A 144,179-nucleotide genomic window follows, 5' to 3' on the forward strand; every position below is an offset into this window, starting at 1 on the left:
TGGTTTCACCTGAGGACCATTAAACGGGAGGGGAGCCAACTGAAATGCCTCTACTGCACCAAATAAGTTCTCAGGTTTGTGTAATTCAAAGAAAGACAGATGTGGTTTCCAATACAAAATACAGTTTATTAAGCAAGAGCAATAATTAAATCACATTTACACCAAGAGCTTTATAGAGTTTCTCTAAATCCAAAATAAAATAGCTCTTTTGTGCTACAATATTTAAATACAGTTACAATCAATGCTATCAATGAGTGGGCTGCGGGCCAGCTATGGGAGGGGTATACTCACGGCTAAGGGGGGATTCCACCAAAGCAGAATACTCACCACCATGTGTGCCCACACACTCTGGAACACAATGAAATCGTGTTGAAAAAGGGAATCAGTGCAGTTACTTTTAACACACGTACAAATGTGAAGGGGGTTCACCCACTACGACTAACCTCCAGCGCAGCAGCACTAGGCTTCACTATTTAAACAGCATGCCCATTAAAATATTACAAAAGTACACTGATTGATAAAATTGGAAACCAGTTGGCAAAGGCAAAGGGATTTAAAACCGCACTCTTGCAAGGTAACCGGAGGCTGTCAAACACTAAGGAGCCAGGAGCACAAGCGCCTCAGCAGCTAACAATCGGCGCCTGAACTTCATAAAAGAAAATGCTAGCCTGGCAGCAGAGGCAGTAGCTAGCATGGCGCTCGGTATGCCATACTAAGTGAAGTTAATGGCAGTTTAAACTTAGCTGTGCATCACCAGCGATAGTAAATAACTGGAAGGGATGGCGAGTTTGCATGTAAAGTGAGATAGCCAGATACTAAAAGAGGCAAAACAGCAGTGCCGGAGATCTTCAGAACACAAGAGGGAAATGAATGAGTCACATAACAATAGCTATGGACAATGAAAATCTCAAACGTGACAAGGGCAGTCCTACTCACCGCAAGCCGTCTAATATAACAATACCCCTTGCGTCGGGATGACTAATGCACCCACTTGTAAATGGCAAGACAGCTTCCAAAGAACATGCGTACCAACCAACTAATACCTGTAAACAAACCAGGTAAGTGTTAGCGAGTGTAAACTTGCTAAATCAATTTAATTTTGGAGTAGGCACCTACCCACACACAGCTGCAACAATCCCCAGCGGTACCAGCAAGTTGAGATCGAGATGGCAGGTACCCCCCGTGATTGGTAAATTAATCAGGGGGGAGGGAAAACAGCACAACCTTCAGCATGTGACATAAAGTCATCCCTGAACAACTAGGGAGCCATTTTCCCAGTCACACTAGTAAAAACAAAGCATTCCATTCATTTAAAGCATTCCATTCTAACACTCTCACGTTTGAAAGGGGCCAGTTGATTTAGTGGCAGTGACATTTACTATAATTGAAATGGTAGCAAGTTAGCTGGGCAACACTGAATGCATTTTTCCGGTTGATGCAAACTGAAGAGCATAACATGACCATTGTTTAAGTACAGTTGCAAACAAAAAAGTTACAGAGCTAACACTATTGAACCAGAGCAGAAAACATTTAGGACTGCTTTGCAAGCTAGCTTGCTAGTCTGCACCACTCACTTACTTGTTCAGATCATGGACAATATCCTCTCCATCACTGGCCAGGTGCTTCACCCAGTTCCAAAAATAAAATATTTTATTTTTAAATTTGTTCTATTTTAAGCAGAAGACTTGTGTTATGCCTGAACCCCAAAAACTGAAAATTGTGTGGGATACACAAGAAATGCTCAATCCTCCTAAATTGGAATCAGCCTCATAGGAGAAGATATTTACTGCTAACCAGTTCTCTTATGACTTGCATCTGTTCAGGGTTACTGCAAGGTCTGGAAAATTATAGAAATATGACCATTTCTAGACCTCAAATAGTCCAAAAAAAGGGAGTAAAATTCTGTGAAAACATTTGTGACATTACATCACCATTGTACTCTGGTCACAGGTTCAAGAACTACAGTATTCACAATTTTTATTAAGTATTTAAGGTTTTAACTAAGATAAATATAGATCTTTGGCTCTGCTTCAAATTACTCATATGTTGTAACCTAAGGTTTCTAGATGGGGTGCTCGTGGCAAATGGAGCTGGCAGGTATGGGGGCTTTTGAGCTGGAAAATGAGATGTCTCAATCTGAATATCTAGTCAGATCAAACACTTTTAGCTGTACCAGAATAAAAAAGTCAACAGTATTTAAATCAATAAGGTTAGTCAAACTCAACTCACAGGCAGTCTCAGCTCTTGAGTTAGAGATCTTAGATCTCTATGGCTGTGACTTTGGCCATAGAGATCTTTGAACTTGGTTGTTTATTAAGCAAAGCTTTTTGTTCAAATCCAATAAACATAGCCAATTACACTTAGTACACTCTTTGTGTGCATATGTTTTCAAGACAAAAATTCTCCAAAGGGTTAGGGTTCGGGCTAGGGTTGAATTGGTCCATATGTTTGGAGTGACATGGTGAAATGACATATTCCACATGCAGTTAAGGGTATATTTGAAAAGATAGTGTTCAATATGATTTAAAATGTATTTTTAAAGATTCAAATTGAATTAATTGTTCTATAATGAAATAAAGGGTTTAAACAGCTTTGAGGGAATGCTGCAGAGTTTACATGCGGCAGGGTGATATGACATTTACATGATGTACAACATTGGCACAAGAGTTAGCTTAATGTACAAGAAACGGAGCAGGACTGTGTGATCTTGTAAGGATAAGGCATGGGAGTGAATGCTGTTTCCATCCAGTATTTACATGTGCATGTTTTTTTGTTGAAATGATGATAGGCTTGCAGGATTTGCAGGGTTGTGCCAAAGAGGATGCCCTCTGACACTGACTAGGGAAGAATTTGCTGCACAAATAAACCTCTAACAGCACACATTTCAGAACAGACAAAACAAAAGCATGGCACTTTGTTGATCAAGTTTCCAGTTTCTTGCTCATAAATCATTTTCCCAACTTGCAATTCACATGCTTACAGGGCAAAATATGTCCTATGGTATTGCAAGATGACTTCCAGTCAGAGGTGCTTGGAAAAAACTCACATATTTCTGTACTGATATTCCAAGATTGCTTATTGTCATCCAAATGATCAAATAGCAGCATACTGAGAATTGGATGTTGTTTTACAGAAAGGCATTGGGTCTTGAACACTGCTACTCTTAGCCACTGCTAATAGCTGAAATGTAAAGAGGATGTCAAATCCAAGAAAGCTTTGCAATGCCAGCAAAAATGCATTATGAATATGAAACCACAATGAACATTTAAGACTGTTAGGAGATAGTTTTGTGGAATGGCATGGCGTTTGATCCGGAGACACGCGATGTGTATTCGAATGCAAATGCTGGAGACAAGTGATGTGTATTTGAATACAAAGCGATGCCGCTACATCTGACCGGAGCCAAATGGAGCCTCTTGTGAACCCTATGGAGCCAATTAGGTTACAGTGCTCAGGAAATACCCAATTAGAGAGGGAGCTGTTTAGCTATGCACAGCTCCACAAGACCAATCAGAAACAGCACCCCCCTGCTGGTTATCATAACTCACATGCAAATGTGACTGCTGTTAACTGTATAAAAAATGAACTAAATTCTATACCTGTTGAACTTCTGCTCAATGCTGATGTTCCCACGGCTGGCTGTGCTAATAAACCTTCCTGTCTTTTGCTACGAACATCGAATCTGCTTCTTTGTCGTAACGAAACACTTTTTGGTGTTCAGGACGTTGACTAACAAGACTAATCACGACAATCAAGAATAACTCTATAGTATATAATCAATATGAAAAGATGATGACTTTTTATTTTTTGACACATATGCAAAACCTTTTGGTCTTTGGAAATTTCAAAATCTTGCCATTCCTAGTTAGTCAAATGAATGAGTCAAAGGCTTGTTAAAATATTCATACTATTTATTTCAGCTGGTTTGCAATATCAGACCAGACATCCTAACTTCATAAATATAATTAGATAGACAAATATTTTGATTGCAATGGGTTCAATGGGTCGCTATTGTGTTTGTGCTTACATGGAAAATACAGTTTTCTCTCAATATTACAAAATATAAACATTTTTACAAAAAATGAGAAGTGCAGTGCAGAAATGAGTGCAGAAATCAATGCTGATTACTACACCTAAAATAAGAAGAAACAAATAGAATCTCCAAAGTGACATGACAGCTGTACACATAAATACATTTAAACTGACTGTGCTGCATGCATAGGTCCAGCAGGAAACACCAGGGTAATGACATATATCACAGCACAAAATCCAGCCCTGACTCTACCAGTGCAGGAACATGAGACAGGAATAATACTGCACAAACAGAAGAATGTTTTTTACAAATCCAACTGTCACACTATACAATCCACTGTAAACATACTGTTCCAGCACATACCACAGACACTTAAATTACAGTAATCACAGCAGGAAACTGTACATTGTGTTTGTCTTGTATATTGTGTTTGAAGACTACAAGAATTTACATTCTTTGTGAAACTGTATGAAATGTACAGTTCTTTTACATTTGCATTTGCAACGGCTGACAATGATGGTGAAGTGACATGAGGCCATCCAACATTTTCACCAATTTTAAAAATGAGAAGCATGGTAATTTACAGAAAAGTGTACAATTCCATCAAGACTTTCTCATCATGTATTAAAACTTTTTTTCTTAATGGTCTATGCTTTACCCTTAACACTATATACAGTTAGGTCCATAAGTATTTGGACAGTGACACAATTTTCATGATTTTGGCTCTGTACACCACTGCAATCAAGATGTGATTGAAGCGCAGACTTTCAGCTTTAATTCAAGGGGTTTAACAAAAATATCATATAAACCGAATTACAGCCATTTTTATACATAGTCCTCCCATTTTCAGGGGCTCAAAAGTAATCGGACAATTGACTGAGAAGCTGTTTCATGGCCAGGTGTGGGCTGTGCCCTCATTATTTCATTAACAATTAAGCAGTTAAAAGGTCTGGAGTTGATTCCAAATGTGGAATTTGCATTTGGAAGCTGTTGTTGTGAACTATCACAACAACAGCTTCAATGCAAGCTATCAATGCAAGTAAAGCAGGCCATCATTAGGCTGAAAAAAACAAACCCATCTGAGAAATAGCAGAACATTTGGAGTGGCCAAATCAACAATTTGGTACATTCTTAAAAAGAAGGAGTGCACTGGTGAGCTCAGCAAAACCAAAAGGCCTGGATGGCCATGGAAGTCAACTGTGGTGGATGATCACAATATTCTTTCCTTGGTGAAGAAAAACCCCTTCACAACATTTAGCCAAGTCAAGAAACACCCTCCCAGGAGGTAGGTGTATCATTGTCAAAGTCTACAATCAGAAGAAAGAACTTCATGAAGTAAATACAGAGTGGTTTACACAAGGTGCAAACCACTGGTAAGCCTCAAGAATAGGAAAGTAAGATTAGACTTTGCCAGAAAACATATTAAAAAGCTGCCCAGTTCTGGAACAATATTCTTTGGACAGATGAAACTAAGATCAACCTGTACCAGAATGATAGGAAGAAACGAGTATTAAGAAGGGAAGAAATGGCTCATGATCCAAAGCATACCACACCATCTGTGAAACATGGTGGACGTAGTGTTATGGTATGGGCATGTATGGCTGCCAATGAAACTGGGTCACTAGTGTTTATTGATGATATGACTGCTGACAGAAGCAGCAGGATGAATTCTGAAGTGTATAGGGCTATTCTATCTGCTCAGATTCAGCCAAATGCTACAAAACTGATAGGACGGTGCTTCACAGTACAGATGGACAATGAATCAAAACATACTGTGAAAGCAACCAAAGAGCTTTCAAGGCAAAGAAGTGTAATATTCTTCATGACCGAGTCAGTCACCTGACCTCAACCCAATTGAAGATGCATTTCACTTGCTGAAGACAAAACTGAAGGCAGAAAGACCCACAACAAGCAGCAAGACAGCTGCTGTAAAGGCCTGGCAAAAGCATCCTCTAGGGAGGAAACCCAGAATTTGGTGATGTCCATGGGTTGCAGACTTCAGCAGTCATTCAGTGCAAATGAAGTTTCAACCAAGTATTAAGAATGGTAATTCTTAATAATTACAAAAAATGTGTAACCATTGGACATGTTCATGTGTTGTTTTATGGATACACTGGAGAATATATTGTAAAATGAAATCTATTTTTAATGTCCTTATATTTTGGCACATTAAAATATGAAAATCCTTTGGATATACACATTTACCACTTATTGTCATATAGTGTATTCCTTTTTTTTTGAAAGAGTGGCTATAACAGCTAAATAATAATGGCTCTAGATAACTTATTAGGAGATCTGCTGAGAATGCAATACTGTAGTCCTCAGTACTCATAATGGTTTATTTTAGATGAGCGATTTCAATGTTGTAGCAATTATTTGTTTCAATTGACCTGCTCTCTGTAGCTGGATGCATTTTTCACCTGCAGTGAAAGGAGAAATACTGGCATATTTTTATAAATGACCAGATGTGATGTTATAATCTCATTCATCATTTGGCATTGGTCCCTCAAATTGCCCATTCCTTTGTGGGAAGAACTTCCTTGCTAGTGTATTAGCTCCACATTCTTTCCAGTTACTGCTTTCAACATGGAAAAGTCAGGTCATGCAGTAGCTATAAGTTGCTGGTATATGACAGAGTAACTTTCTGGAATGACTCCCATTCCCTGTATTACACAGTAATCAGGGGAAAGGTGACTATGAGACAACAGCAAGAGACATACCTCACATTAAAATAAAAGGGCATCTGTGTTCCAAACTCACCTTTTCATATCATTGGCAAAGATTCTTGGTTTTGAATGTTATTTGGGTGTCTTTAATAGAGAAAAAGTAGTAGATGTCCACTCCATGCCTCTTAGATTTTTTACTTTTTGTGCAGTCATTTTCTTCTGTACACAGGAGAGGTTCAAAATATTATTGTAAAATATACACCAATGTATGTTTCTGTGTCTTACTTTACTGATTATCCAGTTACTCAGTGGCACCATCATGACTGGATATAATGTCAAGAGGACCAACAGGAAGAGCTGATATGACTTGCAGACAGTGGGGAATCTATGCAGTAGGATACATGGAAGAGGTGTGGTTTCTATTTCCCACCATGCTATTAGAAAATAACAGGCTGAATAAATTTGTACTTGTGCGCCCCACTCCCTCTCAGACAAAGTTTCCAAAGTTGGTAAGGCAGTACTAGTCTCCTATTTAACATTTTTACACAACAGGAATTATACAATAATTAGAAAATAATCCAACATGACAACTTTTGAATCCAATGGGGCAATTAAAATAAATAATATCCCTAATAATACTCTTAACATTTATACTTGACAATAGCATATAAAGTTCAAATGATGTTCAATCATGTACAAAACTTGCTCATTTTTCTTTTTTGTCATGATTTGTCTTATTTAATTGAAGGAGTGTAAATAAATGTGGAGGGAAGCGTGTGTGTGTGTATGTGTGTGTGTGTGTGTGTATGCTGTATATTTAACTATTTCTATTCTAACTGCACTGGAAACTGCAAATGGAGCAACCTTTTAGTTCAGTTTGAATAGAAATTGTTCATGTGTTAAACGCCTTTGTGGTCCAATGTCGCAGGAGTCCTGGAGTTGATTGCCTGGTGACAGACCCATCCGCGGAGTTCACACATGTGAGGGATGTAGTGGTTCTTTTTCAGCTGCCATCACCAATAGCTGCTCCATATTCTAGTTACTGTACAAAACATAGGAGAGCAATGCTTTGTTAAAAGATGAACTCGCTCATGTTTTCAGTTTTGCTGTGTTTTGCCTTTTGCTTGTCCATTTTACTCACTCTTCCAACTAAAACGATGAGTTCAATGCAGTTGGATATAAGCGCACGCAGAGCAGTGAGTCTGACATCACTGTACAATGACGAAACACACAAAGTGAAACATTCGTCCGTCTTTGGCCAACAGTGTGATGCAGTTGTTATGGTTGTCACTCAAAGACTGTAGGATCGAAATCTACTTGTACGTGGGGAAGTGAAGTTGTGTGCACAGGCGAGGAGAATAAGCTCATTGGCTCCTATGAATGTTCAGCTGCATGATGTAAGGTGGGGAAGTAGGGGTGGGCGGTATAAACGGTATACAAAGTACACCAGTATGAATTTACCCTATGGTATGGATTTTGACTATACCGTGCTAACCAGTAGAGCCCTCACAGATCTAGGCCTAACTTCATCGAAACGACACGATACTAAGCTTTATCTACATACACAAATCATTGCTGACCTGACAGAGATTAACCTTTTCTGAAGCATTAAAATATTGTTGTCCGGGACACCGTGAGCCTGGCGGCTGTATAGCTCACGGGACACTGTGAGTTTGCGCTACTGTCAGACGTGCACCCATTCTTTCTCGCTCACACACACAAACACACACACACACACACACACACACACGCACACACACACACACACACACACACTAAGCAGTAGCCTAACCTCACAAACGACATGACAAAACCCTTCAAAACCCCCAAATGTCCCCACTATAATGGCCACCCATTAAAAGTCTATCTGCATGTTATTTTCTTTTAATAATAGCTTGTTATTCTCTTTCCATTACTCTTGAATTATGCTATGCATTATGTGTGCTATCAGTTGATTATATTGTATAATGAAGACGGATAGGACATCCTCACAGGCCAAGTGCTAGGGATGAGGAGAAATTAGTGTATGCATGCAGGTGAACACGGTGTTCAGGCTCACGATTCTTAGCTGCTGGAGTAAACTTTCCTTGTGGATTATCCTCAGTCAGAAGATGTGGGTGGTTGCAAAAGGACTGCTTTTTTCTCGTTCGTCGAAGGGGTGAGACTGCAGGTTGCTCCTTTTTGAACCATGGCTTCTTGCTCCTTCTTCGTCACAAACTTTGACTTTGATTGCAATTTTGATTAACTTTATTCGTATTTGAACAATTTCATTAAGACTCTTGTAATTTGGGGGGTTTTGGGGTATTTTGTCACGTTTATAAATGTATATTTTGGTGTTAATCTAACGTTGGCTTTTGTGTAGACTAAAGTTAAATGTGTGCGCGTCCGCCAAGACGTGATACTACCTATCACCTGGTAGTGCGATTCCTAAGCCCTATAACACTGCCCCACCCCCCCCCCCCCCCCCAGCCCCGGCTTTTTTTTCCCCTTTGGATCTCTGATCTACACTATTCTCATACATGCACTCCCTGGAATCCAGTTCATGGAAATCCGTTGTAGTGACTCGAGAACTTAAATCCCTGAGTCTGTTTTTATTTTCACTTTGTGCAGCTTGATTTTATTGTATTTCATGAAAAAGCTTTTGTATTTTTTTCTATTTATTATTGCAGTTTTGCAAAATAAATGTTCTTAAAATACCTCTGTACTATGTGAAATATGTCCTAGTAATACAGTTAAGAGTACAGTAATAGCTGCCATGCAGTTGCCATACCAGTGCTTTTAAGAAAACAAATATACCGTGATATATACCGTTACCATCCGTGCTTCAAATTAAACCCTGATATAAATACCGCCCAGCCCTATGGTGAAGGGTGAATAAATAACACAGGGTGATGAGGTGAAGCAGCAGAGCAAACACACCTCACAACAGTGTTACTCCTCCCCTTTATGACCTGTCCATCATTCTCCTGGAAACCCTGTCCTGCTGACCTGCAGAAGCTGCGTGGAGATGGGAGGGAGAGCCTCAGAGTGCAGAGAAGTCGTCCTGGCCAGTGGACTGACGGCGTGTTGTGGGGCTGCCCTTGGTGAGGACAGTGATCTGGGTGCTGAAATTATTGCCATTGGAGCCCAGGGAAGGCTGCTGGTATTTTGTGTCAGAGCCCAGGAAACGCTGTAAGTGCCACCGCCTCCACTTCCTCTTAATCTCTGCCTGCACCTGGAGAGAGGGGTGAGAGAAGCAGGGAGAGAGAGAGAGAAGGTCTCTATAAATCCCAAACCATGACTGTGTAATTACAGGACTGAGTGGCTACAGAGATCCCTAGTGCTCAAATAAAAAAACATCCACTTTCCTTAGCAAATGCCATTATTCCGATGGGCACTCATATCACCTGGTCGTTCTATGTAAAAGGTATGTAATTATCTGACACTTGCAAACTGGAATTGCCAAACCTCTTCTATTCATTGTCTCTGCAGGGGATCTGTGTAAAGAATCTTGTTAATCCTAAACATTTTCGTTTTGTATCATGCACTATAGCAGTGAGCATCAATCATTCCTCCTGTGACAGTCAGGTCATTACTGAGCTCAGCAGCTCACTGCTGTTGGCCAGGCAGGTCTCAGTGCTGCTGGCAGAGTGATTCTCTCTCTTTTCATAAAGGCAGGCACCTGGAAGAGCCTGATACTCAGACACATGATGTCTACTGGAAGGGATTCAGTGTGCGCATCACATTGATAGCTTGCCAGAATTCTAATTATTAGAACTGTGGCTTTAAGATGATTCAAGTGAAAGTGGAAAACCTGTGCAAGAGTACAACAATCTTTGCCATGTGTTCATGCAGAATATTTCAGGAAAACTCTCAGGAGGAAATGAAACACAGTAACAGATAATCTAACATGAGTAGGGGACCGTTTCCTACCCAAAAACTTTAGTTCCATTGCAGGCAGCACCCAAGCTGCTAAGTGCACATATCAACATATAGTGCACATATGTACGTAAACCAGGATTTCACTCTTTCTTTCACTGCATATTAATGGTGAACAGAAGAAGCACTAAGGTGACTGATGATCACAGAAGCCAGTAGCTTCACAGCAAGCACCTGTCGAACCCCAAATATGCCTTACACTGGCACACACTGTATTAGAGGGATCAGGAACCAGGCCCTGCCTCCTAACATATTTCCAACATACAACATGCCAGTCTTAAACCTGGCATTGCTGTCCATCCTGTTGAGAAAAGACTTTCTCAAATGCAGACGTTAGTAAAGTATAAAAAATGAACGAAGGCTTGCACAATGTGTAGTGTATACATCATTCATAGAACGCAGTATAAAGTAATGTATGAGTGTTTCATTTCATGCATATGTAGCATGTAGCGTATTACCTCTCCATTTAGGAAACAGTATAGCACTGCCACTCCAAACCCCTGAAAGAGGACATAGAGAAGATTAGAATCACTGTATCCATAAAGGAAATAAGCTTATGGCTTCTTGTCTTGTAAAAAAAAGATATACTGCAAAAACAACAAAAAAAAGATAATTCAGTGTATTTATAAATAGCAAACAGGTCACTCAGGTCACCTCTGACCCTGCTTACAGGCCACCAAAACACTGGATTATCTCCATTTCCAGGCATAATGTATTGGTGTACATTGTCAATAAAAAATCTGCCTAGACATAGCAGTGGAGTGGACACACAAACAGCATGTTCACTTTGACAATTAGGAGGGAGATATGACAGCTTTGTGTTTCATGTGTCCTGGGTCGTCCATGTGAGAGTGCAGATAAATGATTGATTGCCTGACTGAAAGAGATGTTTATAAAACCAAATGTTCTGATCAATGCCCCCATGCCTCCACCCCTGTTTTCAAAGAGGGAGTTGAAGTATTGAACTATCAGCTGACTACATGTGTTCAGGAGTGACTCCTGATGCCTTTGATGAAAAATACACAACAGCATGAAGGCCTGTGCTTGCTGTTTGAATGAAAGCTGGTGCCTTCCTTGTGATCTTTGCCACATGACTCCATGTTGAAAATGCATTGTTATGGCATCAGCACCACATCAAAGCCTCCACGATTTATGCATTGTTAGCGGTAATGCTTTAGAGGCACTGTTTGAGAAATGGGCCAGTATGTCTGAAGCATTACTGTAATTGCTTTAGGGTACATGCTGGTAAAGTTATGTTCTAGTACAGCTAAGGTAAGGTAAGGTCATGTTCTAGGACAGCTAAGCTAAGGTAAGGTCATTATTTTTTATTTCTGATGTCCATGGCTATTTTTTTGATGATTTGCTGGTGGGAAAAGAAGTTTCTCAGGGGAAAGGCTCATATACCAGATTTAAATTGAAATGCATCAGGACTCATGCCATCAAGCTTCCTGTATGCTTTCTCACTCTCTTTCTTATCATTTCTCACACTGAAATAGCATGAATAACAGACCAGATGTACCTGGTAAACAGATGAGATATTTGTAACAAAAAAAGACACAATATGGTTCAATGCCAGCTGATATGATTGCTTGAGGTTTTTGGTTGTATTTAAAACTTGAATAAACATGAATAAGCTAATGTTGGGCAGGGAGGGGTTTGCAAGTATGCTTATTCATAATAACACAGATTCACTGCAGTTGAAGAGCACTGTTAAAGTAGCCACAAAAATGTGATGTGTTTCTAATGTTGTGTGGCAGCCTTTAACCTTTCAACAGTTAATTGGACTTTTGGAAATAGTGGAAAACCTTGTCTGTCAATCAGCAAAATGCTGACTGCAATGTTCTTTTTTCAGAGTAACAATATTTCACCCGAAAAGATCCACCATCAGAGAGGCTGAATTATTCCAGTGATGATTCCATAATGCCATGGACAGCTGTTCTACAGACTGGGAAAAAAACATAAGTGCTTTAGGAAGATTAAAAGGAGTAACATATTTATAGCTAACAGTTGGGCCACGAAGAGATGGACTTTTGCAAGCCTTTTGTTTGGTACAAACAGGGGGCTTTCTACTGTTCTGGAACCAGAGAGATAACTAGATCTTAAAGCAGTTTACTAGTTTGCTGCTGCAATAAAGGTAATAAGTTGTAAAATTTCCAGGAAAATATTTTAATTTACTGCTTAGCTAACTAATGGGTTCATTAGATAAACCTTGGTTGTGATCAGGTACAATTGACTGCATTTATCAACTGCCGCCGAAAGTGCCTTATCTTAGATTAGATAAGTTGATTTTTTTTATTGACAAACTCGCTCTGAAAGGTGGGCTAAAATATTGGGTTAAACATTTTTGAAACTTATTGTGATAAACTAAGAGTACAACTTGCTGGTACCAGCCACATATCAAGTGAGGAAATGATGTATTTGGTTCAGTCCTTAGCCAACTAGACTGGGGCTAAAACATAAAAATATTGATTTGATTACTACAAAATATTGATTTGAGTTTCTGGCCAGACAAACTCAGAATGAAAACAATGGATGTCACATAGCATACAATCTTCACTTTTGTGTTTGTAAACCTTTCTCCTTCCGAAACAGCTAATCATCTCATTCATTTCTTGCACTCAAATCTATGTCAAATGTCTTAAGTTGTGGCTGCTAGATCACTTCTGCATAGTAGTTGTGTTCCATGGAAAACACTGGTGAAATCTCTCAGAATTTGCAGGTGACCTACATATTCAAAAAGGGAACAGGCATTTCTACCCATTCTCCTTTGACAATGCTGTGCTGCATGACATAAAGAGATGACCTCTTGAACTTTACCTACCATAAATAACACAGCCAGGCTATATTTATCTGTCCCTTGGGAGTGCTGAGCACTACCCCAAAAGAGGTAAAAACAACAGTTAGGGGGGGTTGAAACATTTATATACCCTTCAGTTCGGAGGGAGGTCGAAACATTAATATATCCTTCTTACCTGTAATTGTAATATTGCAATATATTTCCCATATTCATGCCTGGAAGAATCTTACAAAAGTAATACAATTTCAGACACCCCTAAAGTGGACCATACTTTGTAAGATTTACAATTACAGGTAAGAAGGATATGTAGATGTTTCGAACTGTTGTTCTTACCTCTTTTGGAAGGGGGGGGGTGTCTTAATTAGGGGGGTCAGACCCCCCTGATCCCCCCCGTAATTTGAACCCTGCAGATGATTACAGTTCTCTGTAGGTTGTTATGTACTTGATGTCCACTGCAGTTCAATGAAAGGGAGGTTTTTCTTTACAGTCTTGAAACAAAGCCCCCCCGACCGCCCCCTAATTCGTAATTTGAACCCTGATCATCTGTAATCAAGTTCAACTGACTTCAACATTTTTCATAAGAAATTATTTAGACTTATCAACAAAGGGTTATTTCGCATAATACATATCTCCTAAAGGACTCAAGGACAGTTGAAGAAAAGCATGGCAGTAATTCAGACCCATGGTGCTACTATTGGAGAAATGTAATGCCTGGATTTCATACCACTTTATGAGTAATTGCATATTGCAGGTAAGTTCTTCCATGATGCACTGCAAAGAGATTTGTAACACAAATCCCTGTGTGTCCCACAGCTCATTTGTCAGCATGACACCTCATCAAATTGCCTGCTGGCATTTGGAGGATAAGAACCAGATATGCCCTAATTCTATTCACAACAAAGATGTATTTATAAAAAGAGGAGTGGGTAATTGTCATGTATAGTCCTATGAATGTGAGTCCATACCTGAAATGACCCCAGGATGAGGTCGAACACCAGCCTTATCTCAGCATTCATGTGGTCAGGGATGAAGGCAAATATTATATAGTTTATGCCAAAGAGAGGAATCAGTAACAGAGTAGATTTTGCCAACCTCCTGGGGAGAAAAATAAATGTATATATAAATAGAAATGAAACACTTCATCTGTCTGCTCTGGGTCTGCTGATGACTGGATTCTACAGACTGATGTCTTAGGTTCATCAGGATGGAGATCCCAACTGAGGATTTCTAAGAAATTATAGATATGAAAAAAGATGGCCACATATCATTGCAGTACTGTTTCAATATTGGTAATAAACTAAGCAATCGATCTTGAGAACACACCCATGACCTGATATCACTGTCCAGGGAACAAACAGCAAGTTATGAGACCACATAGATGTAGCTATATGTAATTTACATGGGCTTACTATAAGGGAAACAAGGGCTGGTATCTTTTTGACCACAATTCTAAATATTACATATTTAATACACAAATATGGGACAAAGCTACACAAATGGATGGAATGGTTTACATTCAACACACCTTTTGTTCTGTATACTAAATTTAAAAAAGACATACAATATGTTATTGATTATGGATATACTGTAGAGACTGTGACGAGTACTTTCATCACTTTGTCAGTGAAGTAAAAGTCATTAAATCAAATTATATGCTTGGACTAGGATTAGACACTCACGAATACTGGTTTGATTCATTCCGCCCTATGTCTGGGCAGTTTATCTTCTGACGGAGTATACGGATGATGCAGATGAAGAGAATGAAGTTCATCTGATGAAAGAGAATACCATAGGTGTTAGCACAGAGCAAAGGTCATATTTGCTGAGTTTGTATTTAATGGGCTTGTTCTTTGGTGCATCTGTGTTTTGGTGCCATTTAGTTCTGACCATACAGAGAAGCACAGGGAACAAACACCACTTGTTATCATCACCAACACAGATCACATATGGGCATAACCTGCTCGAACATGGTTATAGGTGGCGCTTCCGAGTCAGCATAGAGCTGTGCAGAATGGGGAACAGGGAGGAGTCACAGTGATCATCATGTCTTTAGCAGGAGAGGTTTTTGGAGCAACATAGTTCTGCCCTGTGCCATACAGCTTTTCCTTTTATAGGGGAAGTCTCTGGACAGCAGGGATGCGGATGCCAGGGGCCTCTTCCCAAACCCCTGCGCAAGGGGCCCCACACATAGACCTTCACACACAAGGTATCGTGGCACCAGATCATGACCTGCATAATCCATATATTCCTCTGTTTCCACTCTGCCCTGTAAAGCACCTTTATCCAGGGTCATGAAAACCACTCTATAAACTGAGTACTGTTATTATTATGTTCATAATTATGTTCATTAATATGTTAGTCTGATTGAAGATCCAGACTTCATGGAGGAGGATGGACATCTATTGTCTCACCACAAATATCCAGAAGTCTGATTCTGGGAGAGCCATACTAAATACTGAGCTGAGTGCCAGCTGAACAGCTGAGGAGTGTGAGCTGCTAGGGGGAAGTCATATAACCACATTCAGTGGCTGTCAAAATGCAACTTCCATCCCCACTACACAATAGAGGGGACTCGTTATTCATAGCTAATGAATGTATCCTGAGGAATGCTGGCTTTATTAGTGTGAAAACACTCTTCACACTTAAAACCTAAATGATGTCAAACCTCACACACCCATGCCACATTCCTGCTAGATGTGTGTTTCAAGTTCCTCATATCCACCACTGCTCAGGTTAGGCCAGGAGACAAGCAAACCCCAAAGCTCCCAATGCCAGTAGACACAAGTCTGGAGTGGACTGAGCATTTAACAGAAATTAAGAGCCTTGTATAAACCTAAAAATAAGCCTTATTGAAGCTTCTGGTTCAAGTCCTGACATAAAATTAACAAAAGCTTGTCATGGTTTGAACTGAAGCTCACATCTTTTTTTCCCTCAATCCAAGCATGTAACTTGCATCAAAAATGTCATCTTTGTCTGACAGTTTATTGCCTCAGGGGCATACCTCCACTACCGAGTGATTAACTGATGAATGTTTATGTTGTACTGACTAGCTGAAATATGTGCTCCCATTTATTCATCCCAAACAAAGGCTTAGTACATATGATCAAATGGCTCAATGTTCTTCCTCATTCTGTCCTTTTGAAGGGACAGCTGTAACTAGAGCAAGGTCGATGGAGCACCTTGCTCAAGGGTACCACAGGGTGCTCACATGGGATCTCAGATGAGATTCTAACCCACAAGTCTCTGGGCGTGAGTCCAGTCCCCCAGCCTTTATTCCATACAGCTGTCCCATATTCAGTCTTCAAATGTGCTGGTGAACATTTATTTCATTAAATATTTCTAAAACTAGTGCCAAGTGTTCCCCAACTTATCTAATATCTTATCTAATAGTGGCCATGGTACACTGTCCATTTGAGAACTATCTGGATTTCTCACCACCACCAAATGACAGAGAGATATTCTTCACCAAGGTTGATAATGTTCAGCATATAGTTAAGCTATATGAGACTACATATATTATGTCATGGGAACACAATGATGTCAATAATACTAGTGGCCTTTGAAGCTTTTTTTTTCTTGCTGGTTTGCCATTTCATAATTCATTGGAGCTGAAAAAAGATGTTATTGTCATCAACAGTGTATGAACGTACCAGTATTGATGCTAAAATTGGTGTCTTGATGATCCACCAGAAGTGGTCTGTCTTTTCAATGATATCCCAGCATCTGGAACAGAATGCCACACTGAATTACAAATAACAGCACTATACAAATGGCAGCTATACTGACATTCATAACACATTGCATTGCTACATTAGCTTTAATAACTCATAAAATGACATGACAGGACAAATGAATCACACAGTTGGGTGCAAATTAAGCATTCCTATGCATGTAGTGTGGTCCTGTGGTTACAACGTGAGCCAGCAATGCTATTTGAAAACTTTCTTTCCAAGGACCTTCAATGCCATTAGTAATACTAAGTGAAAAGATTAATGTTTTCTCCCTCCCTCTAATAAAACTAATTTCACTTATAAAATTCAATTTGGCATTTAATCAAATTCACCCTCCATAAAATGAAAGTACAAAATTCTACAGGGATTTTTCTCAAGGACATCCTTGCCAGTTGTACAAACTATGAAATGCTTCTTTTAGCCTCCATGGAGACATTCTTCAGCACACTGGAGAAAATATCTGTCTGAAATGGGCTTTACAAGAGCACATGCTATTAAAAGAAATTTGACAAAATGACAGAAAAATCCCTATCCCATTCCTAACCTGACATTAAATGACAGAACAAACTCAATTCTCATATTACAAGCTTATTACAGTATTGTCATCTCACACAGAAACCCTTACCCTTTGACTCATTGTACTATTGTTTACTTAATAATCTTAAATTAGCAACTTGGTGAAGGCTTTCATTCAAATCCAGGTTGATTCTGGAACACCAAATTTCTCAGAGGATTTGGTGGTCACCAATAAGTAAATGCAGCATTCAGCATTTAAGGTATATTTAATAATTTCATTCTGATAAGTTCCTGCTTGATTCATCTATAAACTGATTCTAGGCACACTAGCAGAGTGATTCAGGTGTTCAGAAATATTTATGAAGGGAGTAAGAGGCCACATCGTACATATTAACGTACCCAACATCTTTGAAGTAGGCTTTTGTGATGCTCCATGCTGTGATAAAAACCGTTGGGCCTCCTGTGAACATGGGCAATAACACCACACCATTTTAGATCAATCAAAACAGCCAGGGGATTGCAGATAATTACCTATCAGTGTCTGGTCTGTGATACAAAATGTTTACGTGACACACAGTTCTAATGGAAAGTAACAACATGTGTATACCTACCCCAGCCAATCAGAATATAACACCAGAAATATTTCCTCTCAGAGAAGAATGAAACAGCCAATAGGGCATGGAGATACAGGCCTTCTACTAAGAGCCAGAAGAAGCTGGCCATGATGCCATACTGGAAGAAGACCATGACAGCTTTGCACCCCACCTAAAAGAGGGATGGAAAGCTGCTCTTAGAATTGGCTGGTTAAGCACAAAATGGTCAACTGGTGTGCATATCCACATCCAGGAACAGTAAAAATGTCTAGAAACAAATAAAAATAAACAGTGGTATGTCTCTTGATGAGGATTGGCAGCATTGACTTTTATCCAAATATTTTCTTTTTTCATCATTTAAAAGTTTTTTTTTTCCTTCAGAAATACACTGCTTTTCAGATACAAAATACATATATGGTGTGTGCTAGACAGCAAAAGAGCACCAGATGGAACCATTCCAGTGCCTGTTCAGGCAGCAATGAGTCCATGGAAGTGTAGGTCATGATTCTTACCAGTCCCCTGACTGCACTGTACTGCTAAATACTCCCTTTTGCTGTAGTTTAACTGCTCTTATTTTCCAACCAGATGCTGGCATACTTAACTTTAAGCAAAGTGAACCATAAGAACCAAATACAACTGGGCAGGATGTTGCAGGGCATTTTATTGCCATGCTTTCTTCAGACAAATGGCAAAAATGCTGTAGAGTAAAACTCTACACACATAGTTCAGTATTGAACAAGGTGATTTCATTTCAATGGATGCATCTACTTCTGGCTTGAATATGCTGAATAAATACTGACTCTAAGCAGAGTATATAGAATTTAGTGGAGTGTATAGAATGAAGAACCTCTCTATACCGTCAGTCATGTTAGCATTTTTCATGTATAACATGTTTTCCACATAACACTATTTTAGGAAGATGATTACAACATACTTTGTGAAAGAGTGTACAACAGTGTAGGAATATTTGAATATTTGAAAATGCCTATTAACTTTGCCATAGCTGATGAATGCAAGTTAAAACTCTTGCATTACCTCATGCAGCATATGCCTTGCATGCAGTTGACCTTTTTTATCTGTTATTGTAGTTGAAGTATGAGGTCTTGTTAAATGTGTTGTACTGTCTTAAAAACTAGAATATATTGTGTATACTTCAATCCGCACCCCTTAACACCTGATACCTCTAGTATCTGATGTTAATTTTATGTGTAGTACTACAATGTACTTTATTGTTATTTGAACCCTACCACTGGTCTGGGAGTGTTGTTGGACTTGTCTGTTGCTCATGTCACTGTTGCTCATTTAACTTCAATGTTCTATTGATGAAGTTAATTCCTTTGCATGAATTCCAAAAAAAAAAAAAAAGATTTGATATTTTTGAAATGCACCCCCAACAAGTAGTTTTTATTTAGAACTTGAAGTGAAGTTTACAGTTGGATAATGTTGAACTACAATGATTGCACCATCCCAATTACTTCTAAAGTGTTCCTCTTTAAAAGTTAATTTATGGCATTTCCTTCCTCGTTAAATGCCTTTGAGCCAATCAGTTGTGTTGTGACAAGGTAGGGTTGGTCTTAAATAGCCCTATTTGATAGAAGGTCATCATTTCTGGTTGTGGTAGTCCATAATGTGGCAAGAACAGCTCAATTTAGCAAAGAGAAATGAGAGTCCATAATTACTTGAAATGAAGGTCAGTCAATCTGGAAAAATTTCACAAAGTTTTCTCAAGTGCAGTGGAAAAAACCATCAAGCATGTTGATGAAACAGACTATCGTGAGGATTGCCATGGGAAAGGCAGACCAAAAGTTACCTCTGCTGCACAGCATAAGTTTCTTAGAGTCACTAGTCTCAGAAATCGCTAATTAACAGCATCTCAGATTAGAATCCAAATGCTTTACTGAGTTCAAGCAGTAGACACATCTGAACATGGTAGAATTGCTGCAAAGAAACCATTTGGGAAGGAAATCTGTGCTTTGCTCTGATGAGCCTAAGTTTGAGATTTTTGGTTCCAATGGCCATCTGTGAATAATGGGGGAGGGGGTGTGAAGGTGATTTTCTGGTGACAGCATTGGCAATTTACTTATTAAAGACACACTTAACCAGTATGGCTACCACAGCATTCAGCAGTGACACAATATTCCATCTGGTTTGCTTTAGTTAGGCCATCATTTGTTTTTCAACAGCACAATGACCCAAAACACACCTCCAGGCTGTGTAAAAGCTATTTGACAAAGAAGGAGAGTGTTGTAGCGCTGCATCACATGACCTGGCCTCCACAGTCACCTGACCTTAACCTAAGAGATACGGTTTGGGATGAGCTGGATCGGGCAGTGAAGGAAAAGCACTCAGCATATGTGGGAACTCCTTAAAGACTATTGGAAAAACATCCCAGGTGGCTACCTGGTGAAGTTGGTTGAGAGAATGCCAAAGCTGTGCAAAGATGTTATCAAGGCAAAGGGTGGCTACTTTGAAGAATCTAAAATATGATTTCTTTAATACTTTTTTGGTCACTGCATAATTCCATTTGTGTTATTTCACAGTGTTGATGTCTTTACTATAATTTAAAAATAGTAAATAGGCAAATAGTAAAAATAAATGAGTAGGTGTGTCCAAACTTTTGACTGGTACTGTATATGGATCTTCAATTGAAAGAGACAGATTTTAAAAAAAGACACTGGGATGTCAATCCTTTAGGAGAAAAGCTGGCATGACAGAAATGAGAACAAAGGTAATGTTGCATTTTCTGGCATTGATGAGTGATGTCTCAGTGATATGAGGCTGACACTAATGTGACACTTCATTCATTCATTCTTGCTTGTGCTGAATATGAATGTGTAATTTACTGCCCTCAAATGTGTTCTGTTTTCTAAGAACAATTCAACAGAACTTTGTTTTATGAGAACTAAGTTCCACTGGAGCAGATAAAAATAGGAATAGGAATAGGATTACACATCAGTAAATCCCTTAGAGGGACTCAATATTCTCTTCCCTTATTAAAATAAATCAGTACATTAGTCAAATAAGTAAGTAAAATTGTATTTAATAGCTTGATATATCATTTTGCATTTACCACCATTTTATTAAACTGGCAACAAATACTGCAGTTGATTAATTATAATTGAAGATGATTAACTACAATTATTCCTTCAGAGCAACTCAGATACAGGAAATATGAAATAGTTACAGCATATGTTGTAAGTCATCTGAAATACAGTTTACCAGGAAATTACAGTCATGCAAGATAATATCTTATTTCATACTGGTAAACTTCCCCACATGATGAACTGTTAGATGTTATTCATTGCTCTTGTGTTGTTCATTTGATTTTCAACACCATCCCGCTATGTTTTCTCTATTGAAATGAAAGCATTGAACCTACAGTACTGGCTTGGTTGTTAGATGAGCATGCTTTCTTCATCTGCAATTTCCAGACATCGTTTTCCCTTTTCTTCAGTGTACAATTTACGTCTTGTTTGGGATCTCTTTCAGATATTGGTATTTTGTTTGCAATGTGAGACTGATATTTCAGATACGTTTTTGCCAACAAGATACTTTATGAATGGAGAAATACTTTTCTTTCCATTTGCTCTCAGTTTGGTCACGCTGTGCTGTCCTCAGTTTTATGATGCACAAATTGTAGTTCTCTTAATCAAAATATTGCCACTTCCATTGTGTTCTGTGGTGATGATGTCATACAATCTGTTTCTGGCACCACAATAAATATCCAGAAATGTCAAATTAGCTATATAGATGTCCAAAACACCTGTTCCAACTGGATAATGCATTTCAAATTCAAACACACTGCCTGCGCGGTGCTTAAGGGGTCTAATAAAATCCTAGATTTTCAGTATTTTGCATGGTGGATTACGAAAATGGATTCATCTCTATTCGCCATGAGGGGAACAAATCAAGTTGAAATCAGTGAAATGGTACTATATGCAGTGCTTAATGTTTGCAAATTGCCCCACACTGCTCCAAGAGCCCTCAAAAATAATTCCTCTCCACAGCAGGAAAGTGCAGAGTGTGAGTCAGATAAAAAGCTCTCAGAGACAGAAACTAGGCTGGAGGGCAAGCAATACAGATACAGCATCTCCACGGAGAGAACAGGAAAAGCTCTCAGAAATTCTGTCTAAGTCTTAATTAAAAGAGAAAGAAATGGTACGTGTCAAAATCTATCAAAGCAAAAGCTCAATCCCAAATCTCATGTCTTCATATATTTCAACAAATTGAATTGTACCTACTTTAAATATAAAATAAAAGCTACCTAAAACAAACAAAGCAAAACTGGTTGTTTCTGTTTTAGGCATATAGGTCACACTATTGAATTAAGATTAAGTCTCAAGGCTTCCAAACGAGAAGCAGATTTGATTCACTGTTCCCGCTCTCACGTTGGTCATTGTCTTAGTAGCCAAAACTCAGTGTGGTGCAAATGCAGTAGCCATAACTAAAAACTTACTGCCGATCCTAATGAAAAACTGCCTTTCTTCACCCCCGGGGCACAGCTCCTGTACTCTGTTATGTCTTGGTGAAAAGTACACAGTGTAAGTGGGGCCCGTCATGGTGGTGCCGAAATGTGGCAGATGTTTACGTGGCAAATGGCTGGATCTTTCTCGGCAGTCAGTAGGTTTTTAATGTGCAGGCAGAGCTATGGCGTTCAGTCAGAGTGATTAATGGCCCACTAGCAGCTGGTCCTCCTCAAACTAAGAGGTGGTTAGGCGTTGGCCAAGCCAGCCTCGGGGGTTTCGCTGCACATAAATATTCTCTCCAAGGTGCAAATCCTCTACTCTTCCCCAGCCAAGGCATGTGGATATGATGTTCACAGGGGTTCTGGGACTAATCTGAGGGAGCATGGGCCCTTGTTAACAAAGTTTAATGTGGTCAAAATTTCAGAATTTCCCTAGCTCATCAAAATGAATATGACTAAGCTCACAAGACATGGTTTAATGCAAAAATCGGGTGCAGTAAAAAAGATATTGTGCAGTCTTTCCAGTTGAGACAACAGTGTGCGACAGAAGACAGTTTTGTACCCTTGTTAATTTAAAAAATTTGTACCATGTCAGGGGAATGTTTAAATATGTATGTACTATAACAGCAAAAAACTAAAACAGCAAAATAACAACAAAAAATCTCTCAGCCCAATAAGGAGACTTAGTCAAACAACAGATTTTTTTTGTATCTCTGAGCAGGACAAAATGATTGAAACTGTGATTTGAAAATTATTGAAAATGTGGAGTTTTCCGTATAGGTTCACGTTTTCTGGTTTTATCCAAAATGGTGAAATTACGTCTCACAGAATCACATTTCTTTTCTTACTCCAACTGCAAGCCAAAGAATAATTGATGATAGGCAAATGCTTTCTGGCAAACCTGAAGGCTGTCTTGCATTAAATGTATTAAGCTATCCTCAATCATTATTATTAATGTGGCAGATGCTCTTTCCCAGAGTGACTTGCCAGGCTTTCAAAACAAGATACATATTAGAGGAGAAGAACTGCAAAAACAAGGGCTCTATCAATGATAAAACATCACGCAGAAAAATGGTGCTAAGATGGAGCATAAGCACACCATTCCACAGACATGGTGCCTAACAGTAAACTATTAGAGCAACATAAACACACGTCACATTAACACACAGATAATCCCTATCCATGATCCATAACATAAAACCAAAATCAGGACAGAAGGAGCTGAGCTATATCAGCACTACAAACAGGATGGAAGGGCATGACCCAAGATAAGTGGGTGGTGAGGTGGTGATAAGTGCTGCTGAATTTAGAACAGAATATTTTACCTTTAACTTTAAAAATATTAGGTTATCATGTGTCTCTGTATTTTTTTGTCTCATTTGCAAGCCTGGAGATCACCTCCTAAGAGCACAGGCACCTTACAATGGAATTAAGACTGATTTAAAATATCTCAGAATTCACTGTTATGCTCATAAATCTAATGATGCAAAGACATACCAGACATGTCCATGCCATGAACTGCAATGAATGCAATCAACCCAAACTTAAAAATAAAGTAGCAGGGGAAGTTTAATGAGCACATAGGACTGTTCCAAAATAGTGAAGGTTAATGATAGGACCAATGACAAAAGTGACACACCTGGAAACTGAAGGTAAAGTCATTACAGTGCTGAAATGAGGGAGTCAGTATTCAGAGAAACAATTCAACACATTCAATGCCACTTCTTGAGCACTGCATAAACATTTATAAACACCAACTGTAGACTGTGGAAAAGTGTGTTATGTCAGAATCTATGGCAAAAAGTGATGCTATCATGACATTCAATGTTAGCATGAAACATGAAGGTATTTTAGCCAAAGTTAGGACAGAAAGTCAACTTGCTTTACTCCATCTTCCTGCTGGCACATCTACACTTGAAATTCATGGGACAATTCATGCATTCACTCATGAAGTGGAGAATTTATCATGAAGTGAACTTTGAAGAATCTTCAGGTATGAATTGGACTGAAATTAAAATCAAACTCTGGAAGAAGGAATTGAATTGAATTGGATTTTGGATGGAAGTGACCCAAGCCATGTTTAGAATATCACCATATCAATTGATATGTTTTGCCTTGAGTGTGGCAACTAGGGGGCAACAACGCATCTTAGCTTAATATATATATAATATATATATATATATATATATGTATATATTAAATAAATAAATATAAAAAACATTGACTATATCAGGTTGTTCTTAATGCAGAAGAATGTTTGAAACCGTCAGTATGTTGGGCTATGTCATAAGGCACGAAAATTGTTGATTTTGTTAAGTTTTGTTACACTACAAAGCACGAACAGAACTGTCAGTACGAGACAGGGCCGGCCCTTGGCATAGGCGGTATAGGCAAATGCTAGGGGTGCTGTCCATCCATCCCCAAATGAGGGAAGAAAAAAAAAATCTAAATTTTTAACTTTTTCTATTTTTTACTAACACTATTTTAATACTATTATTTCAAAATATTTTAAAAAGCCCACAACAACATAACTACTTAGCTTATTTTCTGGGTTTCCCACAGCATCACCCTGGCGCATCGCCAAAGAACCCCTCCCCACCCCCCACCCGGACTTACCTGATTGTGGGATAGATGAGTTATCTGAGCTAGTGACCGTGAAATGTGATACGATTAGGCTAACATCAGTAGCGTAGTCATGTCAAAAAGACCGAAGCCCCCTGGTGCCCAGGGAAGAAAAAGAAGAAGACAAGAGGATGAAAAACGAGAAGCAGACAGAGGTGATGTGATGAATGAATAGTTTATCTATTGCATAGTAATACTAGTTACCATTGGAGCAGGGTGTTGCTAGCTTACTTTGGACGATAGTAACGTTTGCTAATTTAATAAATAGCTAGAGTTAACGTCAGTTACTCCCACCTTAAATTCACAGAGAAAGTTGGAAAGACTATTCAGGTGTTTGGGGAATAACCTACAACATAATTTTGAGAAATACACTTTTTTTTTTTTAAGTGTGCTGCACGAACCATCCACTGTCTGCCTCAAGAAGCCAGGCATACATTTTTATTGACATCTTAGTCAATTAAAATGCTTTTCCTTTTCCATCATCTTTTGTAATTAACAGTTGTAAGTAGGGTTGGGTGATAAAATGATAACAATAATTATCACGGTATAATTTTACTTGTTAGAAATATAACAAATGTTCAATAAATGTTCGATATAATTAATGTTCATGCTTAGATATCACGCACAGAAATGAATCACAAACTGCCAATCATGTCACAGGAATAGAGGTACGCATTGCTTAAGTTATGTTGCACGGTGAGAGGTATAAATTCAGGCCAGCACGTGGTATTGTTTACAGATACAGTAGTTGGAGCGGAATAAGCAAAATAAGCGAAATGAGCGACACCGAAGAAAAAGCAGTGCCCATGACCAGCTTGAAGGACGAAGACATCATCGACAAGAAAGGTCACTCAACTTCAGTAGTTTGGAGATACAGTATTTTGCCTATTTACAATCCAACAAAAAACAGTGCAGCATGCAGTGCAAACTGTGCCAAAGACACATGCCATCAAAGACAATGCAACACCACAAACCTGTTTCATCATTTGAAACAATATCACCTGTTAGATCACGCAGAAAGTAAGAAATTACAGTTTCAAATGAGTGTTGTTAGTGGACCCTCAACAAGCACCATGCCAGTACCCAGTGCGACTACCCAGAAGCAAACGATCGTATCAGCATTTTCCAGCACTGTGCCTTATGACAAAAAAACGAAGACACAAAGACATCACAAATGCAATTGCATATTGCATTGCAAAAGACATGCATCCCATTAGCACTGTCGAAAATGAAGGATTCAAGAAGCTTATCAGCTGTCACAGGGTAGCTTTAAAACCTGAGACTGTAGACAGACTTGTCTTTCTTGCCCGTAACTTGTAGGGTAATGGCTTCTCTTTTTTCAAACTTGTACAGAAGATACTGACCACAATTGAGATTTTTCTTTTCTTTATTCATGTATCTTACATTGTCAGCTAAAACAATAGCAAAATGTTTCAACCCGTCTCTACAAAGGGTTTGGCATGCTAACCAGAATTAAGATTTCTTTGTCTGTTTATTGTTTTATTTATTGACATTATCCTTTAAAACACTTTGCAGTCTGAGTCATCTTACATGTGTGCTGTATCACACTGCAGCACTTAATTTCTCTATTAAGATATTCATTTTGTTGAGGAAAAAGGACTGAAAAAGAATTTTACTTAATTTTACTCATGCATATTTTGATGTTTTGAATGTTCTACCTCAGATTTGTTGTGCTACCTCAGATGTTCTGCTGTTTGGCAAGTGTTTGTCATGTTCTGACCATACAGAATAGTTTAAAACCACAATTAACCGTGGTGATGGAATTGGCTGTGATACAAGGGGCACCAGTGAAAATCTTGCCTAGGGCACCAAACTGGTCAGGGCCGGCTCTGGTACTAGACCACCAGCCAAATGTTTTTTATATATACAGTATATATTATACACTATATGGACAAAAATATTTGGCTACACCTGTTTTTCAGGATTTGGGCTAGGCCCCTTATCTCCAGTAAAGGGCAATCTTAATGCTTCAGCATACCAAGACATTTTGGACAATGCTATGCTTCCAACTTTGTGGCAACAGTTTGGGGAAGGCCCTTTTCTGTTCCAACATGACTGTGCCCCAGTGCACAAAGCAAGGACTATAAAGACATGGTTTGATGAGTTCGGTGTGGAAGAACTTGACTGGCCTGCACAGAGCCCTGACCGCCCTCCGTTTTCTTTTTATTTCTGCAGATTGGCACCCCGCTGCGATTGGGTGAGGAACGAGCGGGAAGATTTAAAAGGAGGAAACCTCGGGATGGAGGGAGGGCTTCCCCTTGGATAGATGATGCGCGTTTGTGTGCGTGCAGCTCTGTTTTTGTATATATTTGTAATATAATGTAAATACTTTGTGTTACTGTTTTGTGGTTTAGCCAGTGGGTAGTAGGGGGCGGGTGCCGTTTTCTGTTATTGATTTTTTTTCCTTTTCTCCTGTTTGCGGATAGTTAGGGAGTCAGGGAAAAGATTGTATTTTGTTTTCTTATTTTCTTTGGTTAGGTCATTTATTCCCTTTCTCCTCAGCAAGTTGTGTTATGTTTGTTATTTTGGCCTTGCCCACCCCGAAGTTTTGCGTTAATAAAAGAACCCTGGCTTTATTTGCGGTGTCTGTGTTCTGGACTGGAGACAGCGGGTGTCCACACATTTTATTTTATGTTGCACCTCACCCTAGACGGGGTCATAACAACTGGAACGGAGATTGCGAGCCAGGCCTTCTCGTCCAACATCAGTGCCTGACCTCCTAAATGCTCTACAGAATGAATGGGCACAAATTCCCACCGAAACACTCCAAAATCTTGTGGAAAGCCTTCCAAGAAGAGTGGAAGCTGTTATAGCTGCAAAAGGGGGACCAACTCCATATTAAAGTATATGTATTTAAATACAATGTCATTACAGTCCCTGTTGGTGTAATGGTCAGGTGTCCAAACACTTTTGACCATATAGTGTATGTATATACACTATATGGACAAAAGTATTCAGACACCTGACCATTACATTGTAATGACATTGTATATGTCAAAATACATGCTATTTTGAGTCCAATGATCGTTAAAGAGATAGGAATAGTTATACTGCCAAAACTTGTCTCTTACGATGATCAATAACGTTGGTTAGTAGTTTATTGTCTGGTTAGTAGCTAGCTAAGCTGTAGCTAAGTAATAGTGATAGGTATAGTGAGATAGGTGAACTGGTGACCTAACATTACATAGCGAACAACAAAAACTTACCTTCCTGTTATAATAAATGTATAATTAATAATAAATTATGTGTACCGGTAGCACTATTTGGATGGCTAAGTGTGATTTTTTTTATAGGCTACCCAAAAATACAATAGCTACGTTCGCTTTCTCCTCCTCTGTGCCACATTATGTGCCCGTACCACCGAGAGGAAAGATATTGAAAAGAAAACACTTCAACTCGCGAATGCTTTTCATGAACTCACCAACACTTTTCTCGTGAAAATGCAAGTGGTGTCTAACTGGAAAATACCACAAGGAAATGTGGACATTTCTAAACTCACAATGATTTCAAGTGACAATGTAACATACTACAAATGTAATTATTAATGGTCACATACTGTGTACTACACTGAAAGATAGCATGCAGTATACAGTATATACTTGTGTAGTATGCAGTATACAGTATGCAGTAGGCGGTTTCGAATACAGCCAATGCGATTTCTGCAGCGTACTTTTTGCGTCATGTCCTGCCTCCTGCACGCTCTACCCAGGCGCTGCCCCTTACCTAAACCAAACCGGAGTATTTCCTGTAGGTGTGAACGCATCTGTCACGGACAATCTCCTGTTGTGTGCTACATGTGTGAAAGGGCAATTCTGGCCAAGTTCTGGACCTGATTCTCCGGACCTTGTCCGGTGTTCATATGTGAAAACGGATAGAGGTGATTGGCAGAGTTAAGAATGCCAGACGCAAGAATGTAGCTGGAATACACATTTCTGTTTCCCGTCTCTGAGGACAAAGAACTCAGAGAAGGTATATAAAGTGCCTCAATGTATCAACCAGTGTTCAATTACTCCGCAAATCCAAAGAGACTGTTTTTCTGTGACGATTTGCCGATCATTGCAAAACTTTCTTGTTGCAACTGCTCGAACGCCAATAAAACTGTACCAACTTCCAAACTACATCGGACCCGCGCCTCTACAATTCTTACAATCTGTAATGATAGGACTTGTCCAAGTTAGAACTGGAAAAGTGCGTATGCTATATTTCCATTGCAGATTTCAGATGTTTGTTGTTTTTTCCTCTTGTAAGATGGATGTGTTTAAGTCCTGTCTACCTAGGTCGCTATCAATAAATTAGCTGGCTACATTGATTGCGGATAGCCTATTTAGTAGCCAGTTGGTTACATTAATACATTGCCATTTAAAACATAACCGTGTTTTTGTTGTTTCAATCCAGATATATTTTGTCGTTGCCATTAATCGTGTTTAGGCTTAGAGAATCAAATTATCTACATAGCTTTTACCCACAATTGCATTTTAAGTAGCTGCCTAACATAAAAAAAATCACTCATGCCAGATGCCACAGCCTTCTTGTGTCAATTTTGCAAGTGTCCCGTATGATGAAGAGAAATGAAGAGAAAAATAATATATGAAGGAGTACACTGTTTCACAAGTAAAGAGAAAAATATTGCGTTCAGTATCCATAGGTTTTAACTCCAAAGATTTAAATCCATGAATTTCAGTTTGTTTAAATCAAAAAATCCAGTTTGTTCTATTGCATTTGGCCATTAAAAGCGAAATATCCAAGCAATTTAGCGGGTCAGCAAAAAGAAAACTGAAAATCCAAAGGCTGGATAGAAATGTGGCAGTGGTAAAACATATGCCTGAAATAGGCACATTTTAGGCAGAATAAAAAATGAGCTGCGAAGTAGCATGTGCCAAATACGTCTCAGCTCATTGTCACATATGTCAATAGAGTCAGACCTTGTCAGACAGCTTGATTTTGATGATGTAGCAGACGATTTTGTGAGGAGGAAGGAAGGAAGAAAGAAAAAAAGGGGGGGGGGGGCTTCCAAAAGACAGGCGCCCAGGGGCCTCATGGGACCATGATCTGGCCCTGGGTGGCAATATAGCATAGTAGTAAGAAGGCTCATAACTGAAAGGGTGCTGATTTGATTCCCTGCTGAGGCATGTTAGCTGTACATTTGAGTAAAGTACTTAACCCGGAATTGCTTCAGCAAATATCCAGATGTATAAATGGATAACATGTAAAAACCTATGGAAACCTGTGGGGGTTGCTCTGGATAAGAGCGTGTGCTACATCACAATAATGTAATGTAACTCTTTTTGATTGCTTTTGAGGCATAACTGATATTTTTAGTTATGTTTAAAACTTAGACTCAAAATGGTGCACAGCCATTTATATTCTGGTAAAATCAAAAGTTTAAAGTTTAAAGGCTCCCCGGGGATGGTGTTACGAGGAAATCAAAATCATGGAAAGTCTTTCATACATCAGGCTGTTATGGGTCATTTATGTGGATTGTACCATTGTTTAAACACTTTCCCAACGGTTTTGTTTCAAATACTGAGTTTTCCTGGAAAGCCTTTATCTTATTGCCAGCTCCATTTACGTATGCATGTTAAAGGATAACAGTAATACTACAGTACAATCAGTGCTCTCCTCTCTTACTGTTTACTCAGAATCATTCTTTACCATGCTCCACAGGGCATGTGCCCAGAGAACTGAGTGTTTGGCAAACATAAACACTGTTTCAAAGCCCAGCTGGATAAATGCATTAGTAACAGTCATCCTGAGGTTATGTACTTGACAAATAAAGTTACACTCTGTAATGGCTTTGCATGAAAAAAATGCTTTAACATCGATCAGTTAAAAAGTAAAACAAGAAAGCCAGAAGTGAGAGAGTAATGTGCTTTAAGCTTCTGAGCCCAGCTGTTGAATCCCAAGCAGAACATAAACCACACCACTCCTTCAATAAGAGAGTTATCTCTTCAATGTTCATGAGAGATTGGCAGAAACTAATCTGAAAGGAAAGAGAAGCTTTAGAGCAAATATATTAAGTATTGCATTCCTATACTGTATTTCAGCAGCAAAAAACATCTCATCAAAAGACACATGAAAAATAAAATACAAGAATAAATTATGTTAATTGTAAAATGACCTAATTATAACATATGCTATCTCATATACTTTGAGATAGTGCTTGTACAATAGATCATTTATAGATTTTAAGAAATATTACTTTTCAAAGAGGGAAATACCAGAATTGCTCAAAATGAGCTGAAACAAATTGGAGAAAATAAAGAATAATAATAAATTAAATAAAAGATATATATATATAATATATATATATATATATATATATATATATATATATATATATATATATAATCAAAGAGAGAGAGAGAGAGAGATAAGATACAAGAATCCCATGTCACTCATGCACACAAACGGTTAGTAACACACACATAGGCCCATTTAGTTACATGAACAACCTGAGCACATGAAGAACTTGTTCTCTAAATGACTAATGCCGAATTACAACCACCACTTTGCTAACACAAACTAAATATGCACCATTGTCAGGCAGTGCTATTCCTCTATTGTAACTTGGCCTAATATTGCTCTTTCTGGTTTTTTTTTCATGTATTAATCACATATACAGAGCACATATTCTCTGTGAAACAGTGCATTAGATAGATCTGCTATTAAAATTACTGAGATCAAGTTATAACCAGCATTTTGCTCACATAAGATACAGTACATGTGCATCATTGCTAGGCAGTGCCAGCAAATTTTTCATCTGTTCCTTCTAGTCAATTGGCCCTATGTTGTCTCTAAATTCATAGTCTGCATAAAAGTGTGACATTATCAAGCTCAACTCACTGATTCAGAGGAGCAGTTATCGGTCTCCCCCACTTCGTAGAGGACCACATCCTTAATGAAGACAGCAATGGCTTTCAGTATGAAGGACACAAACAGGTGCATATGGATGTAGTTTCTGGTGCAGTGGAGCTTCCTGTGAACAAGAGTTTTATTGGTATCAGTCAGCAATGTGTCACATATGCAAGATTCACACTGGAGATGCACACAATCTTCCTAAGAAGCAATCTTCTGTCATCCTTGACATCCTTTTTTTAACAAATGTCTTTGTGTCCTAAATTTAGGAGCATTTGAAAGAGCTGTGTAAGAATGCATTGAAGAACTCTTGAGAGTTATCAATCAAAGCCCATCACTCCTCATGGCCAGCTTTGCCAATTTTAAGATTTCCCTGTTGTGATGTACTGCATGACCTAAGACTGTCAGAGCCTAAATACGCAGGACATGCTAAAGTGGACATCATCAATTCTCCATCTGTCCAACATCAATTCTCCATCTGCTCAAGAGTCCAGACTGCTTCAGGTGCCCAAAACCAGTTAAGGTTGCGTTAATGTTCCTCAGGCCCAAGGATAACCAGTTGATGACACATCCTTGAAGGAATACCGGGGTGAGATTCTTGAGGATGTGACCCTGCTTGCTAGGCTGCTTAGGGGACCGTTCAAACCTTTCAAAAACCTTTCAAAAGCTGCAATAGGAGCCAATGTCCACTAACTGACAGCCATATCTGAGACACTGTACTTTTCTCTTTGTCCTGGGATATTGTGATACTGTAGGCTGCATGGTGCAGTTGTTTGGGAACTGGATACATAATCAGAAGGGTATTGGTTTAAATCACAAATGACCCATTGTGTCCTTGCCTACTTAATCTATATGCATCTACACTGATAATATGAACAATGTAAATAATGCTAGCAAACAGATTAATAGTTGAATATGTCATTGTATGTATCTTCAGAATTCTAGTCAATCAGAAAAAGATTTTTTTTCAAATGAAAAAAATATTTTGAAACAAGAACATCTTTTTAACGGTCCATTTCCATAGCTGAATTTGATTGATATGTGAATGGTAATATGCTTGGTTTCTTCAGCTCAAGGAAGAATAAAATCAGACTGAGGAAAATAACAGTTTACGTGCTTGTGATTCTACCATGGGAGGTTTGTATTTCAGAAAATGTGTTCCTTCATGGACCAACAGGCAAAACATTTCAGTGTCATTTTGACTACAGCCCTGGCTGATCTACCCTCCACTATATCCCTCAGCGGAATGATGCCAATTTGTTCCATCACTATGGGATTCCTTGTGATTATCAGCTGATGACACGGCTGCTACCGAACCTGGGCCATGGTGCTCGACCTTGCAATGGCAGCAGAAAGCCCTTTTACCAGTTGAGCCCCTAAAGGACCCCTTATTCAGGTAAAGTCACACAGCTTACATTCTAGGTTTAAAATGTGTAGTTGTTTTCACATCTACATTTTATTATTCCTTAATGCAGACACAACTGCTTTTTGATCTGAATGGGATCCGGCTGGTGTGTGATTGGTGTTTAAGTTGTCTTACACAGTACATAAGGGTGTTGCTGTCGCCAACAAGAAGGGAAGGGGGACATCTCCTGCCCAGGTTGCTGATTCTAATATACATATGGAAAAGCAGCTACTGAAATAAAGCTTTGCTGCTTTGGTTAATTCAAGTGAAAAGACTGTCAGAAGTGCCATGAGCAAAGCTTACAGATCAGTAAATCTGGTCACCTCATCTTTGCTTGCACTGATGGCCTGCAATGCACTTCCTCCACACTCTACCAGGGCTTACCTAAAGAAGCACAGGATGATGATGGCCACAGTGAGTGAGATCAGAGACACACTGTGGCCGATGGTGTAGCCAATCTTTACCGACCAAAAGAATTTCCCCTGAGAGAAGAGAAAAGAAAAACAAAACAACAAAACAACATCTGATTACACTGAGAACTCATCGACATACCTCTGTGATACTATTCAGCAGCTACAAGGCTACAGATAACAATCCCCTGAACCATCCCAGAAATATCAACTGTCCAAAGTGAGCTGGGAATCTCTAGAGGATTTGTTTTAAATTTCAAACATGTTTTAAACAACTAAACCATCAACTAAACAATCTGAAGTCATCATTAAACTTAAAGTCTGTCTGTATTTACAAGAGCTCTGACTTAGTCTAATTTCTATGATGCCATTTTTGCAGGGCATTGCTCTCTAGGCTAAAGGGGCATATTGGTGCCTAGCTGTGTTTTGATTTCTTCATTTTCACCAGGGTTGGGAACTAAATAGGTTAACTCACCTTATGACACACATATGTGTGTGTGTGTGTGTGTGCGCGCGCACGAGCACACATTCCATATAAAATAGTACAATATCTTAAAAGTGAAAACATGACTAATCTTAAGACTGGCTGAAACCAGTGGTGGCTGCTCAGAGGAGGGAAGCCAAGCCTCTTAAAAAAAACAATCAATTTAAAAAATATATATATATTTCCCCTTTTCCTTATTATATTATTAAAAAGCCCTGTCTGGAAAGCTGGCTTCACATCTACCTGAGTTTGTCCTGGAGGGGTGTTAACACAGGACCTCATGATGACCAATTCATTCTGCCACAAATTTGGACATCTTATAGACAACCAATGATACTTTTTAATGAATACTACCTCCATCAGCCTAACCTTCAATGCCTTCTATGTGAATTGAGGTGACCAATGGATTTTGGTAGTTGAGAATAATTTATCTGAGGAGAGGAGGTTAAGTATTTGTTTTATTCTTGTTAATTCGGTAGATAAACAAAGTGGTGTGTATTGTATATGGTTTATTTTTTTCACAATTACAGTAGTATTTAGTTAAGGTATCAGCTGGATTTTCTTCCTTCTACCGAGCAGGCAAGCACAATACACAGAAGCCTGAGACAGGTACCCTATATCCAGAGCAGTACCTAGGGAATTCCAGAATGCTGCATTGTCCTCAAATTCTCACATTTCAGTGGTTAAGGAGTACTTTTGTGTTCAAATGTTCAATCCTGTAATACTGTCTTTCTTCACACTTGGTGAGAGGGTGTTTTTCCTTGCTGCTGTCACCCTCGAGAGCTGTGTCTTCAGGTGTTTCTTGAAGTCAGAGAGGGACTCAGTAGAATGGATGAAATGTGGAAGTTCATTCCACCATTGGGGAATACGGCGGAGAAAGTCCTGGATAGCGATTTTATGCTGTGATGTGACGGGATCACCAGGCACTGTTCGGTAGCAGAGCGTAACGGTTGAGAGGGAACATAGGGTTGCAGCAGTAAGTGCAGGTACTTAGGTGCAGTTTTGTTGGTCACCCTGTACACAAGCATCAAAGCCTTGAACATGATGTGGGCAGCTACAGGGAGCCAGTAGAGTGAGACCAAGAGAGGTGTAACAGGAGCCCTTTTTGTTTGGTTGAAAACCAGACATGCAGCCGCATTCTGTATCAACTGCAGAGGCTTAATAGTGCATGCAGGTAGCCCAGCCAAGAGAGCACTGAAGTAGTCCAGTCTTGAGTTGACCAGAGGCTGAACAAGGAGCTGTGCAGCATACTCAGATAGGGAGGGCCTGTTTTTCCTGATGTTGTACAGTGCAAATCTGAATGAACTGGTTGTCGTAGCAATGTGGTCACAATGTATGGGAAAATATTTATGCAAACAAATTATATTTGATTTGAATTGTAAGCAATAAACTTGCACTATGTTGTCTAATTGTTGTAAAATTACACAAGATTCTCCCCCAGAAGACATCAAGACCACTATAGTGTGATCTGGCCAAAAATTTTCTGGGCACCCATCCTCCTCCCATTCTCTCATCATACACTCATTGCAACACATATTGAAATGAATCATTTTCCCTCTCCTCAGAAAAAAGGTGATCTCACAACAAAAAAGGTCAACAACTTAAAAAAAATGTTTAATACTATAATAAACTTGTACTTTAATTTTTTTATTCATTAATACAATTGCAGTTGTGTTTCCTCCCAGAAAGGTCTTTGATTGAATCTAGCAAATCTTCATAGTTCCCTTATATGAGAAAGTGCTGTTACATGATTCACAAATTACTCAGCCATGTTTAGAAAAGAAAAGGTCTAAATCTCCAGGGTAATCTCCAGGGTTTTTGTCAGAGCATTTAGACTGGTAGGAGCCTGGACAAAATCAGGTTGTAACGTGGATTTCACTTGCTCATCTTTGTCTGGAAATTCCTCAATTTTATGGGCTCCTCTGCCAGCAGTGGAGAGGTGCCTCTTTCCTTATCGATCACTGAGGATTTAGCAAGTACTTCAAACTTAGAGTAGAACAAAACAGGGAAACTAACACTTTCTTTTATTCATTTTCAAAGTTTAAGACAAAGTGAGTTTCCTTTGGATTAGATATGGGCTTCTATGACCAAAGCTAGATCAAAGCTGAGCCTTACAAGCTTCCATTCCCTTAGTATCCAATGATTAGGCTACAGTGCCTAACTTTCTCACTTGGCAAACAGAGAGTGGACATCTTTTGGGATATTTGGCAGAATGCAGAAGCGTAGTTGAATGAGATGATTCATTGTTACTGTACCACGAATACTTGGCAACCGTACCGCTTCTTCCCCGATGGTGCTGTTGGGATTATAACCACAGTTCAGGGCGTAGGCAATGGGGGGCATCTCAGTCCATCCATCCAGTGTGCATGTTTTTGACAGATTGCCTGTGGGACAGACAGAAAGCTGTTCTTTACTGACTGCAGAAAGAATGCAGAACTGGTTTGTTGGTGCATGAGAGATTTCCATAAATTCAGCTCCCATTGTCCATAGATTACACATTAACCTTTACTGTCCATAGATTACCCTTTAACCCTCATTGCCAATAGATTATCCTGTAACCCTCACTGCCAACAGATTCCCCTTTAACCCTCACTGTCAATAGATTACACTTTTGTTATCTATGGCGAGCAATGCTGTCATAGATAACAAAAGTTGTTTGCAAATATTTGCATCACACACATGTATATAAATAGGATGTATTCTTTTGCCTGCAGTTTCCAGGGATTTCTCTGAGCACATGATGAGCTCTCGGGTCTCAGTATGCTTTCTAAGAGACAGACAATTTATTGAATTTATTTTAGGGTTTTATTTGAAGACACTGAACATGATTGCGACCAGTTTGGCTTCCTTGAGCTGTCAGGGACTGACTGTAATTGAATTTTGCATTCAGGCAACCCCAACATCTCAGACAATATTACCCAATACTATTTGTGATTTTTTTTCAACCCTCTCTCAGAAGGCTAAGACCTTCTAAGATACAGTATGTCTCTTTTCAGTAATACTGCACAACGACTGCAGTGTGCAGTTTAATTTTAAAATAGTATGGGTGAATGAATTCAGTTCTGAGGAGCAGACACCACTGAAAGCATACTGTTATGCAAAAAAATCAGTGACACTATCTTATGACACCTCCACAAAAGTAATTACAACAATGCAGGGGCAACCATACAAATTAAGCAGGTAATATGATATATAAAAGAGCACGCAAGGAAGCTTATACAGACGCTCTCGCTCTCGCTCCAGACGCTCTCGCTCGCTACCTGCTGCTCCTCACCTGTTGCTTGTTCCCCGCACTTCCTGTTGCTCGTTCCCCGAACGCCAGACGCAAGACGCCGATCGGTTAGGACCCAGCCAGGACCCAAACCCGGAGTACTCACCGACACTACTTTTCGACACCCTCGCAAAAACTACGTAAGTAGCCACTAGTTACATACGATGGCTTCTCGCAGCTCTGTTTCTCCAATCCTTAGCTCTCCTCCCTCTCGCTGTCTCCCCTGCTCTGTGTGTAACATGTTTAGTTATTCCTTCTCCGCCATTACGACCAACTTCACCTGTGTTAAATGCGAGCTTAACGCTAGGCTGACGGAGAAGGTAGCAGAATTAGAAGCACGCATCCGCACCTTATATGAGATTAAAGCTAGTGAAAAGTTTATCGAATCCTTTTCAGTACCGGATGCGTCAATTAGCCTTTCCCCTAGCTCAACCCCGGCAGAGCCTTCGCAGCAAGGCGAGTGGGTTACGGTTCGGGAAAATAGACGCAAGCGCAAGCCCCCGGTGCACCACCAACCCTCGGTTCACGTTTCCAACAGGTTCTCCCCCCTCAGTAACACACCTGCTGAGAAGCCTGTTAAAAGAGCCCTGATTATTGGCGATTCAATTCTTAGAAACGTGAACGTAGCGACACCAACGACCATAGTCAATTGCATTCCTGGAGCCAGAGCTTCCGACATTGAAGCCAATTTGAAAGTGCTGGCTAAAGCTAAAGGTAAAAGTAAAGCGAAATACTCAAAAATTGTTATTCACGTCGGCGCTAACGATGTTCGCATGAGGCAATCGGAAGTAACAAAGTTAACTATTAAGTCGGTGTGCAGGATTGCCAAACAAATGTCGGATTCAGTAATTTTCTCTGGCCCCATCCCCATGCGGCGCGGTGACGAGATCTATAGCAGATTAACGTCACTTAATCGTTGGTTGTCTGAATGGTGCCCCTCTAACAACGTGGGTTTTATAGATAATTGGCACAAGTTTTGGGGGAGGCCTGGTCTTTTAAAACGAGATGGCATCCACCCCTCGAGGGAGGGTGCAGCTATCATCTCTAGTAACATAGATCATAGTCTGAATTCCACTAAACCTTGACTAATCAGGGCCAAGGCCAGGCAGCAGACTTCCTGTCCTACACAGTTGTCTGCTTTTTCCCTGGAACCACCACTTAAAAATCCCATAGAGACAGTGTCTGTTCCACGACCCTCCGTCCCAAACTTCTTAAAAACATCCAGTAGGGGCATTTGTGCTGATAATTTAATAAAAATTAAGTCTGCCAAACCTGAAAGTACTACCTGTAGACAAATGGTCCTTAAGATTGGGTTAATAAATATCAGATCGCTACAACCTAAAGCTTTATTAACAAACGAATTGATTACTGATCACCATTTTGATATCTTATGCCTGACTGAAACATGGCTTAAACCTAATGACTTTGTTGCTCTCAACGAATCAACTCCTCCCAGTTATTGTAATCACCAGGTCCCTCGACCTACTGGTAGAGGTGGCGGCGTTGCTGCTATACACAGCTCCAAACTCTGTGCCACCCTTAAACCTGGCTATAACTTCCATTCATTTGAACTATTAGTACTTAGCTTTGCACATCCTGACAAGACTGCATTTCAGCTATTTACCCTTGTTATAATTTACAGGCCACCTGGCCCTTACAGTGTTTTCTTATCGGAATTTGCCAATTTTCTATCTGACCTGGTTGTCAATATAGAAAAAGCTGTAATAGTAGGCGACTTTAATGTCCATATGGATAATGAACATGACCCGTTCAGAACAGCATTTTTGTCCATCATCGAATCCATTGGACTCTATCAAGCTGTGGACAAACCCACACATTACCGCAACCATACTCTTGATTTGGTCCTCACATATGGAGCAGACATTAACCAGGTGGAAATCATGCCACACAATCCTGTGTTATCCGACCACTATCTCATCTCTTTCAATTTACCACTAACGTGCTTCACATACTCGGAGCCTAGATTTTCTTCCAGGCGCACGTTTTGCTCTCTTACAGCAAATGCCTTTATCGACGAGCTCCCTACATCATACTACCTGCACAACGAAATCTCCTCTAGTTTATGTTCAAACCCCAGCTCAACTGAAATTAATCTACTCGCGGACAGAATCGACTCTACTTTGCGTAAAACTCTAGACGCCGTTGCTCCCCTCAAAAGGAAGAAAATCACTGACAAGAAGCTAGCACCTTGGTATAACGACCATACTCGTGCTCTCAAACAAGCCACACGAAAACTCGAAAGAAAATGGCGCTCCACCAAACTACAGGTTTTTCTCCTGGCGTGGAAGGAAAGTCTCCTAAATTACAAGCATGCCCTCACAGCTACCAGATCCAAATATTTCTCTACTCTTATTGAGAGAAACAAGGACAATCCTAGGTACCTGTTTAGCACTATTGCCAGATTAACCAAGAGTCCTGCATCAGTTAACCCTACCATACCAGCAATTTATAGTAGCAGTGACTTCATGAACTTCTTTGACAGTAAAATCTTAAAGATAAGAGACACAATACAAAAATTCTCATCAACTTCTGGTTCCTGCCTGGCCAGTCCCGTTCCAGATTATGTAGACATGTCTATTAGGCCCGCCCCGCGCTTCGACTCTTTTATACCCATTGAATTTGGCGACTTTTCTTCTCTTCTCAATTCATCTAATAACTCTACCAGCCAACTTGACCCCATACCAACTGGCTTCCTAAAACAGCTATTGCCTGCAATTGGCACACCACTATTAAATCTTATCAATGCCTCTCTTATGTCTGGACACGTACCTCAGCCCTTTAAAGTAGCAGTTATCAAGCCTATTCTGAAAAAGCCTAATCTTGATCCCAATGACCTGTCAAACTATAGGCCCATCTCGAACCTTCCATTCCTCTCCAAAATTCTGGAAAAAGCGGTATCAAAGCAACTCTGTGCCTTTTTACACTCTAACAACATTTTGGAAGTTTTCCAGTCCGGATTTAGACCTCACCACAGTACGGAAACCGCTCTCCTGAAAGTGCTCAACGACCTTCTACTCTCCTGTGACAATGGCTGTATCTCTCTTCTTGTGCTACTAGACCTAAGTGCAGCCTTTGATACCATCGATCATTGTATCCTCCTTGACCGCCTCGAAAACCTGGTTGGCATAAGTGGACATGCCCTATCTTGGTTTAGATCTTATCTATCAGAACGATATCAGTTTGTCTCCATCAACAACGAATCCTCCGCTCGTTCCAGAGTAAAATATGGTATACCTCAAGGATCTGTGCTTGGACCTCTGCTCTTCTCGTTATACATGCTGCCTCTTGGCGATATCATCCGTAAACATGACATTAATTTCCACTGTTACGCGGACGACACTCAGTTATACATATCAGTCAAACCCGATGTCCCTCTGAATATTTCAAACATGGAGGCCTGCCTAACAGATGTAAAGAATTGGATGGCCCGAAACTTTCTCCTCCTCAACCCGGACAAAACCGAAATATTAGTCATAGGCCAAAATTCAATCAGGAGCAAACTCACTCATTTTACATTGGACCTTGATGGTGTCTCCCTTGCCCCGAGTGCAGCCATCAAAGACCTTGGTGTTGTTATTGATCCCGAGCTCTCCTTTGAAACTCACATAACTAACACCTCTAGGACTGCCTTCTTCCATCTGAGAAATATTGCTAAAATCAGGAAAATCGTATCAATTAACGACGCTGAAAAACTAATCCATGCCTTTGTAACATCCAGATTAGACTACTGTAATGCCCTCTTGTCAGGATGTGCAAACGTCTCATTAAAACCCCTTCAGCTGGTGCAAAACGCAGCTGCTCGAATCTTAACTAAAACTAAACGCTTTGAGCACATCACCCCAGTTCTGGCCTCTCTCCATTGGCTACCTATTAAATACCGGATCATTTTTAAAATACTCTTACTCACATTTAAGGCTTTAAATGGGCTTGCCCCCCCCTATCTTAAGGACCTTCTTCATCCATATCTTCCGCAGAGAGCCCTTCGCTCCCAAAATGCCGGGCTTCTCACCATTCCAAGAGTGGGCAAAACTACTGTAGGCGGTAGAGCCTTTTCCTATCAAGCCCCTCTCCTGTGGAACAGTTTACCCTCTGAGATTCGGGGAACAGACTCTCTCTCCACCTTTAAGTCTAGGCTCAAAACATATCTATATAGTAAATCCTTCAGCTGAGGGACATGGCCTGGTGCTGGCGTGGATCATAGAGTCTCTGGTGGACTAAGTGGTCATTGCTTTCATGGACCCTGTGCCGTGATCTGGTGTTGACCGTCTTAGGGTCGCCCTCATGACTATGCCGGTCCCTTGCCTCCCGTCCCCTAGGTTATGCTGCCATAATGTTAGCCTGCCGGGGCCTTTCCTTGTTGCACACCTTTTTCTCTGCCCCTCCTCTCCTGCCTCTCTGTTCTACATCCCTGCCATTCTTATCATCCACTAACCACTGTTTTCTGTTTGCTTCCTATTCCCTGCTCCGGGCTCCTGTCCGGAGCTGTAGCCCAAGCGTCTCATCTCGTTTTCCAGTCCTGCTACCTCGCTGCCCTGCCCATCAAAGCCAACTGCATTCCAAGACCCGGACATCCTAGGAGACATTCTTATAATCACTCTACTGTTAACTGCTATTGTTTGTCAATAACAAATGTACATTGCATAATATTGTGTCTAACTCTATCTGCCCAGTGCCGGCCAGAAGCAGATGGGCCCCCCCATGAGCCCGGTTCTGCTCAAGGTTTCTTCCTGATAGGGAGTTTTTTCCTTGCCACTGTTGCCTTGTTGGCTTGCTCTCAGGGGGTCTCAGGCCTGGGAACAATGTAAAGCTGCTTTGTGACAACTTGTGTTGTAAAAAGCGCTATACAAATAAAAATGAATTGAATTGAATTGAATTGAATACAGTATGTATATATTTTTCACACTGACAATGCTCAGAGAGTACTGGGCACTGGGGAAGTGATGTTTAAAAACAGAAAAAAATGACTAATGAATGAACCCCCCCCCCCCCCCCCCCCCTAATGGTGAGGGAATGCACACACACTGGTGTGCACATATCCACTGACACGCACACAAACACATATGCACACATGCACTGACACACACACACACATTTACATTTATTCATTTGGCAGACGCTTTTATCCAAAGCAGCTTACAACACAAGCAAAAAGCCATATAAGGAGTCAACAATATTAGAAGCACTGCATTGACCAAGTTTCAATAGTTTGCCAGACAAGGTACAAGCTAGCTCATAGAGATACAAGTGCATGAAACCATAGATTTGAATTGTTTATATATAGAAAACAGAGCCATAGACATAAGATATGAGACATAAGAAATTGCTTTAGATGTGATTTTGTGCCATGATTTGATGGGACCACCAGATGCCATTCAGTAGCAAAGCGTAGCGGTCAGGAGGGAACATAGGCTTGTTGTAGTGAGTTCAGGTAGGTAGGTGCAGTTTTGTTGGAATGTCTGAATGCAAGCATCAAGGCTTGAACTTGATGAGGGCAGCTACATGGACCTAGTGGAGTGGGACAAAGAGAGGTGTAAGAGGGGATCTCTTCGGCTGATTGAAAACCAGACGCACTGCCGCCTTCTATATAATTTAATCAAGCATTGGCAACGGTGAATGACATAGAGTAGTCTTGTGAAAATAACAAGACTGGAAAGCCATACAAGGGTGAGAGGAGGATCGCAAAAGCCATGCAGGCTATAGCAATGTTTGTGAGATATGCGAGCTGTGCTGTGTATCTGCAATTTTATAAACAATCAAAAACTACTGCTACAATATGAAAATGAACACAGACCAAAAAGAGCATGCTTTCAACACATAGACTATGTGCCATTCCCATAACCTCACTGAAGAAGTCCTATTTCTGGAGGGCTGGTGCAGTATTTTAGAATTTACAGAGTCCCAGATAGCTCAAGCACCTCAGTATTTTGGTATTTATGGAGGCCCAGATAGCTCAAACACCGCAGCATCTTCATATTTATAGAGCCCCAGATAGCTCAAGCAGTTTAGTATTTAATATTTACTGAGGTGCAGATAGCTTAAGCACCTCAGTATTTTATTATCTGTAAGGGCCCAGATAGCTCAAGCAGCTCAGTATGTTAATATTTACGGAGGCCCAGATAGCTCAAGCAGCTCAGTATGTTAACATTTACAGAGGCCCAGATAGCTTAAGCAGCTCAGTATGTTAACATTTACAGAGGCTCAGATAGCTCAAGCAGCTCAGAATTTAAGTATTTGCAGAGAGGCCCATGTATCTCAGGATTTTAATATTCACAGAGGCCAAGAGAGAGTCAGACATTCCAGGAACAGTAGTGCCAAATCCTGACTGTACAGTTCACTCTTCTACAGCCCCCATTCCAGTGTGCATTCCTTTACAGTTTTTCACAATCATTTTCACGTGTCTCCGTACCATGTCTACTTTTTCAAAACACTTAACACATTCACCATATCAGTAGACTATGAACAAAATGCATTCAATCACCACTTCTTCCAAAATTCATGAATACCTCTCTCAGTCAATGTTCACCACCAGCAAAATTTTGCACAACTACAGCAAATTTTGCAGACATTTAGATACTCTGTTCAAAACAGTTAACTTTCAGTTCAAAACCTTACAAAATTTAGATTACTGTAGATGGAAATATGTTCCATTTTGACAGACAAATGAAACGATACGCTTGAAATAAGACAGATTATTCTGATTTTAGCAGAAAGTTTTTCAGTTTTTTGTTTGCAGCCTTGTCACCATCTATACAAAAGTGATCATATTTGCATTGAAATGTGCATGTATATAGGCAAAATATAGATGCTGTCTTTGAAGAGATTTTTCCATTATTACTGCTGTATACACTGATGAGCCTAATATGCAGTTGGTCCTCCGTGTACGACCAAAACAGCACTGACCCGCTGAGGCATGGACTCTACAAGACCCCTGAAGGTGTCCTGTGGTATCTGGCACCAAAGCAGATCCTTCAAGTCCTGTAAATTGCAAGGTGGAGCCACCGTGGATCGGACTTGTCGGTCCAGAACATCGCACAGATGCTCAATCGGATTGAGATCTGGAGAATTTGGAGGCCAGGACAACTCATTGAACACTTCACCATGATCCTCAAACCATTCCCGAACAATGTGTGCAGTGTAAAGGTAAACGGTGCACACGTACACGGCCATCCACGTGATCTAAAAGAAAACGGGACTCAGTGGACCAGGTGACCTTCTTCCACTGCTCCAAGGTCCAGTTCCGATGCTCACATGCCTATTGTAGGCGCTTTCAATGGTGGACAGGGGTGATCATGGGCACTCTGACCGGTCTGCAGCTACGCAGCCCCATATGCAGCAGGGTGTGATGCACTGTGTGTTGTGAGGCATTCCTCCCGTAACCATCATTAAAATTTTCTGTGACTTGTGCCACAGCAGACCTTCTGTCAGTTTGGATCAGATGGGATAGCCTTCGTTGCTCTCGCGCATTGATGAGCCTTGGGCACCCAACACCCTGTCGCCAGTTTGTGGTTTGTCCCTCCTCGGACCACTGTCGGTAGGTACTCACCACTGCTGACTGAGAGCATCCCACAAGCCTTGCCGTTTCAGAGATGCTCTGACCCAGTCATCTGGCTATAACAAATTGGCCCTCGTCAAAGTCGTTCAGGTCTTTACTCCTGCCCATTTCTCCTGCATCCAACACGCTGACTACGGCAACCGATTGTTCGCTTACCATCTAATCTACACCTAGACCTTGACATGTGCCCTGGTTTGGAGATGATCAATGTTATTCAGTTCACCTGTGAGTGGTCATAATGTTTTGGCTCATCAGTGTATGTAAGTCATGGGCTATCAGTGAGAGAAAGTGACCCAAGAATGTAATTACAGTAAATTTACCACACTCAGTAGTGGTATCTACATTACTGTGACAGGTAAAACAACAGATCAAAAAGTTTGTGTCATGATAGCTGCTTGGCTTCAAATATTTATGGGGTGTGGGGGAATGTATGGGTGGATATGATATGTTAAAGATTTTTTTCAAGGCAAGGGAGAATGTTGCAGTAAATGTGAAATTCATAAAAATTTTAATCAAAATACAAAGGACACCATGGATCAGCATTAGGGCTACAGCAGACTTCTAGTGGTACTATCACGTGTTGTTGTTTCACTTACTGTCCTAGAAATGAAAAGCATCTGCAGACTTTTTGTTTTACTATAGTATACCTCAGAAATTGTAGCATAGAGCTGTCATGAGGCATATTTCAGCATTTCAGATTTAGTTGTTTGGTATTACAATATTTACTGTAAACTTTACTTTTTTTTACAATGCAGCACTAATCTATGCAAAAACAGAGGATACAGTAACACATAATATATGCATTTTGTCATGCTTCAAGTTGTTTCTGTTTTTTTGTCCATTGTATTTTGAGTGACAAAGTAGTCTTGCTGGGAGAGAGCATTTGCTATAGTTATGGCAGCACGAGTCCCTTTTGGTTATGAAGTGTTTTGGTGGTTGTAGTGCATTTTGCACAAAAGATTAACTGATGTGCTCATATGCATAGTTGTTAAGCACAATGTGTTAAGAATTTTGAAAAAGTGTATTATTATATTATACATTAAATTAAGCTACTCCTTTCTAACAATGTATTTAGGGTAGCTTGTGCCTTTTCTAACTCATGCGCCTTTTCTAACTCATTTTCTAACTTTGTGTAATGTACAGTTTTTGAATTAACATTTACAATTCTGGAGAAACTGCCATAAAATTTCCATAGACTTAACAAGGGGGTGCCAAAATGTTAGCCACAACAATGCTAAGTGAACATAAAAATAACCATTCAAAACCTTAGTCGGATGAACATTCTTTAAAAAACCGTTAAGAATGTTCTTAATGCTTATGCTTTAAATGTTTTTTTTTTCATGTGAAATGTTATCATAATTAAAACATATAGACTGCATTTTATGTATTGCAGTTCGTGAGAATCACCCAACCAGTATATGCCACATTTACACTTTTACTTACATACTTAATTAACAACACAGTGTTCAGAAAGTAATCCAAAGTATTTAGATTATGTTACCTACCTTGAGTAATCTAACAGAATATGTTACAAATTACATTTTATTCTGTATTTTGAGGTGGAATACTGTGACGGAGTGCTGTCACCACGGTTGAGTATGTGCTCTGACTGCCATATCAGGAGCCTGGCTCTTTGGTGTCGCGGTCAAAGTCGCATGTTTGGTACCCCGTAGACCTGGGTTCAAGGCCGGGCGGGATGACTACTCTCGCCCTTTGCGAGTGGGATGGCTGGCTGCGAGGCTATCGGAGGCGTGCCCGGTGTGTGAGCTGTATGAGGGACCCCCAGGTTAGGTTGACCCCGGTGTGAAGGACCCCAGAGATGGGTGAAGCACGGTGAGTGGGGCACCCTGGGATGGGAGGGCAAAAGAATGCGTGAGGGACACCGTGGTGCATGAAGCGCATGGGCGCGCTTCCCGAAGGGGAGGGCAGTGTGACGGAATGCTGTCACCATGGTTGAGTATGTGCTCTGACTGCCATACCCACGAGCCTGGCTCTTTGGCGTCGCGGTCAAAGTTGCATGGTTGGTACCCTGTAGACCCGGGTTCAAGGCCGGGTGGGGTGACTGCTCTCGCCCTTTGCTACAAATACATTATTAAAAGTAACCCTCCCAACCCTGAATATAGTCCATGGTGATTAACTGAAAACGAAGTGGAGAAGCCAACAGGGAAAACAAAACTGCACAAAAAGGTGTCTGCATCTGTTTTTTCACCACTGGTTGACTGACAGCTCTGACAATTGACTGACAGTGATATTCATTTCTATTTAAGCAATTCACATTAAGCAACTTGCTTAAAGATACAGTAGTTGCTCCCCATATGGAATGCAAACCTTTAAAGTCTAAATGTTTACTATATTTCCATCACATTTAAATTTTGCAATTTTGTTGCTTTTACTGCATAATGTCTCCTGTTTCATCAAACATTCTCACTCAGCTTGAACTGCTTCATTGCAATTTAGCGAGACAGGATCAATGACCATTTTAATTCTTTTATGCTCTGTGTCTGCTGTCATATACACATCCACTGTTTCTCTGCGCTAGCATTCACCAGACGGTGAAAGTTACTGTGGCTTTCAGTTTTAAGCTCAGCAGATCTGTGAGGATGTAAGATATCTGTAATACCAGCAGTACCTCTACTTCTTATCAGGGCTAATAGGATAATCTTCCCACCATCATCTGAAGTGTGAGATGTTCATCAAATGGGGTCTTTAGCCACTACAACATTCCACCTGCTCACAGAGGGAAACAGAAATGATACACAGCTATGAGGAAGATCCATTGCAAAAACAGATTCATAGGCATTTTTCTTTGGTGTAGTGGCAGCTTACAGGGGAAGAGCCTAACAACTCAGGTTGGTCAAACTCAGGTCACACTCCCACTTTCTGGACAGCAGCAGTGAAAATTGCCAAATGATTTTTCACTGAATGAAAGATGAAGGGCTCAATAAGATCAAAGACAGCCCTAGTCATTATTTGGAGTAATCTTTCACCTTTCTTGTGTTGCCAGGGGAAAAAATGTTACAAGGAGGAAAACAAAGAACTTCTTACTGAGCTTAGCGTGGGAAAAAAGCCTAAACATTTCATTCATTTAACATTTTTGACAATCTGAAGTCTAATAGAAGATGAGAGACCGGCAATGCATGTCCAGCTCAACGATAATACCTCTGTTGAGTGTGCACACACATCTACACACAAACACATACCTACACACACATATCCACACACAAACAAACAATGGCATACAATCATCCACAAAAATACTCAACTAGATGCGTGTGCACACACACACACACACACACACACACACACACAAACACACACATATATACAAACACAACCACGCACACACATCAACATACATGCAAGGTGTCCATGATTATGAAGAGCAAGATATATTAGCACCATACATTTCTTCATATTTTATCATATGATAAAGGTAGGGTGCAACACAAGGACAATATTCAACAAATGCAGACATTTTGCAGACATATTTCAGAATACATTCTGATATTTTATGATATGCCTTCTGCAATATCTTTCACTGTATGCTAACATGACCATTGCAAATGATTTTGTTAAAACCTTTAAAAGGCTATGGAGGAAATGTGTTCTTTCTTGTTGCTCTGGAAATTGTGAAATGATGATTGGTTTACAGGTTCTGCATTGAATCACCCTATATAATTTTCATGATGTTTTATATTCAAAAACCAATGGATGATATTTTGGAGTTAACTATTGATAGAGTGGCATTTGCTGGGAGCACGTCTATGACCTATAAAAAGAAGTTTCTTTCATAAGGCTTGGTCTTCAAAGTTAATCTGTCTCTGGCTGCAGTTAGACAGTGGTGCATCAGACAGCTTGACATAATGAAATTTCCTTATAAACAGAGTTATTATAATAAATAAATAAAACATAGATGGTGCAGCTGTGGACTAATAATTATGTTTCTTATATGAAAAAGTTGTTCGAGGGGCAAAATAAATCCCTCCAATATAGAACAAGGAGTCTCTTGATTCTTCTGCAAGCTTCGTGCACTGTGAAGTATCTATTGTGAGAGAGAAAGAAATGGGTGCAATTGCTGGAATATATACTGAAATCTCTCTGCCATTTTGTAGTCCTAGGAATATTAATGTTATTTTCTGGAATATTAAGTCACCTTGCTGAACCACTCATACAGGTGTCATCTCATTTTTCTGTCATACATTAAATCAGGGCCTTCAAAGCAGCTGTCGTAAAATAACCTTTTCATTCCCTGTACCACTGTAGAGATAATTCGCCCAGCACACTTGAAGCATACGAGTGAGAATCTAAATCCCTGTTATCAGTGTTCCCTACCAGACCAAACCAAATGAACTCTTCCTGCAAGCTGGAGCAGAGTGCATGTACTCCCATGATTTTCAGAGTCATTAGACAATGGTGTCAATTCAGCAACAACCAGAATAAGCAGGCTTACAAGCTCACAGATCATTTTACCATTTCACAGCTGCATCAAACACACTGAACTGGTAGCTTATCCCATGATTTTATTCTGCCAGAGGGTTCTTTCTTCAAGAGACTACCCTTTTTTCAGTGGGTGTTCTTATTAACGGCTGTATGTTTTGCTTTCAAATGCATGTATCTTGCTTTCACTTGTTTTTGCCCTGACCCCTGAGTACATACCCCCCTCTCCAGTGGATCTTATTTCATTCTCAGCCCATCAAACAAAATGTTACAAAACAGCATCTGCAGCCTCTCTAACTGGCACTCTGTGTGGAAGGTATTGTAGGTAATATCTTAGTGACAGACTATATTCTAGGTGTCCAGTCCAGTGGGTGTACTTGTGTATCAAGCTGCTTCACTCCACAGACAGAGGGATAAGCTCTTGTCCTGTGAGCCATTAATGCTCCAGCATGCCCATGCCCAAGTCCATGCCAACATTCATGCTTCCCTGGACTGCCACCAGATGTCCTGTCTTCCTGTCTATGCCTTTGTTAGAGTTCACCTGTGTGTAGTTACCCTGGTCATGTGTTTTGTGCTTCATGTAAACCCTGCCTGTTCCCTGGTTTCCTGCTGTTTCTTTATAACCCATCTGTGCTACCGTGTGGTCTCTGCTATTGGATTCCTTATGCTCATGCATTACATTATCTGGCTCTGATTACATCATGACAAGCAATCAGCCCCATCTGGAAACTTGGCTTCATGTCTAATTGTACAGTTTGTCCTGGAGAGGTGTTAACACAGGACCTTACAATGACATATCTCTAATTCAGATGCTGTATAGACAACCAGTCATACCTTTTGATCAATACCACCTCCATCACCTAACCCTTAGTGTCTGGTACATGCACAGAGAATTGAGGTGACCTGTGACAGTCAGAATATAATTTATATGGAGAGTGGAGTTTAAATCATTGTGTTATTCTTGTTAAATAAACAGTGAGACTGTTTTGTTCTTGTGAAAGCAAAATTGGAGTGTGTTGTCTAGGGTTTTTTTTTTTAACAGTTACATCTAACTGCTGCTTCTGCTTATTTCTGGCTTACTAGTTGGCTGTTTTGGGTAGGACACTAACAATAGTTAGCAAATAGCCTATAAATGGCTATAAATGGAGAACATTGTGGATCAGAATTTATGTGACTTAGTTGAATCCGTTAGTTATGAAGTAAAAATCACATTAAATCAACACCTGCTATTTATTTGTTTCCAAAATCAGGATGTAAAAATGTAGTCTTTTCAGTCATTCTGGTGTAAGATGGTAGAATGGTAGAATGGCCAATTTATTATCACTAAGCAAATGTACCGATTGCTTAGTCTGCTGACATTGTACAGAACAGGAATGGAGGACCTACGAAATTTGCTTGATTGAGTCTGCTGGGCAGAATATGGATTGATCGTTAAATGGTAAACAATTTGAATGTTCATGAAATAATCAGATTTGTGTTGTGTTTAAATGGTAGAAGGGTGTTTATCCCTGCCACTTTCACCCTGGTCTGGCTTGCGGGGATGTTACACATTTCATGATGTATGGGAAAATGGTTATGCAAACAAATAAAATTTGATTTGAACTGTGAGTAATGAGCTTGTACTTTATTGCATTTCCTGCCAAATTACTTAAAGAATTTAGTAATATTCCTGCCCCACCCTCAGAAGTCTGTAAGACTTTGAGAGCGATTTGGCAAAAAAATGTTTTGGGCACACCCCACACCCCAATGTGTTGCACGATCATGGGCAAAAATCACATGAGAAAAACAAACTTGAGATTAACAAACCTTAAAAATGCAATTCAACTCATATGCAAATGAATGAATCTCACATGTGAATGATAAACAATCAATTTATTCAGCCACATAAAATAATGATAAGGCAAAAGGTAAATTAACAGAGACTGACTATAATTGACAATGTGAATTATTATTAATTTCCAGTATAATATCACAGTATAAAATGCATATGAAAAGTGAAGCACTTAGTGTGTATTAGAAGTGTGGGAAAATCAGAAATGCAGGCACTCTCAGCACACGCGCAGCATCACATAAATATGCAAACATATGGGCGTTCTCATAAGAAAGAAAACAAACTAGAGGGCTTCTCTCCAGTTATTACCTGCTTGTGCTATTCAATCTGCAAACAGTGTATTACGTAATACAAGGTCAATCCAATATTGTGAGCAACATTTTTTAATATGGGATTCATCATTAAAGAATGGTAACCAATGTGCCCTGGTCATATTAAATCACCTATGTACAGTTTTTCAGTCCTGTTACCTCAAGTTTGCTTACTGCCCATGATTAAACCGCTTAAGCTGTGACTTGTTCCTCATTCTATTTGTGATGTAGTAATAGCTGCATCACTTCAGTGATAAGATGCAGTTCTCCTCTGCTGGGTGAGGCTGTACCACAAATCACGCCCTTGATTCATTGATTGGCTCATAAAGTTAGGTTGCAGTTTCATGGTAGGAATGGAGTCACCTCCATGCTGATTTATAGACCAGGCAGAGACTCAACATGTGTGGAAAAACACCAGCAATGAAAGAGACCTCATATATATATATATATATATATATATATATATATATATATATATGTGTGTGGGTGTGTGTGTGTGTGTGTGTGTGTGTGTGTGTGTATTCAACTCCTGTGCTCTGGAAGCTCCACGTTTACACATATGAAAAAAATTACCCTAACAAGGCTACAACAGACTTACCATTGGCCTTTACCTGTGAACCCTTAATGTAACTGTTACACTGTTTGAGGATCATTGGTTAGGCTGTGAATCTGAAGGAAATGTGTAAAAATGAAGACTATTAGAAAATTAGAGATTAATTAGTTAGAGTAATAGAACTGCAATCAGGAAAGGGGTACAAAATAATATTCAAGTGTATGGCTATCCCAGTGACCACCATTGGGTCAATAATCCTGATTATGGAAGCTGCATCTCAACACCCAGGCACTGCCTCGAAAAGGCCATCCCTAAACAATCAGTGTACAAGCAAGAATGAGAGAAGCTACGGAGACACCAGCCATCACTTTGAAGGAGCTACAGAGTTCAGTTGCTAAGAGTGGAATAAAGGTGCACCAGTCTGAGGTCATTCCTAGTGTTATTGATTGACACCAATTCTAGATAATTGGAAAACAGCATGACTGAAATTTCCCACAAAAAATGAGTGACCATTCTAAGATGTGGGAAAATGTTTTATGGTCATATGAGACCAAGATGGAGATTTTTGGCCACAATTTAAAGAGCTATCCATGGTACAAACCTTACCCTACCCATGCCTCAAGAAACTCCATCTCCAAGTATGGTGGTGGCAGCATCATGCTATGAGTATGCTTTTCATCAGCCCATCAGCAGCTTGTTAAAATTGAAGGAAGAATGGATGGAGCAAAATACAGGGAAATACTGAAAGAGAATCCGAAGAAAGGCTGCTGGGACAAACACAAAGTTGGGCTTGATCAAAGGTCAGAGCAAAATTGGTCTGGAGGATTGTTGATCAGGAACAGAGGGCCTGCTGTTTACCTGTTTACCATCTCAGCACATCTCAGTGCAGATGTAATGCTGTTTTATTTCTGTCTGAGCAGGCAATTCCACCATGCTGTTTCTGAGCTGCCAATAATTTGTTTATAGCCTATGTGTTAATGTCCAACAGCAGAACAGTAAAGGGAAACAAGCACTTCTTGAAGTCCTTGAACAGAAACAAACTTTCCTTTTAAATTCCCATGTAGGTACTTACAGATTTTGGAAAAATATCTAAAATTCCACTTTTCTGGTGTTTTTATAATTTTGAAAAAGAAAGGGCATAAGAAGTAGCCACTTGCATTTTCAGTCAGTAAGTTGTACTGTGCATAGCCCCTTCCCACTTACATAAAAGCAATCACAGTGACATGGATCCAGTTAGCAGAGCTGCCATATTCCAGACTATGACGTAAGAAGCAAACAGATTCGCAGGAGTGTTCAGCCTCGTTAATCACTATCTGTACCCCCTCTGTGTTTTGCCAACTGGGCTCTGCTCCCAAAAATCCTCATGATATGTCACTCTGGCCTGCCCAGTTACATAAATACAGACTGAATGAGTCATGATAAATCGCTAAATGTATTTTAGGCCATTCCTTGTGATTATAGGTTCATCCTTTACTTTTAGCTGATGAAGATGGCCTATTGGGACATATCTCTCACAACTCAGCTAATGACTGACTAAAGCAGGGATGAGCTAACCCATCACACTTCCTTGTGTGTGTGTTTTTTTTTTCTTCTGAATACATGTTTGTATTGGAGTGACTCCGGATTCCAGACCAGGGAAGTGTAAACAGGAAATCAAGCTAGAAGTGGAATATAGCATTATCAAGAATTAAACAGATGTGTTGAACCACAATGCTTCTGGTGCAAAGGCCAGGGAAGGACACTGTCTAACCACTCTCACTATAGTTATATGCACTGCTGCTTGTCTTACGGTAAGACTGCTACCACCAACACAACTGCTATTACAGTATGATGCTGGCACACTGAGGCATGTTTGTTTTTTGAGCTGTCTGACACATTTTTCTTTTTGGGGATGGTAAAAAATGAATTCTGCAAACTTGATATAATGTTCAAGGTATTAAAATCATCTGATGTACTTGTAGTATAAAGTATTATATTATGAAACTTTGTAATAAGTTTTAGTATAAGGTTCTGTATTCAAGATTTTGGCTCCTTGTTTTGAGATTCTCATTTGCTCCTGTACCTGGAGTGTTCCTCCATTCGATTAGATAGTTTACAATGCCATTTCTGTTTTAAAAGCTTAATTTTGCTTGGCAAGGATTGTATGCTTTAATGTCAAGCAAACAGCAGGACAGACACAGTGATTTATGAGGAGGTTGAGCTTCACTGGAAAAAGCTCAGGTTTGTCAGGACACGCCAAAAGGGTAGAAGAGGCAAAGCCCATATGTAACTTAAGATGTGTGTCTGGCTTCCCATGAAACACAGCACACTATGGCTTTTCCATAACCTTGGAAAACAAATGGGCTCCCAACGACTGATATTACAACAGCCGGCCATTACACAACCAGTCTGAAACCAACAGGGGAAAAGCACTGATACACTGGTAATCACTGGTAATCTGCCTTTTTTTATCACGTTTGGCTTTCCGTCCGCTTGTAAAAGGCCATCATTCTGACCCATCGTTCCTGGAATACTGAGTATGAGTTTATCTGGGACATTTATACAGATCTGCTTGTTTATGTGTGCTGTATTATTGTGCATATTAAGTACTCAAAGTTGCCACAGATCTGTCTCTAAGCAAACTGAGATTCTGTTCCCAGAAAAAAAAACATCTCTTACTCTTTAGCCTTAACCTTCTGTAACATGATCAATGGGCAGAAAATGACATATGATATTTTGTTTGTAGGAACAAATTATTCCATAATCCAAATGCAAGGGGGAAAGAAAACACTGTGTTCTTCAGACAACAGTCATTATCTTAGTTTTGGCAACTGAATAGGCTTCTTTGACAAATTCAGTGTTTATGACAGAGCAAAATCTCTGGGATATAACACAATCTCAACACAAGTCTAATGTTAAGACATACCTAAAAAAACCATTTTTCTCTGTCAGTCAAGCTATAATTTTTCCCATCAACCCTGCTCTGCATCTTTATTCAGCTCTTACCACAGCAGGACATACTACAACCCACTGAGCTGTAAAATGGAATTATACACTCAATACCTCCTAACATATCTGTGTAGTATACCCCCTTACATTCCACTAGAGTCAGGGTGCAATCCATTCTCTCAGTATTAAAGCCCAGCATCTGGGTTGCATTGAACATTGCTGTTAAGAATGATCACCTTGGTGAATTGGGGGCCAGAAGGAAAGCATGAATTTTGGGAGTCTCTGAGGATTCTTGCATTACACATTCCAAAGCCATGGCTCCAAGGTAGGGTAGCCTTCCTCCTTCTCAAAAAACAATTGTGCCAACAACACAGACAGAAATATGAGGAAAATGTATGTATATAAATAAAAAGTATAATTAATTACAAAGTAGACATTTTTAGTTTTGCAATTATTTGCATATGTGTAGAATATACTGAGAGGTATGAATGAAGCAGACCCTGTGACTGTAGAACTTATCAACCTACCATACCTCTTTGACAAATATGTGTGTAACTATTTATCAGAGACATCATGAGAATGCACCTGCCTAAAGGCTGTATGCTTTGAACACAGGCTGAGCTGTATGGCCCAGGTTCAAAACCAGCTGCATCATTTGCCAACCATGATTGGGATCCCACTGTCATGGAGCAAACTGTCTTGGTTCTGCCGGTGATATAAGTGAGTAGGTTGGCTAGGCTGTACTCATCTCAACACTCTCAGTCACCCGGCAATTTGTCAAGCTCTGCAAGCTGCTTGGGTGACAACAGTGGAGTAGTGGCTATCCTCCAATGAGTGCCCACTCAACTATACTACAATACTATACTGCAGGCGAGTGTAAGAAGATTGCATTCATTTGGCCTCAGCTCTCCTGCATGATAGTGGATCATGTCATGGTGAGGCAAGCTGAATATACAACTGGCAATTCCAAAATAGGATTGCACAAATGACAAAAAAAGCAGAAAAAAAGTGTGTTATTTGAGAGATGTGCATGTGTATTCATAAGGAGGAGACCTTGCCTGGTGGACAGAGAGCAAAGGTGATCTAACAATATCTGTTGCAATTTCAGTCAATTTTTTGGAAGCACTACTAGATCCTATCATTTCTACAGGTTAAGAATCATATTATAAAAACTAATGGCTGAAACGATGATTGCATTTAAGAGCAGAATTATGACAAACAAAAAATGACACAAGCATGATTTCTTCTTCACTTACCAAATGGATTTTGTCACTTTCTCCTTATTAAATATTCTGGCTGAAATTTTTAAATTAACAGAGAAAATAATAATAATAACAATAACAATAATAATGAAATGCTATAAAATCTTTCTCTTCAAAAGTAAATTAATCACAAGCCTTATTACTATGAAGTAAGTGCAGCCAATTACATGAAGACTATTTATAATAATAAAAAGACTAGAGCTTTTTTGGGCCCAACCATTCTCTCAGAAAGGAGGTCATTCCTGGTGTTATTGATTGAAACCAAGTCTAGATAAATGGAAAAGCTTCTGGGGTTGTAAGAAGTGCACTATCATTTCTTGCTGCCTTGGGTTAAACTATGTATTGTGGCACTGTCTTACTGCTTTCTGGTTCTGTTCCCACAGGTGTGGCCATGGTAAGACACTAGCTGTTCTCTGAGGGGTTTTGAATAACTGACAATTCTTCCATAACCCTCACTGTGATGGGCTCCTTTCACTTCATTTTCAAATGGAAAACAGTCCATCCTATTAAGCATCCCAATTCTTCAGGTCTGTACTGTATAACTACAAACATATTGCAGTCAGTAAGCATGCCTTGCTAAGAGCCCACTAGTCAGTCATATCAAGCTTGTTAGATAGTTATATTGGATTTAACCATGTTGGGTTATGAAATCTTACAGTCTGCTGAAACAAATTAAGTAATTTCTGTTGTTTTGTGCTAATCAAACCCATAATCAGGCACTGGTGATTGGCTGCTTGGCATAATGCCATGGCTAAGGGAATATTCTGAGCTACTTTTATACTGTAAGATGTGAGCGTGAACAGGTATGTACCACTACAGGGATATCATAGATGTCTTAACAGTTTAACTCCAGTAAAACCATTTAAATATCAGGTGTGTATACCTGTTAATCACACTATTGGAGAACTATGAGAACACACTACATATGCATTCAGGCTACAAATCCAATTCATAGTGGCAAAGAGGAAGTGCACTATTTAATGGAGAGATGTAGAATAGAGAGATGAAAAAGGGGAGCTAAAGCAAACCTGTTTATTTAGCACATCCCAAAGCATGTCATTCAGGCAGCTGAGTTTCACAGCCAATGGCCTTCCAAAGCAGACTATATTAATAGTCTAATAATTTATATATTAACAACAACAAAAATGATGATTCAGTTATGAGAACTCAATGTGCTGAAACTATAGCTGGCCAGAGCAGAGACCGTCACTGTGTTAGCTCCCTAGCTAAGGCGTTGCAGAACGTCCCTGCCAGTGCCGGATTAGAGGAAGCCTTCCTTGCACTTCTGTGTTACCTGTAGCTGTAGTGTTATTATCCTGAATAAAAATGGACCACTGCTTACGAACAGGAGCAAGATTAAAAGCTAAAGGCTCCTGACTTGTTGATACTGGTTTGAAAACTAAAGTAAAATTCCCCTGTGGTGCAGTCTGCTGACAGTAAATGAAAAGCATTTTCAGAATGAGTTATACACATTGATATTTTGCCCCTCAATTAGCTTGTTAGCCAAATTTGTGACCAAAGGCTACTAATGCCCTCAGCAACCAGAATCAGACACGGTACAACATTTACACATGTTTTAATTCACACCCCAAACAGTGTGGATTGAAAAGTACTAAAATCTACATCATTGTTGTTCATATATGTGACCCCCTCTTCCAGTGACAGACCTGCATACTGTATGTGTGACCTAAGAACCTGCTGATAGTGCCAAAATCACCAGATTACCATTGGCTAATGACATTAGCCTTGCTTTCTCTGTGTGTCTCTCTGTGTCATTGCACCTCTAGTTCACTTCCCTTCACTGAGTGGATGCACTTTGTCACTTTTTGATGGTGGGAAAGTGCTCTGTGCTTACTGCTCTTTGCGCTGTGAGGTGTATGGGAGATTCTGTGTTAAATGTCTCCAATACTCTGAGACAGTAATGAGAAGATACATGTTACAAATGTCAATATTAAACACAAGGCCAAGGAAACGTGCCTGTTAATAGCATGCAGCATTCCCTTGTTGAGTTTCAATCAAGCAATTGCACCTGAAATATGACATCCAATTTGTACACAATTTGCAATGTACAAAAGATGTATTTTGGTGGTTACTTGTCCCATTTAACAGTATATCTTTAGAGTGATCATGTGATTGTATGTTTCTCTACACAATACTCTGTCTCATTTGAATACCCTTCATGAGATTACATGAAAAGACCAGTTTAGAGGTTACTGTTAATAACTGCCCTCAGTCTAAAAAACAAACACAAGGAAGGTGGCAGTGAAATGCAAAACCAGAGATGAAGAGAAGGATCAGCCTTCGTAATGCAATAAACTTCATTGGGGGCTTAAGTATAATTACACATTAAACCTTGTAATTACTCTCCACATTGTGCCATCTGGCTCAAAGCAATGCACTGCCACAGCAGTGCTTTCACTCCTGTGCTCAGGACTGAAATCACCCTAACATTTCAGCCTGGATTTTGGGTCCAGCAGAACAAGCGGCTATCATTCCTAGTAATGAAACCAGCCACTGCTATAAGGGTTACCATCCTGATTAGTGAACAAATCAAAGAACTGAGCTAAAGCTCACATGCAACTAGGCTAAATCCATTAAAATGGCAATCATTTGTAATGGATAAACGATTTCTAAATAATAACTCAGAAACAGGTGTTCGCAGTGTTCTGTTACAGCAACATTATGTAATATCATGCGACTTTCATATGTAAGATGTGGAATTGTGACCTTTACAAAGAGCACCCTGCTAAGGAAATACAGGAGGAACAGCTTCAAACCACACACTGTTATTGTGCATTGTCATCGCTATACGTTTGTAATGTGATGGACACAAAAATTAAGAATTCCTGTTGTGTTCTTTGCTGTTTATCTGCAAGAAGCCAGTTTTGAAAAATCAAAACACCCTGGTGTGGTGTTAACATATGTGCAGTATCACAGAACTCTATTTCAGAGCCACTATTTCATTCTTTATTTAGTTCTTAATTGCAGTTCCATTCAACATGACCAGCTAAATCATGATACTGAGACAATCACAATATTGTCAAATGATGTTGGCATTTTTACCCTTGTGCTGGTTGCTGAAGTACTTGAAGTAGTCTGGGCAGGGGATAGTCACCACCTCTCCCACTCTGGCGGAGGGCCAGCAGCTGATGTTGTCCCACATTCCCATGCAACCTGCAGAAAGAAGCAGGAACACATGAAGCCTGGGGCGTGAGAGCAACCATGACCAGAAAAAGGACTTCAGAACAGGTAATGCAATCCGATTGTGACTGTATGATTAATGCATTTTTGGTATCATAAAATTACATCTTATCATAAAACCATATGATCATCATTAATGTCACCCTGTCTGATCATAAATACAAAAACTGAATCTTTATAACATGCGATGATGGAAATGATGATGATGAGGATGATGACTCATGTAAGAGATAAGATAAGCGATAAGAGAGCTTTATTGTCATTGTTCAAGACAACAAAATTACAGCTGCTACCCCATATCAGTGCCATGACAACATATAACAAGAATTTAAAAACAACAAGAATATATACATGAACATATAAAACATATAAAATATGAGGAGCGTATGGAAATAAATAATAATGTGCAAGTGCGTGCATTGACAGAAAAAGTCAGCAGAGTATGTAGAAGTGTCTACATACCTTAAGTTATGGTATAGGAGAAATAAACTCCATCGCTATTACCATAAAAATCTCTGTTGCAGACATATCTGATTATTGCACGTGCCTGTATTATTATTGCGTTATATTGTATTGTATTAAATTGCGGTGCACATGTTGCCCATATTATTGCCCAATAGGTTTGCATTGCATTGCACATAATAGTGTCATTATTGCACGTGAGGTAGTCCGTGGTTCGTTGTCACCTTCTATGGGAGGTGGAGTGGAGGGGATGCGTTCAACTGCAAAACAGCTCTGGGGAAAAAGCTGTCCTTTAGTCTGGTTGTATGAGCTGAAATACTTCTGAATCTCCTGCCAGATATGAGGAGATTGAACAGGTGGTTGCTGGGGTGACTTGAGCCCCTGACAATGTTGTGTGCCTGTTGAAGACAGTGTGAGCTGTAGATGGTCTTGATGCCTGGGACTTGTGTCCCAATGATGTCCTGTGCAGTACTGATTACACTACATTAAATTACATTATTGGCATTTAGCAGACGCTCTTATCCAGAGCGACTTACACAGGTTACAGGTATTTAGAATGTTATCCATTTATACAGCTGGATATTTACTGAGGCAATTGTGGGTTAAGTACCTTGCCCAAGGGTACAGCAGCAGTGTTTCAGCAGGGATCAAATCGGCCCCCTGATTACTTGCTGTAGCGCTTTCTGGTCATTCCTGTTGCAGCTGGCATGCCAAACAGTTATACAGTATGCCAGTATGCTCTCTATGGCACACTGGTAAAGGTTCACCAGTAGCTTTTGGGGCACATTTGCTCTCTTTAGTTTCCTGAGATAGTACAGGCTCTGCTGCGCTGTCCCTAACATTGCGTACAATATAAGGACAATATAATCTTCAAAACAGTTTTTTTTTCCTTTTTCCATTTTCTCTGCAATTTGGAATGGCCAATTCCCCGAATTCTGGAATGTTCAATTTGTTATCATTTGGTCCCATTCCACAACCCCCACTCCAGGAGAGTGTGGACAAGCATGTACCCATCTCCTAGACACGTGATGTCAGCCGCTGCTTCTTTTCACACTGCGGTCCACAAACTAAGCTAGCACAGATGAGTTGGAGGAAGACATTTGAGCTGAATTTCTCAGATTTATTTTCATAAGAGGAATGATTGCCTCATGAGTGTGCTAGAAAATAATTTTACCTCAGCAAAATGTGATGTCTTGAGATACCACCCAAGATTTCTCACCTCACAAACCTTTTATTCTATTTAGAAGTTATGTCATTTTAAATTATTTCCCATTCTTAAAGGCAGTTGTTTGGGGAATTCTGGAGGAGGTGTAACTTGTTTTGAGTGTGCTTCAGTGTCAAATGAAATTTCATCAACCTCATCATCCCTTCTTGTGGTTCTGAGGAAGGTGATGATTTTTTGCTAGTTTAAAAGCATGCATTTAAAAGCATGCCTTACCATTTCTGTAACCAGAGTGCAAATGCAGCCTTTCACATTGTGAACACAGTTTTGCTCTTAAGCCATGTGGCACAAAAATGTCCCAGCAACCTGAAATGGCAACCGCTGAATGTGGCAGTGAGGACTGTTCATGACAGCAGGGCCCTTCAACCCATGATTTGAATGTTTATGATTTACTTGAGCACTTAACCTCCAGATTCAGTTAATCATCACCTTCCCTGAACTGTACATACATGCCTTCCCAGTACTGCTGTCAGATTTGCCTTTTTCAAGTCAAATGAGTGGCCCAGTTATTACTGATTTTTGAGACTGAGGGCCAGTATTTTTGAAAAGCCAGGTTTTTATTTCCAAAAACTCATATCAACTCAACAAAACAAGCACTTTGAATAGCAAAGCAAGCATAGCATGATGGATGCACTCCAGAACAGAAACAGCTACACTTGTGTTTGATAGTGACTGGTTTGTTGTAAGAAGCCAGGTGGCAGCTGGTTGTATTTTTATTTACTTTTTTCAAAGTGAATGTTGCTGAGAATTTGGAATTTATTTTTTGTAATGTTGTACCTTTGACCTGTCTGGCTGACAGATGATGTCATGTTGGCTTGGGATTTTGAAATCTGTCTGACAGCCCTGTTTCCCCATTCTGAGAGAGAGCTGAAAATCTTGCTGCAATGTGACCCCCCTGCAATTCTGCCAAACCGATCACTACCAAGCCGAAAAATTAAAGTTAAAATTAAAGTTCCACTACACCCATTACATATTACACCAATCCCTCCTGGATTTTTATATGCATTTAACGAACACTTCCACTTTGTTTTCAGCACACAAGTGCATGGCTATCACCATAAACAAACTGGAAATTTACAGACAATGAAAGTATTTTCATAACATCAAAGTGAAGTCTTTTGTTAGGCTGTTGCTACATATGACAATGGGAAGTTTGCACATTACTGTCATAACATGCTGCTGCTGGATAACAATCCTTACCCCTTCAAACCCCATTTGTATTTAAACACACTCTTTACTACTTTTCCTGGAGCTTCTCATTTTCTGTGGGTGGGCCATGAGTGAAAACAGGCAATGAAGAGCATTATCTGTGTATTTCCCCCCAATGGTTCTTGTTCACCACATCATTAAAACAAAACAAAACCAAAAAAACCAAAACAATTTGTCAGCATGTTTCACTGGGGAGTCTTCTTCATTGTAATGAAAGGATTGGTGCCCAGCTTAGCCATGGGCTGGGTATAAAATTTAGATGGCAGTTTTTATTAGATATCCGATTCACTCAGCCTAAGACCCCTTACCATAGCTTAGTTCACCATAATCCTGAAGTATTACTCATTCATTTCCCATCAATCACTTATGGGCGACCTTTGTGTACCCAGTGTATGTGTTTGTGAGCAGCATAATTAAGAGGACATGTATGTAGACACTTTGGACGATAAGCATGTTTCTGCAAACTAGGGCTTTAGGTCTCTGCAGTGTGGTTTCATTGAGTTCAATGAACTATGTCTTTACAGGTACGTAATCAGGTTATGCTGAGAAGCAGAAGTAATTACACAAGAACTTTCTCTGGATGCACACAACATGCATGATGCAGTGTTACAGTATAACATGATGTGTAGAATGGAGAATAATATTTTACTCATTTATAGGCACTGGGCAAAAGAGGAAGTGTGCATAGAATGAAACATTGTTTTCGTCAGCTTTTTTTTCATCGTGTATATATACTCAAGTCAAGCTTTTGGGAACTTCTAAAGTGTGTGGGTGTAGTTTCCTCATTTGTATGATCAGTCTCTTTTCTGTACTGGTCCTAAAGGTAACCATATATGCAATGTGTTTAAATGAATGGATTTGTGCATGTATTCTGTCTGACTTTCAACTCAAGGAGTGAAAACATTCCAATCAAAAAGTCAAATACAGCCAACTGTACACTATTTAAGGTGCATTTTTAACAGCCAAATTTACAAAAAGACAAATAAACACCTTTTTGAGTCTGATAATAAAGTCTCATGTATAAAAAGAGGAATTCCTGGTTTTGGAGTGAAAACTGAAGGCTTATTCAGCCAGTGGAGCACATGGTTTTCCAGACAGCTGAATGGAAAATATCAGACAAGCCATCCTATCACAAAGGGAGCTTAAAGACTGCATAACCTTCAGTCATGTCATTTAAGGTTGAAGAGGGAAAAAATATCAGTGAACTAGCCCTGACTACCATAGGCTGCAGGAATGTGATATATATCACAGATATCCTGTGATAGACAGAGATAGATATCACTGAGATTGTGAATGTAGAGTGCAGAATGATGGGAGTAGAATTTTCTGCTGGTAGTATTGCTACTACCTCTACTGCTGCAGAACCCATCAATGAAGGATTAATAAACTTCTACTGTGTGTTTAACAAATATTTAGTTTGAGGACAGGTGAATGTACACAAAAGATATGGAGGATCACATCAAAATGGATTTAACAGAGGTGAAGGAAATCGGTTGCATTTTTACTTGCTCCACAGAGGCTACAGATTTCTAAAAGTCACTTAGCATTGCTCACATTTAGAGCTTGGATTGATCAAAGTGACAAAAGGGTATTGCAGCTCAGATGTTCATAGGTGCTAAAAGATTGAATTTGGCATTTGAGTTCAAGAGCAGACTTTGACCATGCTTGTAGCAATCTGTGTGACAATGTGGGAAAGCAAAATAAACATGTCCATTCATCCAGATCAATAAGACATAGAGGTGTGGGTTATCTGCAGAGAAATGAAAATTGAGAGCATAAATCAAGAGAGCAGGTTCAATTCCACCTGCATGAAAACAAGTGTGCCTTGACTGTGTATGAAGACAGTGACTCCAAAGCACTGCCATGGTAATGTGGGAGTACCTGAAGACTACCAAGAGTGATGTTGACACAAGCTGTTTTTTTCTCAAGTGTATTTTTATTATTTTATATTAGACATTGCACATAAGTCAAGGAAACAAAACCAAAAAAAAACCTATTAGACAAGCAGAGCAAACCCCCAAAATCTCCTTTTGCACCCCCACCCCCCACCCCTGAGCAGGTCTACCAGATTGGTGATGAAGGATGTTACAAATAAATGGGCTATTTGTCCACAACCTGTGTAGGACCTTAGATTGGATTAGACAGTGCCTGGCGTTAGCAGAGCAGACGTGTATATATTCCAAACCCTCCTCCCATATGTCCTCAGATATACCCAACCCAATATCTTCCTCCCATGCTTGTTTTATTGCTCGCATAGAAGGTGTTTGCATTGATTGAAAGGTAGAATACAGATGAGATATTATTTTGTTTGAGCCAATGAACATCTATAGGATTTTATCCAATTTTTCATGTGGCACTGTGGTGAGTTTTGTAGATGAGTTCTAACATAATCTCTAATTTGAAGGTATCTCCTCTCCCCTCCTCCTCCCCCTTCCCCTTCTCTTCTTTCTGCAGAAGACTTTAAGGTCCACTTTTGGGCGTTTCCACCAAGCAGTACAGTACAGTTCGGTACAGTATGGTACACAATTATTTGTGTTTCCATCATCAAAAGTTGCGAACCGTACCAAAATAAGCATACCGTACCGTACTGGTTTTTGGTACCCTTCTGTTGGGGTACCAAGCACGGTGGTACGGTTTGTAAAGGATGGAGCTACACCCACTGCCATCCATTGATTGGTCGACAGGGAGTCGTCACTTCTGTGCGACAACATGAATACAAACTAGAAGGTCTGTCAATGTTAATGTTTTAACACAAATTAATCATATTATCAAGTTTGACCACAACTTCCTTCGTTATTCCAGCGTGGATATTTACCTGGCTGAATTACTGAAAGGCATGGCAAACACAGATGTGCTGAATGGCAAATTTCGTTTTAACCCTTTCGTGCGTACGGTCACACCGGTGTGATTAGCCGTTTAGTGCATATGCTAAAACTGGTGCAATTAGAACACTAGATTGGAGAAATTCTAGCTAATTTTGGCTTTGAGGAAACAGCGATTTAACTCTAAAAATATAGCAAATGCTAACTGAAATCTATAAGAAACTTAATAATGCAAATGAAAACATAATGAACCATATAAGGTAACACATGCGCTACATACCATAACAAATAAGTTACATGCGAAAGGGTTAAAACGAAATTTTCTGTTCAGCACATCTGTGTTTGCCACGCCTTTCAGTAATTCAGACAGGTAAGTATCCACGCAGGGATTAAGGAAGGAAGTTGCGGTCAAACTTGATAATATGATTAATTTGTGTTAAAACATTAACACGTTAAAGTTTCCCAATTAATCGTGAACGAGCGTTAATGCGTTAACGTTGACAGCCCTAATACAAACACAAAAGTTCATCAACCGTCTCTGCTGTCTTGCGTTCTTCACATGCTTTTATGATGTCACGCTACTTACCTAGCTGACGCAGCAATCGCCATCCAGCATACGCCCCACCCATTAAGTACGGTACGGTTGGCAGTGGAGACACAAGCCGTACCAAGGTTTACCATACCAAACCGTTACGTAACGAACCGAACTGTACTGTACTGCTTGGTGGAAATGCACCATTTGAAAAGAATGTGTCCAGCATCCGGGACTCCATCTACAACCTCATCCACCGGAAAGGCATCCAGTCACCACCTATCCACCTTCTCTACACTCAGCAACGCAGAAGTTCTTCAAGTCATCACAGCTCACCATGCTACAACCTGCCCTCTTGACCCCATTCCTTCCACCCTACCTCAGGTCTGTATCCGGTGAGATCGCCCCATGTCTCTCCTCCATCATCAACTCATCTCTAACCACTGGTCTTGTTCCCACAGATCTTAAAAATGTTCTGGTCATCCACCTACTAAAAAAACCTAGTAGGTCCCATCTGACATGGACAATTACTGTCCAGTATCCCTCCTGCCATTTGTATCCAAATCCCTGGAACGTGCTGTTCTTAACCAACTGCCTCCCTTTCTCCTCCAGCACAACCTCCTCGATCCCCACCAGTCCAGGTTCAGACCCCGGCACTCGACTGAAACGGCACTCCTAGCGGTGACAGAGGCCCTCCACACAGCTAGAGCCTCCGACCTGTCCTCGGTCCTGATCCTCTTCGACCTCTCTGCTGCATTTGATAGTCAACCACCAGCTGCTCATCGCCAAGCTCTCGGAGATCTCTGGAACCACCCTTTCTTGATTCAGGTCCTACCTGACCTGAGTAGATCTTTCCGGGTCTACTGGAAAGGCTCCACCTCCACACCCACCCCCCTCACTACAGGTGTCCCCCAGGGCTCTGTACTGGAACCCCTCCTTTTCTTCATCTACACCAACTCACTTGGTTCAGTCATTAACACACATGGTTTCTCCTATCACTGCTATGCTGATGACACTAAACTAATCTTCTCTTTTCCTCCCTCCACCCCCAACGAAAAGATCACTGCCTGCCTGGCTGACATCTTCAGATGGCCTCCAACCACCTCAAGCTTAACCTGGACAAGACTGATCTGCTGTTCATCCCAGCAAGGACCTCTCCTCTCCAAGAACTCTCAATTACTGTTGAAGGCACCACAGTAACTTCCTCCACGTCTGTGAAGAGTCTGGGTGTCACCTTCGACAGTAGGCTGGACTTCACCGACTACATCTCACAGACAACACGCTCTTGTCGATTCATCCTCTTCAACATCAGGAGGATTTGCCCTTTTTGACCACCTACTCCACCCAGCTGCTCGTCCAGGCCACCGTGCTCTCCCGCTTGGACTACTGCAATGCCCTCCTTACAGGCCTCCCAGCCTGCACCATTCAGCCGCTGCAGCTCATCCAAAACGCAGCTGCTAGGCTGATCTACAACCTCCGGAAGTTCTCCCACGTCACCCCCTTGCTGAGATCGCTCCACTGGCTCCTGATTGCAGCCAGCATCCGCTTTAAAACCTTGACTCTCACCTTTTCTGCTGCAAAAAAGACTGCCCTGACCTACCTCCAGGACCTCATCCAAACTTGTGCACCCGCTCGACAACTTCGCTCTGCTACATCTCCCCCCACCATTAGAACGAAAGGCAACCATGCGACTTTGACCGCAACGCCAAAGAGCCAGGCTCATTGATATAGCAGTCAGAGCACATACTCACTCTGTCACACTGCCCTCCCCTTCGGGAAGCACGCCCATGTGCTTCATGCACCATGGCATCCCTCACGCATTCCCCTGCCCTCTCCCATGCCAGGGTGACCCACTCAATAGTGCTTCACCCTTCGAGGCCGAGTGGGGTGACTGCTCTCGCCCTTCGCTACATCAGATTAGCTCTGTCTTGCTACACTGACCTTGTGCTCAGCTTCAGCACTATCTGCTTTGTGTGACATGTACACATCTTGTCCTTGTGCCTGTGCCTGCTTGCCCACTATATGCACTTTTGTACATCACCTTGGATAAAAGCATCAGCTACATGAATAAATGTAAATGTAAATGTAAAAAGTCATTATCATCATAATATACCATATTTGTCCTGCAGTTGTTTGAAGGAAGCAAATCAGCCTTCTATAATCAAACTGCTGATGTTATGTATACCCTTATCCACCCATTTGGCAAAATGTTTAACTAACACAGATGGTACAAATGAAGGATTGCCCATTACGGGAAGTAACACTGACATTGGCTTTAGCTTGAAATGCCTCCTCATTTGGTTCCATATATGAATGGTGTTGTGTATAACAAGGTTAAAACTATATATGGACTTCTTGAGTTTTGTGGGAGACAGATGAACAGCACCAATGGAATAGGGCAAACAGTCTTGTTGAATTTTCTGCCAATGCACATCTGTGGCTAATTCATCCAAGGCAAAGGTTATAGCCCTTAGATTGGCTGCCCAATAATAAGAACAAAAATCAGGCAGGGCCAGCCCTCCATTTGCATTTACTGAGATTGTGTTTCTTTATTCTGTGTGTGTATAATCCCAAATGAATTATAAGGCATGAATGAATTATAATGAATATTACCAGTGAATCCAAAGTTTTAAAGAATGAATTTGCCAGAAAAGTGGGAATTGTTTGAAAAAGATAGAGAATCTGTGGGAGAAATATCGTTTTTATGGCATTTACTCTGCTTAGAAGAGAAATGGGTAATGTCTTCCGCTATTGAATGTTTGCCTTAAGTTTTTCCAGGAGGGGTGTGAAATTGGCTTCTACAAGGGAAGTAAATTTCCTGGTTACTACGATGGCCAAATATGTAAAGCTATGTAAAGTTATTAAGTAATGAGGGTCATCTATTGTAACTGGCATTATCTCACTTTTTCCCAGTTAATTCTACAACCAGAAAATGTTCAAACAGAGTTTGACAGACAAAATGTGTGGGATACTGGTGTCTGGCTTAAACATCTGCAATAGTGCAAATTTGTTTGAGGTGTGTTGGGTATCATAACCATGTATATATGGGTGTGATCGGAATGTCTCAGTCTCTAATCGTGGTGGACGAGTTGACTCTTGAAGTCTGGAAGCAAGGGTCTTGACCATTATCTTTTGATCGGAATTCAAAAGTGCAATAGGGCAATATGACCTGACGTCTTCTGGGTCTTTACCCTTTTTTGGGATCAAAGTAATAATGGCATCCTCTAGTGTCTCTGGTAAGGACTTGACTTCAGAAGCATGCATGAACATTTTACGCAGATATGGGGACAGGAGACTTGTAAAGAGGAGATTTGTAAAGTGATTCGTAATACTCCTGGAATCTTTTACTTATATCTGTAGTTAAGGTCAATTGTTCCCCAGTCTTTGCTTTAATTCTGTGAATGGTACTGTTGTTCTCAAATTACGTAACTGTCTGGCCAAAAGTGTATGTGGCTTATCACTGAATCTAAAGTATTTTTGTTTAGTGTACTGAAAGGCCTTACAAATTCTAGCTGAGAGTATCTGGTTCAGTTTGTACTTAAGTGCTGCTTGCTTGTTCAGAGCTAAATTTCATCATTTTGAAATTTGTACTGAACATAACTTCTAGATGTGGTGGAACTATAAAAATTCAAAACTAAAAAAGTATTTGGAGTAGAGCTATAGGATTTTGCAAGGTAAGGTCCCATGAATTTAATAGAAGGTTTTACGTGAATTTTTCAAGAAAATCCATAACATGAACTGGGAGGTCCTAGCTGAGTTGGCATGGAATGACCCGTAAGCTAATTGGCTTCATCATCAATCTATCCTGAATTAACAGTATTTTACAACAAGAATGGGTAGCCTGCTCATTTACCCTTCCCCCTTCCCTTACCTGACTAGCAACAAAATGGTACAACGTGACTTCAAACAAAGATAAAGAAAAAACAACAGTTCGTTGTTTAACAATTCACCAACAGGAAAATCCGTATCCATACAAATAGCTAACCCAACCATGGCCTGTAAAATTAAACAAGACTGTGCATAATAAGTCCTCGCAGACGACTGGAATAAACTTAAATGAGAAATCTACACATTTTGTTATTTCACCCTGAAACTAAAACAACATTCCTTGTCACATAGGCTTTACTTACAGTCAAATGTCAAGTGGCAACCTGGCTAGACTAATTCACCTCGCAATAGCCTGTGAGTAGACTGGGCTAATGGATGGCTACAATAACCTATTCACCTTAATCACCAGTGTGTCAAAAGCTCTATTCAGCAAAGCAAAGTGCTTCTTGGGGGTCCGTGAAGATAGATTCTGTGCCTTTGTATGTCATGCGTAATTTTGCTGGATACAAAAGTCCAAACTTGACATCGAGTTGGTTCTGTAGCAGTGCTCTGGCGTCGGTGATAGCAGCTCGGCGCTTGACAACCGCGACAGGAAAGTCACGGAAAATCTGAATCTTCTTTCCCTGAAAGCATGAGTTGGTTTTCCCCGCTACCTTCCGCATGATGTTCTCTGGTATGTGGCAGTGGTATATACGTACGATAAGATGCCCTGGTGGGTTGTCGTCACCTTGACGGGCGCGTAGAGCCCTGTGTGCCTGATTGAGCAGAGGCTTTTCCTCCAGTTCAAGCACCTCTTGGGGTAGCATTGTTACAAAATCTCTTGCGTTTTGGCCGTGTTCTTTACCTTCCCGTATTCCAGCAATTGGTATATTTTGTCTATTAGAGCTACCTTCTAGGTCTGTTAGTTGAGTGACCTTGGTAGTGAGACGATCCACTTGACCCTTTAGTTTCGTTGTTTCATTGGATGTAGATGTAAGAGACTGTTCCATGTCTTTTGTGACTGACTCTTGTTCGGTCGCTGCTAGTTGTATATCCTCAATCTTGGAATTTGTGGCTTCCCTCAGTACCGTAATCTCTCCTCTCAGTGATTCGACAACATTTTCAATCTTAGAGTCAATTCTGGCGCAGATTTCCTTACCGAGTCTAACTCTGACTGGAGGGAATCTATTGCTCGGAGTACAGGGTCAGCAGCAGACGGTACACCTTCATTGGGGTGCTGGGTCTCAGGGTAGCTCGGTGTTTCATTGAGGCCTGTTTCCTCCGCAGCATCTTTTTTTGCTGTTCGAGTATTTTTTGCTGTCAGCACTTTTTTGTTGTTGTTCGTTTAGATATTTCGAAATTTATGCCTAATTTAGCAACTGCTAGTATAATACCACACTTACATGTGGCTATGTTAGGCTTTTGTCTTGTTCTGAGATTAAATTTACCAAAAGGTTAGGGAACTACCACAGCACACATCTTACTCGCCTGATTAACTTAACCTGATTTCCCGATTTTACTTTTGAATATTTACTAAATGTTAACTAAATAAAAATTCTCATTCCATGGAGGTAATTTTTCTCTGTTCTACATTTGAAAATAAATGTGTTGATAATAAATATTCAGCTCCCCTACAGAGACCAGCCAAGAGACTTAAAATATTGTTCCATTCCAGGACCCACAAGTGCCAGACTCATATTTATCTAAGATACCAGCAAGAAAAGGAACTACCTCAAAGTGCTGAAACATACTCCCAGAAGCACCAAGATATGAAAGTCCAAAATAATGACTCTTTTTCAATTATATAAGTTCAATACCAGGACAGTCGGCCAGTGCTGCAGAATGCAGTCACTCAGGGGCTCAGTAAAGAGCAGGATCTCTGATCCTCTCCATAAATCACGCACCACTGATGATAACACTCCCAGAATGTTACATGAGATACATGAGATGCAGACCTCTCATGCCACCACAAGTTTAATTTTAGATGTTGTTGATGGAGGAAGATAGAGGGGGAAGTATTGGCACAGGCCAATACGCCTGGGACACGCAGCATGTTTGTGAGCTGAATTGCTGTCATCAATTCAGGGTTTTTTACCTTTGGGAATGAATTAAACTGTGCAGGTTTTTGCCTTCACTGAGATCCACTCACTATTTATTATTCCCCCTCTATTCAGGCCTCACCTAGCAATAATACATAAGAATAATGGGTTTCAGCATTGACTGGAGCTTCTGGAGACTCAATGGTTCTGAAGGGAACCTAGGACAGTACACTGAGAAAATGTCAAAATGATTTCATAATTCCTTAATATCTATCAAATCTCATTTGTACTCCAGATAAATGTATTTTGTTGGCCACATAATAACAAGACTGAGCTGTAAAGAGAGGCTTTCAATCCAGATGCCACAACCTTTCCATGTCATGTAACTACAACATTGAAATGTATTTTCCCATCAAAAATATTTAGCAACTATAGACCATCTCTACAGTTATGGCTGCCTGTTATCATACTTATGATTTTTGAAATGGTGCAAGCAATAGCACATGCTGTCCATGCCATGCCCAGGATAAATAGAGAAATGATTTGAAAATTTAAATTTGGTAATGTTTGAGATTATATTCAAAATGTCATGAAAAGTAGGAAAATAAACTCCAGCAAATCAGCAGCCAGAAACTATAGCTACCTTTTTAAGGCAGATATTTCATTAAAGCTACCTTGCCAGTAGGTTTTAATTTTATTCTTTGTGGAGAAAATAGTTGGTGCTGATCCAGACCTCAGATAAATTTCAATAACCCGGGTCACAAATCTGTGATTTGTGAATCTGTGACTGTGAATCCATTGGAAAATATTGATGTGTGACCCCATTAGGACCTCTTCTGCCGTTGTTATCACATAAACATGTAACACAGCATGGACTGTTGTAAATCATAACTTTCCTCTCTCCCCTGGGATTCACTCTGTTCAAGTGTGAAACTGACGTCAGTAGCCTTTGTACTTTGTGCAATGCATAGTGCAATACTATGCTTCAATACTGAGAAATTCTTTAAACAAAGGAGAAAAGAGTGTCTCGCGTCACAGCTACAATAACTAGAGTATATCTAGTATATCAATTCCTTAAATTATAACAGAGACATGTTCAGAACAATTTTGGATCAAATGGACTCTGTTAAAATATCCACTTGATGTTGCACATGGATTTTAACAATTAAGTTTATTGTATGTGGGTTAGAGTTATGCTGGATTGTGAGACCTTACCTGAAGTGATGTTCTCTAACTCCACCTGTGCCATGCACTGATTTCTCGCCAACGCAATTTCAATAATAACATCACACATCTGAACCGACAGCACCTACAAAAAAAAAAAACATTCACCAATTTCACCAATTTATCATCATAACCACTTACTCATCTGGAAGTTTAAAGTGACACATAATGATTTGGTCCATCCTATCTTCCAAATTCTAACTACTTCAACTACTGAACAACACAACAGAAAAGGAACACTCAGATATAGGTCTGTATTATCATTTTATTTTTCACCAAAAAAAAAAAAAAAAGTTTGGAACATGGTCAATTTTACGATCATACTGGGAGCCCCAATTTGAGATAAATGCTCAAGTACTCTTTCCTCCTCCTCACTTGCTGAAATCCCTGCTGCCATTTCTTACTCTGACTGAAAGACAGGTTTCTTGCGTGAAACTCACAAAGTCAAACACAATGCTAGGCCCAGTAAGTAATGCCATAAAGCCAGGACTGGTCCAAAAATAAGAATAAAACAAGAATCACTGGTGAACACGGCATGGCAATTACTGATAGGTCATCTCTGAGGTGAAATGAAATATGGAGGATCAAACAGACAGATTGAGAAGGTTAGTGACAGAGTAGTATCTGATGCTCACATCCAGCACCTGGACACTGGTGTTTGTTATAGGATACTGTGGATAAGGTGTTAAAGATGACTTCCAACCCCTGCCATTACACACCACCCTTCAGAATGTGTAACAAACCCATCAGAGTGAGGGACTAATTCCTCAGGAAAAGGAATATCCTAGTGCTGCCCATGGGAGCTCTAGGATTCATGCAATTGTCACTGATTCATCATTACTTAATGTCTTAACATTTTGAGATAACACAAACCTAAAGCATTTAAGACATTCATAGTGTAAATGACATACATTAGAAATTAGCTTTGCAAGACCCTACTTAAAATGATTTACTTGCGTAGGCATACTTAATGGCTGCAGATTCTGTGATGTGAGAGTGAGGTAATGAATAGCACGTGTGCCGTAAGTCAGAACATGGACAGGAGGGTTCACTCCTCACGTAAACCGAGGCATTTTCCAGCAGGGCGGCAGTGTAGCATAGTGGTTAAGGAGCAGGGCTCGTAACCGAAAGGTTGCCGGTTCAATCCCCGCTGGGACACTGCTGCTGTACCCTTGGGCAAGGTACTTAACCCACAGTTGCCTCAGTAAATATCCAGCTGTATAAATGGATAACATTGTAAAGAACTGTAATGGATAAAAGGATAAAAGTGTCTGCTAAATGAATAAATGTAAATGTAAAGGTTTGAGAGTGGCTTTATTGTCAGAAGAACATCTCTGCACTGAGACAGCAAAGGGGACATCAGTGTCCATGGAGATTTATGGTGGCTACTTTGGTGGATTAAAGAGATTATAGAGGTTGCATTTAATCAGACTTCGTGGAAAGGGTTGATGTTCGTGGGGCATGAGGCCTGTATAGTCGCTCCATGAATGTTACTGAGAGTGTGGGCCACAGTTGTATTTGGTGAGTCTGAGTATATTTTAAATTTGGGGTTCAGTCAGACAGGACTTTGATGGACCTCCACTTGTACATTACTGCTGCTGATGTGTCAGGGCTGTATCATGTGCTTGTAAGGCCTTGTGATATTCCCCATGATGGCATATCCTCTGAGGCCATCTTGCTCATCTATCATGGTGTCTTACTTTGCTAAGTGGTTGGGTTTCAAAGAGCTTGTGTAATTCAACATATACACATATTGCAATCTGCCCATGATAAAAATGTTAATACACTGAATCGTGAATTTAAGCAAATATAACTTTTTTCTTTGTGTGGGCATCACACTCAGCACAGTTACTCATTGTGGTTAGATTGAATGTTGGGATCATTAAATTCCTTCCAATCTGAGGCAGAGATACATCTTGTTCTTCTTTTTCTGAAAATGTGTAAAAAGCCAGATCCCGGTAAATCAGAGACATTAACTTATTGTTATGCATGACCTTTCTCATTACCAAACAATTTAGTACATAAGCTGAAAACATCCATTTAACATTGATCGGTAGATTTGATTATTCTCTAAGATTCAAAAAGGCAAATACATTCTGTTCTTGAAGGAAAAATGATGACATTACCTGCACTTTTAAAGTTTTGGCTCCCTCACTTTAAAGTTTGTTTTTAAGGCTATTTGTGAAAAAATTAGAACACTCTCTTTCCTTTGATCTTTGTGAAAAAAAAGACTGCCACAACAAACTGAAACAATAACAGCATTCCAGGAAACTTAAACTAGAAAGAAACCCCTTTATTAGTCTACATCTTAAAGGATATACTAATACATTTGCCATGGTAGTTACAGTAAGGAGGATAATGAAAGAGAATGACTTTTTGATTCAAAGAACTGTTCTTTTTCAGTGAGGGATGATGATGATGTTTGAGTGCCAAAGTTTAGCACATATTTCATATCCACGGCATGGGCCTTTTGAGCCATTCCAGTCACAGACCCTACTATTCTCTTTGATCTCCAACATCAGAAAATGTTTAGAGGAAACATTTTCATCATCAGCATACATATGTGAGTACTCTTGGGATTTATTGTGTTACATTCCAGACTGATACAGAGTATCATCCAACGAATGGCCAAAATGTTATTTCTAAATAGAAATTCTGTCACACAGATCACGTATCCATTGCAATATGCCTTCACCTGTCTGTCTTCCTCTACAAGGTTAAATGACCCTATCACACTGCATATCAGCATGAATTTGTGTTAAATATACATCTTTTTCAAGACCCTACAATGCTACGTACAGTATGCTTTAATTATATAGTTACACAGGTATTAGAAAAAGGTAATTTTTACAACATAACTTTAACAGCCTGTTTTATCCAGAGCAAGAGACATAGCTTACATAGCTTTTCACATGTTACCCATACAGATGTAGACATTACAGACATTACTTTGGCAATTCAGAGCAAGTACTTTGCTCAAAGGCTACAACTGCTCTACTTAGGAAGAGAAGCAACAATCTTTGGGTCATGAGCCCTGCTCCTTTTCACTGCACCATACTGTTGCCTGCCCATCCCACAAGACTGAATATCACCTTCAGAAATAAACATCTTCATCTTCATCATCACCACCCTGATGACCACACTGTCCATAGTGGATAAAGCTAAAAAAGGAGGCAGGGACTGTAAGACTGTCAGTCTTTAAAAGCAGCTAATCAATCTACAGCTGAGTCCTGACACATCCGATGAATCATTATTTTTTTCTGTTGAGGATGTAAGCATTCAAGGGCACTGCTGAATGGACAGTGGACAGCTTTGACATTGACAATAAGGGCTGTTGCCATGGCATCCCCTGAAGAAAAACACATTCATGTATCTTTGAGCTTCAGATATAATGACAATCCACAAGGTGGACATTCTGGGCAAGGTAGTTGGGGAAGGTCTTTAGACTTTGTTGACAAAATGGATCTTTTATTGGGACCATAAGCTCAAACAATGGAACTGGGAGGGAAGAAATATCGCAGTTGCTGTGTAGCAGGGATTACTGAAATGTACATTTTTACTAACAAAATGCATTTCTGCCACTTTTGCTCTGTCAAAATGCAGAAAGAGTTGAATGTTAAGCTACCACTGATACTCCAAATGGACAGTCCACATGTAAATAATGGGGTTCCCAGAAACCTTGACTCTTCAGAGTGTTAAAAAGGACGAACCCCCTTCTGATAGTGAAATCGTCCTCCTCAGTTGATCAACTGTGACATTGCAGCTTCATATTCAAGCCAGCCACTTGATTTGAATCTGGAATGGTCCTCCTGTTCCAACTGCACAGATTTGCAGTTATTAAATTCTCAAACAGATGTATGTGTAAATGTAGTTATTATTATTATGTTTTTAATCTAAGCAAAGGAAGGAGATAGAGTCTCTCATTTCTTGGTTCCCATACCAGAGAAGGAACTCATTCAATGTTCTCAAATGATTAATCAGAAATGAATGAAATAGTTATTTTGTCTTCAGATATCATCAAATATCATTTCTCCTTCCACTTTCCAGAAACATCTAATTTATGTGTCCTCTATGAATAAATTCTTTTCATAAATGTTTGTGGGTTTTTTTCAAGAAATTGGGCTCTACTGATGAAACAATTAAAAATGAACAACATTTGTGGTTTCATCCTAGATTGTTATTAATTTTAACTCATTATCTTGTACCCCATAATAACACCTGAGTAATACCTGAGTCCTGCTATGAGATAATTCAATATGTGTCATCCCACATGCATTTTTCTCACTTTGTGACCTCAATATAAATTTCCCCTCTACAACTTTTACTGAGAACAGATGACTTATTCTAGAAGCTTTGGCACTCTGCCTTCCCAAGCGCATTCAACCTTAAGCTTCAAACCTTCAACCCTCTTAGAACAATTTCAAAGACCTAACCTCTATAATTTTGACATCTGTTAGCTGTTCATGGTTGGGAAGAATGTATTGTGCAATGGAGTTGAGAATTCAACCATTAAATATCATTACAAGTGGCAGGGTATTTCCATTGTGCATTGCTGTGACTGTTTTTTTCCCCTTGTAAATAATCCAAATAAGATCTCAATGCACTTTCAGTAACATCAATTGAATGGAATGAAGGCATTCAGCCAAACCACTTTGATGTTTTCTTCCCTTTCTTATGGGTAGGAAATTTAGGTATCAACTCTTACAAAATATCTTTCATTAATATCTCCAACCACAACTCCAAACTTGTGCTGTTTAAGAGTCATAATAAAAGCAGTTCTTGTTGAAATAAATTCACCCCAAGTTACTCTGAAATGAAATAATTGATCATTACATTAAAATATTGCCACTTCTTAACACCATACATTGCTCTGAACATAATGGTGCATTTTAATGTGCAAAGGTTTTTATACAAGGTGTCTTAAGTAATTGAGCTGACTCCATCCATTCTAAATTTGCTTTCTCTGCCCTGTGGGTTAATTACATCCCCATTCAACAGAGTGAAAAAAGCTTACATCCCAACATGTTTGCTCAGGAGAACACTGCTTCTTAATAAGGAGCACAACATCATTTCCGTTCAGTCACAACACCATTGCCCTAGATCCACAGCAAGTTCCTCATCGTGAGAATAGTGTCCTGCCAAAGCTATTGGGACAAACCCTATTACTCCATTAATCACAGCCAGATGAAAAACAAAGGGAGGCCTGAGAATCAGCTCTTAGGACCAAGAACCACCAATGTTTTGTAATTAAAATTTGCCTTTTTACCCAGCTACTGTGGCTTGGTGCTTTTCATTGCCATCTCTCAGAGGCTTGACAAGGTTCCCATCTGAACCTGTGGAGCATCCACAGGGATGCTGCTGACCTTGGGGATCAGCTGGGAGAACCACACTGGAAACAGCAGACAGTGTGACTGCACTGCCTTTACAGAGGGTACCCGAGCAGGCTGTTGTGAGAGGAAGAGACCTCCACCATCTCACTGTGTGGAGTTTGTCCTCCCATCCCTCCATCCCGAATAGCAAGGCTCACCACTCCCACTGACAGAATTACCACAAGCGGACAAAATCTTCTCACCACCTGCCATGCTATACAATAAATCACAGCAACATCTTCATTTTCCCCTTATCCAATGAATCAGGAGCGTTGCAACCCAGCCATAAGAGCCAAATAAATAGATATTACAACACCTTTGAGCGAATTACAAAAGTACAAAAGGGCCAGGGCAGATATTGGAATTTAGGAGCCTTTCCATGACAACAGGCAGGTACAGCTTTATATCTCATTTTGCAAGTTCAAACTTAGTTTAATATTAGGGCTGGGTGTTTTAGCCGTTGTGATATATCGAATAGCTATTTTTAGCGCAATAACAGCTATGTGGTGTTAGGTATCTCCCGTATTTTTTCCCTTTAGTCATACCCGACGTGGGAGCGCACCTCCAAAGTTCAGTGAAATGCTTCTGGGGCAGAGAAATATCACTTGTATCTATATGTTGGTTAACTTACCTATTAGCTTTGAAAAACACATAGCATATCACTCTTCGTCACTCTTCATCTTTGAAGCCATGTGTTTCTATCTACCACATAGAAGCAGCATAGTGCTGTTGCTGTGATATCAGCATGTATACATGTATACATTATAGCCTATGTAAGTTGCTCTGGATAAGAGACACTGCTAAGTGGCAAAAATGTAATGCAACTGCAGTTCATACTTGAATTTTCTAAAAGTCATCCTTCACCTCTCTCACCTGTGTCTCCTTTTTTCTACCTCCTTCCCCACAACCTTTCTCTGTGCCTACCTCTGTTACTTCTCGCTGTAACATAGGGAACCTCTCACCTTAAGCTTTCTCTTCTCCTATTCATCTCCACTCTGATGCATTTGTCACTCTCCACAGTCTGTGTGCTTACAGCTTTCAAGGACGCGCAAGTCACACCCCTGCTGATGAAAAGGACTCTTCTTCCTTTTCTCTCTAAAATGCTAGAATACACAGTTGCTAACTAATTATCTTCCTTTCTCTCCAAAAGCAAGCTTCTTGGCCCCTTTCCTTCTGGCTTCGTGGCTGGTCATTCCGCAGAGACTGCCCTCCTCTCCATCACTGAAACTCTTCAATCACCCAGAGTATCCTCCCACTTCTCAGTCTTAGTTCTTCTGGACCTTTCTGTAGCCTTTGATACAGTGGACCACACCTCCTCTTCTGTCTACCCTGGATTCAATCTGACCTCTGTGGACGCTCTTTTATGGTTTCCTTAAACAGCAGTTTTTCTAGACCCCCCAGCCTTCCTATCAGTGTCCCTCAAGAGTGCCCCCTCCTCTTCTTTTTTACATGTAATCTCTGGGGTCTGTAATCTCCTACCAAGGCTTTCCATACCACTTCCATGCTGATGACACTCTGCTTTTCCTGTCTTTTTTGCCATCTGACACACAGATGTATATGTATATCAGTTTGCCTGAAGGACATTTCACATTGGATGGTGAACCGCCACCTAAAACTTAATCTGCCTAAAAATGAGATGTTTTTCATCCTCCAGGTCTTCCCTGTTTCAAGACCTCTTCCTCAGTATAGACACTGATAGCACTCCTACTGTCAGAAGCCTTGGGGTAATACTTGACAACCAATTGTCCTTCTTAGGTTGCAGCAGTGAATGAAGCGTGCAGCTTCTTTTTGTACAACATCCAAAGGATCCACCCTTACCTCACTGTGTATTCTACGCAGCTGCTAGTTCAGGCCCTCGTACTCTCATGCCTGAACTACTGTACCCTACAAGTATTCCAGAATGCAGTTGCATGATTTGTCGATAACCTCCATAAATATTATCAAGTCACACCCCTCCTCACCTCCCTTCACTGGCTTCCTGTTATCACTTACATCAAATTCAAAACCTTGGTACTGGCATACAGTACGGCATACAGTACCTACAACCAGTCTTCAAACCTTAAGTAACAGCCAGATCATTGTCCTCTGTAGCCATCAACAGACTGCCACTTCTTGACAGGGTTGCTCCTCTCAGCCATGATGGCTGTCTTCCAATGTGAGTCAGGATGGGAGAATCACCATCTTTCAACACAAACTATAGACTCACCTTTTCTACTGGTATTACTTACTGCTTATTTCACATGTAGTATTGAAATATAAGTGAGGGAGCAATGAGACCTTACCTGTAAAGATTAGTGTGTATCATTAGTGTGATAAAAATTGTTAGGGATAACAAACTTATTGTGTGTGTGTGTGTGTGTGTGTCTGTATGTTTACGTTGGTGGAAAGTAGACTATTACCATGCACCTTTACATGAACCCCAAAATAAGACTTTGCCCCCATTTGTTCCCTGAAATGAATAATCCCAAACATACCATGGAAGTGCTGGGTGGCCAAAAGACTGGTTTGGGAGGAAAGTCAGCATACCATGTCATCAGCCTTGATTATTGATTTTGACTGGGAGTCTCACTTTAGCCCCAGCCTTTTTAAGGCCCCACAGACCCCAGTCTGCAGCCCTTTCCAGTGCTCTGCAATGTCAAACTGACATGTTACGTGGAACCACCACACAACAGCGACAACATCATGATAATAAATTCAGCATCTTTCCTACAAGCAATTGGCTGAATGTTGTTTAAATTATTCCATCTCTTTTACAGAGGTGGGTTTTGAAACTGAATGTCAAGCAATAGCTCAGTTCTGTACTTTTTCATTCTGTTCAGCTCTTCAAAGAAAAAATCCATGCCTCACATTGTGGATGGGCTTTCTTTGAATGATTGTTAGGTTGAAATTACTTGAGGGTCTTGTGAGACCAAAAGGTCAGTAAAATATGAATAAAAAAGCTGTCTGCTTTGCAAGTATCAAAATGTGGGAGCATTGTTTCTAAGTTCAGTCATTTAGTAACATACTGAACAACACACAGTACTATGCAGAAGGCATGGGTTTGTGAATTAGCTGACGCCTCAACATTCCCTGTGCCTTGCTCAATAAAGAAGCGTGGCAGATGTATGCCTCCTTTTATACTGTTGGACAGGCAATGTTTGAGCAGGGCTGTTTTGGCTTCAGACCATGTTCCTATCAGTGTCTGCTGAATGGCAATGGAGTTATCTGATAGTTACAATTGACAAATTGACATAGCACACTAAATTCAATTATGCTTATTGTAGTTGTACTTTAAAATATGAGTCCTATGTGCATGCAGACCACGCAGATGCAATCAGTCAGTGAGGCACTTATTCAACATGACATTGCGACCAAGGAAACATGCCTGTGTCATAATTCAAGGAATACCTCACATTAATTTGCTTGTGGGTACTTCTGAATTTAGGTCACTCACTTGACCTTACATGCTGAAATATACTGCAGGATTTCTTGTTTGAATTCAACAGTGATCAGCAGTCCTTGGGTGCAATAGAATAGATTGTCTTGATAACAGAGAGCACCCTCTGCAAAATGTGTACTGTTCCTAGCAGGGTTATCTTCTGTACTTCTTGGATGTTGATGTTGCTTGGAATCCTATTAGTACATTTTTTCAAGGCTTTTTTACAAGTCTTTATAATAATAATAATAATAATAATAATAGTAGTAGTAGTAGTAGTATTTAATAATAATTTGAAGGCTTCCTTTGAAATTTAGACGTTTGTATCAGAATTTTCGAATTCTCATTGGTTCAGAATCTACTTTTTGTTTCCATTACTTTTACATGTTATATATAGTACGGGAAACACTGAAGCATTGCTTTGTATGCTCGGCACAGAATTCAAACATTGTCATCCGGATTTTGTTGTTCTGTAGGATGGCAAGCGTAAGACTTACATAGGTGCAGTAAATTGTATGCATGGTTCCCGGCTTTTAACATTGCTTATGCAATGGCAAAACCTGCGTGGCTCCGTTTCTGTTAGAGGTATGAGAGACGACTTTGTAGAGTGTGGATGTGGAAAAGCGGTTCAATAAACTCAACAGAAACGCATGTCGATTCACTAATTCTGAGAGTAGTTTCCAAAATGTGTGCACATTCGCGTGCCATCTGGCACAGTTAGCAATGGCAGCATAGTTATTGATTTTTTAAATCCAAATAATCAACAATGACCCTCCGGTCTAACGACTAATATGGTTCTCATTATAGGTCAAAATACACATGCACTCAACCGCACCGTTGTCAGTAATATAGGACCTAATTGATCATGGCTTTATGGGGATGAAGCAGATTTTACCGAAAAGCGCACATTGTCCTTGTTTCAATTCCCCAAGTCCAATGTTTCAAATTGCTGCATTATCAGAACGTGGTGCCTTCAGTCCCGGCGTACTCATTTATCCAGTTACCCTGATTTTTCAGTTAATCCAGATTTTATCTGTGATGGAGTAAATGGCAGATGTCATACAGTCGGGTAATTAATATCACCTAGCTGTAGTACAACCTGAATCCACGGAGCTATTTGGTTCTTCGTTATTCGTTTTCGACTGAAATGGAACTATTATCACTTCCAAGGCGAAAACGCGGAGTGAAGCCTACACCCTTGATTATATATTCTTCTAAAATAAATCGACAGTTTTAAGTATTTTTATTTTTCAGTGGCATTCCGACAGATACCTACAATCTTCCCACGCCCCCCTCGTACTTCAGGCACTTTAGGTTGCATCAGTTGAAGTAGGAGCAATAATGTAGCCATGGTAGGTGAACGGAATAATAATGTTATCTGCAACAGAGGCAGGATAAAGATGAGAAGAACGGGATTACCCGACCTGTCGTTACATGTGCACGGTGGAGAGCGCAGCACTACCAGAACTGTCCCAGGCTGTGTTTGTGAATCCGCGAGCTGCTCCCTTTTTCAACAAAAACACTCAAAGGCGCACCCTTGACAAGCACAGTTTTTACGCACCTTTGACAGGCACGACATTTACTTAGCGTCCTGCACATTTGACAAGCACATCATTTACTTAGCGTCCCGCGTCTTGTTTCTTGTATCCACGTAGCTTTCAAGTTTAAATGGCATAAATGCGTACGGTTTTGGTACGGTTTACGGTATCTAGTGCAATCGACAAAATATTTATACTGTGGGTACGTAATCATAAGTGTCGAGTCGCTTATCCCATTAAATTATTCTCATCACATTACCACGTCAACATTGCCTATATTCATAGTTAAAAGAAAAAATAAGAGGTTTTGAGGAATTTTCGTAAACGTTTTAATGAACGACTTCACAGATTTAGTTACTTCTTCATAAACTTTATGATCATCTAATTTGTCATAAATAAATTCACTTTTATGTCACCAACTATTGATCAATGTAATCTTCGTTACCTTTCACCACGTTTTATCGCACAAAGTAGTTTGTAAACCTTCTTCATCGGAGTTATCTTCACCAATGCAGTATTAGTTGAAAAAGGACAATGTGAACAATTTTGAGACGTACTTACGAGCGTATGTACACAAATATGCCCTAATATATAGAGAAAAGATACTCACGGACGAAAAAAAGAAGTTTATGGATAAAAGGAAGAGATATTTTGAAGTATCCATTTCGTTTAGCTTAGATGACGTAAACGTCTTCTTCTCTTCTATAATTTTAAATATGTACAATCCGGGCTGCGTCAGGTGAATTTCATCGCCATGCAGACATTTATTCGAAGTTCGTCAGGGAATTATGTAGTCTGGCAAAGGCAGTGACAATGATCTCCAACTTAGAAGTCTGTCTGTGAACTTGCAGTTTCAACTACAGCTCCGATCTTCCCTCGTGCCTACTGCTTATGTGTCGGACCTCGAATCGCTCCATTCACAGATCTATTGGGCTTGTCTCAAATGACATGGCGCCAGCCAATGAACAACCAACATCCCTCACCCGCACTCCAAACGTCGGCGGAGGGATGGACAGGTACCTTGGCTCTTTCCAAGCGGGGCTCTGTCACAGTCAAAGCGTCCTGGGGACGTGGTCTTTTCGCTAGCGCAGAATTAACGTGAACAAATGGGGCAGAATTCAAAAACATGTTCAGCGATTAGAACGGTAACACCTACACTTCTCTTCTGTGCATCTATGGATATATTTTCTTCGTTTATGCTCAAGACAATATCAGTTATGGCGGTAAAATGTTTGAGTGGTAAGTGGTGTAAAGACAATGGTATGGACAGGATCAGCTGTGCATTCACAGAAGGTGCGAAGATGTGAAATACCGACCTGAATCTGATTCGTAATTCACATTTAAGATAATGAGTTACTTTTAGTTTAAGGCAGAAATATTTGTCTGGTCTTTAAAATTCAGATCTTGATGCAAACAAGAGGAGCATTTGTGAAAATTATGAATTTATTTTAATAATCAATTTACTCGTGCAATAAAGATGTGCCATTAGTCTAATAACTCTAAGCACTATGTAATAATTATGTGGTGTGTCTCAGGCCTTAGGTGGAAGGTAGGTTTATGTAAATAACCCCTGAATAATGCCTGTCTTATCCAGATGTAATAATAACCCCAACATTAATTCTAATGTCAGTGGTCAGCAAGACCACTGCAGATCAGCTCAAGAGTTGAATCAGTCCTCTCCCCTAGACAACCACAAAATGGCTTCTGATGGACACTAGAAATTTTCATTTTAAAAATATTATACATCCATGAATTTTGTATTTCTAGTCTATATCATTATATAAACCCTCTCTGTTTATGTTTCTGTCTTGCTGACTTGTCTTCTGCACTTTGTGTTTGCATCCATGGTGTCTGATTGGTTACTGTCCTATCAGTCACTCATGCCTCTGGGAAGGGGCAGGCAAGGTGCTAACATGGAAAAATTTAGATTTAGTGATCAGACAGTGGCTAAGGCAGCCATCACTCTGGGTGAGCAGCACTCTGAGGCTGTACTATTAAGATGTAATATCCCAAACAGGGACAGGACAATTCTATCATTACACAATATTTTCATACAATTCTATTCATACACGCCATAATACTTAAATGTAAAGGGGCTATGTATCTGTCTGCTGTAGTGGCTTGCAGTGGAGGGAGACTGGTGTATGTGCGCATTTGAGTGAGGTGATAACCGTACAGACGACTGGCCTTGGCCTCAGTGCTAGCTACCCACAGCTCCCATTCTATTTGCAGAGCCCTGTTTACTTCTATGCATATACTTAATTAAGCATTCTGATACACTTGCTTTGTATCACAAATGACAAATCAATTACAGCCTGCCTACCTGGTGCCCTCACAATGTGGTCAGGGGAGTTGACACAGGGATGAGCTACAGGAAGTCACATGCTGACACCATAGCAGTATGAGTTGCACTCAGCTAAGAAAAATAAGTATGAAAAGGAATTGTTGTAGGATAAGGTAAAACTGCATTATGGCTGTCTTCATCAATCACCTATCGACATTTTGGCATGATTTTTTCAGGGATGCCATTTTTTACAACTAGAATTGCTCTTGGGGATTCAGATTCTCTATCAAAACTATGTTGCCTTGTCTTTTGTACAAGACACTATGCAGTTACAATTAAACTGAATTTTCAGTAAGTTATTTTGTTCAAGCCTGCAGGTAGCCTTGGTGTCACATATATGTTGTATTTACAGTGCTTCTGTGAGGCATAACACTCAGGCATTGCTGCTTACAGACCACAGAGTCATAAAAAATGTACATCAGTTCGTTCAAATAGAACACCTGCATTCCTCAACAAACCTGTTTATTTAATGCATCATTTAACTCAGAGCAGCATTATTCTTCCAGTATAATTTGACAAACATAGATATTGCTCCAACTGTAGTACTTCATGTGATGGTCTGTTGTTAATTTTTTTTTTGGCAGACCAAAATAACCAACTTGGACATTCTTGCCCACCCAAACATCTTTAGGGCGATTTTCATGGAACTGTCATGGTTTTTGCTCCCTTTTTTGTTCTTAGAATTTTTGTCCATTGAATTTATTTTGTATTTTTAATGTATTGAATGTATTGTCTTTTTTCACTGTTAAGCATTTTGTGCTACTTGTCTTTTTGTATCAAAAGTGCACTACAAATAGTTTATTATGATCATTATCATTATTATTTTTATCATTATCATTATTATTATATAACCAGGTACAGAGGACTACAAAGCATCAGATTCATTGTTAAATGGAAGTGATGCATGAAGGAAACGCTTATGTGAGGGATTTTTGCTTTCTCCCCTCAACTGCTAAGCATAAGACACATGAACTAAGTGCAAGCAAACAGGAGAACAAGGCGATGGCAAAGAACAGGCATCATTACATATGACATTCTTTTATTCCTAAGCAATTTATGGATCAACCAGCTTCTGTAGCTGTGACTTCAAACATTGGTCTAAGATGGAGCCCAATAAAGTCAGAATAAAACATGTAGTAATTTTTGGGGTCTTGACTCACAAAGGATGAGTAGTTTATGAACAGAGCGTGGAAAGTGCTCCAATTCTTTAGATGTAAGGATAATTTAGATGGCATTGCAAGTCTATTTTTCCACAGATAATTCTTCCCCTACTATGTAACAATGTCCAGTGCAATTGCAGACGTTTCGTTTGCGCTATTCAGGTGAAATTCACAATTTAATTTAGGTGTCTATAGGTACTTTAATGCAGATTACCCCAGTTAAATGCAATTTTGGGTTGTTAGTTTGAAGTGACAGGGACAACCGTGTATCAGGCTGTCTTTCAGAAATTTCAGAAGAATTCCGTAGACCTTTATTCTGTGATCACTTCAGTGAACACCATTCCACTTCATGGAAACAGCTGATGGCTTGATACGGTAAAGAAAGTTCTATTTTCTCTTTAATTATATATTTAACCTCAATATCTGCCTTTACCCTAAAATTTCCATACACTTTTACTTGAATCAGTGAAAACCTGCCCTGATGTTATGGATTCCTGTGACTGAGTTTCCAAACCAAGCCTGGGAGGAAAGTCATTCCCGTAACCTGGCACAACTAATCAACACACCTGCCACATCAAACCAGTCTCCTGGTGCATATGACACATCACTGTTCTGCTTCTCTCTTGCATCTTCCTTGCAGGTCTCGGCTGAGCTGTCCATGGAGGCCTCAGAAAACATGGCCCAAAATTTGTGGCAAACAGGTTTGAGCCCTGAGAGTCCCAGTGACTTGGACGTAATGCCAAGCATTCCAATGCCTAACATGTAGTGATGGGAAGGTGAGGTTTCATGGTGGAATCAAGTTAATAGCCTTTCTTCCTTGAAAAAACGTGTGGAGAGAATGCATGAGAATAAAATACCCAGGAATGTGTTCATTTGGATATAACAAGTAATTTCCAAGCTGTCTTATAAGAGTCACAGAATGAATTTGGCACGCGGGAGCACACTTTTCCCCCAGAGAGTAATATTTATATCAAGCCCCATATAAATATAATGTATAGTGTGTATAATACCATTTGCCTCATTTGGCCTTGGATCACACCATCAATTCTAATCAATCTATTCCCCATAACTAATGCCTTTCAGAGGATGACATTAAAGCTGCCTGGTTGATAGTGAAAACCAAGCGAAGTGTCTTAAATGTGTGGCAAAATGTATAATGCCCATAAATAATGACCATCTGGCTGGCAAACATCTTTATCATCATGAGTAATGGCATTTCCAGATTCTGAAACCACAAGCGAGTTAATTTGTAAACCAGCACACCAAAGCAAACATGAACATGCAGGCCATTTCAGGCCTTTGGAGTCAGTTCCCCCAAACAAAACATGTCAACCTCTTCCCTTCAAGGTCTGAAATTCCCTTTTGACTATATGGCAAAAGGTTATCTCCGAATGGTGAGTCAGGATAGGATTAATTGCTTCTGTGACAGTATGGTTGCCCCTTTGCCTACACATAGAATAGAATAGAATAGAATAGAATAGAAACTTTATTTGTCCCCGTGGGGAAATTGGTTTGCAGCACAATCACAAGGCATTTCACCACAACATCACCAGTAGACCAAGAGACATACTCATACACATACCCATATAACATCACAAACATACAGAGTCACCAGCAGACGTACTCATACACGTGCCTCGCACGTTGCAACAGATTAGGATGGCCAGACCAGCTGGACATCCTGCTTATTTACCCGTTTAAAAACTTAATGGCTTGTGGAACAAATGAAAATTTAGATCTATTTTTTGTGAATAGTGGGGGGCAGTATCGTCGCCCAGATGGCATATACTCCTTATGGGCTTTCACTAAAGGAAAACATTTGTAACATTTGAGGAAAGTTATTTCAGAAGATAGAGAGAAGAGAGATATGGTTAAGTGTGACATGCATGTTTGTTACAACAAACTAAAATGTGTGTGTGCTTTTTTTTGTTGTTTGTTTTTACCAAAGGAGATATGTGGCAGGCAATCTGTTTATGAAATAACGATAAAATGGGACTCACATTTAATGATCAGAACTTTTGAGGGAAACCAAGATAATAGTAATATTTTTCTTCTTCGTAATAACAAAACAAATAATAATAATAATTATTAAGGCCTGGGATCCATGTTAGTGCATTATCCATGTCTTTAATTAGTGAAACTAAGCCTTATTTTTCTCACTCAAAGCTGTCAAATAACATTGTTTAAATAAAGAAAAAAACACTGTCCATTGATGAAAGTCATTTAGGGACAAGACAGCTTGGAGTTGGGTTGAATTTGTATAATAAAATGTGGTGAATAAAGTCATATGATTCAGATGAGGACAAAAGTGTGACCAAAAAGATGTCACACACTGTATCATAAAATCCATAGATTGTTTTGGTTCAGGATTATCGAACCGATCTTCAGGCTGGTTTCCAGCCCAACTAATCAGCCTGTCCTACTTAATGCAACTAGTTAATTATCTGTATACATTTAAAGTGATGTGTTCCCAAAAATACCTGGTCTTAAAGCATTTTTAACTTAAACAGTATGCAGTGATAATGGGTCATCAATGGCAAACACAGTAAGTGCTGGGTGTAATTAACCAATTTAAGGCAATGGCTGGAGAGACACCAGGATACCGGTGGCTTGCCTTTTAGGAGCTTAGTTTGATATCACTGTTATGGAATAAGAAGTCTTCACCCACAATAAAATGACATAAAAAAGGGCTCCATATAGCTGAAACAAGCCTGTGCATGTATACAGGATCCATAATAAAATGAATATACTTGTGCTAAAGATGCAGCATTTAAGAGTTTTTTGCTGTCAAATCTCTGTAAACGTTCCTGAAACTCCTTATGGAAAGGCCAGGCTGTTAATACCACCCATCTCTCTCACACAAGGCAATTATACACACCCAGCATAAACTGGTTTGATAACAGTGGTGACAGGCTCCACCCTGCCAGGAAGCACAAAGCCTGTTTCTCTTTCTAATCTGTGTGGTGGTCAGAGCCATGGAGACGCGGTCTCACACAAACAAAGCACTGGCAGCCTCCTGGTCTCGTGTGTTGCAAGGGACGCTCACATGACGTGAGCCTGCCGAATCCAACAGGCTTACCCATCAATCACCCTGACACTTGCCCTTCCTCACATGCCCCTTGATGTGGAGAGTAGAGAACTTTCAGAAGCTGAAGCGGACAGAACTTTGCCAGAAGCTTCATTAACATTGTGTGATGGTGTTCGATTCCACAGCTGTTTTTCAAAGCCTGCTGTTCAAAGGGGAACAAGAAATGAACAGTAAAGAGTTTACTCCAAATCTCCAAGTGAACCAGACATTGACTGTTTCCCTCTACTCCATAGGTGTCAGAGTTTTGTATTTGGGGAAAACAAGCAAACCATATACCTCCCCTTGGTAATCTATATTTAGTGGAAAAGCTGAAAAAGGCCACCTGTCCTTGCAATCAATAAAAATAATTGCATTTATTAAATTATGTGTTTAAATTGATTTCATTTGCAATGACAACTACATCACAGCAATAGTGAAATAATAATAATAATAATAATATTTTCTGAAGTCATTTTTAGCCCTCTAACGTTACATTTTGCAAACTTGTCTGTTAGAGACGGGACAAACAGTTACAGGTTCAAATGGCTTTATTTAAACAGGTTATATGTCCAGATATTCTTTATAAAGTCATGATGTTATACACTCCGATATAGTAGATGGCGGCATGCACCTACCAAACCAACATACTGGACAGTCCAAAAAGGAGGTGTGCCTGTCAAAAGAAAAATTAGGCAACAAGTGGAAAAATACAACAAAAGGCATAAAACCATCTGTGAAGATGAAATTAATAAAACAGACAACGGGAAACACGAGGACAACACAAAGAAATCAACAACATGGGCAATCAGGGTTTTGAGACTGGGTAGTCGAAAATGATGAGAAACATGATTTTGAATCATTAAATGCTGAAGATCTTAAGATGCTGCGGTCCTTTTATGCAACAGTTCAAATGACAACCAGATAAGAGTACACAGTCTCAAGTTTTTTGGCTTTGCCACGGGGCCGCATCACACTACCCTGTCGTGGTTTATTTCCATAGAACTGCACCACCAATCATGGTTTATACCTTACTTAGAAAGTGTCTGGTTGTAGTTCCATGGTGTGAATAGTGTCATAGAACGTTAGCTGACGTAGCTCACTAGAGATTATGTTAGCTTTGTGATAATGTTAGCTTTCTGAGCTAGTCTACTTGCACAGTTGCCAGCTAAGGAGCTAACTGACAGTGTTGTGCATGAACGCGTTAAAAGAGCGCGTTCATTGAACGTACTCATTTTTTCGATGAACGGTGAACTTGAACATATCTGTTTGCAACTAGCTCGTTCAGGCCTGCGGGAGATTCGGAATCCTTGGGTGCGGACCCGGCCCTGACCAATTTGGTACCCTAGGCAAAATTTTAGCTGGTGGCCCTTGCATCGCAGCCAATTCCACCACCATGGTTAATTGTGGTTTTAAACTGTTCTTTATGGTCAGAACATGACAAACACTGCCAAACAGCAGGACATTTCACAAATCTGAGGTGGAACATTCAAAACTTCAAAATATGCATGAGTAAAATTAAGTAAAATCCTTTATCAGTCCTTTTGCCTCAACAAAATAAATATCTTAATAGAAAAATTAAATGCTGCAGTGTTATACAGCACACATGTAAGATGACCCACACTGCAAAGTGTTTTAAAGGATAATGTCAATAAATAAAACAATAAATAGATAAAGAAATTTTAATGCTGGTCAGCATGCCAAACCCTTTATACAGACGAGTTGAAGCATTTTGTGAGTGTTTTAGCTGACAATGTAAACAAAATAAATAGACAAAATATGCAATATGCAATTGTATTTGTGATGTCTTTGTGTCTTTTTGTTTTTTGCTTTTTTTTTTTGTCGTAAGGCACGGTGCTGGAAAATGCTGATACAATTGTTTGCTGCTGGGTAGCTCCACTGGGTACTGGCCTGGTGCTTGTCGAGGGTCCACTAACAACACTCATTTGGGACTGTAATTTCTTACTTCCTGAGTGTTCTAACGGGTGATATTGTTTCAAATGATGAAACAGATTTGTGGTGTTGCCTGTCTTTGATGGCACGTGTCTTTGGCACAGTTTGCACTGCACACTGCTCTGTTTTTTGTCAGATTGTAAATAGGCAAAATATCTCCAAACTACTGAAGTTGAGTGACTTTTCTTGTCGACAATGTCTTTGTCCTTCGAGCTGGCCATGGGCACCGCTGTTTCTCATTTTGCTTGTTTTGCTTATTCCACTCCAACTACAAGCCTGTCAGCCACTGTATCCGTATACAATACCACGTGTGGGCCTGAACTGATACCTCTTACCACGCAACCTAACTTAAGCAATGCATACTTCTATTCCTGCGACATGATTGGCAGTTCATGATTCATTTATGTGTGTGATATCTAAGCATGGACATTATTATATCGAACATTTATCAAACATTTGTTATAATTCTACCAAGTAAAATTATATTGTGATAATTGTTATCGTTTTATCGCCCAGCCCTACTTACAACTATTAATTAAAAAAGGTGATGGAAAAAGAATTAAGCATTTTAAGTGACTATTACAAGCAGGGCTAACGTTTGCTAACTAGACTAAGATGTCAATAAAAATGTATGCCTGGCTTCTTGAGGCAGACAGTGGATGGTTCATGCAGCACACTTAAAAGAAAAAGTGTATTTCTCAAAATTATGTTGTAGGTTATTCCCCAAACATCTTAATAGTCTTTCCAACTTTCCCTACGAATTTAAGGTGAGAGTGACTGACGTTAACTCTAGCTATTTTTTAAAATAGCGAACATTAGCCCACTATTGTCCAAAGTAAGCTAGTAACACCCTGCTCCAACGGTAACTAGTATTATTGTGCAATAGATAAACTATTCATTCATCACATTACCTCTGTCTGCTTCCCGTTTTTCCTCCTCTTGTCTTCTTCTTTTTCTTCCCTGGGCACCAGAGGGCTTCGGTCTTTTTGACATGATTACGCTACTGACCGCTTCACGGTCACTAGCTCAGATAACTCGCCTATCCCACAATCAGGTAAGTTCGGGGGGGGGGGGGGGAGGTTCTGGCAATGTGCTAGGGTGATGCTGCGGGGGCAACCCAGAAAATAGACTAGTAGTTATGTTGTTGTGGGCTTTTTTAATATTTTGAAATTATTAAAATAGTATTAGTTAAAAATAGAAACAGTTAAAAATTTTGATTTTTTTTTTTTCTTCCCTCATTTGGTGCACCCCTTTGGATGGACGGCGCCCCTAGCATTCGCCTATACCGCCTATGCCAAGGGCCAGCCCTGTTTCGGGGTGTTAAAGTTACTGCTTGATGAATAAACATGGATGGCGTTATTCCATACTTGAGACGATTTTATTAGATAAACAGCTCGACAGCTCGCAACCAACTGCCCATATCCCGTGTAGCAATCACTGTGCATGTAGACGTACACATAAAATTGTCCCTGGAGCAGCTCATCTAAAAAATGGAAGAAATGAATTGGGACTGTGAACTTTTTCAAAATTGTTCTTGTTCATTTTAATCTGTGTGAAGTGAACTTTGAGCTAGCTCTTGTGAAGTGTGACCTTGCACATCACTGCTAACTGATGCGCTTTATTATTTTAGTTAAAGTAGTCACAATGTTTCATATTCTGACAGAATTGGGCTTTATGGTATATTTACAGTACATTTATGGACAGTGAATTGAAGCATTGGAACAAACCCTGACTCATTGGATCTCATGAGTGAATATGTAGCAACCAAAGATTGAAAGTGTGAATATGAATATGACACCTAGTACATTTCTCCTTCTCCTTTTTACATACAATTCCCAGCAGCAAGTGTCCTCATTTTCACTGTACATAGAAATGAGTAGTTCAAAATCCACCCTCCTCACCACCTCCCTCTCTCTCTCTCCCCCTCTCCCTCTGGCTTGGTATTGCTGTAAATGCCTCTAATTTACTACCCTCTGAAAAGTCACAGGTAGGTCTCAGGCTGAAAAAAGCCACCCACAGTTCTTAAAATGAGGGATCAGGGAAATTCTCCCGCTTGGTAATGTTTTGGTTTCAGATTAAAATAACTGAGGTTGTTTATGGAAAATAAATTAACATCTGTATATAAGGTGGTGCCAAACTGTAATGGGCATCACCCTGCATGCACTCAATGCTAACTTCACAGCCTGGATTTTGAAATTAGTCTGTGATGACAAATATGTTTCATGCATTAATCCCATTTGACAAGGTTTTTTTGAGAGAGACAGAATGATGAATGTCCTTTTACAGCAAAAATACTGTAGAGAATCTACCAATGTGCAGTGTCTTGAGCCAATGAATTTTATCAAAATTTTAGCCTGTTGCTGAAGTCAGTGTGATCTGTGATTTTTGTGGCATGTGCAGCTGGCTGGTGTGGTTACTGCCCTGTTCACAAGAAAAGCTGCCACTAAATGATGCCTACTCATTTAGCAGGGGCTGCAGACTCACTTTTTTGCTGAACATTTTCACTCAGGGAGGAGTGAATACTGCGTGTCTCTGGGGAGTTACTGCATGTCTGCTTTGGACACGGTTTTATTTGCAGTGGCGGCACACAATTAGGAGCTCAGCAAGCAATCAAGCAATCATAACAAGATACATTTATTTACTCAAGTCATAGGGGAGACGAGGCAATAAATGAGTCATGAGTCATGACTCAAGGAAGCCCAGAGAAGAGAAGGAAATGACACCCTCCATTTTTAAAAGAAATACTATAAATGCATTCTCATTGAAAAGACAGCTTTCTGCCTGTCTCTGATTGGCAAGGGGGCTTTCAGCAGACGTGTGTATTTACCTCATTTTGAATCTGGCTTGCTTCACAGTGTACATTCCTTTAATGTGTCCAGCTATGCAGACAGATATTTACTGAAGTGGTCCTGATGAGGTCAAGCAGCACCCACACTGGACTCAAACCAGTAACTTTCTCTTTGCTACCTCCTCATCTCCAACAACACGTTTAATTATGATGAAGTAATGCAGAATTATCCGACCATCCAGAAGGAGATGACACTCAGATCCTTTGTCTTCAGCAGATGGGAGGTCTGGATTTGAATAAAAATTGTCTGATGCGAGTGCACTGTTTCCACTCTCCCTCATGGCTGCTTACTCAGAAGGTGGCAGGCCATTCACTTCCTTTGCTGCTTGGGTAGTTTTCTGCTTGCTGAATGCATGTGGGAGCTCCACACTTAAAAGAATCCACTTATGAATTGCAGCAGATCCTGCTTGTGCCTGTTTCATCACAGGGCTGTAGCCCAATTTGCATTTTGAGACACAGGTGACAGCTCTCTCCATCACACAGAATCAAGCCTCACGGTAAATCACACCAGCAATCCTTTTAACTTTGTTGTTCATCTGAAATAAATAGCATTTTTGTTTTTGGATATCAAATCATTTATAGCTGTGGATTTTTTTATTTTCAGTCTAGTCCAAGGGGAGGTAATCTCATACACAGACTCAGACAAGTCTGCTGTTTGCTGGCCAGCTTTTCTCACAATATGTCTGGCACACAGACCAAATTCACCTGGCTTCTCTACTTGGCATTGTGTGTGGAACTGTTCCCTGGTTGTCTTAATTAGACACAGCTCAGGATTCACACTGTACTAACAAGGCGGTCAATGGTTCACCAAAGTTCGCTGTAGTGTAACAATGTACATTTGAGAAAACTCTGCCTGATTCATGAATACATTAGGGGAAAAATGCTGCCTGATGAGATGAGATTATTTATGATTAAATAAGGACCTTTCTGGAAAAAACACAAAAGTTCATTAAAAAGGTAATGAGTCTTACACAGTCAGCCTATAACTGCACAACCTCTTTTCTGTGAAACCAATACCTGCACAATCAAGAGAAGAATTCATTTGAGCAAAAAAGTACATATTAAAGATAATCATAATCAAGAAAATGCTCATGTGTGCATGTACACACAAATGCTCACTGTGTCAGTACATGTATGTAAGTGCATGCACTGCAAAAAATAGCCCTTCAAAAATAAGAAATAAAATAATTAATACAAAGTGTTTTTTGCTAGTAATAAGTGAAAAAATATGCCAATGGAACTAGTGGAAATTTCTTGATTTCTTGAAAGGGATCTTAAAATTAGGTGGAAAAAAACTAATTTTGATCCATTTTTAACTGGTATTAGGAAGTGTTTTTGTGGCATGCAGTTTAAAAACCTTCTGACTTGTCAAAAAGGCTTGCTTAATTTGATATACCACTCAAAGTAAGTTGTTTTCAAGACAGTTTCACCAAACAAGATATTCAAGATGCACCGTCTAAAAACAAGTCCTTGTAGATCAAGGAAATTTTGCTTGTTTGGTGACTGTGTCTTATATTAAGTGTAAAAAGATATTTTGACTTGAAGAGACAAATATGCTTGGTGAGATTTGGATTTTTTGCAGTGTGCGAGTGTGTATATACTGTAAAGAGTGTATTTGAAGATATGGTTTCATGAACCCAAACCACAGCTTCCTCAAAATGTGTGCAGAAGACAGTACTATTTGTCTGCAACTAGTTATCTTGTATAACATTTTTGCTGTTCAAATAAGTGACATTTTAAGGCTTGTAATTCATAACTATTTTACTCTGTCCTGTGAAGTCACATTAACCTTTCAATATAAGGAACTGTCTAACAGTAAATATCAATGCTAAAAAAATCATGGGTATACACTGTATGTTCAAGGGTTTATCTAGCAGAAAGTTGATGTGTTATTTGTGATCACAGTATTACACTTTTATAAATCACATTGTGAGTAGCTTCTGGTGATAAGACATAGAAAATTTGGAATGCTCAGAATGTGTGTCTTTACCCCCCTGATTAGGCAAAACAGTTCATATCATGTATGAGCTAACAAAAACCTGGAAAAAATTACAGCTGTGCCATATTGCTCAGCAAATATCCTGCAATGATGAACCAAGCAGACAGTGTATATATATCAAATTAGTCTCAATAAAATTGCAGTACTGGGTCCACAGCATGTCACATGGGCCAAACTCGAATATGTGAGCTGCTAATAGATGCACCCACAGCACTGGGGCCAGTAGAAAAGCAGACCTGGGTCTGTTACTGTGTGTTCACTTGGCTGTTTCCTGTCCATTCAGCATGACATCATTGTACAGCTTGGCTGAATGACACTAACTCCATCTAGGTCTGCAAGGAACCTAAAGGTAGTGCTTGACAACCAACTAAACTTTAAGGACCACATTGTGACAACTGCCAGATCATGCAGATTTGCATTACACAACAACAGGCCCTACCTATCTGAGTATGCAGAATAGCTCCTTGTCCAGACTCTTTTCATCTCAAGACTGGACTACTGCAATGCCCTCTTGGCTGGCCTTCCTATATGCACCACAAAGCAACTGCAGTTGATACAAAATGCAGCTGCGGTCTGGCTTTCAACCAGCCAAAGAAAGTCCACCTTACATCTCTCTTTATCGCACTCCGTTGGCTCCCTGTAGCTGTCCGCACTGGGTATAAGGTCTTGTTGCTTGCATTCAGAACAGCCAACATCACATCGCATCATGGCACAAAATCACTATCTAGAACTTTCTCTGCTGTTGTTCTGCAGTGGAGGAGACCTTCCACAGTTCATCCATTCTGCCAAATCCCTAACTATTCTTAAGAGACATCTGAAGTAGAGGTGTAAGAAAATACTGATACACTTGAATATCGCGATATTATGTTTTGTGATACTGTATCAATTCTCAAAAACACTGTACCAATTTTTAATTAATAGTTTACATGCAAAGATTCGTGGCAGTCATTCGTTTTGTGATGTGTTTAAACCCCCGAAGATAGCAGTGTTGTAATCTATCTTCAGCCATTTGACTGTTCTACTCCAACGTAACAACATAAACTGAGACAGGAAGTAGCGTAAGGGCGCACCGCTAACGTTAACATTAGCAAACCTAGCTGATTAGCAACGTTACCACCGATGGCTGAATCCGAAAGAGTAAGACCGGCTCCTGCAGCGTACAGAGCTGAAGTGTGGGATCATTTTGGCTTCCACAATAAAGAAGGCACTAAGGAGATCGACAAGAGCCATGCCGTTTGCAAAATGTGCCATGCCAAAATCAAATTTCGGGGAACACAATGAATCTGAGAGCACACTTAGCAGGACACCATTCTGATGTACAGCTAATGGAACAGCAAACGGCTAATGTTAAACAAGTGGATCCCTCTCAACTCACGTTGAATCGTAACCCCTGTATCATGATACGTATCGTCAGAGCCGGCGGCGCCAGCGGAAAACGAATGGGGGGGGGGGGGGGGGGGGGGGGGGCAATTGAAATGCAGAGAGGGGGCGTTGACTTAACCCAAAAAATTACGCACGCTGTGCACATCTATACGATCGTTTAACAAGTGTATCACACACCACACACACATACAAATAGATCAACAAATCCCAGGAAACACGTATCCACACACCATCGCATGATAGCGACTCTCTGAGCTTCACCACTGTTCAACACCTCATTGCGTGGACCTACCGCGGCTCCGTCAGCAGTGACAGCAATGGGAAATAAAACAAGACAGTCGGCGATCGCCTACTTCCTTCTCGAACAGAGGGCTGAGGGCGTAATTTTTCTGTTTGTACACTTACCCAAGGATACTGGACAGTGAATAAAGTTTTCTGTAACTCTATTGTGTCTCTGCTCATTCAAAATAAATAGCGCGGCCAGAAACTTACCTAGGGGTCGGTCGAAAGAACTACGCCCTCAGTCTGACTTTTTTGCTGCAATCAAGACACACAAAAAAAACTTTATTCAAAATATTTAACTAAACAACAAATATGCATGTTCAGTCGGGCAGATTGGGCCCAAGGTGGGGCCCTTTGTAACTGGAAAAACCGTGTGCCCGGGTACAGCTCTGCTAATAAAAACACGCAATTGGAAATTGAGAATCAGTCTCTACTAAAGAACAGAATCTAGTAATAGTAGTACGTAGTAGGCACATATTGTCCTGTAGGCTGGCTATTACAAAACTAACAAAAAGGGAAATGTAACAGAGACACAGTTTTGGAAGAATTAGTTGAAAATGCAATGTTTTGTGCATCAGAGTTTCTAAAGTAGTAGTCTTTATCTCTAGCTGGGATTGTGTTTAATCAAAATTGAGAGGCATACCTCCAGATTGAGATAATTGGTTATCTTTATAATATATGCTTGGAACACATGAATAATTTATGGACTGGAACTGGCAATGTAGCCAATAGGAGGGGTCAGACTGTTTTGTCACCAGCTGCAGCCAAGCAATCCAAATGTAATTTTTCTTGAAGCCCACTGCTGCACCTCAAGAGTGAACGCCAGAAAATATGAATGTATAAATGCATAAGCTCCATGAAATAGAGGGGTAATTGAGCCCTTGCGTGTTCTCTTAAAAAAAAAAAAAACCTTAAAAACAATCCACCTGCCTCTTACTTGCAAAACACTCAGGAAGTTTCCCAACAGTGAGTCCTGGAGGGACCTAGACATCGTAAGGCATGAGAAGTTGATATGATGCACTTTCATCCAAAGTAATGTACCAATTTTATGCTATAGGAGAGCCAAAAGTTCAGAATTACATAAAAGCATCTGTAAAACCTGAAGTGTGGTGCAAAGCTGTTATGGCAACATAGTTTTTTTTACGTAAATATTCCTCATATAGAAAAGGGAATTGGGGATGGGAAGCTCAAGTGTTCCGTGTGTTATTCCTTCACCTGTCTGCATACATCAGGGTTTCCCAAAGTGTGGTGCAGGGGTGTGTGGACTGCCTCTACACTCTCAGAAATAGGGGTACGGTAGGGGTACACGTCTGTACCCCAAGGTACAATTTGCAATAATGTACCCCTGAGGGTACATTATTGGACCTTAAGGTACTTCTATGTACCTTTTGGCTCTCAAAAAGGTACGCTACACACATGTTCTAGGAAAAGGTGCAAATATGTACCATTTAATGTTAAGTCCAATATCAGATATAAATATTATTCATAGATCCAAAGGTTTCCTGTCCCGTGTCCTTATTAAGGTGTAGTCTATTTTAAATTGAAATGAATGTTTTGTTTAAAAAATGTGAGGAATTAAGAATTAATTCACACTGACATAAATATTAACCTGTTCTTAACCTGAGTAGCCTAATATTCCATGACATAACATGGTAACCTATTTTAGAGAGGAAATCAAGAGAAAGTAAGCCTAAGTCGTAGGCCTATCTAATGTCAGAAAGCTGTTGCCATGCTCACTTGAAAAAAAAGTTTGTACAGTACAGTGATGCCAGTTCACAACTTTTCGTTAGTGAATATGTGTCAAACATGAAGAACCAGCAGTGATTGCGGTCATTGCACTTGAGTAATTAAGCAAAAGCCTATACAAAGTTCTACCTGCAACTAATCATGTTTAAAGACATCAAATTGTGTTTTCTATCATATTGAGTTTTGTTCATTCTTCCTGTGCCCCTAAAAATTGTTCCAATACTCTTGGCTTCTACTGTTGCCAAGCCACAGATGATGTCACTCTGCAAGTTAAGCATTTAAGAGATACTTATACTCCCTTGTCTTCACGTCACATGTTAATCTGAATGTTCAACCTACTCAATTTCTCACTCAATAACTGTCAAATGTGATGGTATGAATGAATGAATGAATGAAATGTTCGTGTTGGACAACGGTCTTCAAGACTCATGGAATGCCTGTTGTCCAATCAGAAATTAATAAATAGATTGACCAGACCTACTGTTGTGTAAAGGCAATTCTCAGCTTGGTCCATAGCATTTGTTTTGGATTTTGAGAGCATGAATACCATGACCACCAGACTTTCAAGGAGCTAATAAAAAAAAATACAGAAGGTGGATTAGAAGTGACGGATGTGGAAGCACAGAGGTTTAGAGGTAAATTTAAATTTAAAATGGTTTCTATAGCTCGGAACTTTTATTTAACCAGCTAACATTTATGTAGCCTAATTTGGCACACAGTCTGTTACCTCAGTGACCGAAACCAGAGGTTTGCTAACATTAGCTCCCCACCAACTAAAAGTAACTGACACTCTCAGTGCTGACAAGCTTTTCAACAGAAGAGCTCTCTAAAATATAACTGAATCATATAGGTGAAAGAAGTTTAAGATAATCATGAATAACTTTAGCAACACGGTACATTTAATTTAACGCAGTTTTATTGATTAATGGTTTATTGAAGTTAGCATTGGCTAATGTCGGATGGATATGCTAAAATAGCAAGCTGGTTATTGTAAAATGGTGTTATCCATTATAATTATCCATTAAAATAACCATAATGTTAAATTTAATTAAGATATCGATAGGTTATCATTTTCAGGAATCGTATATTGAAGTAGGTTAAACTAAGTTTATAGGCTCTACCTTCCCGCCTATGAAAATGGCGCAAATAGGTAACTTGTATTGGCAAGACTTGCCCTAATTGTGCATGGCTAGGCATTCCTTTTACAATTTTCATACCTGCTGTTTTTTTCATCTCTCTCTGTTTATTGTTTTTCAGATAATGACGTAGATGGGGACACTGTTGATTGTGGCTTGACAGAGAATATGGTTGCATACTTGTTTCAAGGTTCTTTTAAGAAGCAATTAAAATTCATGCAGTTTGTGAGCAAGTTGAAAGAGCCAGTCATAACACTGACGTTAGAGAATGTGCCTCCAGAGGAATGGCTGCAGTCTACTTCTGTGTGACGGGGCGCAGCGCGTCCGTCACTGGGATCGGTGGCTTTTCCGCCTCCGTATGAACAATGACATGATGAAACCGCAAATAATGGTTTTCCGTCGGTTTCTAGGATGTTAATGTGTTTGTTGGTAAGTCTGAGATAGCAATTAAAAGTGGTAATGTATCAGAAACAAGGAAAAACGTAAAACACGGTACATTAATTTAGAATCGCAGTTTATTTAAAGCGGCTATGTAAGAGTTCTTTTAGTGCGCACATTGAACATCAGAACACTTGCTGGTTGCCTGTTTATGCGGTTTCTAAATGTATCGATCTACTTACTGGTGGTTCCTGTACTCCTGTTGTCTTCTGCATGTGAGCGAGCAAACTGGGGTGCAGGACGGGGAAGCTTTTTCTGCGCTCTTTTCGCGCTCCGATATGGAAGCGCTCATTGGTGCAGGGGTGCTCCGTGCAAATTTATTTTAATCGTCAAAGAAGTGTCTAAAGGCATTGATAAAATAAACACCTGATTGTTTGTAAGGAAGGTGTTCTGCCTAGGTGCTGTTAGCAATGAAATATGGTGTGTAGTAGTTAATTGATTTATCTCTGTGCAATGGATGAGACCGGGGTTTTATATGGCTGCTGTGTAGCTCAGACGAGGAGATACCTCTGAAGTGAGAGGTCATGCCAGGGGACCTGTGTAATAGGGCCTAGCTAGAATATGGGCATTGTCTCAGTGTTCTTTTCCTTTTCTTTGCCAAAGTGTTTTGTTTGTTTGTCTAGTGTGTTTGCATGCTTGTAACCCTGCCGGTAGCCTAAAGTAAATAAAAAGTTTCAAATTGGAAACTTTGTCTGCAGTTGTCCCTCCTTCAGTCTTGACCACCTCTCCGCTCGGGCACACTCCGTTACATTCTGCTATACCAAGGTAAGTGTGCGTTTTCAGAGCATCTTTTTGAATTTTTCCATCTTTACATGACCAATTTGAAGCCATCAATGTAACAATGTCACTATTGTAGTTAATGTTAAGGGCTGACATTGCTGCTTTCAACAAAAATGAGTTATGAAAGACTGAATGCATTTTACTGACTATAAGTAAATGACCTACTGACTCGGTCACACGTAAATGCATGTTTTGTTTTCAATTTTATTCCACCCCCTATCCCACCTGTATTAAAGCGGTGGAGCTAGTGGGAAACTGCCTGCTGGGTTTGACATACCAACGTTTCCCAGAGATATACAAGCAAAATTGGACAACAAGGAGCCATGCCATAAAACTCCCAGAGACAGGCACACTATAGTCCGAGTACTGTATGAAGCTGTGGCACAGTACACATTGAGTGCTTGTAAATATGTTACAGAAAGCTTTTTAATGATGTGTGTTAGTTTAACATCACTGGCATATCACCCATCTGTCTTTCAGGCATAATGGTAATGTATAGCTCATTATAATATTGAATAATTGGAGGCCTAGATATTCTGACAACTGTTATAGAATTTGATTTGCTAAAGGGGTGGGGGGTGCTCTGTATATTTGAACTCTATTGCTCTATTTTTTCCAAATATTCATGTTTTATTAGAATATTGAACTGATAAGCATTATACACAGACCCACATGGGTAGCTTTTGTCTTAGTGCTTGACTCTTTCAGGGAAGGTAACCTTGAATTGGTTTACATTTGTCCTAGGTATCCCACAAATGCGGAATACATCAAAGCTGTCAAGACTCTCATTTTAAAATATCCTTTCCTGAAGGATCTTGAAGGAAATGGTTATGCAAGTCAATCTGCCAGTAATACACATCGTTAAACAGACACGAAGATAACATTTATGTAGTGCTTAATTTACCAAATACCAAAATGGTCTAATATTATGTGCATATTAAATCTTAATCAGTGTTTAATATTATGTACAGCTAGGAATAACACATGATCTGTATGTTGCTGTGAAAAGGTTTAGTGTAAACAAAATGTTATACCTGTCTTTGATGACTGATGTTTCTCTGTAACCTAGCATACATGGCACATGTCATTGAAGTGAAAATTTAAAATGGAACGTGCACCCCTGGTTGACAATGAGGAAGTCCGATGTATTAAAGAAAAAAATTATTTCTTGTTCACAAGAAACCACACCAACCAGACGAAACTCCAAGAAGTACCCCAAGACATGTGGTTCGTTCAAAACAAATGAGATCGCTCAAGAAGGCTAAGTATGTCATTCTGAGTCACAAATGTGTTTCTGAGCATTATCTTTCTCTCTATTTCCAGATGACACCATGCATTCTAGGTGAGGATCCATCCTCCATTGAGGCTCATGTTAAAGTCTTGCATAGCCAGTACCAAAAGATGCAACCTGACACTGCCATAGTACGAGACCGTATGCAGCAAACCGTTGCATGGCGCCAAAAGGAGATTGCAGATGGAGTGACCGTTGAAGACACTGTGAAGAAGTACCCTTTCTTAAGAACGCCGACAGGGGTAATTGCTAAATATATCATTGGGTGGAACTAGAAATATTCAAAGTGCACAAACCCACTATGTTGACACTCGATATTTTTAATATTTGTAGTTGGGTGATGAGTTGGAGCGTATCCATCCAGCAATAGGAAACGTGTGGCAGCGAAGATTTCAACTTGATCGTACCGAAGGTACTTCATCTGGCTCAAGAGAAACCCCCCTTATTCAAACTCTTCCTGGAGGCAAAACATGAAGCGCTCACTGAGGATCTGCCAGGTCTTGATGAAATTCTGTTGCCTATTCTACAGTATTCTACAGAATGTCTCGCATTTAGTATTTATCAATGTCTCCAGAATTTACTCCATTGTCTCCTGATTCTTTTCAAAATACACATAATGCACCATATGTATAGGGGCAGTCAGTGAGATGTTATGGCAACACCCATAAATATATTGCATGTCTTGCAGAAATGGATTTAAGAGCAGCCCTTATGTTTTTGCCCTTCATCTTCAGAGAGAATATTGACTGCTTTATTACAGTTGGAGAGGTATGTGTGTCTAACTTGCAAACCTGTCTTTTAACCACATTACATCAAATACAGTTAGCCAACCAACATACTGAAGCATCCTTCTAGGCAATTGAAACATTGTTAAAGCCATATGTATATCCACTTACAGGGATTTTTATATTTTTAATGTCACCATGTGGCCATATTCACTGCTGGTGAGACTGTGAAATCTTGTGTATATACAGTAGCTTTTTATTTTCATCTACACTATTTGCACTGTACTTCACCTATACTAGCTGAATGCTAGTAATTATTATATTGTCCATGCAATCAATATCCATCACTGGAAGAAAATCAAGCAACAACAAAACTGTTGCAATTGTGGTTTGTCTGTGTTTGTGTAAAACTGACTTTTTTGTTTTGTTTTGTCTTGTGTGTCTAGTGTGATCCTGGCACCCCATATCCAACTATTCAGCTGACTGATAAAGACTGGAAAATGGCCTTCACCAGGAGAGCTCCAAACATTGTCAATGTAGATGGCGTTGAGGTGTGTCGTGGCCTTGGAATTGACAAAGGGGTTATTGTCGCCTTCTGCACATACTTTGTCTTTAATCTTCAGTATTCAAAACATCTGAAGAATACGCTGATGTTCCTCCAAAGGTACATTTTAAAAATAGTTGTGGATGGTGACCAGCCCCTGCCATTAACAGTCATGAGACAGATAAATCTTCTTTATTAATTCCACCATGCCACGTCCCTACCAGTGTTCCAAATGCTCGAGGAGAGCATTTACTTTGATGAAACTAATTCAGCATGTTGGACTAATTCATTCACACAAACCCAATTTCATTATTACATGTGGACTTGTGGACTGCCAGTCAACCTTTACTAAATACGACTCATTTAGACGTCATGTATATCGTAAACACAGAGAAAGTGTTTTATGTCATGACAACAAGGGTGAAGAAAATTTAACTGATGCTGAGTTAGCTTTTGAGAAATTTAATGAGCATAGGGTTAACACAGTTGTTAAAAATCCTCCGTCTATTGATGAACTGTTATACAATTTCAGAGAGAAACTTTTCCATTTCATTCTCAAATGCAGAGAGAAAAATCATCTTCCAGTTTCTCTTCAAGAAGAAATTGTTGATGATCATTTCTTGCTGTGTTTTTTCAAGGAGAACTATGATGCCTTTATAGCTTATCACCTGCAGAAAAGTGGTTTTGATATAGCAGAAAGTCCAGATTTAGCAAAAGTTACAGTCTAATGATTTTTTTGTTGAGGCATCTAAGGCAATTCGATCTCCATATATGTTCAAAGAACATTGTAAATCCTGGCTTAATATGACTGAACCTGTCCATTTTAATTTAAGAAACACTGTAGGACATAGGCATATTCACGTAGCACTGTTAGTTCGCTATTCATACGTGAGACAGTTTGGTTTGAATATCATTTTAAAACCTATGTTAGATCTTAAAAAAACTGGCTACTGATGGTTTCACAGTACATTTTGAGCACACTGAGCACACAATTCGTGCTGCTGTTGCCACATTGTCTGCTGATAACTTGTCAGCTCACATGTTGGGTGGCTTTACTATGTTGTTCAAGTCTGGTAGAATTTGCCGATATTGCATGGCTAGTTGCACAGACATGAAACAGTCATTCAGTGAAGACAGCTTTGTTCTAAGAACATCAGAAGTTCACCAGTGTCATCTTAAGCAAATTGAACAGTTTCCGGATGACAAAGCAACATACGGGGTTTATAGTTATTCGCTTTTTGAAGACTTGTTTTATTTTGATGTTACATCGGCTCTTCCTCCAGACATAATGCATGATCTGTTGGAGGGGGTAATTCCCCTAGTCTTGAGGTTAGTTATTAACAGAGCTCACGTGGAAAAACACATAACCATCAGAAAGATTAATGAAGAACTGCAGAAGCTATGTATTGGACAGAATGACAAGGCTAACAAAGCAGTCCAGTTATCAGAAAGACTGCAGAATGTTGGTGTTGTTGGGTTCTCAAAAATGGTGTCTTTTCAGGCTTCTGCCATTTGTAATGGCACATCGAGTGCCAGTTAATTGTAATTACTGGCATGTTTTTTGGCTGTGTCGGGAAGTTACAGATATAGTGATGGCTCCAAAGGTGAGAAGGGAGAATCTTCTATTGTTAAATTTGCTGGTTTATGACTTTCTGACAGAGATGAAGGAGGTTTTTGGCAGTGGTGGGCTGTCAGGGCCAGCAGGGCTTTCTCTTTCTCTCTCTCATTCATTAGTGTAATGTCTGCAAATTGCTTATGGTTAGTTTTGTTGAGGTTGAACTGGAATATCCTACATCAAAAAAGTAACTTAAACACCTCAGTGATTGCAGCTCGCTGGGGCCAGCACTACAGATACTACTAGCTTTTGTTGAAAGACCACACATCTGATTTATAACAAGCATTAGTGACAGAATCATCAGCTAATCAAAATGTTCAATGACAGGACGCCCTCTGGGCCCAGCAACGTTCCCAGTGCTACCCTCAATTTTCGACATGAATTTCCAATGTATGAACCAATCATATTTGGATTTGTAGCCAATGGGCGCATTCTTTCAGATTTTCCCATGGCTCCAGGGTATTCTAGAAGACTCGCTCATTCGCTCAGACAAGAGACCTAACTCAGTGCTAACTAGCGATTGATAGCCGACGTCGAAAATGGCAACAGCTGGAGATGATATTGTCGTGGATTTTTTATCAGTACCCTTTTCAAGACGACTGTCCAATGAAAAGATGGACATTGTTTAAAAAGGCTGCCCAACCTGCAAAAGCAGGCTATGTTCGTCATTTTCAGGCTAGCAACTGGGAACGATACACTTGGCTTACAGGCTGAGTTTGACACAGAGGCTCTACTGCTGGGAGTGCTTGTTCTTTGGGACCAGCAAGGGTGTGTGGAATTGGAAAGGCTAGGTGAGAATCTTAGGTGTTTAACTGCTGCACAAAAACACCAAAACACAGCAGGTCAGCTTAAGCCTTTCGCACGTAACTTATTTTATGCTATATAGCATGTGTTAGTCTATGTTACACAGTTCGTTATGTTTTCTTTAGCATTATTAAGCTTCTTGTAGTTTTCACCGCCCCATTTGCTACATGCTATGCTATGTTAAATCGCTGTTTCCTCAAAGCTAAAATTAGCTAGAATTTTTTCCAATCTCGTGTTCTAATTGCAAATTATATTTTGCCTAAAGCGCAAAAATGGGCAGGGACGCCCCATATTTTTCGTCCCAGGCCCAGTTCTGATAGGCACGGTTCGCCACTGGTTTTTGGTGATGTTATTACACCAAAGTGTCATTAAATCCATTATGCAAGACTTACTGAAATGTATGGTCCCCTGCGTTTGTTATGGTGCATGTGATTTAAGAGCAAACACCAGTATTTCTGTACATTGTGAAGAAAAGACATTTTGAAGAAAAGACTATCCAGCGTGTGTCTGAAGTGACAGTCAACAATGTGAAGTACACTGTCAAAAATAGATTGTTATAGATGTTCTTCGTTCAGAAAGAATTCCAGTGTTTTGGCAAGTCAAGTACATTTTTAACATAGACACCATGTGGATCCTTTGTGGGAAGATGTTAATTCCTCTGTCATATGACAGTCATTTTCATGCTTATAGTGTCAAGGTTGATAAAGAATGGACTTTTCTGAAGCCTGGATATGAAATGGACTTTCATGCAAATGACACTTACTCTGTGGATAACAGTTTATATGTCTCAGTTCGACATTGTGTTTAAAAGTGGAGCTGCAAAGCCCTTGTTTAGAAGACACATTGATTGAAACAATAACTGTTTTTTTTCCTCTGTGTGTAGTGGTTTGTCACAGGTTAACATTGTGTTTTATATATAAAATGACTATGGAATGAAACTTTAACCTTATATATGACAAAATGCAGTAGTCATAAAATGAAATTTGTAATTGTAAAGTTTATAGTGAAAAGGCATTTGTATGTTTGAATGTAAACTTAATTGCTTGCTGATATTTGAATATTGTCAGATAACATGAAACTGTAATGTTTGTATGATCCCAATTTATTAAAATATAACAAATTGCACTCTGCATGTGTGTGGTGTGAATAATTATTTTGATAAATGCACATGGCCTATAAAGGGTACAGATTTGTCACGCTAAGGTACAAGAAGGTTTGTCACTGGGGCAGCACCCTTAAAGGGACATATTTGTACCTTTTCCAAGGGTACAATTTTGTTCCATTGCGTAAACGTACAAGTGTGTACCTTAAGGTACATATTTGCCACCAAAGGGTACAAAGTGTAGGGGTACAATTAAAGAATCTAAAACTGTTTGAAGTATTTTTTTTTTTTTTTAGTTTGCATGCATTTAAAAATATAGCGGCTATGTAATCATTAGAGTCTAAAATGTTATAGCCTGTTAAACGGATATGCACCTCCCGACCTTTGTGTGGAGTTATCCAGCTTTCTAGCCATTGCCTGGCTAACTAAGTATTAGCGTATGTGCAAACATGTACAACTGGTTAAAATCGGGAAAACTGCCAGCTATTGCCAGGATATCAGTAATGAAGGAGAAGATGGAAAGATCGAGTGTGAGAAAGGATCAGAAACCAGAAAAAGGGAGGAAATGGGACAGGGAGAAATGGACCAGGAACAGGAGGAGAGTGAGGAGAGACAGGAAAAATAGATTTTTTTTTCCTGTTTCTATTTTTTTTCATATCTGTTTCTGTATATGGCCAGGGCCGGCCCTCGGCATAGGCGATATAGGCGAATACTAGGGGTGCCGTCCATCCATAGGGGTGCCCCAAATCAGGGAAGAAAAAAAAATCAATTTTTAACTTTTTCTATTTTTTACTAATACTATTTTAATAGTGTAAGGGTTCAGGCAAGGACTCAGTCGCAGACCAAGAGAGCTTCAGGTTCCAGGTGTGTTTATTAATGACGGCAGGCAAGTTGCGAAACAAAAGCAGGCAGGGTCGAAAACCAGAAGGCAGTCCGTGGACAAAAACAGGGTCTGTAACAGAAGCAGGCAGGGACGGAAAGCACAGAGACGAACTGGCAAACAAGACAGGAACAAACAGGGTAGAAATAGGGCTGGGCTGATGAGGAGATGGGATGCAGGTGGGCAGGGCAGGCAGGTGAAGGTAATGGGGCAATCAGGTGGGCGGGGACCAGGCGGGGAGCGGGGCGGGGCTGGAACACAAGGAAAAACAAAAAGCACATGGACAGGGAAAAACAAAAATACCACAGCTAGGGGGGCAGAGCCCTGACAAATAGTATTATTTATTAAAAAATATTAAAAATATTAAAAAAAGCCTAACATCAGTAGTGTAATCATGTCAAAAAGACCGAAGCCCTCTGGTGCCCAGGGAAGAAAAAGAAGACAAGAGGGGGGAAAAAGCAGACAGAGGTAATGTGATGAATGAAGTGTTTATCTATTGCACAGTAATACTAGTTACCGTTGGAGCAGGGTGTTACTAGCTTACTTTGGACGATAGTAGCCTAACGTTTGCTATTTTAATAAATGGCTAGTTAACGTCAGTTATTCCCACTTTAAATTCGTAGGGAAAGTTGGAAAGGCTATTCAGGTGTTTGGAGAATAACCTACAACATAATTTTGAGAAATACACTTTTTCTAAGTGTGCTGCACGAACCATCCACTGTCTACCTCAAGAAGCCAGGCATACATTTTTATTGACATCTTAGTCTAGTTAGCAAATGTTAGCCCTGCTTGTAATAGTCACTTAAAATGCTTTTCCTTCTCCATCACCTTTTTAAATTAGAAATATAACAAATGTTCGATAAATGTTCGATATAATTAATGTCCATGCTTAGATATCGCGCACAAAAATGAATCACGAACTGCCAGTCATGTCGCAGGAATAGAGGTATCCATTGCGTAAGTTAGGTTGCATGGTATTGTTTACACACACAATTTCTGACAGGCTTGTAGTTGAAGCAGAATAAGCAGGCTTGGGGAGTAACGGAATACATGTAACGGCGTTACGTAATTAGGATGCAAAAAAGGTAACCGTATTCCATTACAGTTACAGAAAAGAAGATGTAATCAGATTACCGATACATTTAGTAAAAATGGGGATTATTAGCAGGATTACAAATTTAAAATAAAGAATGATTTACTACCATGCACATGCGCACACGTTACAACACTTAACAAGTCTCACAACACCACTCTGGTCTGGAGTGAAACCATAGGCAATCTTACAGTTGCCAATTAGTTGCAAGGCTGTGAAAATGCTGTAATCATCCAAGGACTCGACATATAATTTTAAGAAACAAATATAGGAAAGACCAACCGCTAATGTTAACTACACAGAAATCCAGTTAGCTAAAGATAACATTAAAGTTCGACAGTTAGTAAAGTGCTTGAAAGCTAAATTAGCTAGGTAGCTACTTGCACATTCATCTGAAAAGTACAAATAGGCCTGCCACCTTACAAAGACAAATCTAGCTAGATAGCTACAATACAAACAAAACAATAAACGTAACTAGCTAGCTACTATCACATTCCGCTGATAAATACAAATATTACCTTGCAAACAAACACATAGCTATCTTAGCTTGCTACAAAAAAAACAAAAACGTAGAAAGCTAGATAGCTTGCTAGCTAATTTGGCTTTATGCGCTTTCCTCAACTGTCATATTACTAACAGCCGTCTTGCTAGCTATCAAACTAATACAGTCTCATCACGTCTCTTCTGACCAAATGGTTAATTTTACCACAGACACTGCAAACAACCTGCTCTGACAACTTTAGTACTGTTAGCTAGCTAGCTAGCTACCAAATTAACATTGTAGTTAGTAAATTCGCATAGTTACCGCCAGTGTACAAAATCGAGGGGTCCCCTACCCATACCTGCCAACATTTAGGTTTCAAAATACGGGAGCTTTTTTCGGCGGGGTGGGGGGCATTGGATAGTAAAAATTGTATGTAGTGTGTAGATTGTGTTTCATAAACGATCTGGCAACTTGGGTAACGTCAGACAAACATGCAAAACTTATAGATCCGTGTATGACGATTAATCATAATAAAGTTTGCCATGGAAATTACGGGAGTTTCCTGGGAGAAACAGCAAAACGGGAGGGTGCTGGGAGATGGCTTTTGACTCATTGCAATGAAAAGCAAATACATTATTTTGTGGTTACATCCCACTTTGTACAAAAAATAATGACAGCCCTATGTTGGAGACAATGCAGAAATTTGCTGTGATTTCAAAACCGGATTAGGCCTACTCGACTTTGTCACACAGAGAAATATTATTACTACCATCAAAAAGGGAAAACTCTGCTGTTTATTTTGATATGCGGTACGTTGTGAAGTGATAGGTACTTCGTGACTTATTCAATCGAGAAGCAGGAGTGTGAAAATGGGTGAAGAAATTAGTAAAGATATTACTTTGCAGAAGTTTTATCTGTCTTCATAACATGATTATATGGTAGCTCTGAAGTGCTAAACAGAAAAACAAAATGAAAACGCAAAAACAAAAATTTTCGGCCCTGAGGTGCAGATGCAACATACAAAAACAAAAAGGAGTGGTCCTTAAGTGCAGATGCAACATACAAAAACAAAACCATGCAGCCCTGAAGTGCAAAAATGCACCTCAGGACCACTCCTTTTTGATTTTGTATGTTGCACTTCAGAGTTACCCGTAAGTGGTCCAGAAGTGCAAAACACAAACAAACAAACACGAGCAGCCCTGAGGTGCAAATGCGGCATCCAATTACAGAAATGCGTCATCAACTACGTCATCAGCGAAGGCAGAGGACTTAAAGGGTTGGCACCAACGTCTTATTCAGCTGTTTGATTTGATAAGTTCTGTCAAATTAATTTTAAACGATACTGTAGTTAGACAATAAAGTAACTAACATTCTGTTTGGCGTATTTTGCAATGAACAATGTAGTCAGCTAAACAATTTTCAGTAACACCCGCTAACTAAAAGTATTTCCAATAGTTTCTGGAAGTTGCAGCTGCGATGTAGCCTAGCTAACGCTAGGTGTTAGGCTAGTTTACGTTAGCTAACATTTTAAATTGCTAGACTAGGTCATATTTTAGAAATTGTGTGAGTGAGCTACTTAGCTGGTAGACTAGTTGTTTATCTTATATAACTAACTAGCTACTGGTGTAACTCTTTGAATTCATTTAGAGTATAGCTAAGTGCAGCTTTTAACCAAGAGGTACACTCGGTGTGGGATTTCATGTAGTACTCAACGGTAGTGGTGTAACGCAGAGTTTCCCAACCCTCTCCTGGACGACCCCTTGTCCTGAATGTTTTAGATCTCTCCCTGCTCCAACACAGCTGATTCAAATTATCAACTAGTTATGAACTCCTGAAGCTGCTTAATAACGAACCTATCATTTAACAGTAGAAGAAGCGCTCATATTGCACTTTAACAATTGAGTATTGCAAAACAAAGGTTTTTTTTTTTTTTTGCTGATCCGAAAAATGATCCGATCAGTGGCTCAAAAACTGTGATCCTTTGCAGCCCTACTGAACGGTGTAGCCAGCTAGTTATTTTCAGTAACACCAGTGCTTCCAATAGTTTCTCTACATTACTTGACTTGCTTACGTTAGCTAAAGTTATATAGTTTAAATATTTGTTGCTAGATTTGGTCATATTTTAGTAATTGTGTGAGTGGGGTAGTTAGTTGGAAGACTAGTTGTTTGTCACATATACTGTTACTAACTAGCTACTTGTGTAACTCTTTGATTCATTTATTTTAAGGTTACAATGTAGTGCCCATTTTGTGGCTGTGAGCTGGGGACAGTCGGTTCTTTTTGTAGTGGTTGTGGGAAAGCAGTAGAGTTCCTGCCAAGGCCAGAGACATCATCAGTCGATGAAGCACCTTGATGCGCCCCAGCAACTGATTTACAGAGTAAGTCCAGCTTCTAATGAACAGGTGCACACCTCGATTTGGTATCTCAGAACCATAGCTTCTAAGCTTTAATTGCGAGATAATGATTCCTTCAGCAGATCATTATGTATAGAACTCCAGTAACAAATAAAATCAAACAATGATATGCAGATGTCTAGGTAACTATAGATAATATAGCCTAGTATAATACAGCCTGATATATTGAGACTATATGTAAAATGACCTGTAATACTGAATAGTAATCTAAATGTAGAGTGCAAGTAGACCTTATAGTGACTTCATTTTGTGGAATTAGTTTTAGCTCACTTGTTTTCTACTGTGTTGATCTTATTTGTAATTTTCATTAGGAATGAATGACACATCGTCACAAACTATGGATTATGGATTTTTAATCAACTGAGTAAGAGTTGTGAATATATAGAATTTAAACCTCTATATTGTTGCTTACAAATTCAGCAATTGCCACAGCGTATTAGGACCAAGTTCTTCTGTCTACTGTAGATCGGTCGTGCTGAATCTTTGAATGAGTTGCGAGCTTTGATGGAGAGACACAGTACGATGTTGCAGACAGCTGGATGCTTCCAATACCCAAAGAGTTTGGATGACAAAGACAGGATTGTAGAAGACTATTTGCAGTGGTACATCATTTACCGCAATCATTTTTCAGTGCAAAGGTAGACAACAATACTAATGACTCACTTAACATACAGTTCAGTTTTAAGTTTTAAGTTCTTGGAAACAAATGATCTGTGTTAATTTTTTTTTATATTCAGGGAGGGATTAGCAACACTGGATTTTGCCAATGCCTTGGAACAGCACCCATCTAAATGTGCAGATTTCATGTGCTACACTGAGGAGAAACTGACAGCAGCAGTGTTAGAGGGTCTCTTTAATGTGCAGTTGAGTGCAGTGGGTAGCAACAGACGCCAGGAAGAGACTAGGATCTTAGGATACTGGAGAGACTACCTGCTAGACTCTGAAGGTTACTTCTGATTGTGTTTGTACAATCCATACACATGAAGTCCCAATGCCAGTGTTATAAGAAGCAGATAATTTATTTTGTAGAGGCCTGCGGCTGGCTTCCACAGACTATTCTCTGCCAGTAAAATTTGGAATGACTGAAACCACTATTCCAATGATTATCTATCCTTAAGCTTATATGTGACATGTAGTTATACTGTATTCGATTAATATTGTGACAACTGGTAGTATAATTTTTCAAAGATCTCCATGTGTTTTATTGTGAATTAGTGAAATATAAAGTAAGAATAGGTCAGTTTAGTTTCTAATTCAGTTGTCTAATTCAGAGGCTATTCTCCATTGCATGTTAAAATGCATCTCATTCCACAGTATTGTAGTCCTGACAAGAAAGCAATTGCAATGACTTGTTTAAAATTACTCAGGAAAAGTGAGATTCAAGGCAATAAACTTGGTTTGCATTTTGTTTACGGATATTGTCTCATCCTGGCAAGAACCATTGGAATGGGTTGCAAACCTTTCTAAGGAGAGTAGCTATTGGCTTCCCAAAAGTTGCTAGGATGACATTGTGACCTAATTTGCATATGAAGGGCATCTGTCCTATGGCTCTCATCGGAAGAGGGTGGAGCTTCTCTTGTGCTGCTCTGTGTTCAATGACTAGCAAGCAGATCAAATTTGTGTTGTGCAGTACCAGTTAATTTACATTTACATTTATTCATTTGGCAGACGCTAAAGCGACTTACATAGGTTACAGCTCTTTACAATGTTATCCATTTATACAGCTGGATATTTACTGAGGCAGTTGTGGGTTAAGTACCTTGCCCAAGGGTACAGCAGCAGTGTCCCAGCGGGGTTCGAACCGGCAACCTTTCGGTTACGAGTTCTGCTCCTTAACCACTACACTACCGCCTAATGCCAAATGCATTCAAGTCAAAACAAACATTTTCACGGATGGCCCAGAAAGGTAGCTAGATTTGTTGACAGTTCGATTGTTGAAATAAAGTCGCTAGGCAGGTCCGCCAAGTTGGCAACACTGGATATCCATCTTAGTAACCATTTACACATATACTCTGGGCACACAACCTGTCCTGAAACAGCTACTGAACACCTGAAAAAAATTAAGTGGACAGTTATTTTCTTTCTTGAAATCCCTTTAATGCCACAAATAAACATGTCCTGTGTGACAGTACTATTGATAATTATTCTGCTCCATTTGAGACATTGTTAGACAAAACCTCAAGCGTAGTGGGGATTGACAAGCAGATATGAACTCATGCTGACAAAAAAAACAGACAAAGTCACATTTTTTTCAATTACATACCAAGTTACTTTAGTAATAATGCCAATATCCTAAGTAACAGAAGGCTAACATATTCTAAAAAAAGAATAAAAGCTGAACAGAAGATGTGTACACCTCTTTGTTCCTGTGCAATAAAATCTACAACCCTGCAATCTCCTTAAGCTTAATGTACAAATCAACAGCCTCTTCCCATGTATTGGGAAACTGACAGTTATTGTCCACCATGACCTGTTCAAGGTAGTCTTGTATTTCTGGGTCTCCACACCAATCCCTTGTCTGTCCAGTCTCGAAGATGGCAAGCTGTTGTTCTTCAACTGGAAATCCGCAGTCCCACGATGCATATCTACAATGTAGTGTGACAATGTTACATTAAATCTTTCAGTAAGCACTGTTCCCATTTGCCATACACTAGACAAATGTGGACATGCATGAACTTCTCCAAAAACATTCATGCAATTAAAGCAGCTAATAACCATGAACTATCAGCTCAGACACTGCATGACCCCGACAGGGTCAATACTGAACCAATACCCTCCCCTACCACCTTAATTCATTTATCTTATTCACGTATCTCTTCGCCACTTCCAGACCATCCGTACTCTTGCAGCTCGATTGCTCTTGCTTGATTGCTCTAGCTTGGACGAGTTCCTGCTGTGTTTGTGCTGTGTTTGTTGGTGTTGTGTTTGTGGAGTGGTTTCTGTGCTATTACATTGAATCGGATAAAAATAAAAATTGGTGCTATTTACCTAGCTATTACATAAGGTAGGTCTGATCTGCTCTTAAAGTTGAATCTTTTGTTGCCATTAGGGGACAGAGAGGGAATTTTCCACTTTTTTTCCTCCATCGCAGCTAATTCGGCTCTAGCCGACAAGAGGTTTTTTGTGGTTTTTCGCCCTCTCAGGAGCAAATCTCTAAATAATTAAGCAGCACACTTTAGCTAGCTGTTCGGGTAGTTTAGCTAACTAGCCGGTTCACTTTTTTACCTTTTTCTACTATTTTTCAGCGTCAGATTTTAGGATATTCTGATTCTGGTTGTGTTAGCGCGTCTGCGCGTTTGCTGAACTGTAAACGTAGTTTTATTGTATTAGGCTAAGTGGCATTTCTTGCACTTGATTTCTGCCTTCTGACTGTTCTGAGCCACCTCGGTGCTTTTAGCACTTTTTTAGCTGGTAATTCTGTCTTGGCAGTAAATCCTTATTTAGGGAAAGCGTTTACAGTTAGGGGAAAAAATGTGGCCAAAACTGTGCGAGAGTTGCCGGATGATCGGATTTTTGGAGGGAGACCTCCAGAATGAGTTCATCTGCGACCGTTGCCGACTTGTTGAGCACTTGGAGAACAAGATTCTTGATCTCGAGGCCCAACTAGCTGGACTCCACAGTAATCCTGAATTGTTAGAGTTCCAGGAACTGATTAGTACGCCCTATAGAGAGATAGCGTGCTCACCCAAGCCGGGTAGGGGGGAAGATACAGACCAGATAGGGAGAGAGAGCTGGGTTACAGTAGGGCGTTGGCGTAGAAAGGGGCACAAAATTCCAAGAGGGGCAGTATCTCCAGAGATTGCGGTGACCAACCGTTTCGCGCCACTGCAGGACGAGTTGACCCACGATCCTGAGAGTAGGAGGACTGAAGAGCCCCAGGGCACCCAGATGGCCTCATCCTCCAAGAAAAGGGAGTTGGTGATAGTGGGGGATTCAGTCATTAGAGGGGTAGATAGCATAGTGTGTTCGCGGGACAAGGAGTCTCGCATGGTCTGTTGCCTGCCTGGTGCCCAGGTTGGAGACCTCCTGGAGAGCGCGGACAAGCTCCTGGCCAGAGCGGGGGAGGATCCGGTGGTCATGGTCCATGTTGGAACCAATGACATAGGAAAGGGTAGGTTCGGGGTTCTGCAAGAAAAATTTATTGAGCTAGCGGGGAAGATTAGGAGCAGAACCTCCACGGTAGTCTTCTCTGGAATTCTACCAGTACCACGTGCAAGCAAAGGGAAGCAAGCCTTTATATGGAGGTTTAACACGTGGCTACAAACCTGGTGTAGGAAAGAGGGGTACAGGTTTATGGGGCACTGGGACTCCTTTTGGAACAGGGGTGACCTGTACAAGCGGGACTGGTTGCACCTGAACCGGAGGAGTACAGCTGCACTGGGCCAGCGTATGCTTAGAGTAGCAGAGGGTTATTTAAACTAGGGTCTGGGGGGGCAAGGAGTTTATACAGTCAGATGGGTAGGGATAGACAGACTGCCGGAATAGAACACACCATAGCTGAATATCTTATTAGTAGAGAGGAAAACGATGCTTGTAAATCAGTCAGAGCAGCACTGTAATAGAGGTGGTTCTGGGCAGTTGGGGGCAGGGGTAGAGGGCAGGAGAGGCACACATGGTACCCTGAAATTCCTCTGTTTAAATGCTAGAAGCATAAAAAATAAAATTCTCGATCTGGAAACCGTTATGAGTAATAGTAACTTTGATGTTGTTGGGATTACAGAGACGTGGCTTGGTCCAGGGGATGGGGATGAGTACAACGTAGAGGGATACAAGCTGCTAAGAAAAGATAGAATCAATAGAAGAGGAGGAGGCGTAGCTCTCTATGTAAAGGATAATCTTAATACTTAGGAAATACCAGGAATGGAGCCCCTTGGTGTTAGTGAAGACATATGGATTAAGATATTGGGGGAAAATGAAAATGGCCTAAATGTTGGAGTATGCTATAGGCCACCAGCCTCAGACAGCAATGTCAGTAGTATGCTCTTTGATAATATTAAACTAGCATGTCAGGAGGGTGAGACAATAGTAATGGGGGACTTCAATTACCCTTCAATTAATTGGGAAGTTGTCAGGTCAAGGTAAATGTGAGGAAGAGTTTTTGGATGTTGTAAATGACTCTTTTTTGATACAGTCTGTTACTCAACCCACGAGAGAGAACACAATCCTAGATCTGGTTTTGTGTAATAATCTTGATAGAACTGGCAGTATTGAGGTAGGGGAACCACTCAGTACAAGTGACCATAGTTCAATTAAATTTGAAGTTTTTTGGCAAGTTAAGTCTGCATTCTCCAATGCTAGAGTATTCAACTTTAGGCAAGCTGACTTTATTAAGATGCGTGATTATACAAGGAATATAAACTGGGTACCTCTTCTAGGTGGTAAAACTGTCAAAGAAATGTGGTGAAATATTTAAAACGATTATTCTGGATGTACAGCGTAAATTCATTCCGCAAGTGAGAAAAGGAAAGCTGAAAAAGAAGCATCCACAGTGGATGAATAAGTCGCTACGGAACAGTTTGAAACAAAAAAGGAAATTATTTAGAAAATACAAGTTGGAGAGCTCAGAGAGTAATAAGATTGAATACAGTAATATGCGAGCTCAAGTTAAGAAAAAAATAAGGGAAGCCAAAAGGTGTTATGAAAGAATCAAAAAACAATTGCATTAGATGCAAAGAGCAACTCTAAACGTTTTTTTTTTTTTCAATATTATGGTCAAAAAAGGATAGTTAAGGATGAAATAAGAGGTATAAAAAATAAGGATGGAGTTATGGTTTATGATAACAAAGCTATTGCTGATACACTAAACAGTTACTTTGTGGAGAGTTTCACTAGTGAAGTGTTTTTGCACATGCCTTCAGGTGCAGTCAGTTCTCAGAGACTTTGAGGAAATTGATTTAAATGATGCAGAAGTACTACATAAACTTCAAAAACTTAAAACAAATAAGGCAGCAGGCCCTGATTGAATATATCCAAGAGTTCTCAGAGAACTAGCAGAGGTGGTTTACAAGCCTCTGACAGTTATTTTTAAGCAATCCCTTAAAACTGGAGAAATACCAGATGACTGGAAATATGGCAGTGTAGTACCTATCTACAAGAAAGGAGACCAGACTGAACCAGGAAATTATAGGCCTGTCAGCTTAACTTGTATAGCATGCAAAATACTGGAATCCATCATTAGGGATAATTTGCAATTATTCCTGGAATGAAATGGTGTTCTAAATGATAACCAACACGGTTTTTGCAGAGGGAGGTCGTGCTTAACAAACCTCCTGGACTTCTTTGAGGAAGCTACAGCATGTCTGGACTCAAACCAAGCTTATGATATTATCTATTTGGACTTTCAAAAGGCATTTGACAAAGTTCCGCACGAGAGACTCATACTGAAAATGACATCTGTGGGAATTACAGGAGCTATCACCAAGTGGGTTGGAAGTTGGTTGTCTAATAGAAAGCAGACTGTAACTGTGGGAGGAATTGTATCAGAGCAGGGTCCTATACGAAGTGGAGTCCCGCAGGGATCGGTGTTGGGGCCTTTGCTATTTCTTATATACATAAATGATCTTGATGCAGAGGTTAGTAGTAAAATAGTAAAATTTGCAGATGATACAAAACTAGGGGGTCTAGCCAACAGTATAGAATCAACTAAGGTAATACAGGAAGACCTAAACAGCATCCAAAAGTGGGCAGATACCTGGCAGATGACATTCAATTTAGATAAATGTAAAGTCTTGCATGTGGGAAATAAGAACCTTAGACAAGACTACTTCATGGGTGGAAAAAAACTAGAATGTGCTCAATTTGAAAAGGACTTGGGAGTAATGGTTGACCCAAGCTTAACAGGAACTAGGCAGTGTGCTGTAGCAGTAAAAAAAAGGCCAACAGGATGCTGGGATATATAGCCAAAAGTATAAATCTAAAGAGGTTATATTGAAATTATACAATGCCTTAGTCAGACCGCACCTGGAATGATAGATACCGAAGCTCTAGAACAGGTTCAAAGAAGGGCAACTAAATTAGTTCCTGGCATGAAATATAAAAGCTATGAGGAAAGACTCAAGTTACTTAACCTATTTAGACTAAGCGAGAGGAGGTTTAGGGGTGATTTAATTGAGGTATTTAAATTTATAAAAGGAATCAATAAGGTCAACTATAATCGACTCTTTAGGGTGAGTTCAGTCTGTAAAACAAGAGGACATAAATGGAAACTAGTTAAGAGTAAGTTCCGCACTGATATAAGGAAATATTATTTTATTCATGTAGTTGCGGCAGAGACCCTTGCTGTGTTCAAGTCTAGACTTGATGCAGTTTTGGATACTCTTTAATTAAGAAATGGCGAGCTTAGTTGGGCCGAATGGCCTGTTCTCATCATCATATGTTCTTATGTTCTTATGTATTATTTTAAGTATGTACTTTTTGTTGCCATTTTCTGCTTGGTTCCAACCCAGAATACACTTATGAGACTGAGAAATGGGCACTGGTGCCACCTACTGTTCCAGATAACATTTTTAGCTCACAGAGGCACTAATGATGTGGGGTTAGGGCAGCAGGTCATTTTCTAGACACCAAACTCCACAGTGTGAGGTTTGCACAGCCACGGTGAAATAAAAATACATTCATCAAAATGGCACCACTTCCCTAACCCGTATGAACCTACAGAACAATGAACCCACAGCAACTGTCATCAGACAACTGAATGAGCAGAACATAAACAATTCTGCAAAGTTTCTCCAGAGCTGTGCTTCCTTAGTGTATGGTAACCACATCCCAAGTAGCTGCGCTTTCTTAGTGTATGGTAACCACATCCCAATGTCCATACTTGGATAACTCTTTCAATATAGCACCCTTCTAACATGCATTCATTGTGCACTATAAAGTCTTTGCCTTGCATAAATTCATTAGTTTGATAGCAGGGTGCTTTTTCACTCACACACCTGCCTAAATTTAGTCATTGCGCCTTAAGTCATTATCAAGTCATAGGATACTTGCAAGCTTTCTGTCAATTCCTTACAAATATACATCTCAATCCTCTTCACTGTTCTCTGGTATGCGTCTGCTGTGTTATATTTAACAGCCAGCTCTATAAAAACACCAGTGTTTTTGTCTTATTCCATAGTGTGTACCTTAAAGAATAGAATAGAATAGAATAATTTCTTTATTGTCATTGTAACGTCTACAATGAAAATTGAGTGCAATCCTCAACAGTACAAAGGATCAATAAAAAAGCTAATAAATAATCTATAAAAATAATTTAAAAAGTAAGGCTATATAAAAAGTAAGAAAGGTAGAAAACAAGTAAAAACACACAGAGATACAGTATCTACATTCTGCCAGAAAAATTGCACAGATCCCTTTTTGCAGAGTGAGAACCCTTATTGCACTGTGAAGAACCATGAACATTAATTGCACAGATCCCTTATTGCACAGTGAACGTGAACATTATGTTTTGTGGCATTTAAAGCTTGTACAGCTATGGGATAAAAACTGTTTTTGAGTCGGTTTGTCCTTGTTCTAATGGCTCTATACTGTCTGCCTGACGGTAGCAGTTTGAACAGAGAGTGACTGCGGCGGGATGTGTCCTCATGTGAGGCAGCGGGAACTGTATAGATCCTCTAGAGTGGGGAGAGGGCACTCAATGATTTCCTCAGCAGTCTTGACGACCCTCTGAAGCTCTTTTTTGTGTGCCACAATGCAGCTGGGAAACCACACACAGAGGCAGTAAGTGAGAATGCTCTCTATGGCGGAGCGGTAGAAGGACACCAGCAGTCTCTGGGCGATGTTGTTCTTCCTGAGGACCTGCTGTGCCTTCTTTACCAGTTCTGTGGTGTTCATGCCCCAGTTCAGGTCCGTCTCAATGTAAACTCCCAGAGAACAGAAGTCCATGACCCTCTCCACACAGTCCCCGCTGATGATCATGGGTTGAATGTCTGTTTTTTTCTTCTTGAAATCGATGACTAATTCCTTCTTGTCCTTCTTCTCCTTGTCTTTGATGTGTTCAGGAGCAAGTTGTTGTCTCTGCACCACACTGACAGCCGCTCCACCTCGTCCTGGTAGGTGGACCCATCGCCCCCTGGGATGAGTCCCACCACTGTGGTGTCATCACCACAGCAAAGGCTCTCCTAAAAACCAATCCACATACAGCAAAAATGTACATATCCAATGTCCTCAGCAAAACATTATTCCAAAACTCATTATTCCCATCTGTCCTGTTGCTTGATAAATGATGCAAGCCTTGGAAATCCAATACAGAAATACAATTTAAAAAATTTAAGTGCTATGATATCAGCCTTGGGTTTCCAGGTCTGTCCTACAAAAGTCTGTTCATTAAGCATGCAACAGCACTACCCTTAATCCCTTGCATCCTACATCGGTGTGAGTATTGTGAGAATCGAGCAGAGGTGAGATCCAACATGGCGGCGCCCGGCTGTTGACAAGCACAGCAAGACAAGACTACTCTGTGATTTAATCTTTTTTTCCGGACTAAGACAAATCAACATTTCATCGACTACCAAACACACCAAACAAGCTACACACCGATTACATTCTGGAGGATGTAACGGTCTTGGAGGCTTTCATCGACGATCACTATTTCCACCTGCAGTCAAGCATGGACTCTAACCAGGACTTAAACACACCCAACTCCAAGAGGAGGAAAAGAGACTCCGCAACGGACACGGCTGATCTACAAACCACCAAAGTTGAAGTTAGTGTGCTGTCGAGCATTAACAAAAAACTGGATATGTTGGTGTCAATTCATGAGGAGCTAAAAGACATGCATAACAGTCTTGAATGTGCCCACAACCAAATCAAAACACTAGAAAAATTAAATCAGGAACTGCAGACTAATGTTACAACACTCACCCAACAGATGCAAAACATCACTGCCGAAAACAAACAGATGAAAGAAACAATTCTAGACATCCAAACATGCTCGACGCGTGATAACCTCATCTTCTCAGGTATTCCAGAAACCTCACCCGACAATCCAGAACTGCAAATCAAAAACTTCATGCTAACTCAAACTGCCCGGCAACGTTGTCCAAAACATCACCTTCCACCGAGTTCACTGTCTCGGCAAACAACAACAGCACAATAAAGCTAGGCCCATCATCGCAAAATTCAAACACTATCAACAAAGAGAACTGGTCAAAAGCAAAGGAGAAAACACAAGAACACCACTTATGGAATGAATGATCAGTTCCCACGGGAGATAACCGAACGACGGAAAGTTCTCTACCCCATATTAAAGGAAAACCGAGGAAACAAAATACGTGCAGTGTTGGTAGTTGATAAACTCTATATAAATGGACAATTATTACGAAGCCCTGAAATAACACCATGGCTCTTTTGAATAAATAGCCCACTCAATTAAGCTATCTTCTCTGACACCTCTGTAGGCCTATAGCATTATTAGCTAGCCCATCGCCTACACTTCTCCTGAGCTAACCATCTTTTTTTATTTTAATTTTTTTGCTGTCTGTCTTTTTTGTTTTGTTTGTTTACTGCCCCTTAGCACCTTTCTCAATCCCCCCCTTCTCTCTCTCTCTCTCTCTCTCTCTCTCGCACACACACATACACGCACGCAAGCGCACTCTCTCTCTCCCCCTCTCTCTCGCTCCCTCTCCCTCTCTCTCTTTCTCCCTCTCCCTCTCTCTCATCAACTCTAATCTCTGATAAGGCATGTACTTCTCTCTTTGTATTGCTTGTTTATGTCTTGTTCTCTCGTCAGTCCTTGTCTGTGTATGTAGGATCCCCTTGTCTAACGTCTGTCTATCAGTTTTGTGTTCATGGTTGACATCACAATTACCTCTCAGCTTAACTCCATGCAGAAATGCTGGAAAACATGTTACGCAAGTGTTACGGACAGGCCATTTCCTGTGAGATCTGAAATGACCCTTGAGAGTGCCAGGAGATCTTATTAGTCCCCAGATGAGCCTGTTATTATTATTGATACCTGTTTGTCAGATTTATTTGAGTAAATTTCCTTGTTAGTATTAGTGGGTCCCTAAAACACTTCGGCTTGCTTGGTACAATATGAAAAGAGGGTTGGCGTTGCTTAATTAATGAGTGGTTTGACCCTATCACTCGGGGCGATCCATGGAATGAGGCTATTTCCGGTGGGGTTGCGCATGCACCGGTGTGGCTGCCACTGTGGACCAATGTGGACTGCTGAAGCTGGCCTCCCGCGGGAAAGCTGGATACTCTACCGCAACGTTTTGGCGCGATCTCCTTTCCTATATGTTAAGTCCTGGGAAGGCGACCAACCGAAGAACGCTCACAAGCAAGCACAACAGAAGTGAACTAGGACCTTTTAGATATTAAAACTGAACAACGCAAACGCAAGAAAGCCAGCGAGCGCTACTCTCTCTTCGCTACACCGAGGCCGGGCTGTCCGTCGCGGGGCGACTGGTGCGGGCTGGCCACGGAAAGGGCGAAGCTTTGGCGTCCGTGTCTGAAACCGTAGGTAACGTCAGTCTTATATTTCTTTCTGTTGTATTTAAGCAAGCCGAATGTGTACTAGCTGCACGCCGCCCTGAGAGGTTTCGGGGATAGAGCGATACCCCTTTAGACAACGACATTGCCTGGCGTATCTGTAGGAAGGTAGACCGCCAAGGCTGACAGGCTTGCAACATCCCTGCTCAGGGAGGGCGTGACACAAGACATAAGACACATCCACCAAACACTAACAACCAAAAAGCCGTTATATTCCTTCAATCCAACCCCTTTCCCCCTCTTTCCCCTTCAACACTTTTCCCACTTCTTCATTGCTTCACTTCTTCCTTAACCCATACATGCATACAGCTAGCCCACAACTTAGATATACCTGACTTGCATACATGCAACCACTTAACTTGATAACATGGAATATACGTGGCTTCTGCACTCAATCCAAAAGACTTAAAGTAATTAACCATCTCATAAAATGAAAGGCTGATATTTGTCTTTTACAGGAAACACACTTAACAGACACAGAAGTACAGTACCTTAAATTCGAACAATTTGACAAAATATTTTCCTCAACATATAACAGTAAACAATGAGGTGTTTCAATTTTAATAAATAAAAATATTCAGTCTACGACTTAACCAATTAATCTTGGATCCAGATGGAAGATTCATTATCATTAACATATCCATCAACCATACAACATTCACACTGGCAAACATATGTGGCCCTAACAATGATGATCCATCTTTCTTCCATAACCTTTTTTCCATACTGTCCAATTCAAACAACCTCATTATAGCTGGAGACTTCAATACCATCATTAACCCCACAATCGACCGCTCCAGCACCTCTGGCAACTCAAGGAACTCGCACTCTACTGACATAATAAAGCAATATATGGAGTACTATGGCCTTAGTGATAGTTGGAGAATGAGAAACCCGTCTTTAAGGGAATATTCATACTTCTCATCAGTTCACCAATGTTCATCTAGAATCAACCTATTTATTGTCAGTAACTTGCTTATACCCAAGATTTCAAATAACACAATTCACCCAATCGTGATCAGTGATCATGCTCCTGTCTCTCTGTCTATAAATACACAAACATATGTTAAGACTCCAACAAGATGGCGCTTCAATACCTCACTGCTACAAGACCCCAATTTTATAACATTCATAAGGCGAGAGTGGGCATTCTTTCTGGAGATGAAAGACTCTCCAGACACCTCACCCTCACTGCTATGGGAAACTGGGAAAGCCGTAATCAGAGGAAAAATCATATCATACTCTTCACATAGGAAAAAACAGCAACAACAATTGGAAAATACAATAGAACAAAGAATCAAACACTTAACAAACGAAATATCCTGCAATCCCAGTGAACCAAAACAAAATGAATTAAAAGAACTCCAAACACAAATTGAAGATATCATATAGAAAAAAACACAGTTTCTAATTCATCAACTGAAATATAATGGTTTTCAACACAGTAATAAAGCAAACAGTAAATATTTGGCAAATCTACTCCAACACAAAAAAGAAAAATCAATCATCCCATCCATCTTGGACTCTACAGGAAGCATCACTCAGAACCCGCAAGATATAAACAATGTATTTCGAAACTTTTACAGCAATCTTTACTCCTCTGCTCACCAATCCACACAATCTGAAGTTGATGCTTTCTTTAACAATCTGACCTTACCAAAACTAACTGCTGAACAAATTTATTTTCTAGATGCACCCCTTAACCTCAGTGAACTCACCACAGCTCTCAACAACATTCCAAGTAACAAATCTCCCAGACCAGATGGATTACCAGCCGAATTCTACAGACACTTTTGGGACATATTATCACCACTATTCAACAGAATAATTACAGAAATAAAAACCTCCTCTACCATACCTATACACATGAATACCGCTGCTATGACATTACTATTAAAACCCAACAAAGATCCAACTCACCACTCTAGCTACCGACCTCTTTCACTAATGAATACCGACTTGAAAGTTATCACCAAAGCACGAGCAACTAGAATAGAAACAGTCATCCCCACGCTCATTCACCCAGATCAAACAGGCTTCATAAAAAATAGACATGCCACAGGTAATATACGCAGACTTTTCAACCTAATCAATATATCACAACAAACCCAACAGAAAACCATTAGCATTTCACTTGATGCAGAAAAAGCTTTTGACAAGGTAAATTGGTCCTTTTTATTCAACACATTACACAAGTTTGGTTTTGGAGAGTCGTTCATCCACTGGTTTACAACTCTGTACACATCACCCAGAGCCACCATTAATACTAACGGAATCACTTCGCCAAGTTTCACACTGCACCAGGGCACCAGACAGGGATGCCCACTCTTGCCCTCTCTCTTTGCTAATTTCATTGAACCTCTCGCAGCAGCAATACGACAGAACAGCAAAATCCAAGGAATTCAGGTAGCTAACATACAACATAAAATCAGTCTATATGCAGATGATCTACTACTCTACTTACAGAGCCCATACGTATCACTTCAAGAAACTTTCAATATCATCAATAAATTCTCAAAAATTTCACATTACACTATAAACTGGAATAAATCAGTCATATTACCCCTCTCAGAGGATGCCTGTGATTCTGGAGCTCAGGACTCTCCCCTCTCTCTTCACACTGGCAACATCAAGTACCTAGGGGTTAATATCTCCCCCAGGCTGTCAAAAAATCTAACTACTGTAAACTCATTACTATGTCTACAACTCTGACAGCCTGGTGGAAACGAATCAAATCACTAAATCATCACTAGCACTAAGTAAGTTCACCCCACTCTGGCACAACCCAGTCTTCATGTTGTAGAAAAAACCTATTTACTTCTCCACATGGGCACAAAAAGGAATTACACACCTTCACCACCTGTTTGAGAATCATCAACTCATATCATTCAACACACTCATACAGAAATATGGGGTTGGGAGAGACAAATTCCTTCAATATCAACAACTTAGATTAAGAATTATAGACAAAACCAGTTTAACCAACAACACATAACAACCCTCTCAACTAGTTGATGAACTCATGAAAATCAATAACTCTAAAAAATTAACCTCCAAACTATATACACTGATCTCCAACTCAAATAATACAATAACAATACCAACAACCAAGTGGGAAGCTGACCTGGCCCTCTCTCCCAACCCTGATTTCTACATACACAAACCTGCAGCTCATACAATATAAAGTCATTCACAGAACTCATATCACTCAAAGTAAAAAGTTAAAAATGGGACTAGCCAACACAGATATCTGTTCACAATGCACTTTAGGTAGCACAGACAACTATCTTCACGCCATCTGGCTCTGTCAACCAGTTCATTCTTTCTGGATAACGGTTACTGAGACACTCTCCACCATCCTGAGCTACAGAATCCCACCATCCTCAACACTCTGTCTCCTTGGTGATATCTCCAAAGTTCACATCCCGTCAAAACTCAGGAATCCGTTGCTCATTTCTCTAACTGTCGCTAAGAAAGTAGTCCTCCAAAACTGGAAATCAAGGAAATCCTGTCACATCACTCACTGGACTAATCTAATTTCAGAATACATTTCAATGGAAAAAAGTAATGCTCACAAAAAGAATCAAATATCAACCTTTGAAGACATTTGGTACCCATTTCTAACTTTTCTAAAATCAATCCAAACATAACTACAAGCCGTGTATATTACCAGACACATACCCCCCTGCTCCCCTTTTTCTGGCGCCCCCCTCCCCCCACCCCACCTCACCCCATGACCCCTAACTTTCCCACTCTCGGTTCACCCCCGCCCCTTCTTTTTTTTATTTTATTTACTTATTTTGCCTATCAGTTACCACAATTACACATATACATAGACATATGTCACTTACACTCTTGCAGAATATATCTGACAACCTCTTTCAGCATCACTAAACCGTGACCACCCAATGTGAATCATAGCTTACTTTACTCAATCTCTAATACCTTGCCTCTTCGTGTTCGTCAACTGTCTTGTCTAGTCCTGTCTTCCCAGTCCTGTGCTATTGTCCCATCTTACTCGCCCCGTCTTACTCGTCACTTTATTTTGTAAAAAAAAAAAAAATGGAGAGCTCAGGGGGATGGAAACTATGAAAATTATATGTATTCATCTTTGTAGCTGCATGTGACTGTGATTTATCTGATCAGCAAACAGTCTTATCCAGGGTAATGTACAATGTACTTATCTTACTGTACAGGACACAGCTTACTGTACTTATCTGACTGTGTGTAGCACAATATACTGTACTTATTTAACTGAACTGAGCATAGACTACTGTACTTAGCTTAACTATATTCAGCACAGCTTACTGTAGGCCTACTTATCTTACTGTACATAGTACAGCTTACTGTACTTAGCTTACTATATGTAGCATCTCTCACTGTACTTAGTTTACTATACATAACTTAATGTACTTAGCTTACTTTGCATAGCATGCTATACACTACAATAAATTAGATGCATTTGATGCTTTTATCTAGAGTGACTTCCAGCACAATAGAACGAGTGTATTTTCTCAAGTTAAATGACCAACAGTGTCAAACCAGGCTAACAACACTCACAGACCAGTGAGTGTGAGCGTAACATTCAAGCCCTACTACAAGTTAACATATGCAACCAAACTAGGCAATGGAAATGTAGTACAGTATAACACAGAATCCAAAATGCATCACAATACTACACGTAAAATAAAAATCAGTCCTAGAGGTAGCAGGTGTATCGGGGTGGGGACTGAGGTAGAACTGAGATGCAGTCTGAAGAGGTGGGTCTTCAGTCTGCCACAGAAGATGGCCAGGGATGGCCATGGGGTGTTCATTCCATCATTGAGGGACCAGCACAGACAGGGATTGTGTTTGAGAAGAAGAAAATCCTAGTGGCACCTCAAGCTTTTGCAGTGGCATTACTTCCATTGTAAAGGTGTTTCAGAGATACGAACCTGTGGTGTTTAAGGTTGCAGAGTTACTGTTTTATGGTAATAGTTTAAGGTTGTATGTCTTTCAACAGTACTTCATCCTGTTGTGAAAATGTTTCCTACAAAGGCACTAACTTTCAAAGATTACACTTTGTTTAATCATTATTGTATTGTTCTGGTAATGGCCTAACTGTTGAACAGAGTTTTGTAAGTTGTTCTGGAAAGTTGTGTCTGCCAAACTACTAAATGTAGATGTAAAAGTACATAACAAACTGGATATACTGTAACATATCTTACTGTATTTAGCTTACTGCACATAGCCTATTCATGGCACTGTTCTCATAATCTGTGCAAACATCCTAATACATATAAGGGAACCTTTATTACAACAGTTCAGTGGTTTATATGGAATTAAATCTGTGCAGTACTTTGATAGTGACAAAAATATATCAGCTACATGCTGATTGATTGATTGATTGATTGCAGGGTATTACTAAAGGAACAGCGTGGTCCAGATTCTGGCTTTCTGGGCAGGGTATGGTCCTTGGTGCATCGTAAGGCTGGCTCAATTTTCAGGGCCATGAGTTAGTCACAGTCTGTCCCCACAACAATAGAAACAGCCTTTTCAAAGACACCTCTGAGACAGACTGACTCACAGTGCTGTCATCACACCTCCTCCCATTACTCTCTACCTCCTCCATGATCATAAAAGAAATTCAAGGAAAAAGCACTTGTACAAGCTGTCATATAAAGGCCTACATGTTAGAAGAATGGCCAGTGCTGTCTCTGCCAAGCATGATTTGCTGCCAGAGGCTTCAGTTATAATAACTACAGTAGAAACGGAAAAGGCCACCATACCTGCACACATTGAATTATGCTGCTTTGGCATATAATCCCTCAGCAATTAAAAGATAAAAGCCAGTGGAAGACAAAGGTCTCCATTAGCAATATTGTTCAGAAAAGAAATGCTGTCACATCTTTCGTGAACTCTGAAAAAGCACATGACTCAGTATTAAATCTAATGTAATTACTCTAAAACCCAAGCATTACACTCTAATCACTACAAGAGTGATTGAGTCCCCTGCATACTCGCTTAGGTGCCATCATCCCTGTGGAGCCTCACCACATCTTTTATAACACAGGTATTTGAAATAAACAAAAAACATATAACAGGTAAATGCCAGCAGAGCAGTGATGATTCATGTGAGTGTGTGTTTAGGGAGCTTTATCTCAGGGAGTGACAGTAAATACAGGTGGTCGATATGCACAACTGTTAGGTCTTGACTGACGTTCCACACATGGCATGGCAGAGGCCAGCTGGTTTACACCTGCTCCTTCTGTTAATCACCCACCAGGCAGTAGACAGTGTGCAGGATGAGCCTGCATTTAGCTTTGATATTGTTTTTACTGTTGATATGTGAGACTGTATGCTGGAGACTTATAAGACCTATTTGGTTTTTGGGTCATTATTGATATTGAGTGTTCAAGCCAGAGATTTTTTAAGCAGTTGTTAAACAGTTAAGTTTACTTTATCAGCTTCGTTCTTTTTCCAGTTTAATACACAGCTGGGTGCTATGAATTCTGTCTCTCCTTCCTGAACACATAAAGAGTGAGAAGTCTGGTCAGGATTGCTTCAAAAGCAAAACAGTCATCTGTTTTGTCCTGAGGGAATGCTGATTCGTGCTGCGCTTGGATAAGAGGCTGATGTAAGTTTCATTTTTTGTGTTTGAAAAATATTTCAAATAAGCAAAAACTCCTGGCACGATCAGGCCACATGGACACAGGAAGCAATATGCTGCCAGCCCTCTGATAAAATGACTTTGCAAAATGAGCACAAAGTGCAGAATGAATCTGTATGTCACTGAAAGGTGGGGCATGATCCTGTGTCCAAAAACCATTGGTAATTTTATAAATTCATTTTAACATGGATGGCTTCAAAGAGAGGGAGAAAGCTTAGACACCGGAACTGGTCAAAAAGATTTCTGCAGAAAGTCTGGAGAATGAATGGTTTTGGAGCAGGAATGAGGGTCAAATTGCAGGAATCCACTTCTGTATAACATTTATTTATTTATTAAATTTATTTATATCAGGGACCATGTACAAAATATATTAATCTCAAAAAAGAGGAAAGATGCTTTGTACCAGATTTAGCTACTAGCTAATTTCCATCTGTAGTCCCTGATGTATGGAGGCGGACAGGACACGGACACTGCGCAGGCGCTGCACCATCAGGCTGTAGCACACGTAGACGATGGGCACCAGGACCACGAAGGAGAACAGGAACACGCACATGCCGAACACCAGGTCCCAGTAGCTGTGTGGGTCCGGCAGTACCATGATGCACTCTGTCACGTTCGCCTCCACCTCCACGTCTCCCAGCACCATGGTAGGTACGGCGATGAAGGATGCCAGCGCCCAGATGCAGACGTTCACCACCTTGGCCTTGTGGGGGGTCCACATGTCCAGCGCCTTGACTGGGTGGCACACGCCGATGTAGCGGTGCATGCTCATCATGGTTAGAATGAATGTGCTGGTGAACATGTTGTAGTAGTCGATGGCGATGACCACCTTGCACAGGAAGTTTCCGAAGGGCCAGTACCCCAGGAAAACGTCAGTGCCCTGGAACAGGAGCGTGGCCAGGACCAGCGAGTCAGCCAGAGCCAGAGCAGAGAAGATGTAGATGTTGGTGGCCGTCTTCATCTTTGTGTACCTGATGATGACGTACATGACCAGACAATTCCCCAGGAGGCCCACCACACAGACGATCATGTACACCACGACAATAGTGATCTTCATGCTGGTGGGCAGGAACACAAATTCGTTGAATACACTGTAGTTCGTTTGAAAAACAGACTTGTAAAATCAAATCCTCCCCGGGTCTCTGAAGCCAGCTGGTTCATCTGGGAACTCCATGGTGAAGAGTGCGTAAACTGCTCTTTCCAGCAGTGAACAGTGTCATCTGTTAACATGATTCAATGTCTTTCCCCTGCCTATACAGGTGGCTTGAGCCACAGCAACAGTTTGCGAAAGCGTTAACAGATAAAAGAGCAGGTAATGATCAGTATGAATGAGATTTTTCCAGGTGAGCTTCATGAACAATCTAAAGGCAAGTAGACACTGGCTGACACCACTTCCTGCCAAAAGCCTTTCTTCTTTCCTGCTTACTCCAACTGTGAAAGAATATACTACTTTCTCCCTTTCCCTATGGATTGTGTCAATCAGAAGAACATGTTTTATTGCATATTTCTTCAAGAAAAAACAGGGAAATCACACCGAGAAACAGCAAAAGCTCACTTCCCACCTTCTCTTTCCCATTCATATAGCTTGCCCTGCATAGCAGTGGAATGAATAGACATAAATGTTGCTACTTCTACACTACTATCTAATCCAGAGTGCCATAAAACACTCAAATTCTAAATTCTTATGGCTTTCATTAACATCAGCTTGGTGGAGACTTATTCTGAATAAAGTCTGTTTCCTTTGCATGGTCATCATAGAGGCTCAGAACACATCAGTTAGATGCTTTCCTCTGTTCACTTAGCCTCAAAGAACTTCTGGAGCCTAACAGTGAAATGAATAGCAGATCGCTGTATAGCCTGTCAGAAATAACAACCATTATGGGGCACAGCTATGCAACTCTGTAAAGAGCTCAAATGTTTGTCTGAAGAGTGGGCTGTGAGAGACTGGGCTGTGAGAGAAGGACAACTGGTGTGAGCAGATCTAGAGGCCATAGTTGGACATGAAAAATGTGTTAAGTGTCACTATCGCACCCGGCGCCATGCGGGGGCAAGAGGGGGCTTTGCCCCTCAGTTGTACCCCCCCCCATAGAAAACTTGCAAAAACAACAAAAATATTGGAAACGTTGGAATAGTCGTTGGAAACGACACAGGGAAGTGAAGTTTCGGTCAACGAGAGAGAGAGAGCTGCATGGCATGAGCAGAAAGACAGACAAAAGATCTGATCATCTTTGTTGTTTTTTTACTTAATGACCCTGACGCTGTTGGCTATTATTTTGTTGATTTTAGCAGTCTTCTCTCAGTGGTTAGAATCGTTCATAGATTCTAATATTTTGCGTCTTGTAGACCTACATTCCGAGTGCTTAAATAGTGTGAGGACACTCAGGTTAATACTGTCTTCACCACTGCTGTGAAATAAATGTATTATTTGATTTTGAAACAATAGTCTTGTGTTGTTGTTATTTAGCCTTTCAGAGGCTATTGTATGGTTAAATCAATGAATTTCATTAAACCTACCACCAGACAAATTTTTGGTGGTGACCTGGCAATCTGCCCCAAATATTCCTATTTCATATTATGGCCATGATGTACAAACACATGGAAAAGGTAAGGTAGGGAATTGTTTGCATCTAGCCACCTGCAGGATGAAAAAAAAATGCAGAGATAGGCATAGCAGGATGATAATCTACTGTTTTACTATATAAAGAGATTTGCCCCCTTGTCATTTTTAATTAACTGCCCCCTCAGTCACTTCATCCTGGCGCTGAGCCTGGTCACTATCAAAGATGATCTCTTTGGAGATCCAACAGCTTTGCAACATAAATGAATGGCACAACAAGCCTCCTACAGTCTCACAGTGTTCCTAAAAAGAGAGAAATCTGAGTCGTCAGATTTCTGCTCCTGCACAGCAAAGTGCTGCTTGCCTTAAACACAATGGGAATGAGTCCTGGCTGCCAAGCCATCAGTAACCATTCAGTGAACCAATGACAGCCTGCTGGCTCAAACACATCTTCACCTCTCCCTCAGCTGGAAAAATAACACATATAACATGAGAAATGCTGTAGCTCTGGCTGAGAGTACTGAATGTTTTTCATTTTCATTTTCATAAAAAACACTTTACAATGTACGTGTTTTACAAGTGTTTTACAAGAAGCTATCTTATTATCATTACATGTGTTTATTACTGTGATTCAGGTCACTAACATGGAGCTGTTAAGGTAGACATGATTACCTTTTTGTCAGCTTCTTATCTGGGCAACTGTGCCATACTGTGTACTTGAGTACAATTATTATTGATTTGTTGTCTACTGTGATCCTGTCTTGCAGATGATTGGCTGGTGCAGCTGTAGTTATGGAGGACGGCAGAAGTGTCAGGTCTTCTAGGATCGTCACACTCTGAACCTTTATCAGTTAAGTCTATAAAGAGATATGGACAGGTGACTGCATGGTCCAGAAAGAGGTGCTTTCTACTCTTCAGCAGGCTGAGATCTCACAGGCAAGTAACTATGTCTGTGTCAGCTGCAGATGGGAAATCATCCATGCTCTATATTCACAGGACAGTGAAATGATTCAGGGTCCCTCACTCTACTCACTAGTCTTTTCCAGAAAACACTTTGGAAGCAGTGATTATTTGCATTTTGGGTTTTGATGACAGTGGCAAATAACTGAGAATAATACATTTTCCATTCTGAGAGTCTTCTGTCAAACCCAAAACTGAAAAATCTTCCTGCAGAAGGGGCCAGTCCTGCCCATGGGGAGATGACAGCAGAACCCTAGCTCTAACCAGAGAGATGGTCAGACCCAGTGAGAAGACCCTTGAACACTGTCTGGGATGGAGACCTGCAGAAAGGAAGGGAGGAGCAAGGGGCAAAGAGACAGGAGGAAGTGGGACATGTGAATAGTTGAGGCAACAGGAAAGAGACTATGACTCTTTGATGGACACCCCCATGCCAAATTGTCCAGGTGAGTGTAAGTTATGATATATTGGCTTACATTGTTTGTCAGTCTCATCTCCTGTTTCTTGTTAGTCTGTTACTGTGGAACCTAGTGATGTTCTGTCTTTATTAACTTTATTGGCTATACTTTGATCTATTTAGTCACAGTGTCAGGGTTTCTGAGACTGCTTCTCGCAACAACCAGCACAAGTCCTCGTGACAGCCTGTCTGGCCTGGTTGCATGTTGCTTCTCCAAGCTTCCACCAGAGGAACTGTCTTCCTGTTTGTGCCTGAAGTGTGTGTGCCTAATCTAGTTGGATTATATTCACCTGTGTGTAATTAATTTTGTTTTGCTGCCCTATTTAAACACTGCATGTGGCTTGGTTCCCTGCTCAGTCTTGAGCTACTCTGTGTTGTGTACTTTCCTGTGCCCAGTTTTGCTTGTTGCTAGTAAAGATTCTTTGTCTTTTGAAACCTTTTTCTGTGTTGTTTGATATTTGAATCTGGGTCCCTCCTGTTCAACTGTTACACACAGTGCTTTTTTCGGCTAATGACAAAAGTGAATGGAGATATGTCTGGAGGAGTTAATGGAACTCCATTGTGTTTCACTGTTGACACAAACCTAAATTCTCTCTATGGATATGTGGCCCTTTCCTACTAATATACTTCAGTTATATGGTTGTGGAATTGGATACATATCAGCATTCAATTGGTCTGATTTTTGAACACTGTACTGAAAAAAGGATGTGCCATCCTACATATGACTGTAGGGAGTTGTCTCATTTTATTGCTGTTCCCATGTAACATGATATTAGAGACTTAATGCCATTACATTTTTCCTATTCTTCTGAATGTAATTCTATTAAATCTGAACTGGCTAAGGTAAAACACTAAAATATTGTTCTGCTCAGCAAATAGATTTATTCAGGATGAGCTTCAACCCCTTGTCAAATGATACAGCCAAATTATACTCACTAAAACAATTAAGTTTAGGTACAGTATGTTGATCACATATGAAAATATTAGCAATTCATCAGGGGTTTGAATAGGCAGTGAAACTGAGGGGGCAGTTTCACCCGTGACTAGGTTCAGGCTAATTTGCTGTCACAGTGGGGTGTCGGTCAGGACACAGGAGTCAGGCTCCGGGTTTCAGTTGTTTATTCGGGATTTGAGAATAGGTGGATGTGGGTGTGTGTGCCATTTGTGTGGTTTCTTTGGCACAGATGCACACCACAACAGCACAATGCTTGGTCCCTAAGAGCTTGGTCTCCCCACTTCTTCACCTCCCAGGTATTGTTGCAGTACTGAGGTGGGGGAGGTCACCATCACCTTTATATTGTCCCATATCCTTGGCCCTATTGAGGCCCTGATTGGTGGCTGAAGGATACGGGCAGGTCCGAGGGCAAATGGTGACCTGGGAGCCGTCCTTAGGGGTGCGCCTGTGCCTCGGGTTACCTGGGGGGGTCCTGCTGATAAGGGGAGCAGCAGGACCGGTTTGGGCAGGTTTCAACTGAGTTGTAAACAAGTGCCTGTGTGGGAGTTGTGCGCAAACAAAGACAAAGACAGAAACAGAAACATGTGGCCCTTTTCTACAGGCAGCATGCTGTATAAAGCACTTGTCTGAAATGCTGCACCTCACTGCTGGCCTGATCATAATGGTGTAGCGCTGTGTGGCTGCTGCTCCTGGTTTACACAGTACGGAGGCTGAATAGAGGAGATGTCCTTGGTTCCTGGCTTGTGTGGTTCTGCACTTCAGTCCCACTGATGTGGGATGTGTGGCCACAGCCACCACTGCAGGTCTGCAGGAATTCTCCACACAAAGTAGGCGGAAGGCCAAGTAGGAGGGAATGGAATGGCAATTCATGAGAGATACCTTACAGAGATTCCCCTCACTGTTCATGAGGGATATACCTCAGAGATTCACCTAGCATTGAATATGGCAGATTTCCCCTCACTGTTCAATGGGAATACTAGCAAATCCCTATGAATGTAGAAATCTGTGAATACTGTACTCACTGATAATAGACTTACATGCAGGGAGGGCTCTGCTCCCTGTAAAAATAACACATTTATTCTAATGCAATAAATGTGTATTATACAAAACTCAATGGTTTCCTGCAATTTATTTGTGGGTGTAGACTCCAGACAATCACTAAGTACAAGGCACAGTCACTGAACATGAGGTGCACCCACGCTATACTACTGCAGCCCAGGTGTCACTCCCCATCATTCACCTGCACCACTTTCCAAAATCAGCGCTACTCTGATGTACTACATGGCCATTACAATACAGTCCCACTTCACCACTATTTCCAGGCTATTGTAGAAGAGTGGTCCCAGCAGAGAACTTTTCCTGTAAAATATCCAGATGTCAGTTCATTTTAATGGAATTTCCAAAAGAGCCCTGACTGATTAAAATCTATTCATGGCTAATTCTGCAGAAAGAACCCCCTTATTGCGATTTGGAATAATACGATGATGGCAAGACTTCAGAATAGCCAGCTGGCTTATTGACATCAATGCTGCAGGACTGGAAGTATAACTGAAACATGGCATATCAAGAGTGTTCTCGGTGGAAGAGCAGGTTGTGGCATAAAAGACCACCATTTACTTTTTGCTTAACAATCACTGCTTTTATCAGCCAAGTTCACTAGACAGGTCTTTTCCAGGGAAGGACCAGCAATGCCAAAGATCAGTATGGGTTCTTTTTTGTTTGTTTTGTATTGGCATGCTGTCTGATTCAGGAAGTCTCACATTTTACAAACTACTCACTTATGAAGCAAGATGTTCCTCCATACTATCTTTATTCTGAACATGGGAGAGGCATTTATCCAGAGGGACTTATAAAGCAGGGCTGAAGCATGTTGTTACATAATCATACCATGTCTACAGCATGGAGAAGAGCTACAAAAGGAAGACTAGGTATGACGCACAAGAGAAGTGTAAAAACATTCTAAATGAAAAGAGTTATTTCCAGCAAAGTAATGAAGTGCAAAAAGTGAAAGGTACATGTTAAGGTTGGTAGGCACAGTACCCTGTTCAAGGCCATAGACATGTTTCATCCAGATCACGTGATGTAGTCACCACACCACTCAGCCAGCCACGACCTTAGGCTGCATTTCTAGCAGCATTTAATACCAGGTAGCCTGTGCACTGTGAACAGTACACTCACATAAGACTACAGGCTTCTCAGAAATGTGCAGAGGAAGAGTATTACATGTAGAGTACTTACAGATTCCTTTAAGAGTCACCTTTGATATTTGATAATTTTTTCCTAGTATTTGTTTTAGTCATTGTCAATAACCAAAAAAATAATAAAAATAAAAATCATATTATGAGGCTGGTATCTAAACACAATTTGCTCATAATGTTTTGTTAGCCCCAGAGCACAAAGAAAAAGTTTTTTTGTACTTTCAACATTAATTGGACATACCTGTTCATATCATGGATGTCTAGAGTGCCTTATGTGATTTCATATTTATAACGTTCTTGCATGTACCGAGCATGATTTGACTCAAATAAATTCACACTGATTCTGTTTTCTAAGACGTTTTCACATATGAACTCCAGACAATGTCCGCAGAATCAGGTCTGGGCATTGCCCGGCGTTGCCCTTTCACACATGTAGCACACAACAGCAGATTGTCCATGTCAGACACATGCCAGAGCCATGTAGAGAGAAAGTCGCGTCAGCTCTGTTCGCTCCAATGGACCATATTTTTACAGCAATGGTGGATCGTGGAGCCTCTCAATAGTTCGCGGAAGTTAGCAGCAAATACTAGCAGCGCAGTAGAGTTGCAGCAGAATAGACTGTTTGTTTTGCACTTTTAAAGGGCATCACAAACGAATCAGATTGTATATTATCAGCACATCTGAATCAAATTAACATGTGCATTAAAGCATGTTAGTGGATTACCTTCCACCAAATTAGTAGATTTAGGGAACGTTAGATAACAGATTAGGCTATACAAAGTTAGCAACACATAATATTAACCATGAACAGCCTATTAATATGATTACCTCACATATTTTTTTGTTGTAATCTTTAGTGATAGTAAGATTGCTCCTGCTGACTTGAGCCAACCATTTTTTCTGCTCTCCGTGTCAGTGGGGAAACCGTACATTCATACTCCTTTCTCTGAGCGATTGGAGCATCCCCATGCAGCACAGCAAACCATGGTGGAGACTATATACAAGGACAACACGAGGGAAAGGGCACAGACAAACTGCTTGACATGTTATTCATGTTTCTGAGTTTATAAGAGATGTATTTAATGAATTCATGGCAATCACTGATAGTCACCTGTCAGTCTCATTCTGTCCTATCTGAAAGTCATAAAGATTACTTAGGCCCTCAGTTACCATGGGATTACAGAAACCACCATGAATTAAAGAAATGTTAGAAAATTAATCTGATCTGAATTTTGAAACATTCCTTCCCTTCCCCTCCCTCTAAATATATCAATAAACATTAGGATATGATTGCTCTTGACTACCATACAAGTTTAAGAACATAATAATAAAAATAAAACAATTGTTACATCCTGGGATGTAGACGTAGACTACCGTTCGTGTGTCTGCTCTTGCTCTCGCGCTGTTCCGCCCTCTGTTTTCTTTTTTTTCTGCAGATTGGCGCCCCGCTGCGATTGGGTGAGGAACGAGCGGGAAGGTTTAAAAGAGAGGGCTTCCCCTCGGATGGATGATGCACGTTTGTGTGCAAATACTTTGTGTTACCGTTTTGTGGTTTAGCCAGCGGGTAGTAGGGGGTGGGTGCCATTTTCTGTTGTTGATTTTTTTTTCCTTTTCTCCTGTTTTGGATAGTTAGGGAGTCAGGGAAGAGACTGTATTTTGTTTTCTCATTTTCTTTGGTTAGGTCATTTATTCCCTTTCTCCTCAGCAAGTTGTGTTATGTTTGTTATTTTGGCCTTGCCCACCCCCGAAGTTTTGCGTTAATAAAAGAACCCTGGCTTTATTTGCGGTGTCTGTGTTCTGGACTGGAGACAAGAAAGCGGGTGTCCACACGTTTTATTTTATGTTGCACCTCACCCTAGACGGGGTCGTAACACAATTCAAAGCAATAAACAACAGCAACATGCTTTTTAACCAAGGTAACGTTAGCCTAAAATATGTCAACAAGGCAGGTAACCAGGGCCAGCCCTTGGCATAGGCGGTATAGGCGAATGCTAGGGGCGCCATCCATCCATAGGGGCGCCCCAAATGAGGGAAGAAAAAAAAATCAAAATTTTTAACTTCTATTTTTTACTAATACAATTTTAATACTATTATTTTGAAATATTAAAAAAAGCCCACAACAACATAACTACTTAGCCTATTTTCTGGGTTGCCCACAGCATCACTCTGGCGCATCACCAGAATCCCACCCCCGACACCGACACAGAAGAAAGAGCAGTGCCCATGACCAGCCTGAAGGACGAAGACGTCGTTGACAAGAAAGGTCACTCAACTTCAGTAGTTTGGAGATATTTTGCCCATTTACAATCCGACAAAAAACAGAGCCGCGTGCAAACTGTGCCGAAGATACATGCCATCAAAGACAGGCAACACTACAAACCTATTTCATCATTTGAAACAATATCACCGGTTAGAGCACGCAGAAAGTAAGAAATTACAGTCCCAAACAAGTGTTGCTAGTGGACCTTCGACAAGCACCAGGCCAGTATCCAGTGCAGCTACCCAGCAGCAAACGATTGTATCAGCAGTTACCAACACCGTGCCTTACGACAAAAAAAATGAAAAGACACAAAGACATCACAAATGCAATTGCATATTGCATTGCAAAAGACACGCTTCCCATTAGCACTGTCAAAAATGAAGGATTCAAGAAACTTATCAGCTGTCTGAGACTGTAGACAGACTTGTCTTTCTTGCCTGTAACTTGTAGGGTAATGGCTTTGCTTGTTTAAAACTTGTGCAGAAGATACTGACCACAGTTGAGATTTTTCTTTTGTCTGTTTATTTTGTTTACATTGTCAGTTAAAACACTCACAAAATGCTTCAACCCGTCTGTACAAATGGTTTGGCATGCTGACCAGAATTAAGATTTCTTTGTCTATTTATTGTTTTATTTATTGACATTATCCTTTAAAACACTTTGCAGTGTGGGTCATCTTATATGTGTGCTGTATCACACTGCAGCACCTAATTTTTCTATTAAAATATTTATTTTGTTGAGGAAAGAGGACTGAAAAAGGATTTTACTTAATTTTACTCATGCATATTTTGATGTTGAAAAAAGATTTTATCATTATAATTGTTTTGAATGTTCCACCTCAGATTTGTGAAATGTTCAGTTGTTTGGAAAGTTTTTGTCATGTTCTAACCATAAAGAATAATTTAAAACCACAATTAACCATGGTGGTGTAACTGGCTGTGATGCAAGGAGCACCAGCTAAAATCTTGCCTAGGGCACCAAATTGGTTAGGGCCGGCTCTGCAGGTAACTTTAGCTGTTGGCACTAATCCTCAAATAGTACCAAATTTTACTTTAAAAACATATTGATGTTGATAACATATTGATAACTACATACACATGTCAGTGTGCTATATAAATATTGTAAATCAATGTATTTATTGACTACTATTGACCAAAAATAGCAGTTCTGTCTCTCTGTATTTACACATTCAAATTGCCTGCCAAGAACTTCCTGGAACTATCTGAAGTCTGCGTGAATCACATGACGATCAAACATTTTGGACTTCCGTTGACGTGACTCTCTCTCCTTATGACTCTGGGTAGAGCGTGCAGGAGGCAGGACATGAGGCAAAAAGTATGCTGCAGAAATCGCAGTGGCTGTATTCGAAACCACCCACTGCATACTGTACACCGCATACTATTTTTCAGTGTAGTACCCATGCGACCATTAATGATTACATTTGTAGAATGTTACATTGTCACATGAAATCATTGTGAGTTTAGAAATGAGAGACGAGTTCATGAAAAGTATTCTAGAGTTGAAGTGTTTTCAGGTTTTTTTCTTTTCAGTGTCTTACCTTTCGGTGATATGGGCACATAATGTGGCACGGAGGAGGAGAAGGCAACAATACTGCCCTACAAAGGCAAAGTGCAGTAACTACGCAAACACTGAAATTGAGAAAAATACCTCTAAAGTTTTTGCACCAGCCAGTCCAACATGTTGTGGGTAGATTACTGGTAATGCATTCATACATTGTCTTCTAAGGAAGAAAATTTTTATAGATAAAAACCATGAGTACTGATGTGACCTTTGACTCCCAAAAAGCAGATACTGCACTTTGCCTTTGGATGACCTCAAACAACCCAAAACTAAGGGTGGATTCAATGGACTGAACTATGTCAGTTTCTGCAGCCCAGAATGCTTTAAAATCATTAGTTGCAAGAACAGCTTTAGTTTTAACCAAATTCATTTAAACAAAAACAATGGAATAGAACAACAAGTAGGTAATGTATATGTAGGTGTGAGTGCCTGTGAGTATGTCTGTGTGTGTGCTTGTGTGAGTGGTCAAGTGAGCATGTGTGTACATGCTCATTTGTGTGTGCAGAATTGTGTGTGTGGCTTGTTCAGTTGTCCCAAATGTTCACTCTTCCTCAGCCAGGTTCTCCCAAAACTGACGGCGGTTGAGGGGCATCGTTGGACAAAGCTTGGAAATTATGTCCAACTTCTTCTCTTTCTCTATCCCCTTGTCTCCAGGTCGCAGCTGTTTTGGATACTTTAGAGTCACCTAGAGTCAACCAGAATTTACATTTCACTGGAAGCTGTACACTGTTTAGAACTCTGTATATGACAAACAAATTTTACTCTAACTCTTATTCTCTGTTATTCTCTCTTACCTTCTTCATGAAGAAGTCCAATTGTGTGAACTCCTCGTCATCATGTGAGAGTTTGTAGAACATCTCTCTCAATCCCTTCCTTTGCCTGGTGTTCTGCTCTACGATGGACATCTTGCCTCAAACATTGCTCACATTCCTCTTCACCCATCTTAGCAAAGCTAATGTTCCTATGTTTCATATGAACATTTGAGAGAGTTTTTTTTCTTTAAAATCTTTGAACATCAGCTGAACGCTGACGTCACTCGGCAGGTACCACCTATGTGGGATATGCTCATGTCTGTAATGGCTGGAAGTGGGATTGAATGATTCAATATGTTCAAATATTGGGGCCATGTCAATTTTAATCTGTGGTTGGCAACCCTTGAATTTCACCAGTGCTCAGTAAAGCTAGCGTGATATTTTATCTCAATGATGTGATCTAACATGGTTTGCAAATTGAGGATAGTAAACACAGACAGATTTGACAGCTATTTCAAAACAGCTGCTGCCGTGCATGCTCATCCTCTTTCCTGAGGAGGCTCAACTAAGTAGCTATTTAACTAGCTAACTCTCACTTAGGTAATGTTACAACTTTACTGGACCCAGCTAACTTTTGAAGGAGTAACTTCTGTCACTTGGATTAGCAGTCTGAAATGTGAAGAGATGTCCCAATCAAGAAACAACGCGAATATAAA

The 144,179-nt window shown here is 40.1% G+C and overlaps 2 protein-coding genes and 1 pseudogene across 2 annotated transcripts; 1 reads left to right on the top strand and 2 right to left on the bottom strand.

The window, feature by feature from the left end:
• Positions 1-9,721: 9,721 nt before the first annotated feature.
• On the bottom strand, positions 9,722-84,194 carry LOC118771120 (vasoactive intestinal polypeptide receptor-like). Its single transcript, XM_036519003.1, has 13 exons — positions 84,133-84,194; positions 73,192-73,285; positions 59,746-59,856; positions 36,794-36,900; positions 34,007-34,104; positions 32,206-32,338; positions 18,273-18,426; positions 18,061-18,121; positions 17,065-17,137; positions 15,094-15,185; positions 14,380-14,509; positions 11,076-11,117; positions 9,722-9,913 (listed from the first exon to the last, which is right to left on the bottom strand). The coding sequence occupies exons 1-13, from the start codon at positions 84,184-84,186 to the stop codon at positions 9,722-9,724; spliced, it is 1,341 nt and encodes a 446-aa protein (XP_036374896.1). The 5' UTR covers positions 84,187-84,194.
• An 18,384-nt stretch (positions 84,195-102,578) lies between these two features.
• On the top strand, positions 102,579-105,680 carry LOC118770845. Its single transcript, XM_036518578.1, has 6 exons — positions 102,579-102,640; positions 103,835-103,882; positions 103,979-104,188; positions 104,280-104,358; positions 104,635-104,714; positions 105,118-105,680. Exons 3-6 carry the CDS (start codon positions 103,979-103,981, stop codon positions 105,412-105,414), a joined length of 666 nt encoding a protein of 221 aa, XP_036374471.1. The 5' UTR covers positions 102,579-102,640; positions 103,835-103,882; the 3' UTR covers positions 105,415-105,680.
• A 26,481-nt stretch (positions 105,681-132,161) lies between these two features.
• LOC118770952 lies at positions 132,162-132,920 on the bottom strand (annotated as a pseudogene).
• Positions 132,921-144,179: the final 11,259 nt, after the last annotated feature.

Source organism: Megalops cyprinoides, chromosome 24 (genome assembly GCF_013368585.1).
Source record: "Megalops cyprinoides isolate fMegCyp1 chromosome 24, fMegCyp1.pri, whole genome shotgun sequence".
NCBI lineage: Eukaryota > Metazoa > Chordata > Actinopteri > Elopiformes > Megalopidae > Megalops > Megalops cyprinoides.

Bases quoted from the DNA above. Each gene is read 5' to 3' on its own strand.
- LOC118771120 (XM_036519003.1), bottom strand. From the start codon at position 84,186: ATGGATACTTCAAAATATCTCTTCCTTTTATCCATAAACTTCTTTTTT. The intron at 73,286-84,132 runs GTGAGTATCTTT...TTTTTTTTGTAG, and splicing joins TAAACTTCTTTTTTTCGTCC to GTGCTGTCGGTTCAGATGTG. The intron at 18,122-18,272 runs GTAGGTATACAC...CCATGTTCACAG, and splicing joins TTATATTCTGATTGGCTGGG to GAGGCCCAACGGTTTTTATC.
- LOC118770845 (XM_036518578.1), top strand. From the start codon at position 103,979: ATGACACCATGCATTCTAGGTGAGGATCCATCCTCCATTGAGGCTCAT. The intron at 104,359-104,634 runs GTACTTCATCTG...CATGTCTTGCAG, and splicing joins TCAACTTGATCGTACCGAAG to AAATGGATTTAAGAGCAGCC. The intron at 104,715-105,117 runs GTATGTGTGTCT...TTGTGTGTCTAG, and splicing joins GCTTTATTACAGTTGGAGAG to TGTGATCCTGGCACCCCATA.